The following is a 137,649-nucleotide window of genomic DNA, read 5'->3' as shown; positions in this document are numbered from 1 at the left end:
AGACCCGAACCTGTTGCAGGTGACATCAGACCAACACCATGGTGAGTTGAGCACCCATTTCTGTCAAACCCGGTAGCTCAAAGCAGAGTAGTTTGAACGTCCTCACCGCTCAGGATTTAGTGACTTTATTCTCTGTGAGGAATGACTGTCACTCAGTGACTCCCCGTGTGTTCATTAAGAATTTTTCTGGAATTTATTACATATACTTGAGATCCGATTCTGCCATCTAGACCAACAAAGGCTATTTGATTCCAACAAAATTTTCTTTTTTTTTTTTTGCCTTTTAGGGCCGCACCTGCGGTATATGGAAGTTCCCAGGCTAGGGGTGTAGTCGGAGGTGCAGCTGCCAGCCTATGCCACAGCTCATGGCAACACAACATGCTTAACCTACTGAATGAGGCCAGGGATCCTGCATCCTCATGGATACTAGTCAGATTCTTGACCCGCTGAGCCACAATGGGAACTCCCAACTAAACTTTTTCTTTTTTTTTTTTTAAGTGACTTTTATTTTTTTCCATCATAGCTGGCTTTTTCTTGATTGAGAATTTATTCTAAGGGGAAGCCTCCCAAACCAGCCAAGCCCGAGATCTGTCTCCCTGCCACGCCTTGCCCAAACACGAGTACAATTCCGGGCTCGTGGGAAGGTGGCTGGAGCCGAGGAATGATCAGCATCTCCCCTGGGTTGGGAGGACCTTCACATGTGGTTTCAGGGCACCTCGCAGCTCTTGTAAAAGCAAGAAACAGGTTAAGTGACTTGCGCATGATCACAAAGCTAGTAAGGGTCCGTCAGCCCTGAACCCATTCTCACCGAGCCTAGCACTTCCAGCCCCAGGGGGCTGTGCCGGGTCAGGGGCAGGTGCCAGCAACCAGACTTCGTTTGCTGTCTGCACTCTCCCGGAAGCTGCAGCCCCTGCTCACAGCAGCCGCCATGAATTATTTAGCATCAGCACCAGCCCGGTAATGCTCTGACCTCATCCCTCTTGGGCTCAGGGTGTGGCTCTGACCTCAGTCTCCTTGAGGAAAGGCTGCTGGTGGGTGGAGGCTGGGCCAGTGGGTCCCTCTGAGATGTGGGTGACAGAGAGGGACACCAGTACCCTCTGAGAAGGAGGTGGGGGCCAGAGGCCAGCTACCCTAGTGGCAGGAGGCAGCCCTGCAAGAAGAAAACATGCCCCAGAAATTGGACAGCCACCAGTTCAGATCCTGGCTCTTGCTTACTAAGTCTGACTCTAGGCAGCTCTCAACCCTCCCTCAGTTTCCTCATCTGTGAAATGGAAGTGTAACTCACACTCTCAGTTTATATTTAGTGTGGAGCCCTCAAGGTTACTCCATGAAAGTGACGGCCAAGGATGAGCATCCAGGAACCAGCTGCCCAGAGTTTCCTGCCCAGACATGCTGGTCTCCAGGCCAGATTGCACAGTTTCCTGCCACATTTTCCTGTCCTTTGCTGTCCCTCACAGATGCCCAGTGGGTGGGACGGCACTTTGCTGGGACTGGAGGGGGAACCTAAGGAGAGGGACAGATCCTTGGCAGGGCCCTGATTGGCAGGGGGTTGCAATCAAGGTGTTGACAGGATCACCTGGGAAGTTTCCTTGTGGCACAGAGGGCTAAGGATCCTGCATTGCCACAGCCATGATCCCCGGCCTGGGAACCTGCATGTGTCACAGATGAGGCCAAAGGGAAAAAAGGAAGTCGGGAAGCCAAGCCGAAGAGCTAGGATTGAACTGCTTTGAGTTCCTAAGCAAATGTTTAATAAGCGGCTACTCTGGGGACTCAGCGACATCTGGTTTCTGCCTGCTGGGAGCTCACAATCCAACTCCTCTTTGGCCAGGTCAGACCCAAGGGCTGAAACAGAAGTGGAGAGAGTGGGTTCCATCCCAGACCCATGTTGGCATCAGGCGGGTGCTGGCCTACACCACAGCCACAGCAACTCCAGATCCTTAACCCGCTGAGCAAGGCCAGGGATCGAAACCGCAACCTCATGGATACTAGTCGGTCCGTTAACCACTGAGCCACGACGGGATCTCCCAGTTTACTCATTTGTAAAACGGACCTGAGCCTCCAGCTCTGCCCAAGCCCTGGGTTTGGGGTCTCCGAAACCACCAGCCTGAGCTAAGGGTGAGCCCAAGGGACCTCCACTCAAGGCCTGGAGCAGAACTGGGCGGAGGCAGGGCCACTGCATGGCTGTGCCTGGAGCAGAGGCGCGGGGTGCCTGGGTGCGGGTGGGTGAGGGCGCCCACTCCCAGACGGCTCTCTGCTCACTTCCTGCCTCTCCCGCCCTGCCCCGAGGCGGGCTGGCGGGGAAAAGCGGGTCCGGAATCCCTTTAGCTGAGTCCACAGACAACCCACTGCCTCCTGCGCACCTGGTGTGGCGGAAGCTGGGGGTGGGGACGGGGCCTCGGGCGCTCCGACGTCACTCTCAGCGAGGACCCGCCCCCCAGCCTCCAGCCAACCCCCGGCCGCCTCCTGCGCCCCGCCCCCAACCCCGCCCCGCCACCCCTGTAACCTGATCCCCGCCGCGGGGGCAGGGGGCTTGGACCGCCTGTCTCCAGTGGGTAGTCGGCTGGCGAGACCCGGCCCGCCAGCCTGGGGCCCGCGGGTCCTTCCCCCTCTTCACCTCCAGGGCTCGGCCCGACGGAGACCCGGTCCTTCCGTTCAGCCTCCCCTCTCGGGGCCTTTTCCCTGTCCCCTCCTAGGCTGCGAGCCCCGGACTTGGGCCGATACCTACAGCCTTCGTCCCTGTATCTGTAGGCCCAGCACAAAGCCAGGGGCCAGGGTAGCGGGTCCCAGTTCCCATTAAATTCCCGCCCAGGATGTCCCCGGGCTCAGAAAATGTGGATGGGTGAGAGACAGAGACAGAGAGAGAGGAAGAGGGAGAGGGAGTGTGTGTGTGTGATGGGGCCCAGGGAGCCCCGCTTTTGCCTGCCTCTAGGGTCTGCCTCTAGGGCGTGGTTTCTCAGACTGCTGTTTGGGCCTGGATCTTTCTGCCTAGGGTGGTCTGCCCTATCCAGATGCCAGTAACACCACCGCCCTGCTCTGGGATAGTGTCGGCTGTGGCCCGGGTTCGATCCCTGCCCCCCGGAACTTCCACGTACTACAGGCACGGCAGAAAAAAACCCTAAAAACCAAAAACCAAACAAGCAAAAACCTGCTCTGGGGTATTGTAGTGGTGTCCAGCCAGCATACACAGGGCACTAGGTCTGGAGCTGGAGGGTCCCCTTCCCAAGTCCAAGATTCTGTGACTTTGCTGGGCTTCCCCTTTCTGAGCTGGTTTACAGGTGCCTCAGGCCAGCCTGGGACTATGACCCTTAGTCTGACAACACTTAGGTAGCACCTGACTCCCCTGCTCCGCTACTGAGCAAACCTGGCCTCAGCTCCTTCCCTCAGGTGGGTGCTGAATTTCCACATGCTGTGAAGATGGCAAAAAAAAAAAAAAAAAAAGGGTATCATAGAAAAGGAGCCCTAGTGAGTTCCTGTTATGGCTCAGCAGAAATGAATCCCACTAGTATCCATGACGATACTGGTTTGATACCTGGCCTCGCTCAGTGGGTTAAGGATCCCACATTGCTGTGAGCTGTGGTGTAGGTCACAGACACAGCTTGGATCTGGGCGTTGCTTTGGCTCTGGCTTTGGCTGATGGCTACAGCTCTGATTCGACCCCCAGCCTGGGAACTTCCATATGCTGTTGATGCAGCCCTAAAATGCAAAAGAAAAGAAAAAAGAAAAGGAAAGGGGCCCCCAAGTGAGCCTGTGTGTCACTGCCCAGGGCTTCGTCTCCACATCCTCCAAGAAGATAAGCAGCCTTGCCCTGTCTAGTTTTTCTGGTGCGTTTTCCCCTGGGGAGGTTTTTGAGGAGACTAAGGGTGGGGCCTGGGGAAGGCAGGGGACCTCCACAGCCCCCCCACACTCACTAAATAATTGGAGTTCTGAGAACTCTGAATGAGATAGCCATGGGGCCTATCCGTGGGCTCCTGCCCTTTGCAGGTTTTCTGTGTGTTATATATAGTCTGTATATAGTCCTTATAAAACACACCAGTCGTTATAAAACACACCGGTCCCACAGGGCAGGCAGTTCAGATCTGGGAATAGCATTTGGCTCATTTGTTCATTCATTCGTTCATCAAGTTCTTCATCAATATTTATAAAAGTCTAACCCTGCTGTCATTTTCATCGACATCACACTCTACTCTGTCAGGCACCTAATTCTCCTGCCTCCTTGAATCTGTGACCTCTGCTCCGCATGTCACTTTGGCCACATGTCAGATGTCTCTAGGGGTTACCACCCACCGTCTGAGTGGTGTTCTACAGCTACCTTAGCATATCGAATAATGTCCTGCCGTATCCATGGGCTGCAAAGGAAGAGTCACCCGTTTAAGTGTGCGGAGGTCCGTGTACCTGCGTTGGGGGTGAGGGCTTACCTGGGAGGGGCTGTCAGATTGGCCTGTGGAGCCCACCACAAAGCCCAACAGGGGAGTTTCTGAGTCATCAGAAGTTCCATTCTCTGTGAGGACTTGTGAGGAGGGAATCTGGCAATGAGTTAGCTGCTTCGCCGTTTGCCAAGGAACCATAGACCTGAAGACGTATCAAAAATGTATCATCTCATGGTGCTGGAGGCCAGAAATCTGAAATCGAGGTGTTGGAGTTCCTGCTGTGGCTCAGCAGGGTAAGAAAGAACCTGACTAGTCTCCAAGAGAATGTAGGTTTGATCCCTGGCTTTGCTTAGAGGATTAGGGATCTGGTGTTGCTGTGGCTGTGGTGTAGGCTGGCAGCTGCAGCTCTGATTCAACCCCTAGCCTGGGAATTTCCATATGCTGCAGGCTTGGCCCTAAAAAGACAAAAAAAAAAATTTTAAAAAAGACCCTCTCTCCAGATTACTTCGCATTCAGAGCTACTAGGACTTCACCATATGAACTTAAGGGGGGTGCAATTTTTTGGGGGCGGTGGGGGCTAAGCCTGAAATATGTAAAAGTTCCCAGGCCAGGGATTGAAGCTGCGCCACAGCTGTGATCCAAGCCACTTCAGTGACAACACTGGATCCTTAACCCACTTTACCACAAGGGAACTTCTTGGGGGACACGTTTCTATCATAATGAGGAAAGGGGCCCCGGAAGGAGACTGCATGCATAGGGCAGCCTTCGGAAGTGCAGATTTGCACACGTGGTTGTTCTTATATCACAAGCACCACCCCAGCCATTGCCTTGCAGAATTCCTTTGACTTTTTTCTGGAGACCCTTGCACGGGAGCTGAGACTCTATGGCACCACCACGTTGAGACTGTTTTTCCTCCTCCAGGAAAGCAGATGGCATTAATAAATAAACAGACAATTATCTCTCTTGTCCATAAGCCAAGAATATTAAGATCCATGTGCCCCTTCCCAGATCAGGGCTGCAGATCTGGGTCAAGGGAAGGCGGGCACTGAGCAAGGGCCCAACGTGCAGTTCCTCTGTTTAGAAAGCGTGCTTCCTTGTCCTTCAGGTGTCAGTAAAAGAACAGGGAACGGGCTGCCCCTCAGCATCCCAAGTGAGTTAAGAGAGCTGTGATTGGATTTTCCAATGAGCCCACAGTCATCTGCTGGGAACACCATAAAAGCTGTGGGCATCTCCCCATCTTGGGTCCAGAGCGGTAAGTGTCGGCCTCCCCATGAGGGAGCAGCACCCACTAGCTCTGAGCCCAGGACCGCCTGGGTGGGCGGAGAAAGAACCCATCCTCCAAGGAGCAGAGCCTGCAGCTAATAGCTGAACAGAGTGTCATATTCCAGCTGGAGGGTGCAAGGGACATCGTCTTCTCAACCAGGTTTGGGCTCACTGCAATTCTAAAGGAAGTTCACGGGAGGGAGAGCTCTGACGCTGGCATTTCCCGGGTACCAAACGCCGGGGACATGTCTTTTCAGATGACCAGCCTGCCTCTGCTGTCCTGGTGGGGACCAGGGGAAGGTTTTCTGGCCACCCTTGGACTGGGTGTCAAAGTACAAACTGGGCTCTGCTGAGCCACAGGGAAGGGGGACTCCGGGGACAGAGTTAGGGTCCCCTGGAGGAATCTTGTTTGGGTGACGCCAATCTTGGTAGTTCCAGGTTTTATCTTTCTAAGGATCATGAGTTTCTTTCTTTCTCTCTTTTTTTCTCTTCTTTTCTTTTCCTTCCTTCTTTCCTTTATTTTTCTTTCTGCTTTTTAGGGCCACACCCACAGCACGTGGAAGTTCCTAGACTAAGGGTCAAATCAGAGCTGCAGCTGCCAGCCTGCACCACAGCCACAGCAATGCCGGCTTCTTAACCCAATGAGAGAGGCCGGGGAATGAGCCCGCAACCTCATGGATACTAGTCAGATTCATTTCTGACTAGCCATGACGGGAACTCTTTCCTTCCTCCCTCTCTCCCTTCTTCCTTCCTTCCTCCCTTCCTCCTTCCTCTCTCTCTTTCTTTCCTTATTGCATCTGTGACGCGTGGAAGTTCCCAGGCCAGGGACTGAAACCACGCTAGGATTGAAACCACACTGCAGCAACAACCCAAGGCATTGCAGCAACAATGGTGGATCCTTAACACACTGCGCCTTTGCAAGGGGGACTCTTTCAGTCACTTCCTCACCTCATTGGAGACTGCAGTGGAAGCAGGACGGATGGAATAGAAGAGGAAAGAGTCAAACACTCTCGGACTGGTCCTCCAACACCTCCCATGACTCAGTTAGGAACAGGACAAACATCCTTCTGGAATGTTCAAGAAGGATGTTCCTGTCCATCCATCTCCTGGAATTTCTCAAGAGAGATCAAGTGCAGGCCTGGGAACCAGGACCCAGGGCCACCTGTCTGTGCCGTTCCCTGTGTCTGATAGAAGGAAGGGGCCTGGCCCCTCCTCACCCACAACACTCAGATTTTTCCCTTGATCTGAGAACCACTGCTACTTTTTAAGTGTGATCCTTTTTTTTTTTTTTTTCTTGTCTTTTTCCCCATGTTTACCACGAAACCACAAACTTCTGGAAAGGAGAATTGTATGTTTATCTTTATGTTCCAATCTTTGGGCCCAGTGCTTGGCACAATGTAGACAGCCATTAAATAATTGTCAAATAAACCCAGAAATGGTTCCTGGGCATAGAGTGTCCCCTTGTGGTTGCTGCAAGTATGACAGGATCATGGCTCTTGGCTGGAAAAGTCAGTGCACCTGGTCTGGCCCTCTGGTTCAGGGCAGTATGTCTGGATAAAAGGTGATGAGAGGCTAGGGTAGGGGGTCCCTGGACAATGTCTGTGGGGGAAGAGTGGGCTGGGCCAGGCCTTTGAAAGATCCTAGGATGATGAGGGGCATGTTGGGAAGAGATTTCCAAAGCGTGTGAGAAAGAACAGGGGAGAATTGAAAGAAGCATGAATTGACAGGGGGCAGAGGGAGGATAAGGAGGCCTGTTGGCCTTGGGTATTTAGGAAGAGGCACAGCTGGCCCACTATACTTTTCCAGGGGTTAGAGCATGCCTGAGTGCCAGCCTCTGCCATCTCTCCCGGTCTGAGGGCCAGGCATTATTCTGTTTCTTCCTTTTTTTCCTTTCTTTTTTTTTTTTTCAATCTTTTTAGGGCTGCACCCATGTCATATGGAGGTTCCCAGGTTAGGGGTCGAATCGGAGCAGTAGCCACTGGCCTGTGCCACAGCCACAGCAATGCCAGATCCAAGCCACGTCTGTGACCTACACCACAGCTCACGGCAACACTGGATCCTTAACCCACTGAGAGAGGCCAGAGATGGAACCTGTGTCCTCATAGATTCTAGTCGGATTTGTTTCTACTGCGCCATAACGGGAACTCCTATTCTGTTTCTTTCTCCACTCCTTCCACTTTCATCCTCTCCTCCTCCACCACAGAAGGGCAGCCTGCCTCTCTGAAGCCTCCACTTCCTCTTTCCAAGGGGCCCCACTTCCCCTTGCTCCCGGTCTACTGGCTGGGGGATCTGTTCCACAGCCATACAGAAGGCTGTCCAGGTCCTAATATGCAGAGATGGAAACAAAGTTACCTGCCCCAGAAAGCCAGCAGTTCTGGCACCACCAACAGAGGGCGATAGGGGCTGCTGGTGACTGGCCAGTTGCGACTTTGCCTGGGTTCTAAGAGCATCTTTAATCCCTGCAGACTGTGCTGCTTCTTGGCTGCCTGACTCATGTTCCCTGGTTCCGGCCACTTTGGGAATTAGCACCAGGACTGTTGGACCTCCTGGCACTGCCCACAACCTGTCTCCTTCAAAGCTAAGTTTGACCATCTGGTCCGCCCAGCTCCACTATCCAGCCCCTGATCACTCCCCTTCTCACCATCCTGAGTCCCTGGGGCCCTCATGTGTCCCCTTGGGGCCAAGAAGAGATGAGACAGACAAGCGGGGATGGCCTGGGGTGGAGCCAGAGTGGAAGGTGCCCGAACTGCTGTAGCACTCTGCAGCCAGGTGGGCAGTCAGGAGGTCAAGCGTGGAAGGTGCTGGAATTCAGAGTGTGATGGAGTAGATGGGCATGAGCTGGGCATGGGAGCATCAAGGCCAGGCCAGGGAAGTAAGTGGATCTTGTCTTCAGCTCTACCGACAAGCAGCACCCACGCCACTGCCCTTAGCTCCTCACTCCCAGGGTAGAGGCGTGTGTTGATGACTTTGTCACTGGCCTGTTGATAATCTCCCCTACTTCCTCTCACTTTGCGGGAAGGAGGCGATCAGCTCTTTGATATAGTGACATTTGATCAGGAAGGGTCTGAAGGGAGGAGGGGCAGATGTGGGAACAAATCACAAAGAGAAAGACGTGCAGGGCTCGAGACTCAGGATGGGCTGCGGGTGGGGTGGAGCCGAGGGTCTCAGTTCATATTCACAACCAGCTTCAACTTTGATTTTTTGTTTGTTTATTTGTTTGTCTTTTTGCCTTTTCTTGAGCCGCTCCCAGGGCATATGGAGGTTCTCAGGCTAGGGGTCGAATCAGAGCTGTAGCCGCCGACCAATACCACAGTTCACGGCAACGCCAGATCCTTAACCCACTGAGCGAGGCCAGGGATCGCACCTGCAACCTCATGGTTCCTAGTCGGATTCGTTTCCACTACACCACGACGGGAACTCCCTTCAACTTTGCTTTTTAAAAATTTAGGTATACTGTCTACAAAACAGAAAGAGACTCAGACATAGAGAACAGACTTGTGATTGCCAAGGGGGAGGGAGGGGGGGGATGGACAGGTCGTTTGAGGTTAGTGGATGCAAACTATTACGCTTAGAATGGATAAGCAGGGAGTTCCTGTCATGGCTCAGTGGTTTACAAACCCACTAGTATCTATGAGGATGTGGGTTTGATCCCTGGCCTCCCTCAGTGGGTCAGGGATCCGGCATTGCACTGAGCTTCGGTGTAGGTCGAAGATGCGTGTCGGATCCTGCATTGCCGTGGCTGTGGTGTAGGCCACCAGCTACACTCTGATTTGACCCCTACCCCGGGAACTTCCATGTGCCGCAGGTGTGCCCCTAAAAAGACAAAAAAAGAAAAACGAAAAAATGAATTTACAAAATTTAGGTATAACTTACTTTCCATAAAATTCACTCATTTTAAATGTATAATTCAATAATTTTTGGTCACTTTACAGAGTTGTACAACCGTTAGCAAATCCCAATTTTGAGAGCATTTCCTCAACTTAGTATTGACGTGATTTTAAGTGAATTCCTTTTTCTCCTAACACCCCAGAGTTTATAGGACTTTCCCTTCTGGGAAGGAGAGAAGGAGGTACCTTCCCCATTATGCTACACCTGGGTCCCGTTACCAACCCACATCATGAAAGAATATTTTAATAAATCTCGCACTTGTCTAAAGAATAGTCTGATTTTCTTGTCACTTGTGTGTGTCGCATGTCATAAGGCTCAATTTGTTCAAGGGTCTAATTTTATTTATTTTATTTTTTTGCTTTTAGGATGGAACCTGCCTCATGTGGAGGTTCTCAGCCTAGGGGTCGAATCAGCCTCAGCAACTCGGGATCCGAGCTGTGTTTGCAGTCTACACCATATCTCATGGCATGGCCGGATCCTTAACTCACTGGGAAAGGCCAGGGATCGAACCTGCATTCTCATGGATACTTGTCCTGTTCATTTCTGTTGCGCCATAATGGGAACTCCTCAAAGCTGTAATTTTTATCAGCCTTTTTCTGGAATCCCTTCGTTGGTAATGTACTAAGAGACTCAGAAAAAGGAAGTGGGTCAGACCTCTCTGGGTTTCAGGGTGGTGCAGGAAACCAGAGAGAATTGAAGGGAACCCAGGCGGCTCCAACTTTCCTAACAGGTAGCACGTGTAACACTCAGCCTGCTGCCCCCCGTTAGAGGTGCCTTTAACGTTGATGCTTGCCTGGCCTGGTCTGCAGCAGCCTTTTTTTTTTGGTCTTTTCTAGGGCTGCACCTGCGGCATATGGAGGTTCCCAGGCTAGGGATCTAATCGGAGCTACAGCTGCCAGCCTACACCACAGCCCCAGCAATGCCAGATCCTTAACCCACTGAGCGAGGCCAGGAATCAAACCCGCAACCTCATGGTTCCTAGTCAGATTTGTTAACCACTGAGCCACAATGGGAACTCCCGGCAGCAGCCTTTTGCAACAGACATGTTCCACCAGCTTCAGGAAGCCGCTATGGTGTGAGAAAGATGAGCAGTGGGGCCACACTAGGGATGGGGGTGTTGGTGGGGGGAGGAGCCGAAGCTTCTGACCACCTTGAGGCCTGGGGAGCTGAGGTCATCCTCAGAATGAAACTCACACCTCCAAGCTCAAGGCCAAATATGCTCCTCAAAGCTGATTACCAGAGGTCTTTGAAGGAATCACTTGCTGGTTCAACCCCACCCCCACCCCCGTGTCAGCATAGGGGCAGGAGAAGCATGGACTGTGTCGGCCTTTGCCTGGGGCTGCCCTTGGGAGGGAGGAGGGAGCAGAAGTGGGGGCCCTGATGGGGAGGGAGAACCGGGGACTCCCTAACAAGTTTATCAGTTTGGGTTCCCGTGGCCTCAGTTGCTCAACCCCCTCTTCCCCATCATGCTCCTGGGTCAAGGAGTTTGGGCGCCTTCTGCCACCTTCTCGAAGCCACTCTCTCCCTCCCCTTTGTGGTCACTGCTCTTTGAGTCATGGTCAGCTGAGCAGAAGTTAGGCCTTTACTAGGGACAGATGCAGGTTCTTGCAAGTAAGTTACCTCATCTTCCTGAGATGCGAGGCGTAGAAATGAGCCTTGTACAGGGTGGGTGTTGCAGAAAGAGGGACTTAAAGCATATACCAGCTTATTCACATGGCCGGTCTTGTTTTAAGCCTCCCAGGAAGGGGGCACGGTGAGTAGTAATATTCCCATTTCACAGATGGAGCGACCGACGGCACAAGGGCACCCAAGCAGCAGGAATGCAGCTCGGGGCCTCCCTGCTCTCCTGACCCCATTGTCACAGTCAGGGGTCCTCTGAGGCTGGCTCCCCTCCCCCACCCTGCACCCTCAGCCCCGCTCCCTGGAGGGATTTCAGCAGAGACCCTGGAGTCCAGTGCTGGGACAAGACTGCCCCCGTGGGCACCTGCCCTGTTTGTGGTCCCTGGGGAGTGGGGAGGGGGCTGTTGAGGACGTTGCTCCTTCCCCATCCTGGCGTGCAGACCCCTGGCCTCCGCTTGAACCTAGTTTTGGTTGAGAGGTAACTTAGGGACACACACTCTGTCTTCGGGCTCAGTGGGCTGGATTTAATGGGCTCGCATCCTTTTACGTTCTGGTCCTTTCTGCTCCCTGGGAGTGGAGTTGGGCAAAGAGAATGAGAGAGGCCCGGGTGGCCTGGTCTTCTCTGGATCCATCTCCAATCAGTCTCCCTCCCGCTGGAAGTGCAGTGGGCACGTGAGCCTGGGGCAAGGGGGGCCCGGTGTGATCCCTGCTTTCATCTTCCTGTGACCAGGTGACACGTGGGTGGCTTAGGAGATAAGATGCAGTAATAGGCACTGCGGGGGACAGAGGCGCAAGAGGGGCTTGGAGAAGGTGGGGCAGGGGTCTTCTGAGAAGATGGCTTGAGCTGGTCTTGAATGAGGGAGTGGGGGGGGCATGGAGAAAGCTGGGGATGAAAGAATGACTTTGAAGAGCCCCCCTCCTACTCCAGGGCCCCAGTCACTGTGAGTGACACCGAGAGCCAGGAGCAGCCCCGGGAGGGGGGACCGCCCCTGCTGAGCCCCCCACCCCCACCCCTATCGCTGCCCAGTGGGCTCTGCAGGTCTCAATTCCTGTCCAGGCACCTGGGAGGAGGGGACAGGAAGCTTCCAGGAGGCCTCTGGCTGGGACACGGAGGGCTCTCAGGCCTCTGGCTGGGACGGCCACCAGCCTGCTCTCCCCCAGCTTCTCCTTCTTCTCTGTCTCGACCACAGCACGTCCCGGCCTAAGCAGAAGAGCTTGTTTGGCCATCACCTTGTCTGGGGACAGTGGTCCTGGGGTGGTGGGATGCCCTGGGACATGCCGGTCCAGCTCCCTTGGCCCCTGGAAGGTCAGGCCACCCTGGGGCAGCTTCCCTAGAGACGGGCGGGAGGGCGCCATGTGGGGAGTCCGGTGTAGGGGAAGGCGGGGCCAGACACTGCGGGGTCCCACCTCGGATGCTGGCCTCACCCATGCTTCTGCGAAAGGGAAACCAGAGGCTCCCAGCCCTCCGTGTGCCCTCGCCCTCCCCCCACTGCTTCTCATGTGCAGTCCGTCCCTTTGCTGGGTGGATCATGCAGTGATTTTTTTTCATTTTAGGGCCCCACCTACGGCCTATGGAAGGTGCCAGCTAGGGGTCGAATCAGAGTTGCAGCTGCCAGCCTATGCCCCAGCACGATCCAAGTGGTGTCTGTGGCCTATGCTGCAGCTCAAGGCAACGCCGGATCCTTAACCCTCTGAGCAAGGTCAGGGATCGAGCCTGAATCCTTGTGGATACTGGTCAAGTCCTTAACCCACTGAGCCACAACAGGAACTCCTCATGTAGTGATGAAACCCCTAGCAGGTGCAGTCCACCTCTGCCAGGCCCCTGAAGCGTAGTAGGTGCCCCATGGTTGGGGAAGGCCCTCCTCCATCGCCAGCTGTCAAGCTCCTCTTCTCCCCGCCAGCCACAGGCACCAGCTGCTTCCTGCTTCTGGGCCCAGCCTCTTGGCCTTTGTGGCTGCACTTAAGGACACTCCCTCCCTGGGGCCCCCTTGGCTTTCCTGAGAGCTCAGGCGGAGGAAGAGACAGAGCTGAAGGGGAGCCACCAGCCTCTAAGTCTGTGCTGCCTTGGAGAGGGAGGTGCTGCTGAGCTCAGCACCCCCAAATCTCTTCTGGGGCCCTGCGGTTCTCAGGACCCAATGCTGCTGCTGTCGCTCTGCCCAGGAAGCCTCCACTATCACCATCGGTCCCCCAGCCCATGCGTCCACCCTGGGGAGAGGCCCCCCGACCTGGCGAGAGGCTTTATGGCCAAGGACCTGCCCTGAGAAATGTGGGCAGTGGGGGAAGCACCACTTCCTTAATTTTCTGACATCGTGGGGTAACTTTGCGTCATTCCGTTTCTCCATTAGGGTTTGTGGACACGTTAGCGTGAGCAGGATGGTTGTGGCAGGGATCAATTCCCCTGGCCGTAATTCAAGTGTTTCTCTACCTCCCTAAAGACAAGTGCATCCCATAGACTATTTATAAAGCCTATGTCTCCCTGCGAAATCCTATTTTCCTATCATTTTTCCTTAAAGTAAAGACTTGTTCCTTAGGGAACAAAACTGGCTTGAGTATACTATTTCCTCACATTTGAGTATTTTTATTTTATTTTAATTTTTATTTCTTTTGTCTTTTCTAGGGCTACGCCCGCTGCATATGGAGGTTCCCAGGCTAGGGGTCTAATCAGAGCTGTAGCCTCCAGTCTAAGCCACAGCCACAGTGACATGGGATGCAGGCCACGTCTGCAACGTACACCACAGCTCACGGCAACACCGGATACTTAACCCACTGAGCAAGGCCAGGGGTCGAACCCGGAACCTTATGGTTCCTAGTCGGATTCGTTAACCACTGAGCCACGATGGGAACTCCTGAGTATTTTTATAGTTATGGCCCTTATTGATCCCTCAGATTATCTATTACTACTGACCTTTTATAGGAGCTGTAGGTTTGGGTCAAGGTCACAGCAGTGGTAGTGGACAAATTCTGGGGGCTCCCCACTCTTAACTGTGACAATTCAAGACTGTAGCAATAGCTTTTCGTGGTTGTACTGAAAAATATACATTTCTGGAAATTTTACAGCCAGAGCAGGAAGAGCAGGGCGATCTGGGGACTTGGAGCTAATGTCGGGAAGCTCTCAGGTGACACGTCCCACGTTAAGATTAATTTCCTACCCTCACGCGGCCCTTCTGTGCAAGCTGGGGGCCCTTGTCACGAGGAATATGTGTGTGGGTGTATGTGTTGGTACGTGTGTGTGTGTCTGTGGGTATGTGTTTGCATGTTTGTGTGGGTGCATGTGTATTTGTATGTTTGTGTGTGCACACAGTGTGTGTGTATGTGTGTGTGTGTGTGTGTGTGTGTGTGTGAGCTGTATGTGGAGCGGGGAAGTGGGGGGGGGGGGGGTCCCTGGAAGCCTACTGAGTCCCACTCTGTGCCCAGCCCTGCTGGGTCCAGTGGGGGCTTCACAGGAAGGAAGGTCACAGACCTGAGAATGTTTTCCAAGATGAAAAGTCATTCAGGGGGAGTTCCCTTCGTGGCGCAGCGGAAACGAACCCGACTAGGAACCATGAGGTTGTGGGTTCTATCCCTGGCCTCGCTCAGTGGGTTAAGGACCCGGCGTTGCTGTGAGCTGTGGTGTAGGCTGGTGGTTACGGCTCTGATTAAACCCCTAGCCTGGGAACCTCCATATGCTGTGGGTGCGGTCCTAAAAAGACCCCCCCCACACACACAAAAAAAAGCAGTAGCAGAAGAAAACCACTCAGGGGTCCTTGTGCCAACTTGAGGGGCGGGGCCTTGAGCCCGGGGTCTCAGGAAAAGGCTCCTCCCCAGGGCGGTCGCACTGCGGGCCCCGCCCAGGGCCCTGGCTCCTCCCCCAGGGCGCTCACCCTGACCATCCGGACCACAAGGAAACCAAGGGAGTTACTGGCCTGATCAGAAGGGAACTTCACCTGTGGCTTTGGGGGATGGGAGGGAAGGGCAAGTGAGCTGTGGGGGTTGGGAAGGGTCTCCTCACTGAAGTACCTACAGACCCTGCCACTCGGGCTGCGTGTGTGTCAGGCGCCCCAGGTGGCTTCTCCCCCTCAGCGACTTCCATCTTCCCACCAGCTCCAGGAACAGAAATGAAAAGATGCTGAGCAAAGAAGCTGAGAAGAAAAGCAGAAGTGGGAGCCTGGAGGCCTGATGCTCCTCCGTTTCCGGGTGGGGCGCTACTGAATCCTCCTGCCCAGCTGGTGCCTTGCTGCTGCTGCAGGTGACATCTGTGCAGGAGAGATGGCTCCGTGGCACTGGGTCGCCTGGCTGACCCCGGCTCTGCTGCTTCTCTGGCTCCCAGGTGAGGGTGGGCTGCCCAGGAAGGGTTGGAGAGGGAGGGAGGGAGTGCGAGGGGGAGGGCTGATGCTCTGACTCAGCACAGGACCCCGAATGGGACTCTCTCTGTCCACCGGGTAAGACGGACAGACCTCAGAGGGGGAGGGGCAGGGGCGAGGCTCTATCTCTCCTCTGCACCCACCTGGCCTTAAATGAGCTGCCATGGGGCACAGAGGTGGGAGGTCTGCAGGTTGGGACATGAATTGTTACAGGAAGAAGGAGGCAAGAGGCAGGGCGGACGCGAATGGGTGGCAGGGTGACCTTGAGTGCATCTCTGGTTCTTGGGTTCCAGGGGATGGAGGAGGCCTGGGGACCAGTGGGGGCAGGTCTCAGGGATATGGAGGTGAATGAAGAGCCAGGGTCGCTTGAGGGGCTGGGGCCGGAGAACCAGTGGGCCAGTGATCTCCAAAGAAGGGAGTGGGGGGGGGCGGGGGAGCATGGGGAGGGGTGGACGGCTGTGGGACAGGAAGGAGGGGGCTGCTTCGGAAGAAGAGAGCCTCCGTGCACAGATTTCCGTCCTGTGCCTCCTGGAGCATCCACGGCTCTCCTCAGACAGCTTCTGTGGTTGCTAGAATATTCCTAGAATATTTAATTGGGGGGGGTCGCTTTGCTTACTAACTGAATGTTTTCATCAATTCTATCTGGCAACTAGTCATCTCTAGGAATGCTGTGAATTTTTGTGTATAAATCTCGAAACTGGCCTTCCTCTCACTACTCATTTTTCTACTGACCTTCTCATGTGTTCTCGTGTGTTCACGGGATCTGCCTGCATGGAGGGTCCCCTGTCCCTTTGGTTTCCTCTCTCATTCATTGATCGTGGGCTGGTTTGGCCAGAACGATGCCCAGGACCAAGGTGGCAGGCGTCATGCCTGCCTTGTCCTGGATTGGGCACGTGTTTCTGTGAAGGGTCCTCTTCAGAGGGCAGCCACTTGGTTTTTGGTTTTGGTTTTTTTTCCCCACATTTGTGATATACGGAAGTTCCTGGACTAGGGATTGAAATGAACCTGCACCACAGCAGCGACCCAAGCCTCTGCAGTGACAATACCGGATCCTTAACCCACTGCGCCCCAAGGGCACTTCCACAAAAGACCATCTTTGATTCTTTTAATTTTCTCTGTCTTTGTGATTATTTTACTCTTTTCATGTCTTAATTCAGCTCGGCAGAAGGTTATCTATTTTTATGAGATTGAATTTTCTGAAATTTCTGTTTTCTTGGTTGGCAATTTCATATTTGACCTAATATTATTTGCCAGGCATTTTACACTCATTATCCCATTTGAATGCCATGTGAGGCTCACCGATCATCACCACTTTACAAATGAAGCATCTGAAGCTCAGAGAGGTTAAGTAACTTGCCCCAGAACACACAGCTGAGATGACATAGAACCAAGACAAAGACCCAGATTCTTCTTTTTCTTCTTCTTCTTCTTTTTTTTTTTTTTTTGCTTTTTAGGGCCACACCCATGGCACATGGAGGGTCCCAGGCTAGGGGTCTAATTGGAGCTACCGCTGCCCACCTACACCACAGCCACAACAACGCAGAATCCAAACTGTGTCTGCGACCCATACCACAGCTCACGGCAGTGCCAGATCCTTAACCCACCAGTCGAGGCCAGGGGTTGAACCCGAAACCTCATAGTTACTAGTTGGATTCGCTTCCACTGCACCACATCGGGAACTCCATAAATTTCTTTTTTTTTCTTTTTTTTTTTGCTATAAGACCCAGATTCTTCTGATGCCCTTTTGACTTCCCCATGCATCTGAGTAAATGCCAGCCCTGTGAGGGCACTGACAAAGGCTTCTCTGCAGGATGTCTGCATACCCAGGCCAGGGGAGGACATCCTCGTGGCCCCTGGGAGAGGCAGCATGCGAGCTCGTGGTCAGCTTTAGGCAGCTGTGGACTGAGAGCTGCATGGGGTGGGGGAGGTGTTCACACCCAAGTGTTGGCTGAGGGCCTACTATGTGCCAGGCACTTCCAGACATTGAAGACCTAAGCCCAAGGTGCCTGCCTTCCTGGAGCTTACAGCTGCCGGCCTACACCACAGCCACAGCCATGTGGGATCCAAGCCAAGTGGGATTCGAGTGTCTTCAAAGGAGTTAAGAACCTGAAAAAGCAATAAAATTAACGAGTTCTAACACTAGGAAAAGAGAGCAAGCCACACACACACACACACACACACACACACACACACACACCATCACCAACCTGGGGGCCCCATCACAGATTCTGGGGGTGGTGAGGAGCTGTTCACATATGCGCCAGGGCAGGGGCTGTGTCCTCTACTGGGTGGCCGGCATCAATGTCACAAGCACCGCCTGAGTCTCCCAGCTCCACAGCTGAGAATTGCCTGGGAAAATGGCAGGCATACCTCTTAGAACTAAAACACAAGCTTCCTGGAGTTTCCGTCGTGGCTCAGTGGGTTAAGAACCAGACTAGGATCCATGAGGATGCGGGTTTGGTCCCTGGCCTCGCTCTGTGGGTTAAGGATCTGGCGTTGCCGTGAGCTGTGGTGTAGGTCGCAGACTCGGCTTGGATCCCGTGTTGCTGTGGCTCTGATGTAGGCCGGATTAGACAGCTCCGATTAGACCCCTAGCCTGGGAACCTCCATAAGCTGCAGGTGTCGCCCTAAAACAAACAAGTGAAACAGAAGAAGCTGCAGTAAAAGGCCCAGGAGGAAATGAAGGTGAATCATTCCTTTTAATCCACAAATGCGCCAAGTGTGTCCACTGTTTTTTGTTTGTTTGTTTGCCTTTTTCTAGGGCTGCTCCTGCGGCTTATGGAGGTTCCCAGGCTAGGGGTCTAATTGGAACTGTAGCCACCGGCCTACACCACAGCCACAGCAACACCGGATCCTTAACCGACAGAGCGAGGCCAGGGATCAAACCTGTGTCCTCATGGATGCTAGTCAGATTCGTTAACCGCTGAGCCATGACGGGAACTCTGTGTCCACTGTTTTTGTGAGCCATTTGGCAGCTCTCTCTCTGCCTTGGTGCATTTTTCTGGGGGGAACAGCCCGGTGTGTGAATGGGTCTTCAGGTCGCTGAGAGGCTCAGGGCTGGCGTGGCCCTGGAGGTGAGCCGGGTTTTGGAGACTCCTACTGTCCTGACACGTCCAAAAGGGGAGGTCCCTGGTGGGTGAGGGGTGGGGAGGGTGGAGGAAGGGAGGTTGGGGGCTGCTGGGATCAAAATTATGGGGTGACAGAGTGAAAGGGGAGGACACTCAAGGTGTGATCTCATTGATGTGAGATGGGGGAAACTTGGGGGTGACCCCCAGGTGCCCCAACCCAGGCACCCCCGGTGAGGAGCTGGACTCGCTGTGTCTTCCAGGCTATTTGTCCCTGAGTGGCCCCCCGACCGTGACGGGCATCGAGGGGGGATCCCTGAGCGTGCGGTGTCGGTACAAGGAGGAATACATCGACAATAAGAAATACTGGGAAAAACTGTCATTCTTACCTTTGTGGAAGAAAATTGTGGAGACCAGAGAGTCAGCGAGAGAAGTGAGGACAGACGGCGTGTCCATCAGGGACGATCCTGCCAACCTCACCTTCACAGTGACCTTGGAGAGGCTCACAGAGGAGGATGCAGGGACGTACCGCTGTGGGATCAATAGACAATTTTCAGTTGACTCCACCTTCCCAGTGGAGGTGGTTGTGTTCCCAGGTGAGCCCCGCACCCCTCCTCTCACACCCAGCACAGGGTCCCCCAAAGATTCTCAGATCAGAAGAGCCAAGGCAGAAATCAGATCAGAGGCTTGGCGCAAACTCTGTGTGTGTGTGTGTGACAGAGAGAGTGTGTGTGTGACAGAGAGCGAGAGCGAGAGAGAGAGAGAGAGAGAGAGAGAGTGTGTGTGTGTGTGTGTCTGTCAGGGAGCTGGCAGCTCTCCTCAGTCCTGAGCGATGAGAAGGTGCTGGTCAGGGGAAGTGGAGGCTGCGAAACTGAGACTGGGGCTTCGAAGGAGAGCGGAGGGCGTGCTGTGGGCCGCCCTGCAGAAGGGGGGCTGGGGGTGAAGATGCTGAGTGCAGGGGGAGCGTCGCTGAGACCCGTGGTGCTGACAGCAGGTTCACTGGCAGGCAGTGAGTGGCTGTGGCTGCAGAGGGTGGGGTGGGGGTGGGGAGGACACTGGGGGTGGGGGTGACTTTGGGGCTCTCAGGAGGACCGCGAGGGGGTCCCTGTGTCCTGTTTGGCCCCAGGAGGCCCCCGGTAGACCTCCACCCTGGCCGCAGAGCCCCCCACCCTGCCCGCTTCCTGCGAGAGCCTTTGCAGAACATCAGCCTGGGAGGGCACTAGTGAGTGATGGGAGCGTCAGAGGTCCCTGATGTGTGTTTCAGCACCAGAACCACAGTCAACCCTTCCTACTACAGTCGAGATCTCGACAGTCATACCCGAAACGTCAACGCTATGGCTCACTACCCTGGCCACAGAGAGTACCACCTACAGCGCCAGCAGCCTGGAGGAGGAAGTCCAGCCCGAGCAGAGCCAGGGGTAAGGCGCCCTCATCCCTGGGTCTTGGAGGTGGGCCTCCTCCTCTGGCCATGTGGTCCTTTTGGGGTCAGGAGTCCTGTCCCCATGGGCTCCCTTTTGCACCTAGGCTGAGCGCTGGTCGCCAGGTCCTAACCTGGGTTGTTGGGGCCACACTGGACCGGCCCTGGGCTCGGAGAGACGGCTCAGAGGGAGAAGCTGGGGGTGCATGGGGTGGAAGGGAAGTAATATTTAACAGAGATGATACCCTCCTACCAAACACGTGCTAAAACCTCACAGGAATAGCCTCGTCTGTTCCACTATTACCCTCATTTTGCAGGTAAGTAAACCCAGGCTCAAAGAGGTTAAGTGATTGGATCGTGTAACTACAAATCCCTCCCAAGTTTGTGGGATTCTGAAATCTTGGGTTATTCCCTCTGAATTCGTGATTCTTGACTTTTTTCCAGCAAGGGGGGTGGTCCACAAAACCCCAAGAGAATCTGACAACATTTCTAGATTCTCTCCCCAGGAAAAACACAGACGGTCATAAACCCTTTCTGGGGTCCACGGAGTCCCCCTTCTGATGCCCTCTGGTGTCCTGAAGGTCTGTTCTGCCACTGGCCTCCCAGTGGCAGAGATAGCGCAGACCCCATGCGGTCCCATCAAATTTATAAGGCCCAGTCCCATAAGACGGTCTGACTTCAGATGCCAGAGAACTTTGGGGATCCCAGGCCATCACATTGCTGACCAATTGGAAACAAATTTGGGGGTTCCCATGACCCCCTTGGGTTTGATGATTGTCTAGATAAGTCTCAGAATGCAGGTAAGTCCTGTACTCACCGTTTTAAAGGATAAAGACCAGGACCAGCCAGTGAAGAGCCTTGGAGGGCACTGAATGGATCTTTCCCTGTGGAGTCGGGCACATCACGGGCCCGGAACACTGAGTGTTCACCAACCAGGAAGGTCCTCTAAGCCTCGGTGTCCACAGTTTTTATTTGGGTTTCATGACACAGGTGTGACTGATTAAATCACTGCCCATATGCTGGAACTCCACATCCCCAGCTCCCTTCGCTTCCTGGAACGTCAGGCTGGCTCAGAGCCCATAAAACTCTGATCAAGTGGTTGGTCCTTCTGACAACCAGCTCCCATCCGGAGTCATGTCATCTCTTAGCAAAATCTCAGGATCTGGCATTGCTGCAGCTGTGGCTCGGATTCAATCCCTGGCCTGGGAACTTCCCTGCCATGGGTGTGGCCATTGAAGAAGAAGGAGAAGGAGAAGGAGAAGGAGAAGGAGAAGGAGAAGGAGGAGAAGGAGAAGGAGAAGGAGGAGAAGGAGAAGGAGGAGGAAGGAGAAGGAGAAGGAGGAGAAGGAGGAGAAGGAGAAGGAGGAGAAGGAGAAGGAGGAGAAGGAGAAGAAGAAGGAGGAGAAGGAGAAGGAGAAGAAGAAGGAGAAGGAGGAGGAGAAGGAGGAGAAGGAGGAGGAGAAGGAGAAGGAGGAGAAGGAGAAGAAGAAGGAGAAGGAGGAGGAGAAGGAGAAGGAGGAGAAGGAGAAGGAGGAGAGGAGGAGGAGAAGGAGAAGGAGAAGGAGGAGAAGGAGAAGGAGAAGGAGGAGAAGGAGAAGGAGAAGGAGAAGAAGAGAAGAGTTCCCATTGTGGCGCAGCCAAAACGAATCCGACTAGGGACCATGAGGTGGCAGGTTCAATCCCTGGCCTTGCTCAATGGGTTAAGGATCCAGCATTGCCATGAGCTGTGGTGTAGGTCGCAGACACAGCTTGGATCCAGCGTTGCTGTGGCTGTGGTGTAGGCTGACAACTACGGCTCCGATTCAATCCCTAGTCTGGGAACCTCCATATGCTGCGAGTGCGGCCCTAAAAAGACAAAAGACCAGGAAAAAAAAAAGAAGAATCCGACTGGCCTTTGCCCTTGGCTCCTGGAAGGGAATCCCTACATCCTTGGGATTTTCCTATTTTCCTAGTAATGGGAGCCCTTCTGTTATTATTCATGAGTCTCTTGGCACCTGAGTTTTTGCTAAGAGATGATGTGGCCAAAGGACATATACAAAAATAACGTACGTTGGTATATTCTTGTATCTGATTAAAGAGCCTCTGGAAGGTGCTTAGGTATTCTGTGAGTGCACGTGGGGGATGGGGGATGTGTAGAAAGGAGATGTGATGCCATCTACATTTTTTATTTATTTATTTATTTATTTTTGGTCTTTTTGCTATTTCTTGGGCCGCTCCCGCGGCATGTGGAGGTTCCCAGGCCAGGGGTCGAATCGGAGCTGTAGCCACCGGCCTACGCCAGAGCCACAGCAACGCGGAATCCGAGCCGCGTCTGCGACCTACACCACAGCTCACGGCAACGCCGGATCGTTAACCCACTGAGCCAGGGCAGGGACCGAACCCGCAACCTCATGGTTCCTAGTCGGATTCGTTAACCACTGCGCCACGACGGGAACTCCTGCCATCTACATTTTTAAGTGTCACCTTATCTATTGAAGCAACAGAGGGAAGGCACAACCCGCACCCCACCCACTCAGCCTGTCCCCTTCCAGGCTCCAAGTGCTCCTGTCCTTGTCTGTACTCCTGCTGCTTCTGCTGGTGGCCGTTTCCCTGCTGGCCTGGAGAATGGTTCGGAGACGGATCAAAGGTGGGTGAGCCCCCTACACCTACCCCGCAGGGTGCACAGGCCCTGTCTGCACCCTCTCCTCCTCGAGGCTCTGTGTCCTGCTCTCATCAGAGGCATCTCCTGAGACCATCAATCCTGGGTGACCCTAGAGGGCAGACTCCAGAGGAGGTGGCCTTGCTGTGGCTGCAGATCCAGGCTGTGGCTCCTCAAAAAGAGGCCTTTCCCATGGTGGGGCCTGGGGTGGATGCTCATGAAGCAATGTCCCTCTTCCGCCTTAACCTTTCCGTGACCTCCCACACTTGCTAAAGCTCAGGTGCCTGCAGGAAGGTCAAGGTCCTCCACAATTGGGCCCCGCCCACCCTTTCCAGGCAAACTGGCTCCGCCCACCCCTTCTGTGCACTCTGGCTGCGCCCATCTCTTCTGCGCCTCCTTACACTTCCGCAGCAGCCAGTTCCCGAACTTCTTGTCACTTGGCAAGAGCCACAACTTGTGTCCCCTTCCTGGTTTGCTCCAGACATCTAGGGTGCTTCCTCTGCCCTCTCCCCGGCTCCCTCCTGCTGGCTCAAAGCGCTCCTCTCTGACTTCCGTTCCTCTGGGTCCAAAGAGCAGCCTGGGGGCCCTTCTGAGTGGACCACTGTCCTTCCGCCACTGCAGCCCTTTCCACACCAGATTGTCACACCTGCTTCCTTGCCTGCCTGCCCACCGGCCCCGTGCACCTCCTTAAGATCGGGAACCCTGACTCGAGAAGGCACGTAACCAGTATTTGTTGAATGAATGTATTATTTAATGTCTCCACGCGGGGCAGCCCAGGAAGCAGTCCAGCCACTCTCCTCTGAGCTCAGAGGCAAAGAGAGACACATGTGGTGCACCCAGCACGCTGGAGGGCGCCCAGGAAGTAGGTGCTCAACAAACACTTGAGCAAATTAAGTAAACAGAAGAACAGAGGAACCAGTGAGGTTGTGGCCTTACTGTGGGCTGGAGCCTCAACGGTCCCATGTAGGAGAGCAGGTTTCTGCTGGACGCGGCGTGTGAGCCTTCAGTGGCTTATGGAAGTTCCCAGGCTAGGAATCTAATCAGCGTTGTAGCTGCTGGCCTAGACCATAGCAACATGGGATCCGACCCACATCTGCAACCTACATGACAGCTCACGGCAACGCCACATCCTTAACCCGCTGAAGAAAGCCAGGGATGGAACCCACATCCTCATGGATTCCAGTCAGATTCATTTCCACTGCGCCAAAACTGGAACTCTGGAGATTCTATTTTGTAATTTCTTTCTTTCTTTCTTTTATTTTTTTTTTTGTTGTTGTTGCCCCCCGCAGCATATAGAAATTCCCGGGCCAGGAATTGAATCCGAGATACAGCTGCAACCTATGCCACAGCTGCAGCAATGCCAGATCCTTAACCATCTGCACTGAGCCACGGATCAAACCCGAGTCTCAGCAGCAACGTGAGCTGCTACAGAGACAACACTGGATCCTTAACGGCACCACAATGGGAACTTCCGTTTTCATTTTATTTTGTTTTTTGGCAGTGCCCGCAGTATGCAGAAATTCCTGGGCCACGAGTCAAACCTGAGTCACAGCAGTGACAATGCAGGATCCTTTAACTGCTGGGCTACCAGGGAACTCCCAGCGTCCATCTCTTGATTCCCTGCGGCAGGGTTCTGGGGGATGCTAAAGCTTTCAAGGCTGCAGTGAGCCTGGGGCTGCTCTGCCCCACAGCTCTGGCGCTGACTGGGAGTTGATACTCACTGGGGGCCGGGCAGGGGAGACCCTGCCTTGTGCTTTCACCTCCAGCACCCCCACGGGGTTCAGCCTCTCCGCCCCAGTTCATCCCAGGCCCTTAGGACAGAAACCAGCCGTAGCATATCTGTGCTCAACAGATGGAAAGGAAACCACTTCCTCTTCCCCAACTGCTGCTCCCATGTCATTTCTGGAAACCCTCCCCCTAAATGTCAGCCCACACTACCTACCACATGGGGTTTTTCCCCAGCCTGGATGGCCTCGGGCCCCTGGGGCTCACTCTTCCCATGGTGCCCTTTCACCTAAAAAGCCCTCCCCGCCTCTTAAAAATGGGATGTGTGATCGCTGTAGAAAACTGATAAAATAAGGAAGGCACACACACAAAATCATCATAACGAGTAAAAGCAAAAACTCAGAGTTCCCATTGTGGCTCAGCAAAAGCGAACCCGACTAGGAACCATGAGGGCACAGGTTCGATCCCCGGCCTCGCTCAGTGGGTTAAGGATCCAGCATTGCCGTGAGCTGTGGTGTAGGTCACAGATGCAGCTCTGGCTGCATTGCTGTGGCTGTGGTGTAGGTTGGTAGCTGTAGCTCCAGTTAGATCCCTAGCCTGGGAACCTCCATATGCCGCGGGTGGGGTCCTAAAAAGACAAAAACCAAAAAAATGAAAAAAACAAGAACTCCCATCACCCAGAGAAAACTAACCTCAGACATTTGAGGTATGTCCTTCCACTCTCTTATATATCTGATTTTTTAAACTATTTACTTCTTAGCATTATTTATTTATTTATTTATTTATTTTTTGCTTTTAGAGCCACACTTGTGGCATATGACATATGGAGTTTCCCAGGCTAGCCGTCAAATTAGAGCTGCAGCTGGCAGCCTACGGCACAGCCATGGCATCTGAGCTGCATCTGCCACCCACACTGCAGCTCGTGGCAACACCAGATCCTAACCTACTGAGCGACACCAGGGATCAAACCCGCATCCTCATGGATACTAGTTGGGTTCATTACCATTGATCCACAATGGGAACTCCCTCATTGCACTTTTAAATCTCTCTCTGCCCCCCGCCCCCCCCACACTTAATGTAGTGTATAATTTTCTCTGCTTTTTTTTTTTTTTTTGGCCGAGTCCACGGCATATGCAGAAGGCCAGGGATTGAACCTGCACCACAGCCGTGATCCGAGCACAGCAGTGACAGCACTGGATCCTTAACCCGCTGAGCCACTAGGGAATTCCCGATTTTCCCTGCTACCAAGTGTTTTTCTGAAGGTCCCTGACTGTAGAATTTACTGCTATGGGTAGACTGCATCTGGTTAAGTGATCCTTGTCAACAGGAGAAAGGCTTTCTGTTCAAGTGGCCTGACTATCCCTCCCAAGCTTGGCAAGTCTCAGCTCCTGTCTTCTGACCGGGTCTGGGGCTGTCTTCCCAGGGCCCCACTCGACAAAGCCTTGAGTTCCTACCACGCTGCCGGCCTGAAGCGATAGGTCCCTAGGGCTGAGTCTCCAGGGAAGGGCCTTCCTCCGGTCGGATGATGGGATCCCCATCCCTGCCTTGTTCTGGGATCTGGCCTCCTTCCTTTTCTTCCCCCAGGGTCACACCCATGGCATATAGAGGTTCCCAGGCTAAGGGTGGAATCAGAGCTGCAGCGGCTGGCCTACGCCACAGCCTCAGCAATGCCAGATCCGAGCTGCATCTGTGGCCTACACTGCAACTCATGACAACACCAGATCCTTAACCCACTGAGTGAGAACAGGGATTGAACCCACCCCCTCATGGATACCGGTTGGGTTCTTAACCTGCTGAGCCACAACGGGAACTCTGACCTCCTAACTCTTCTCTTGTCTCTTTAGCCAATGAGAATCCAGAGCTGCCTCAGAACCCCAATCAGGTGAGAAAGGCCACCACGGGAGGTGTGTCAGGGTGGCTGGGGGACCCCAGAAGATGCTGGGAGGCTGAACTGTCCCATCGGCCAGTGGAGGTCTGCGTGGGTCAGACGTGGGGCAGCAAGTTGTCCACCCAGAACAGGAAGAACCGTGCCCGGGAGATCTGGCTCCTGGGTCATCACGAGCCCTGGCCAGTCTGTTCCCTCCCCAAGTGGAAGTGGCATGAGGGAGGGTCCTCCCGGTCCAGCTGCTGACCTGACCGCTCGAATGGTCCCCAAAGAGGACCTGAATGGGGGAGGGGGAGGATGGAGCACCCAGAACAGAGGGACAGGGGAGATGTTTGCAGAGAAGCGGGGACAGACAGCCCCCTAGGCTGGACCACAGAGGGGCTCTGTGGACACCCCCCAAGCCCCCGAACGTCCCGCCCACCCCAGGCTGCTGCGCAGGGCGAGAACTGCTATGAAAATCTGGAGCTGTCAAGGTGGCCCCCTTCGGGAGAACCTGCGCCTGTTCAACCCACACAGGGGGAGGTGGAATACAGCGTGGTGGTGAGTGCGAGGGCCCAGCTCCCATGATGGGGACCCCGGGCTGGGCCAGAAGCATCAGCTTGTGATCACCCAAGATCAGCGGTCTTTTGCCTTGCTAGGACAAGGACACACAGAAAATGAGACAAGTGTAGGTTGTGCCAGAAGAATGGTGTCCTTATAGCTGGGGGGTCGGGTGCGGAGGGAGATGAAGGTGCTTGGAATGGCCAGTGACAATCATTAGAGTACAGCGTTTATTAGGCACCTACTGTGTACCACACACCCCACCCTTAAAGCCTGTGATTTCTCGCTCTTCTGGCCCCATCATCTTTCTCTCTCTCTCTTTTTTTTAGGGCTGCACCCGCAGGATATGGAAATTCCGAGGCTAGAGGTCAAATCGGAGCTGTAGCCGCTGGCCTACACCACAGCCACAGCAACGCTGGATCCTTAGCCCACTGAGCAAGGCCAGGGATCGAACCCACATCCTCGTGGATCTTAGTTGAGTTTGTTAACCGCTGAGCCACAAAGGGAACTCCCTGGTCCCATCGTCTCTTTGGTATGACATCTGCTTTTCAGGTTTCTATCAGTAACCCCCTGGAGGTCAGCCTTGAGGCACAGCCCCTGTAAAGCAGGATTTTTTTTTTTTTTTTTTTTTTAGCTTTTTTAGGCTGCACTTGCGGCATATGGAGGTTCCAGGCTAGGGGTCCAATCAGAGCTACAGCTGCCAGCCTAGGCCACAGCCACAGCCACAGCAATGCAGGCTCTGAGCCACATCTGCGACCTACACCACAGCTCAGGGCAATGCCAGCTCCTTAACTCGCTAATCAAGGCCAGGGATCCCACCTGCAACCTCATGGTTTCTAGTCGGATTCGTTTCTGCTGCACCAGGATGGGAACTCCTAACGTGGGATGTTGGAAGGGCCGCCCCACCCGCATCCACCCGGCCCAGGGTCATATCTCACCCTTGAGTGGAGAGTTTAGGCGGAGGCTGAGAGATCCGTTGTTCGAGAGGATGAGGGGGAGACTCAAGCATCAGACGCATGACCCTGGGGTGAACCCTTGCTTTGCTGACTTGGGGGCTGACGATCTCAAAGTGGATCCCAGGGACACCCCCCCTCCCCCCGCCTCCTCCCCCCCCTCCCCCATTCCCCGCTCTGAGGTCTGAGACTCTGCTTCATGTCTTGACCGCATGGGGCGGAACACGTGGCTGGGCAGGATCCTGGAGCCCAGCCCTTGGGAGAGAAAGAGGCCAGGACAGAGAGAAAGGGTGAAGCCTCGCCCCCCCCCCTCCCCAGTGGAGCCTCCTCAAGCCCCTCCCCTCCCTAAGCTGGGGGTTCCTGCTTCCTGCCGCCTCTCCCTCAGCCTCCCGCCTCTGTCTCTGCAGGGGTGGCCCGGTGAAAATCTTCACTACAGCTCGGTGGTTTTTGACTCTCAGAATCAGGATTCTAAGGCCAATGGAGTCCCCGCCCAGACGTCCTGGGAGAAGCAGCCCCTGTACAGCGTGATTAAAAAGACATGAGCTGGTGTCTCCAGCCTTGCTGACTGGAGGTCTCCGGGAGAACCAGGATGCCCAGGGCTGGCTCCTCAACCCTCAGCCCTCACCCACGTCCCCCTTCACCTGCTCCCCTCAATGGTGATGGACAAGGCAGCTGGGGTGCCGATGGCTGTCCCTCTTGTGCCATCAGCCAGGCTGGCTTCATTGAGGACCAGTGGGAACGGGGTTCTGGAGGGACCTGGGGGAAACTTGCATCCTACTGGCTCGCAATGCTTCTTCCCTCTCCTCTCTGCTTCGTTCCAGCTCTTGTGTGTGGCGGGCAGGAACTCAGTTCTGTGCAGGTCCAGGAAAAGAAGTGATTCATGTAGAATGTTGCCTGGGAACAGCTTTTAAATCGCAGCCCAGTGGGAATGTCTGGGGTCGCTGGAGAGTGGGGAGAACCGGCAGAGAGCCAGGAGGATGCAAAAGCAAGAAGACTGGGTGCCCTTCATCTTACAGACAAGGAGACTAAGACCCAGAGTGATGAGAGGCTTGCCCATGCCTCCAGAACCAGCGGCAGCTTTCTCTGGACTCTTAGATAGGCTGGGTTTTTTTGGGGGGGGGTTGTCTTTTTTTTGCCATTTCTTGGGCCACTCCCACTGCATATGGAGGGTCCCAGGCTAGGGATCCAATCGGAGCTGTAGCTGCCAGCCTGCACCAGAGCCACAGCAACACCAGCTCCAAGCCGAGTCTGCAACCTACGCCACAGCTCACGGCAACACCAGATCCCTAACCCACTGAGCAAGGCCAGGGATCGAACCCGCAACCTCATGGTTCCTAGTCGGATTCGTTAACCACTGAGTCATGACGGGAACTCCGGCTTGTTGTTAACATAAGAGATATTAGCGAAGTTTAAAGTTATCTTACAAGAGAAGAAAAAATATTTAAACATTGCCTGCTATGTGTCTGCAATCTTGTATTAAAAGAAAAATCTTTTTTGAGGGCTGAATACTATTCCCATTTTTGTATATATCACATTCTGCTTATCCATTCATCTGCCAGTGGACCCTTGAGTCTCACCTATATTTTAGCTCTGGTGAAAAAGACTGTTATGAAGATGGTGTACAAATATCTCTTTGACACCCTACTTTCAATTTTACTAAGTATCTAGCTAGAAGTGAATTTCCTGAATCATATGATGATCTATTTTTAATTTTTGAGGAACTGCTCTACTATCATCCACAGAAGCTGTACCATTTTTATGACAGTGCCCAAGAGATTACAATTTCTCCACATCCTTTCAACACTTTTTAAAAAAAATTAATGTATTTTTTGGCCTCATCCGTGGCACGTGAAAGTTCCCAGGCCAGAGATCTAACCCTCGCCACAGCAGCCAGTGACTGGGGCCACTGCAATGACAACGCTGGATCCTTCACATGCTGTACCACCAGGGAACCCCTGGTTTCATATATATATATAGTAGCCATTCTAATGGGTGTGAGGTGGTATCTCTGCAATTTTGTTTTCCATTTCCCCAGTGATTAGTGATCTGAGCGCCTTCTCATGTGTTTATTGGTCATTTGTATATCTTTTTTTTTTTTTTTGTCTTTTTGAGGGCCACACCAGTGGCATATGAAGATTCCCAGGCTAGAGGTCTAATCAGAGTTGTAGCCACCGGCCTATGCCAGAGCCACAGCAATGCCAGATCCGAGCCTCGTTTGCAACCTGCAACACAGCTCACAGCAACGCCAGATCCTTAACCCACTGAGCAAGGCCAAGGATCGAACCTGAAAACTCATGGTTCCTAATTGGATTCATTTCTGCTGTGCCATGATGGGAACTCCTGAAACTTCTTCTTTTTTTTTTTTTTTTTTGTCCTTTTAGGGCCACATTGGTGGCATATGTAAGTTCTCAGGCTACTGAAACTTTTTTTTAATAACTTTTTTTTTTAGCTGCACCTGCAGCATTTGAAAACTCCTGAGCCAAAAATTGAACCCAAGCCACAGCAGGGACAATGCTATGTCCTTACCTGCTAGGCCATCAGGGAACACCTAAACTTTTTTTATGACAGCCATTATGTTCATTTTTTCCATTTGTTTCCTGTGCCTTTTGGCAAATCATTGCCAAATCCAAGGTTGAGAAGATGCTGTCCCATATTTTCTTTTAAGAGTTTTATAGTTTCAAGCCTTACATTGAGGTCTTTGATCCGTTTTGACTTAATTTTGTATATGCCGCTAGGTAAGGGGCCAGCTTAATTCTTTTTCATGTGAATATCCAGTTTTTCCAATACCATTTGTTAAAAAGAATGCCCTTTTTCCATTGAATGGTCTTGACCTCCTGGCAGGAAATCATTTGACTGTACATGCGCAATTTATTTCTCTATTTTATTTCATTGGTCTATATGTTTGATTTTATGCCAGGATCACTCTCTCTTAAATACTGTGGCAATGTAGTAAGTTTTGAAATCAGGAAGTCTGAATCTTCCAGGTTTATTCTTCCTTTTCAAGACTCTGTTGGCTATTAGGGGGGTTTGCAAAATTTCACATAAATTTTAAGATGGTTTTTTTTTCTGTTTCTGCCAAAATGTCATTGGGATTTTTATAGGGATTGCATTGAATCTGTATATAGCTTTGGATAGTACTGACATCTTAACATTAACTCTTCCCATCCATGAACATGGGCTATCTTTTCATTTATTGATGTGTCTTTATTCTTTCAGGGATATTTTATCATTTTCGATGTGCAAGTCTTTCACCTCCTTGCTTAAGTTAATTCCTAAATATGTTATTGTTTTTATGCTGTTATCAGCAGAATTGTTTTAATAATTTCCTTTTCAGATTGTTACTTGTTAATGTACAGAAATGCAACTGAATTTTGTAGATTGATTTTGTATCTTGCTACTTGGTCCAATTCATTGATTAGTTCTAACATAGTCTTTTTGGGGGTGGGATCTTGAGAGTTCTCTTCATATAACATCATATCATCTGCAAACAGAGGTAATTTTGCTTCTTCCTTCCCAATTTAGATGCCTTCTATTTCTTTTTCTTGCCTAATTACTCTGGCTAGAGCTCCTAGTACTATGTTGAATAGAAGGATATTGGGTGTACTTACCTTCTTCCTAATCTTAGAGGAAAATCTTTCACAATTTTTGTGTAGTTTCCAGCTGCCCTGCAGCATATGGAGTTCCAGGGCCAGGGATCAGATCCAAGCCACAGTTGCAGCTGTAGCAACACTGGGTCCTTTAACCCACTGTACCAGACTTGGGATGTAACCTGCATCCTGGCACTGAAGAGATGCCACCAAACCCATTGTGCCACAGTGGGAGGTCTTTTCAGTCTTTCACAGTTGAGTATGATGTTCATTCTGGGTTTATATATATGGATTTTATTACATTGAGGTAGTTTCTATCTAAGCCTAGTTTGTTGAGTGTTTTTTTCTTTTCCTCCCTTTTTGGCCACACCCATAGCATGTGGAAGTTCCTCCACCAGGATGGGACCTGCACCATAGCAGTGACAACACCAGATCCTTAACCCACTGAGCCACGAGGGAACTCCTGTTGAGGGTTTTTATTATGAAAGGGTGCTGAATTTTGCTAAATGCCTTTTCTACATCAATTGATATAATCAATATAATCATGTGGGTTTATTCCTTCATTTTTAGCACTGTGTTTGTTGTGTCCCATATGTTGTTTTGGTGTGTTTATGTTTTCTCTTTAAGCTTTGTTTGTTTGTTTTTGCTTTTTAGGGCTGCACCTGTGGCATATGGAAGTTCCCCAGCTGGAGGTTGAATTGGAGCTTCAGCTGCCGGCCTACACCACAGCCACAGCAATGTGGGATCCTTAAGCCACTGAGCAAGACCAGTGATTAAACCCAAATCCTCATGGATACTAGTCAGGCTTATTACCGCTGAGCTACAAGAGGAATGTCCTATTTTTTTTTTTTTTTTATTTTTTAGGGCTGCGCTGAGGTATATGCAAGGTCCCAGGCTAGAGGTCCAATCAGAGCTGCAGCTGCAGGTCTATGACACAGGCACACAGGATCTGAGCCGTGTCTGCGACCACAGCTCACAGCAATGCTGGATCCTTATCCCACTGCATGAGGCCAGGAATGAACCTGAATCCTCATGGATCCTAGTCAGGTTCCTTACCACTGAGCCACCATGGGGAACTCCTGGTATTAGTTCTTGAAATGTGCTGGTTTCAGTCAAGGTGTGGTGTGAGCCTAAGAAGACTTGCTACAAACAAGAGGACATAGAGAGGCGCATTAATACTATAACACAACCATTGCATATTGAAATAATCCTATTTTGGACATATTGTAAATGAAATATATTATTTTTTCTGTCCCTCTCTCTTTTTCTCTCTCTCTTTCTTCCTTTCTCCCTCCCTCTCTTTCTCCCTCCCTCCTTTTTTCTTTCATTTTTCCTTCCTTTCTTTCTACGGGAATGAGTGAGCTGAGGTTTAGTCATACAATGGAATACTTTACAGCGGTGAGAGCAAATTGCCTTCTTCGTTTTCCAGATGAGCCAGAGGCCAGAGAGGTTATCTGAAACAACAAATGCCACTCAGATGGGTGATGGAAAATCCGAGTCTTGTGTCTACGACTCCTGGACCTTATTGCTTAAACAAAACAAAACAAAACAACCCCTCAAGCCCCAAAACCTTTATTTTGGTACTATTTCAAATTTAGGGAAAAATTATCAAAAAGTACAAAGCACTCCCATTTATCTTTTATCCAAATTCACCTTTTTTTTTTGTTTCTTTCTTTGTTTAGTTATTTTTTTAGGGCCACACCCGCAGCAGGTTCCCAGGCTGGGGGTCTAATCGGAGCTGCAGCTGCCAGCTTATGCCACAGTCACAGCAACACCAGATCTTAACCCACTGAGGGAGGCCAGGGATCGAACCCGAAACCTCACGGATATTAGTCAGTCTTGTTACCACTGTGCCAGAATGGGGCTTCCGAGATTTACCTTTAAAAACAACACTTTTCAGGAGTTTCCACAGCTGTGCAGCAGGTTAAGGATCCAGCGTTGCTGCCGCTGTGGCACAGGTAGCTTCTATGGAGCGTGTGATCCCAGACTGGGGGCAATTTCACATGTCTCAGGTCAAGGCTGAAAAAATAAAACAACAAAAAAGCAACAACAAAAACCCTACACCAGCTATTAAAAAAGCTTTGCCACGTTTGTTTTGCTATTCTATCTATGCGTAATTTTTTTCTAAACCATCTGCGAGTAGATTTCATATATGACCTCTGTTAGAATAAGCCAACTACACAGATTGCTAGGGCTCAGCCTTGGAGCAAGACATAGGGATTGGACGATCGTGTGTCTCTACCTCGTGGCCATGTCTGGAATCACACACTCTGGATCCCAAGCCCCTCTTAGTTGCTACACCTGGTCAGTCACTGCAAAAGGAACTCTGTATCTTGGACGATCGTGTGTCTCCACCTCGTGGCCATGTCTGGAATCACACACTCTGGATCCCAAACCCCTCTTAGTTGCTGCAGCTGGTCAGTCACTGCAAAAGGAATTCTGTATTTTGAGTGATAGTGTGTCTCCACCTTGTGGCCATGTCTGGAATCACACACTCTGGATCCCAAACCCCTCTTAGTTGCTGCAGCTGGTCAGCCACTGCAAAAGGAACTCTGTATTTTGGACGATCGTGTTTCTCCACCTCGTGGCCATGTCTGGAATCACACACTCTGGATCCCAAGCCCCTCTTAGTTGCTGCAGCTGGTCAGTCACTGCAAAAGGAATTCTGTATTTTGGACGATCGTGTGTCTCCACCTCGTGGCCATGTCTGGAATCACACACCCTGGGATCTCAAGCCCCTCTTAGTTGCTACACCTGGTCAGTCACTGCAAAAGCAATTCTGTATTTTGGATGATTGTGTGTCTCCACCTCGTGGCCATGTCTGGAATCACACATCCTGGATCCCAAGCCTATCTTAGTTGTTCCAACTGGTCAGTCACTGCAAAAGGAATTCCGCATTTTCCAGGTCAGTGCAGCTGAGAAGGGGAAGGTCCTGAAATAGAAGAAAGAATAGGAAAACTCTTGCTCAGCTTTGCAATCCCCCTGCCCCCATCCACCCACCCTGTCATTAGGCTGAAAGAAAACTCAATTCCTCCTCTACCTTGACTTCGCTTATTTGGTGTCCAATTGCCTTTTCCCAATTCCTGGGTTTTCCCAGCCTGACTTCTGCGGGGCAAAGGGAAGGGTAGTCAGACCCCCTGTGGCTTATGTAATGCATTTGGGGTTGGAAGGAGCAGGTCTTAAATCTCACCTCTGCCTCACCCAGCTCCGGGGTCCAGGGTTGTCATCCGAGGCCACTGAGTCTCTGTTTTCTCATCACTAACCAATCACTGCCCAGTGGCCCTTCTGTGCAGGCTCAGAAGCAAGCTCTTCTTCTTTTTAAATTTATTTTTATTTTTTGCTTTTTAGGGCCACACCCACGGCATATGGAGATTCCCAGGCTAGGGGTCAAATTGGAGCTACAGCGGCCAGCCTATGCCACAGCCACAGCAACACGAGATCCTTAACCCACTGAGCGAGGCAAGGGATCGAACCCACAACCTCATGGTTCCCAGTCAGATTCGTTTCCACTGTGCCACGACAGGAACTCCAAGAAGCAAGCTCTTCTTCAAGGCTCTCCCGGCTCTGCGTCCCACTGGCCACACTGTTTTATTGCCTCAGAGACTCTTGCCAGGTGCCCTTGACCTGGACTCGTACTGTTTGCGAGTTCTTCACGGCCAGGTCTTGGATTTAATGCTCTTCCCAGATGCTTTGAATCTGACCCTGCAGACTGTCCTCTTGCCCTGTGTGCTGCCGATCCAGGCCACCCCTCAGGGCAAACAGAGAACCCACAGCTCAATCCCCAAGCTCAGGCCAAAGGAAAAGCCTGGGTGCTCAGGTGTCTGGGGAACAGTATAGGAGGGGATGGCACCCGGGATTGCTGAGATGGTGTGGGTGCACCTAGGAGAGGCCTTAGACCGGCAATCTTCTCCATAAATGTGAAGTCTCTCCCTCCTCTCCCCCTCCCTCTCCTCCCTTCCTTCTCTTGGTTCCCTCCCTCTCTCTCCCTTCTTTCCTCCCTCCCTCCTCCCCTATCCGGGACCGTGAACTTTATTCTAACAGTTGTAGAGGGAGCATAACTAGTCGCCCTTTGTAATCAAAACCCAACGGCCCATGTCGGTTGTTGGCAGTGATGAAATGACCAGGAGGACCTCAGCTGCCTAATGCAAGCTGCGACAAGTACTCTTGCCTTATTCAAGCTGTAACGGTTTGGGCTTGTTTTTGTTTTTGTTTTTTTAGGGCCGCATCCACAGCATATGGAGGTTCCCACGCTAGGGGTCTAATCAGAGCTGCAGCTGCTGGCCTACACCACAGCCACAGCAAGGCAGGATCTGAGCTGTGTCTGCAACCTACACCACAGTCACGGCAACACCAGATCTTTAATCAACTGAACGAGGCTAGGGATTGAACCTGCATCCTCATGGATCCTCATGGGTACTAGCCGCCTTCTTAACCTACTGAGCCACAACAGGAACTCCATCTTGTCCTTGATTTTTTTTTTTTTTTTTTAGGTCTGCACCCACAGCCTATGGAGGTTCCCAGGCTGAGGGTTGAATCAGTGCTGCTGCTGCTGCTGGCCTACACCACAGCCGCAGCAATGCCAGATCTGAACTGCATCTGTGACCTACACCACAGCTCCTGGCAACCCTAGACCCTTAACCCATTGAGCAAGGCCAGGGATTGAACCTGTGTCCTCATGGATATCAGTCAAGTTTGTTACTGCTGAGCCATGGCGGGAGCTCCTGCCCTTGATTTTTGATCACCGCTCTTTGCTTAACCAAGTGGTAGCCAGTCGTGAAGGGTCATCCTGGCTGGGATGTGTCCCAGGTCTGGACTATTGGTCTTCCTGCTGCTCTAGGGGGGACGTCACACACAGGGGAGGGGTCTGGAGGGGACCTTACTGGGAGGCAGCTGCTTCTGCCTTGGGCTCTCTGGGGCTCCTGAGAAATCCGAGACCCCACCATCCCTCCGGTCCATCTGTCAAAACACCTGCCTTCCGCCTGTGGGGGTGGGGCTCTTGTTTGGATCTGCAGCCTCAGAGACTCTGCTCCCCTGGGCAGAGCTGGGAGCTCCTGGGGTTGGTGGGGGGTTGGACACAAAGCTCTAGAAGAGGCAAGGGATCCGCTGTGCTGGGAGGGGACCCCTCTGGATCTGAGTGGGACTTTGTGACATTGTGACATTCCTCTTGAAAAGGTGTAGCCTTTCTACTAGGACACAGCCAGCGGTGGGAGTGGAGGGACAAGCTCTGGAGGGGAGGACAGGGCTCCAGGCCGCCTTCTAGAACTCTCCCAAAAACCCAGAGAAGGAGGGAGCGAGGGGCTTCTAACCCCAGAACCCGGGAAACTCCCCCTTTTGCCTGAACCCCAGGTCAGGTGCCACCAGCGCTAAGCCACGTTGCTAAGAGTGGGTAACCGGCACAGTCACTGTGGATGTGCCTCCCAGCGAAGTCCCTGCGGGATGCGTGTTCTCTCGTCACTTCCAGCCTGGGCTACAATTCAGCTGGGGTCCCAGGCTGCGCCAGACGCGGCTGCTGTCCTGCAGCCTCCCCGGCGGGTCGATTAACACTGCTCAGCCCACGGAATCCCACGCAGAGATGCCAGGTGCTCTGGAACAGCCTGGAGGATGCAAGCCCCAGACACAGCCTCCTCCCACTCTGTGCCTCCCACAGACACCCTCACCGGGAGCTCAGGCCACGTGCCCCGGGGAACAGTCCAAAGTCCACCTCCGGCTCCCAGGGCAACCGGGCCAGGAAGGTGTGCAAATGGCAGGACTGCCTGCCTTCCTGGGGCTCTGGCTTAGGGACCAACACCTGCGCCCCGCCCCCCACTTCCCTGAAGCATCTTTCTTCCTGGGGACGGAGCTTCAGGGGGTTGATGTCCGAAGGAGCCCCTCTCTACCTACAGATGTTTCAGGCAGCAAGTCCTCCTATTTCTTTTTTTTTAATTAAAAAAAATTTTTTTTGAGTTCCTGTCATGGCGCAGTGGTTAACAAATCCGACTAGGAACCATGAGGTTGCAGGTTCAATCCCTGGCCTCGCTCAGTGGGTTAAGGATCCGGCATTGCCGTGAGCTGTGGCGTAGGTTGCAGACTCAGCTCGTATCCCTTGTTGCTGTGGCTGTGGTGTAGGCCGGTGGCTACAGCTCCGATTAGACCCCTACCCTGGGAACCTCCATATGCCGTGGGAGCGGCCCTGGAAAAGGCAAAAAGGCCAAAAAAAATTTTTTTTTAAGTGTCATTTTTAAAAAATTACTCAATGAATTTTATGACGTTTATAGTTGTGCAATGATCATCACAACCCAATTTTATAGCATTTCCATCCCAAAACCCCAGCACATTCCCCCCCCCAACCTGTCTCCTTTGGAAATCCTAAGTTGTTCAAGTCCTCCAATTTCAGATGCTTCCCTGGTGGAGGCAGCACAGCCTGGCCAGTGATTAGAGAGGCCTGGAGCAGGTGCCAGGAAATAGGTCTCCCATCCTGACTCAGTCAGGGTTGGCAGGGAGGGGACAGGGTGTGCAGCATCCATCCAACAGATGTGGAAACTGAGGCCCGGGGATGCACCTGCTGACGAGTCTGTTTCTGGGCCAGGCTCTAAAGAGACCTGATTTTTTTTTTTTTTTAACGGCTGCACCTGCAGCATATGGAAGTTCCCAGACTAGGGGTCAAATCAGAGCTGCAGCTGCCGGCCTACCCCACAGCCACAGCAACACCAGATCCTTCACCCACAGAGCAAGGCCAGGGATCAAACAGCATCCTCACGGAGACAAAGCTGGGTCTTTAACCCGCTGAGTCACAGCTGGATCCTATATTCTTTTTTTCAGATTCTTTTCCACTGTAGAGTAATACAAGATACTGAATTATTATATACACTGTTGTTCCCTGTGCTACAGAGTAGGTAGGTCCCTGTCTGTTACCTGTCTCATATACAGCAGTGTGTATCTGTGAATCCCAACTCCTCATTTATCCTTCCTCCCACCAGTTTGTTTTCCATGTCTGTGAGTTGTCTGCTTCTGTTTTGGAAATATGTTCATTTGTATCATTTTTAAAGATTCCACATGCATGTGATATCCTATGATATTGCCTGGCTTACTTCACTTAGTATGATAATCTCCCTGTTGCTGCAAATGGCATTATTTCACTCTTTTTTATAGGCAGAGTAATATTCCCTATTCTCTCTCTCTCTCTCTCTCTCTCTCTCTTTTTTTTCAGGGCCACACCTGAGGCATATGAAAGTTCCCAGGCTAGGGATAAAATCGGAGCTGTAGCTGCTGGCCTTCACCACAGCCACAGCAACTTGGGATCTAAGCCATGTCTGCAATCTACACCACAGCTCACAGCAATGCCGGATCCTCAACCCACTGAACGAGGCCAGGGATCGAACCTGCATCCTCATGGATGCTTGTCAGATTTGAGCCACGAGGGGAACTGCCTATTCCCCAGGCTTTGTGCTGCATTCCTGCACCTGTGAAGTGAGCTGGAGACTAGCCTTGCCCACCAGCCAGAGCGGTTGGGACGGGGCGGGGGGATGGATGTAGTAACAGTGGGGTGTGAGCTGTTCGAACGAGATGTGTGCATGTGTAACAAAGCATTGCCATTGACCTGTGATGTAAGCTCCCTTCCCTCCTCTGACCGGCTGCCCATAGTGGGGTTAATTCTTTCTGACCTCCCTTTCCTCCTGGCTGGTGAGTTTTAGACTCAGCACAGTGATTTAAGGTGGACACGTGGGGGTGATGCTGAGATACGAAAAAGGAGAAGTTTTGAGGATTTGGAGCCCAGTAGATGGATGGACATTCTGGTCCCCTGGGGGACCCTTCTGCTCATAAAGTGGGTGCTCAGGCACCCGGGTTTTGTCTGGTTGAACCAATCCCCTCAAGTGCATTTGAGGTTGATGGACTTAGGAGAGGCTGCAGAGGCACTATGAAGAGACCTCCTCATGTTATATCACTTTGGTGAATTTACCCAGGTCTGGTCCTCATGCTTGCCAGTCTAGAACCCAGACTCCAGCCAGATGAAAAGAGATGCTCAGACTCCACGATGACTCAGCTCAAGGGGTTTATTTCAGGATATTCCCTTCCAGGCGCCTGAAAGTCTGGATCCATGTCCAGGCATCAGTGCTCCTCTCTGGCTTTCTGATCTCAGCTACCCGGGAGGCTGCCTGAATCACGAAACAGGCAGAAAGCAGCTCATCAGCGTGGGCAAGAGTGCTGGTGTCTCCTCCTGCAGCCAGGTTGGCCTCAGATGGCCCACTTTGCCTCTGTCTTTCTTGGCGTTTCATCCCTCACCCAATGTCCTGCTGTCAGCATCAATTGCTGGACATTTGGGTCAATTTCCCCCTTTGGGTTACTGTGAAGAGTGCTGCTGGGAAGATTCATGTACGAATTTTCCTGTGTCACGTACCTTCGATTCTCTCGGGTATACACCTGGGAGTCGGATTGCTTGCTCCTGTGGTCACTCGGTGTCTGACGTTGGTGAACAGTTGACATTTTGGATGAGATGACCCTTTGTTGTGAAGAACTGTCCCAGCCATTGTAGAATGTTTAGCAGAATACCTAGCCACTACCTGCTAGATGCCAGTACCACCCCCGGCCCCAAACGCACACCTGTTGTGACAACCAAAGCTGTCTCAGACATGGCCAACATCCCCTGGTCTTGTCCCTGATTGAGAACCTCTGGTTCAGAGGGTTCGTCTGGCTTATGAAAGTGAAGTCAAGGGAGTTCCCGTTGTGGCGCAGTGGTTAACAAATCCGACCAGGAACCACGAGGTTGCGGGTTCGATCCCTGGCCTCACTCAGTGGGTTAAGGATCCAGCGTTGCTGTGAGCTGTGGTGTAGGTCGCAGACACGGCTTGGATCCCTCATTGATCCGATTGGACCCCTAGCCTGGGAACCTCCGTATGCCGCGGGTGTGGCCCTAAAAAGACAAAAGACAAAAAAAAAAAAAAAGAAAGTGAAGTCAAGTCATGACATGGGTCCCAGGAGTCTGGAAAACCTTCCTTGTGTCTGTCTAAACTCCCTCTCTCCCGTCCCGCAGCCCTGGACGTGCATTGACATTAACCTGTCCGCACAGGGTCAGGCCCCCACTCCCAAACTCACAGCTCCCCCCATTTTCCATCATTTCCTCATTCCTCTTTTTAGCATCTATTTATGAACTGTACCCCCATTTCCCATCATTTCCTCATTCCTCTTTTTAGCATCTATTTATGAACTGTACCCCCATTTTCCATCATTTCCTCATTCCTCTTTTTAGCATCTATTTATGAACAGGTGCTGTCCACACCCGGGGGATGGGGAAGGAAGATAACGGAGGTTCCTGCTTCACAGCTTTCCTCTTCCTCATTCTTCGCATCCCCACCAGTAACAGACATTTGTGGGTGCCCGCTGAGCAGAGAGCGGGCTCAAGCTGCTCTCAAAACTCAGCGTGAAAACTCTGCTAAGGGCCGTGGTGGCTGTGCCCTCACTGTACCCAGGGCAGTAGGAGGGGAGCAGGGAATCAGAGACGGGGGTCACAGTAGCGCGGGGACCACAGTCCACACATCCTGCTTGCGCTCCGGTGTGCCCCTGCTTCCGTGCCTCAGGACTGGGGTGACTGTCCTCATAGGGTCAACCCCAAGGCTTTCTCTGGGTGCCTTATGAGCCCCGTCTCATCAAACAATGTGATGTGCAAATCCCAGGAGTTGTTTTTTTTTTTCTTTTCCTTTTTAGGGCTGCACCCAGGGCAAATGGAAGTTCCCAGGCTAGGGGTTGAATCAGAGCTGCAGCTGCCAGCCTACGCCACAGCCACAGCAACGCGGCATCCGACAACACCCGATCCTTCACCCACTGAGTGAGGCCGGGGATCGAACCCACATCCTCATGGATACTAGTCGGGTCCTTAACCTGCTGAGCCACAACGGGGCCTCCTCCCTGGTGGTTTCTCTTTCATCCACTTTCTTCTCCCTCACCCCCCAGCTGTGTCTTACTATCAAGGAGGAAAAGAGGTAGCCGTCACAGAAAACTTCCAGCGTGACATTGAGAGCACAACGCAAACTTGACTGTGAGGGAGTTCCCATCATGGCACAGTGGTTAACGCATCCGACTAGGAACCACAAGGTTGCGGGTTCGATCCCTGACCTTGCTCAGTGGGTTAAGGATCCGGCTTTGCTGTGAGCTGTGGTGTAGGTCGCAGACGTGGCTCGGATCCCGAGTTGCTGTGGCTCTGGCGTAGGCTGGTGGCTACAGCTCCAATTCGACCCCTAGCCTGGGACCCTCCATATGCCGCGGGAAGCGGCCCAAGAAATGGCAAAAAGACAAAAAAAAAAAAAAAAAGCTTGACTGTGAGCTTTGTGTTGGTAACAGAATAAGCAGACCGTGTGCCTGAACAGAAATCTTGGAGGGAAAGAGTCTGCCCATCTTTCTGGTTTGATGATCAGGCTGTGATTCGTATCGGATTTCCTCCCTTCCCATATTTGCTCCGTCAAGACTGGTTTAATTGGTGGGTCATCCCATCTTTGGGACAGTGATGTCACATGATGAGTGCTGGGGACACTTATGGTTCCTACAGGAGGGTCTGTGGCACCGAGGTGGGGAGAGGCTGTCCGTTTTCCACTAATCCTGGAATGCAGTCTGTGTTTCGTTTCGCTTTGTTGCTTCCCCAGTGCTGGCTTGTGCGGGTGGCCCACGGCAGACCCTCCCCACCAAAGGAAGACACATCCAGAAGTCCCCCGGTCCCCGCGTGAACCTGAGAGTCAGATGGCCCTCTTTCTACAAAGATGATCAGTGAGGGACAGGCAGTGAGGTCTCTGTCAGAGGCAAACAAGATTCTCCCACCATGCACAGGGACCCTCCAGGTGGGACTCTGGGCCGTGCCTTATAGAATGTCTGCGTCCTGCTCCCAGGCTGATGCCAGCAATGCCCTTTCTTATTTTAGCCGATGCCACTTTTAAAACTGTGTATAAGCCCCCGAGTCCTTGTTTTTTGTTTGTTTGGTTTTTGGTTTTGGTTTTTCCTTTTTAGGACTGAACCCACAGCATATGGAAGTTCCCAGGCTAGGGGTCAAATCAGAGTTGTTACTGCTGGCCACAGCCACAGCCACACAGGATCCAAGCCTTGTCTGTGACCTATACCACAGCTCTCAGCAACACCAGATCTTTAACCTACCGGGTGAGGCCAGGGATCGAACCCGCAACCTCATGGATACCAGTCAGCTTCATTTCCACTGTGCCACAATGAGAATCCCTGAATCCCTGTATTATTTTGAAGTAAGAGGCTTTTCCTTTAGCCTCCCAGGCCTCCCCTCAATATCCAAAGGCGGACTCAAAAGTTAATGATGAAGAAATATTTTACAGCTAAAAACCAGTTAAAAATCTCCACGATGTTAGGTCCTGCCTTGGCCGCTGCCTTATTGCTGATGGTTACTTTCTGGTTAGAGTCCTATCGCACCTGCTATTTTCTTTTCCTTTGAAACCCTCCCAACACCTGCTTCCTTTTGTGAGAAATATTCACTGCCGTGAAAAGGTCAAGGTGCAATAACCCCAAAGGCCACTGGAAGCTGTCCCCGGACCACCTGACTCTGGCCTCAATGACTTTGAAATGATCTGTGGGGGAGAAGAACACAGGCCCCTTAATTCTTACCAACAGCCCTTTTTTTTTTCAAGCTAACCCAATAAACCCCCCTTGCTGTCCCCTTTCAAGAGAGGACACGCTTTTGAGGCATTAGCCTTGAAAGTAATAAAGCTGTTCTTTCTGCCTCACCCAAACCTCTTTCTCAGAGACGTAATTGGCGCCCATGTCCAGAGGCCACAACTTGAAGTTTGGAGGGAATGGGGAGCGCTGAGCTAAAAGGCCACTAGCACTTCAGGGCCAGCGTTCCCGTGGTGGCTCAGTGGTTAAGGAACCCAACGAGCTTCCCCGAGGATGGAGGTTCACTCCCTGGCCTCGCTCAGTGGGTTAAGGATCCGGTGTTGCCGTGAGCTGGGGTGTAGATCGCAGACACGGCTCAGATCCTGTGTTGCTGTGGCTGTGGTGTAGGCTGGCAGCTGCAGCTCTGATGCAGCCCCTAGCCTGGGAACTTCCATGTGCCATGGGTGTGGCCCTAAAAAGAAAAAAAAAAAAATAGGGCCAGGATCACCTGGGTTTTTCCCTGGAGCCTGGAGAGGTAGGATGCTTATGCAAGACTTGAGCTGTGAGAGTCTGGCACCCTCAAGGAGCCTTCGGTTTGGAAAAGGAAGCTGCTCTCACCCTGGAGACAAAGAGAAACGGAGGAGGGAGGGAGGGCTGCGGTTCCCGAGCAGAGACGGGGTGACAGAGCAGGGGGTGTGTCATGTTCACAGAAGCCGAGGCACAGGGGTTCAGGATGACACGAGAAGGGCAGGGAACAGAGGGGCCATCTAGGAAGGCTTCTGAAGCACGCGTCTCGGTTGCCAACTTCCACTCCTCCCAGATGAAGCCCCCGTCTGGCCTGGGTGTCCTCTTCCTCACGTGAATGGTCTGCAAGGGGGTCCCAGTGCCCCCACTATTGGTGTAAGGTGGTGGCCGGGCTGAAGCAGCCCATGAGATGCTGGGGGGGTCTGGTGCTCAGGGTTCCAGGGACGTTTCTCGGGGAGGGGGCCCATCATCTCAGAAGTCCTGAGCGCTGGGTGTGACCACTGTTTGCACGCACACGTCAGGGGAGGCTCGGCCACAGGAGGAGGCAATGCTGAGACCATGATGCAAAGAAGAGGAAGGAACTTGCATCATCCAGCCCCTGAGCCGTGTGCCAGGCCCTACATCTTTGTGTTTTGAAGTAAAAGGCCTTTCCTTCCGCCTCCCCTCAGCCGCAAAAGGCAGACTCCTTAATTGCTTTCTCTTACGAATGCTTCCTTTCTAGTTAGAGTTATACACGGGACTTCAAGGCTTCTCCAAGGAAATAAACCTTGAAAAGCCTCCGGCTGAAATAAGAATGGCCAGACCCTTGGAGTTCCCGTTGTGGCTCAGTGGTTAAGGAATCTGACTAGGAACCACAAGGTTGCGGGTTTGATCCCTGCCCTTGCTCAGTGGGTTAAGGAGCTGGCGTTACCGTGAGCTGTGGTGTAGGTTGCAGACACAGCTCGGATCCCACGTTGCTGTGGCTCTGGCATAGGCCGGCGGCTACAGCTCCAATTAGACCCCTAGGCTGGGAACCTCCATATGCCGTGGGAGCGGCCCAAAGAAATAGCAAAAAAAAAAAGAATGACCAGACCCTACAATTGTCTCACTACAATTGTGACGCTGCTCTGAAGGACCTCCCCACCCCAGCAACCTGGCCTACTCCTTCCTGCCCACTCCTTACCCCGCCCCCATTGGGGCAACACATATGCCCCCAACCAACCAGCAAGTGTATCCAAAGACCCCATCCTTCCCCAGCCAATCAGCAGGTCAGCAGGTGTATGGCAAGGCCATTCCTCATGCTCCTTTGTCTTTGGGCTATAAAAACAGACACGACTCTGTGCCCAGAGTAGACTCTCCCTAATTATCAGGGTGTCAGCCCCCTGTGTTAACAGTGCTGCTTGCCTCCATAAACTTGTCTTTTCTACACCTTGGTTTAAATCCGGAAAATTCTTTTTCCACCCACGTGCAGAGAACGCAGCATTCTATTGCACCTAGAGTTTTCTTTTGAAATGGAAACACTTCCTAACACCCCTTCCCTGTAAGCCACCTTCATTCCAGAGAGAAGATCAAGGGACGGTCACTCCGAAGACGACCAAAGCCCAGCACCGGACTCGCTTATGCCAGATTTGATGACTCTGAAGTGATCTCAGGACGAAGGATGCTGTAGACAGCTTACTCAACAACCCTGTCTTCTGAGCTCAACCCACAAAACCCCTTGCTCTCCTCTCTCAGGACCAGGACATAGGTTTGAGGAACTAGCCTGCTGTGTCCTCCTTTGCCTGGCAAAGCAATAAAGCTGTTCTTTCTCTGCCTCAAAACTCTGTCTCAGAGCCTTAGCGGTGTCCAGAGGCTGCATTTTCAGCTACACCTGAAGGGTATCCCCAAAGGCCAAACCAACGAACCCTAAACCCAAAACGAATAGCCAATGGTTTGGGTGAAGTTCACAGACCATCAAAGAAACCATTATATATATACATATATATTTTGTGTGTGTGTGTGTGTGTGTGTGTGTGTGTTTGCCATTTCTTGGGCCGCTCTCGCAGCATATGGAGGTTCCCAGGCTAGGGGTCTAATCGGAGCTGTAGCTGCCAGCCTACACCAGAGCCACAGCAACGCGGGATCCGAGCCCTGTCTTTGACCTACACCACAGCTCGTGGCAACGCCGGATCCTTAACCCACTGAGCAAGGTCAGGGATCGGACCCGCAACCTCATGGTTCCTAGTCAGATTCGTTAACCACTGCGCCACGACGGGAACTCCCAAAGAAACCATTTTACAGTGGCGTTCAGTGCATTCAAGATGTTGGACACCCATCACCTCTCTTTTGTTCCGGAGCATCTTCATCATCCCCAAAGAATCCCACCAGGTCCATTAAGGGGGCCTCCCCAGCGCCCCTCCCCCAGCCCCCGGGCAACCGCCAATCTTCTTTCCGTCTCTGTCGTGGCTATATTGTTGCCTCTTCCAGAGATTCATCTGAGCAGAATCACGCAGTCTTCATCTTCTGGGTCTGGCTTCTCTTGCTTAGCACAAAGCTTTTCCTACCCAGGCATGCCTTCAAGCAGACCAGCAGACCAGCAGGGTGTTTCCAGGGTACATTTTTAACCCCCACCCCACCCCCTCATGTCCCCTAGGGCGCTCAATACCAGTTTGCAGAACAAAGGAATGAGATAATGAATGGAGAGTCCCAATGAGCCAGAAGGGAGATGGGGGTGCCGCCTGAGGGAGAAAAGAGATCCAGGAGGATTTTGATGACCCCATGTGGCTCCTGAGCCATCCCTCCACCGGCTCTGGTGGGATCAGGATGGCACCAGGGCTGTGTGAGGGTCCCAGGCTCAGCTTCCCAGGAGGAAGGCAGCCAATCAGGGCTGATGATGGCGAGGTCTGAACCTGCGCAGACGCTGCACCCACAGCATATGGAGGTGGTCCTCAGGCCACATCTGCAACCTACCCCACAGCCACAGCAGCGTCGGATCCGAGCCACATCTGTGAACTTCGCCATAGCTTGCGGCAACATCAGAGCCTTAACGGTATTTATCCAAATGAATTGAAAATGTATGTCCATGCAAAAACCGGCACACAAATGTTTACGGCAGTTTATTCCTAATTTCCAAACTCAGAAGCAACCAAGATGGCTTTTAAGGGAGTTCCCATTGTGGCTCAGAGGGTTAAGAACCCAACTAGTATCCATGAGAATGCAGGTTTGATCCCTGGCTTCACTCAGAACCTTCTTCCCTGCTGGAGTCCGTTTTTCCTGTTTGTTTGCTCTCTGGAGCCCGGGTGGGATCTGGATGGTAGGTTGTTGGGGACTAAGTCTGACGACCAAACTCAGGACACCTGTCCTGGCCATGCTGAGCTGTCCCCAGCCAGGGGGTACAGAGACACAAGGGGGCCAGCAGGAGGCTGGGGGTGGGGTGGGAGCTGCTTTTAGGTCTGAGTTTCCTAAGATCAGGAAAGGTTTGATGAAATGTGGCCAGCAGATGAGGAGCTGGCTGGGGACGGTGCTCGGCAGCAGCTGGTACCTTTCCAGGGGCGACCAGAGAGTGGTCCTCAGAGGGGGCCCACATCTAAGGCCCCCTCCTCACTAACACTCACAGCACGAGTTTCAGGGTGCCCAGGAGAGCCACCAGGGCTGCATCTAGACCCCCATTCTGGGAGGGGACTTGACTCCCGGCCTCTCGGGGGCAGGGGTCCGCAGGTAAGGATGTAACCACAACCAGCCATGAGGCTCTGGAAAGCCCGAGGCAGGTGAAACAAAACCAGGTGGACCAGCATGCCATGGAGAGTGAAGCTTTGGAGGATGGGTGGGGAAAGTGCTGGAAGCCTATGCCTCTAGGCTCCTTTATTAAGAAAACACCCCTCAGGACACATCCTGCATCAGGAAGAAAGGACCCCACATCCTGGTTTGAACTGCTGCTTCTCCCGCCCTGAACCTGCTTCTCCCTGCTCTGGGTGAACTTCCTCTGCGGGTTATGCAGTGGCTCAGAAAGAAAGGTCCAGGCATAGGAACTCCAGGAGAAGGAGCTCTGCACCCTGCGCCCACCCTCTCCTCCTCTACCTCTGCAGGGCTTGGTTACAGATGTTGCACGTGAGGAGCCGTCCGAGTCTCCAGCTGTTTAAAGGCATGAGAGCTTCTGCATCAGGCTCCTGATGGAAACACATGGGCTGGGAAAATGCTATCCGGGCTCCAGCGCTGGTGTATTTCATGTCTGTCTTTCTCCCAGCCCCATAGAGTGGGCGCATTAGGCATGTTTTGCTTGAGAGCTTTCATTGGAACCCAAGGGGGGCAACTCCCAGAAGAGTGTGTGTGTGTGTGTGTGTGTGTGTGTGTGTGTGTGTGTGTGTGTGTGTGTGGTGGGGGTGGTGTTCGGGACAGACAGGGGATGCCCACTCCAGTGGATTTTCTTTGATGACCTTATAAAAGGAACAACTCAACCACAGTATCTCCAAAGACACTGGGGACTTAGACAAAATCAATGGTAGGAACTGTGGGAAAACACTGGCACCACGTGGGCAATCGCCAAGGGCCCCTTCCCCATCTGAGCTGGTGGAGCCACCGGGCTCTGGCTTTGCCTCCTACAGATCCCCTGGATCACCAGAATCTGGCTGATCTCTGGGGAAGAATTCCCAAAGCAGGGCTCTGGAGCCTTGGTCCCTAAGGGGGTGGCTCCAAATCTGTCCTTTCTGGGCGCTGCGGCATTTTCCAGCCAGTCGCTAACCAGAGCCCTAAGCCACGTATCTGGTGGGAGAGAGTTTCTCATTGGCTGAAGGGCAGAGAGGGGATTATAGCCTCCTAGGCAGGGAAGGGACCCAGCTATCTGGCTAGGAACCAGAAGCTTCCCTTCTGTATCTGCTGATGACGCATCTTCCAGTGGCCTCTTGAGGCTGAGAACCAGGGCCCGCCTGTTAGGACAAAGGGCGGGGTAGACATGTCCTCCCAGGTGTTCAAAAGGAAACACTCGCCATAGAACCAGGGAGCAGAAAGGTGGTTACCAGGGGCTGGGGAGGGCTGAGAGGGGATCGGAGAGGTTGGCCAAAGGGCACAAACTTCCAGTTATAATATGAATCCTTCTGGGGATCGAATAGCATGGGGACATTAGTTAATCATACTGTGCTGTATACTGGAAACCCGCCGAGAGGGCGGATCTTAAGTGTTCTCAGCACACCAAAAAAATGTGAAATAAATGAAGAAGAAACTGTGTAGAGTGAGGAATGTGTTAACTTGACTAGGGGACTCATTCACAATCACATAGATTAAATCATTTCATGGCACAGCTTTTAAAAAATCACTTTGACACCCTAAATCAGTCTATTTTTTACTGCTTTTTAAAAAAATTTTGTTGGTTTACCGCATTGCGCCCATTTCTGCTGTTCAGCAAAGCAATCCAGTCATACATATATATAGATATACACACTTCATTGTCTTATATTATCGTCCATCCTCGTAAGACATTGTTTTCTATCACAAGACATTGGAGAGAGTTCCCTGTGCTGCACAGCAGGACCACATTGCTTATCCATTCTAAATGTCATCGTTTGCATCCACGACCCCCAAGCTCACGGTTCATCCAACTCCCTCCCCCCTCCTCTTTGGCCGCCACAGGTCTGCTCTCCATGTCCGTGAGTCTGTTTCTGCTCTGCAGACTGGTTCATCTGTGCCATATTTTAGATTCAACATGTAAGCGATATCATATGGTATTTGTCTTTCTCTTTCTGACTTACTTCACCTTGTATGAGAATCTCTAGTTGCATCCATGTTGCTGCAAATGGCATTATGCCATTCTTTTTTATGGCTGAGTAGTATTCCTTTGTACTTAGGCACCCCATCTTCTTTATCTGTTCATCTGTCAACGGACATTTAGGCTGTTTCCAGATCTTGGCTGTTGTGAATGGCGCTGCTATGAACACAGGGGTGCAGGTACATACACAAATTTCAGTTTGTCAACTGTACCTCAATACAGCTGGAGGAAAAAACAAGAAGTGCTTCTGTGTGTGTTTGCGTGTGTGCGCGTGCGGAGGGGGGCATGTCTCAAATCGAATTGTCCCTCCTCCTGGGCAGCGAAGCTCCCTTTGGTATGAAGACCGTGACCCACGTGACACTAAGTGACTGAACCCCAGGGCGTCGTCGCTGTGAATGAGGCCCTTCAAAGAGGCAACGTTCCCTCAGACATTTTTAATTATTAAGGTAATTTAAACAATATCATTTAAGAGAGGCAACATGATTTCCCTTAGACTCTTTTATCGTTGTCTTTTTAGGGCCACAGCGTGGCATATGGAGGTTCCCAGGCTAGGAGTCCTTGGTTTGGAGCTACAGCCGCCAGCCTACGCCAGAGCCACAGCAATGCCAGATCCAAGCCTCATCTGCAAACTACACCACAGCTCACGGCAATGCCGGATCCTTAACCCATTGAGCGAGGCCAGGGATTGAACCCGCAACCTCATGGGGGTCAGATTTGTTTCCACTGTGCCACGACGGGAACTCCTCCCCAGATATTTTTAACTAAATGTAAACAACATTATTTAAAAGAGGCTATATCATTTTCCTCAGACAGTTTTTATAACCGTCCTCCCTGACTTGGGGTAGTTTCTGAGGCCCAGCAGCCCCACGGAAGACCCCCGCAGCCACGCTGAGGGGAGAGGGAAAGGCCGGACTCCCAGGTCACAGCCTCTGGGAACCTCCAGCCTTTGAGAGGTGGCGGGGGCCGGGAGCTTGGGGACTCAGGATGGAGGAGGGGAAGGGGAGAAGGGGAAAAAAAGATGGGGGGGGAGGAAGGAGAAGGAGGGGAGAAGAGATAGAGAAGGGGGGGCGGGAGGATGAAGAATGAGGGGGGGAGGGGGGGGAGGAGGAGGAGGGGGGAGCAGGAGGGGGACGGGGGGAGGAAGACCAGCACTGGGCCCCCTCTTCAGCCCTGTGTAGGCAGGACAGTGTCCTCTCTGGGAAAAGGGTGAGTCCAAACTTTCATGCCCAGAACCAGGACATGCCACAGAATCACCCTCTTCAGGGTTTGCGTCTGTGTGTGTGTGTGTGTGTGTGTGTGTGTGTGTATGTGCACACGAGCATGTGTGTGCACATGTGTGCGTGTATGGGTCAGAATTCTCACGGGCTCAAGCCATCAAACCCCAACTTGATTAGCTTCAGGAAAAAAGATTGAAAAGCCCATGTATCAGGCGCTCGGACAGAGAGCGTGCAGAGCTGGACGCAGGGATGCAGGGAGCCGGGGACCCGGCAGGCCCCGCCCCTCTCCTTCTCCCATGTCCCTGTGGCTTCTCTCTGTGCCGTGGCCCCCGGCGCTGCACCTGAATTCTTCCGGCGGTGGGGACAGGACCGTCTGAACTTGGGCTCCGTCCCAGCAGCTCCCAACATGAGCCCTGACCCCGTGGGGTGGAAGGCGGGGCACTTGCTCCCCGGGAAGCGGGAACAAGGGACGACACAGCAGGAGGGGCCAGAGCAATGTCCCTGAGAGGTGTGCAGGGCAGGGCGGGCAGCCCCCAGGGTCCCCAGCCTCAGTCACTGCATCCTGACCCCTCAGAGGTGTTTCTTCCATGGCCGTGCCTCTTCTGGAGGTGGCGTCCAGGGTTGGAAGGCTCTGCTCACCTGCCAGTCTAAAGGGCTGTGACTTTGGTCAGAGGGTCAGAGGATAAGTTTGCAGAGATGGGCTGTCCCCTTGGCTCCTCGGGGTCCCTCTGAGGGTCCTTCAACCAGAGCACGATGCCAACCAAGACCAGCAAGATGGGCACCTTCACAAACACCAGGAGCACGTAGTGGGTCCTGGGGGAGAGGGTAGAGTGGTCAGAGCCCTGAGCCCCTCCAGCCCCGTCACCCCCAGAGCCCTGACATCGTGGCCAGCTCAGCAAAGCCTGTGACCCTGGGCCCAGGAGCCCCACTCTGAAAACTCTCTTGAATGTCCTCCACTCAGTTTTTGTTTTATGGCCAAGCCCGAGGCATGCAGAAGTTCCCAGGCCAGGGATGGAACCCGAACCATAGCAGTGACAATGCTGGGTCCTTAACCCACTGAGCCGCCAGAGAACTCTGTTAGCTTTTTGGTTTTGCTCTGTACTGGGCCAACCTTCTTTTCTTTTCATTTTCTTTTTGTTTTTTAAGGCCACATCTGTGGCATATGGAGGTTCCCTGTTTTGGGGTCCAATCAGAGCTGCAACTGCAGGCCTATACCACAGCCACAGCCACAGCAACTCGGGATCTGAGCTGCTTCTGTAAACACTACAGCTCACAGCAACGCTGGATCCTTAACCCACTGAGCAAGGCCAGGGATCGAATCTGCGTCTTCATGGATGCTAGTCGGGTTCATTACTGCTGAGCCGTGACAGGAACTCCCTGCCTTCTTTTCTTTCTTTCCTTTTTTTTTTGTTTTTTTGTTTTGTTTGTTTGTTTTTTTGTTTTAGGGCCACACCCATGGCATATGGAGGAGGCTGGGGTCGATTTGCAGCTACAGCTGCTGCCTACCCTACAGCCACAGCAAAGCGGGATGCAAGCCCCATCTGCGACCTACACCAAAGGTCACGGCAATGCCGGATCCTTAATCCACTGATCGAGGCCAGGGATCAAACCTGCAACCTCATGGTTCCTAGTTGGATTCGTTTCCACTGCGCCACAATGGGAACTCCTCACCTTCTTTTCTAATTGCGCCTTTGTCCAAGTGCCTGCCTCTGTCATCTCACTGCTCCTGCTAACACCAGCTCCCGGCTGCTAAATCACCCTTCCTGAAGCCTTGCATCCTGGAGACTGGGTCTCGTCTCCCTTGGCACCCACGCGGTCATCAGTGCTTTTGACGTTGACAGTCAAATGGGCAGACGGTCTGCCGATGTCTCCTCCGTAAGGGATGCTTACAGAGCGGAGGTCTGCAGAGAGGTTTTCAGGCTGGGGCCAGGCCAGTGGGAGTGGAATGCTGGGTGGGCTCTGAGTGTCGACTCTGACTGATGGGCCCCGGCATCACGTGACTGCATGCAGTTCCCAAGCTTGGCTGCCCCATAGGAGAGGCCCCAGGTAGGGGCTGGAGGAAGGACCAGAGCTACTCACCTGATGTGGGGTTTGGAGGACTGGTTTGTACGGCTGTTATCCATATTCCTGGAGAACCAGCTTCCTGACTCGGTCTGAATCGTCCCCTCTGAACACAGGCAAAGCCGGCCCCAGGTTATCTTCACAGACCGGGGGTTCGTGCTCCCCTCACAGTGTCACCCCTGCCCACCAGCCCATGTAGGAGACCCCCTCCCCGCCGCATCCGGAGGCTTTGTCTTTTTGGATTCAGTTCCTCGGGCTTTTCCACCTTTCTGCTGTCATCTGTTTCACCACACACATCTTCCAGGTGTGACGAGAAATAAAAATTAACTCAGAGGAAGCACTGCCGGGCTCAGGAACAGCTAGTTCCAGGAGTTCCCGTTGTGGCTCAGCGGTAATGAACCCGACTAGTATCCACGAGGAGGCAAGTTCCATCCCTGGCTCTGCTCAGTGGGTTAAGGATCCTGTGCTGCCATGAGCTGCGGTGTAGGTCGCAGACGGGGCTTAGATCTGGCATGGCTGTGGCTGTGGTGTAGGCTGGCAGCTGTAGCTTCCATTCGACCTCTAGCCTGGGAACCTCCATGTGCCCCGGGCATGGACCTAAACAGCAACAACAAAAACCCAATGACAACAACGAAACAGAGAATTCTGGAAATGGGGCATCTGGTTACTGGAGTGGTAAAGGGAGAGGGTTGCTGGAGGGCTGGTGAGTAAGAGGACCCCTCCCAGTGAACGAGTGAACAGGGCCAGTGATGAAGAAAATACGTTTAGGAGACATTGTGAAGGCAGTTTATGGGAGCAGCCTGGTTTCCAGCAAGGGGAGGCCAGAACCACTCAGGGTGGGCCAGGTTCCTGAGGTTCAGTGCTGGGACCCCTCGGGTGACCCCGGATGTCCCCCAGCCCGCGCCCCATCATGAACTGACAGCTTCTGGGCATGACCATCCAAGGCTGACCACTTCCTAGAGCCATGCCCGTCCCATTCCTAGGGACGTGCCCGCAGGTGCCCCAGAGAGACCTCAGGGATGTGCCAGGCAGCCGGGCTGGGCTGCTGCCGCACTTCGGTTTCTCTCACGCCCTCCTGTCCATCTGTCTGTCCCCTCTGCCCATGGGGAGGAGGGAACAGGCCCCCTCGCTCCTCCAGTCCTGAGCACCAGGGCCTCGCAGTGCAGACGAGACTGCTCTTACCTGGGTCAATGACCACTTGAACTCGGAAGCCCAGGTCCACCCCGGTCTTCTGTATCCCGCACCAGTAACTGTCCATGTCGTTTCGATGGAGCTGCCACATGGTCACTGAGAGCAAGCGGTGTCGCTGGTCGTCCCTGATGGACACACGGTCCCCCAGCACCTCTTCTTCTGTTCCTTGGGTCTGAATGAGGATCCTGCAGGTGTTCCACCTGGTCCCGCGGCACCACCACTTCCTGTAGGTCTCCCAGCCCCGGTCGTACTGACACTGCACGGTCACCGACCCCCGCTCGGGGCCTTTCACGGTCTCTGGGCCTTGGATGGAGAAAGAGCCTGGAAAACAGAATCCCGCAGTATAGCTCCTGCTGTCCTGAGCCAGGCCAGATGGATGTCTTTCCTGGCCAACCCCCAGCCCCCAGTGACAACTTCTCTGTCCCGCATCTCCTCCAGCTCCCTCGGTGACAGGACTCTGGCCTCTCTGGTCCCCATCTCCCTGCATCGAGCCGGGCATCTGATTTTTTGACACTCCTGAACCGCCCTTGTGGGGGGGGGATTCCCCAGTTTGGAGCATTTTCTGATTTCTAGAAATCATGGCTGACTTCGGGCCCAAGGTGACATCACTACACAGAGAGGTGGGAAGAGCTGTCCCCCATCTGAGCCAGTGCGAGGCACCTCCCGAACACCCAGGCTTCTCCCTCCAGCCTTCATCTTACCCCCCGTCTTTTCTTCTTTTTGGCTGCGCCTGTGGCATGTGGAAGTTCCTCAACCAGGAATCGCTGGATCCTTAACCGCTAGGCCACCAGGGAACTCCATGGCATTTAAGTCTTTCACAACCAAGATCCCAGTTCTCTGTCCAGTGCCACTTCCTGCCACTCCACCCCGTGAACATCCTTCCCCCACCCCCACGCGCCCTCCCAGGCAGCTGTGTCACCAGCCATGTCCTTCCTGCCGCCTCCTCCAACACCCCCCACGCTCTCAATATCTGCTCCTCTCAAGGTTCAGTCTTTGCAGCCTTATTCCCCTCCCCATCCCAAACGGCTCCCTCCCTTTGCTCCACAGCCCTCTACAGAAACCCGAATGCTGCACTGGTATTATTTTATCATCCTTAACCATCTCTGTCTCCCTGGCTAGCATCCTCTGTTCCAAAGACCAACGATCTTGTGTTCGTTTTTTCTATCTCTTCCCAGCCCCCAGGTCTTACACAGTGTCCCATTAGGTGCCACTAATGCTTACGATTGTTTTGAAAAGAAGCTGGTTTTTAGGATCTTGGACATAACAGCTTCAAGTCTAGTGTCAACTAGAATTTCCATGCCAATGGGAGACGAATAAGGGGGCTAATTGCAGAGCTAAGGCAATAGTAAGTACAGGAAACAAATTCAAATTTGTCTCCCCATGGGAGACCGGGCTAATAAATTGTAGTCCATCCACAACATGGTTAAAAGAAAAAAGCAAAGGGAGTTCCCCTCATGGCTCAGTGGTCAACGAACATGACTAGGATCCATGAGGTTGCAGGTTCAATCCCCGGCCTCGCTCAGGGAGTTAAGGATCTGGTGTTGAGCTGTGGTGTCGGCTGGCGGTTCTAGCTCTGATTTGACACCTGGCCTGGGAACCTCCATATGCCTCAGGTGCAGCCCTAAAAAGCCAAAAAAAAAAAAAAAAGAAGGAAGAAAAAGAAAGCAGAGTTTCAATATAGATTATATTGCCAGCAATTATAAACAGCAGTATACGGACACTGGTGCTTTGAAATAGACGTTTCCTCAATCCTAGCTTTGGTGATTTAAACTGATGAGCGCTCATAATGTGACTGAGCTTGTTTTTAAAAATATGTGGCTCTGTGGCAGGCTTTGGCCAGTGAACAGAAACCTACTCTGAAACCAGACCCAAGTGCTTTGAAATGGTATTCATCCCACTATCATGGAAAATAATTCAATTTTAACTTATTTCTGTTGCCTCATATTTGCCATTCATCTAGTCTCTACAAACCTATTCTTTCTAGAGTTTTGTATAACATGATGATGGACAATAAAATCTCCAAGATGGAAAAAAAAATATATGGGAGGTTTTTCTTTTCTTCTTCTTCTTCTTCTTTTTTTCTTTGCCATTTCTTGGGCCCCTCCCGAGGCATATGGAGGTTCCCAGTCTAGGGGTCCCATCAGAGCTGCAGCTGCCAGCCTACGCCAGAGCCACAGCAACACGGGATCCAAGCCCTGTCTTCGACCTACACCACAGCGCACAGCAATGCCGGATCCCTAACCCACTGAGCGAGGCCAGGGATCGAACCTGCAACCTCATGGTTCCTAGTTGGATTCTTTAACCACTGCGCCACGATGGGAACTCCGTGGGAGGTTTTTCTAAACAGAGATGATGATGGATGGGACCGCATGCCTACGTGTATGTTCAGGAGTTGGTCTGAAGGAAGAGAGAGGTAGAAATGATTGGACAGCAGGGAGCCGGGAGCAGACCTTGGGGGACGGGGCTCATGGGGTCTAAAAGCTGTTTGCATTTCAATTTTTTTGTGTTCCTGCTTCTGAGATAGACTTCCTCCTTCAGGCCCATCCTTCAGGAAATGTATGCAAAATCCTTGGGTGAATAGTCTTCTCTCCAAATCGAGATAAGGGTTGATCTCCAGGTCTGGGCTGATAGAAAGTGACCAATGACACTCCAAAGGAGCCAAAGGCAGCCAAGGGGGAGCTGCGAGCAGAGGTGCCCATGGGGGGCTTGGGAGGTGTCCTCATGAGGCTGGGGGTCTCTGCTGGGGTCCCTGCCAGCCCAAGCTGGGAAGAGTAATTTCTGAGCTATAGGTATGGGCTGGTCATTCTTTTTTTTTTTTTTTGGCCATGTCCATGGCTTGCAGAAGCTCCCTGCTTCGGGAACAGGACCTGCGCCCCAGTAGTGACAACGCCAGATCCTTAACTCACTAAGCCACCAGGGAACTCCACCCTGGCCATTCTTGCAACACTTTCCAGGTTGGCAAAAGGGGATGAAGGTCTCCTCTTTCACTCTCGGCGTGGTTGGGGGTCAGGTAACCAAGCAGACGGACGAGAGAATGTTCCAGAAGCGGGGTCATTCTGCCTTCACCCCATCCACCTTCTCTCCCGCCTTTCACAGAAGTCACCCCAGAGTGCCTGATGGTGTCTAGAGGTGAAAACTTGCTAGGGTGGCTTTTTTCCCCTCCTGGACTGACGTTACCCCCCTCCCGCCAGAGCCAGAGGAGCAGGGTTCTCCGTCCCTTCTCGTCCCACCCTCCCCCAGGTGCAGATCAGCCGCAGGGGGGCTCAGCCTTCAAATGGGGGAGAAGTGTGTTTGTGTGGGTGTGCGTGGGAGGGAGACTCTGTGTGTGTGTATGGGTGTTTACCTCGGCGTGTGTGTGAGTGTGCGTGTCGCTGTGCAAGTGTGTGTACCATTTTGTGTCACCCTGAGTGAATATACCCACGTGTGTCTGCGTGTATATATGAATGTGTATGTACAAGGGGTGAGCCTGTAGATGGGGAGGGGGTGTGACTGCATGGGGGGGTGCGGTCCACCCCACGGTGCCAGCGTGCTGTGTGCCTGTGCATAAGAGTGTGTGAGCCCAGCACAGTCCACCCAGGCAAGCTGGACGGTGAGACTAAGCAGGTGGCTCGGGGTGGGTGGGGGGTGTGTCTGAACTCAGATGCAAAGCTGCAGCCCGGGGGGAGCTACAGACCTTCTGAATTACTGTCCTTGGGAATCTGGGCCCCTTGGAGTCCCGCCTCAGGAATGGGGCTGTCACAGAAAAGCCACCGCCCTTGCAGCTGGTCCACAACTGTCATCACAAGGCTTCTTCAGGCATCAGTACAACCAAGCATGGTGGCGACACCTCGGGGGTGGCCCACAGCCCTCATCTACCTGCATCACCTGTAGAGAGTTCTATTCTGCCTTAGGGCTGGGAGGGGCTCTGCGAAATCCACTCACTCCCGAAACCCGGGTCCTAGAACATGGAGGGACAGGGCTCGGCTCTCCTAACTCCTTGGCCCCACGCTCTTTCCTGCAGCCCCTCTGATACCTAGTCTGCTTGTGTCAGATGGTCAGTCTGCAGGCCTGGCAAGAGGACTCTGTGACCCACACACACCGCATGCCCTGTGCAAGCTTCCACGCCCTCATCTAATGTCCTCTAACTGTGGGCAGTTGATTTCCACAGAAAAGAAGCCGTCACCCATCTGGGTTCCTGAGCAATTTCCTCTGCAAAGTTTCAGCCCCCAGGCACAGGGTCCCGGGCCCTTCATAATCCCCTCCCACTGCCCACCAATCATCCCAAGGCTTTTGCAAACTGGGAGCTCCCTCTGATGAGTCTACCATCCTTTCTCGAGCTTCCCACCCGGGGCCAGTTCCCTCTCCTGCAACTGCTTTTCCCTCTTCTCTGCTGGAAGGGCTGATCCCTTTCTCCCAGGCTCATCTGAGGAACGGCCTCCTTGAGTCTTTCTGTAGCTCTGGAGCCAGACCTGCTTGGAACACCAAGCGTACCTCCATCCAGGCCTTAGGGAGTCCTGCCTGTGTCCATGTCTCACCCACCAAGGCCACTGGGCTCCTTTTGGGGTTTTGTTTGGCCATGGCATGCGGAATTTCCAGGGCCAGGGATCAAACCTCTGCTATCTCCTTAACCACTAGGCCACCAGGGAACTCCTCCGCTCCCCCCTTTTTTTTTTTGCTTTTTAGGGCCACCCTTGTGGCAAATGGAAATTCCCAGGCTAGGGCTTGAATCTGAGCTGCAGCTGCCAGCCTACACCTCTGCCACTGCAACGCCAGATCTGAGCTGCATCTTTGAACTACACTGCAGCTTGTGGCAAAACCAGATCCTTGACCCACTGAACGAGGCCAGGAGTCAAACCCGCATCCTTAAGGAAACTCGTCTGGTTCTTAACCTGCTGGTCCACAAGGAGAACTCCCTCGGCTCCTCTTTTTAATGGTCAATCCTATTGCAGGCACCTGGTGGGCCTCTGCTGAATGAATTAACAAAATCACTTCACGTTTCCTTGGGCATGAGACCTCTCCTGGGCCCTGGAGAGACCCTCTCTACGGCCACCCCGCCCCTAAAGCACCAGGTCCCCGAGGCCCCAGCACACTCACCTGGGAGGCTGAGAAGGAGCAGAGCCGGGGGCAGCCACATAGTCCCTCCAACCTACGCCTGCAAAGCACGCTCGGCTCCCAGTGGACTCTGGAAGTTCTGCCTGGGCACAGGCTTGCACCCTCTGCTTGTCCAGACTACCTTTGAATTTCTTAAACATTCGCTTCCTTTTATGGAGTGAGTATTTCCTGCTTTTAATTATTCAGCAAAAGCAGAGTCCTTTCATGGCAGGGCTGGTCACAGGGCATGAAAGCCCTCACAACATAGCAAAGAGGAAGCGAGAGGGCTTTGCCGGGTGAGCGGGGGTGGGAGATATATCTGCAGAAGGGTCAGAGGCATCTGGTCTATGAGGCCTTGGAGTTTAGGAGTTCCCACTGTGGCTCAGAGGGTTAAGGACCAGACGTTGTCTCTGAGGATGCAGGTTCAATCCCTGGCTCCCCCTCCCACCCCCTGGTAGGTGAAGGCTCCGGCGTGGCCACAAGCTGCCATGTAGGTCGCAGATGGGTCTCAGATCTGGTGTTGCTGTGACTGTGGCTTAGACCACCAGCTCAGCTCTGATTTGACCCCCAGCTGGGGGGTCTCCATGGGCCACAGGTGTGGCTGTAAAAAGAAAAAAAAAGCCAAGGGTACAAAGGTCCTGTCCGAGTGTCAACTCCAGAGGTGGTTCTCCAGGACAACAAAGGGTCTCAGCAGCAGGGACCGCCCCCCTTCAGGCGTCAAGTGAATGCATTTGGTGCACCTGGAGATGCATCTGTTCAGAGGTTTATAGCCAAGTGCATAAAAGTACAGACTGTGAGTATTATATCTTGCAACAGCTTACACTGGAAAAAAAATCTGAAAAAGAATATATAAGTAAATCGCTTTGCTGTACATTTGAAACTAACACAACATTGTAAGTTAAATAATATATATATATTTTTTTGTCTTTTAAGGCCCACACATGAGGCATATGGAGGTTCCCAGGCTAGGGGTCCAATAGGAGCTGAAGCCGCTGGCCTTCGCCACAGCCACAGCAACGCCAGGTCCAAGCTGCATCTGCAACTTACACCACAGCTCAGGGCAACCCTGGATCCTTCTTAACCCACTGAGCGAGGCCAGGGACCGAACCCGCAAACTCATGGTTCCTAGTCGGATTCGTTAACCACTGCGCCACAACGGGAACTCCCTTTCTCTTATTCTTTAGAGGACAAATCATGCGGTGCGAAGGGCGTGCCTATCTGCACAGGTCCGGCGTGCCTAGACCAAACGCATTATGTCCTCATTCAGCCAACCACATGAATGACTTATGCCTTTAGGTCTTTGTTCTGAAGCTTAAGTCATTTGCCAGCACTGCGACTGTTTTTCAAGCAGGAAGATGGGGTAAAGAAAAACAGGACAAGACGGAGTTTTCAGCATAGAAGCAAAGAGGCAAGGAAAATATTGTAGAAACATGTCTCCCGACAGGTTTAGGATCTGGCGTGGCTGTGAGCTGTGGTGTAGGTCATAGAGGCGGCTCGGATCCCACGTTGCTGTGGCTGTGGTGTAGGCCAGCAGCTGTAGCTCCAATTGGACCCCTAGCCTGGGAACCTCCACATGCCGCAGGTGTGGTCCTAAAAAGGAATATATATATATATATACACATCTCCTGAAAATACCTATGAGCACATATGGCAAAACCATGAAGAAGAAAAGACGATGATAAATGCAAAATTGAGAGTTAGAGAAGGAGCTTAGGACTTCAAGCATTTGAATGATGTTTACTCCTTAAGGCGCAAGGTACATACTCAACTGTTGAAGGGTATTCCTGGTTTAAAGAGTAGGCATGTATTAGGCATATTCTTTTCTTTTTGTGATACTGTGCAAGAAAAAATTTCCAAAACCTTTTCAGAGTGTTCTGAGGGAATCACAGACAGCCACCCTGAATTTTTTGGTCCGTGTTCACTTCCATCCAGCAGAGGGCGCTGTGTTCCCGGGCATGGGATCCATGGCCGTGGACCTGCTCTCAGAGCTCCTCAGAGGCCTGTGGACCCAGAGGACTGCCCCGAGCATGCCCAGGAACAAGGGCACCTCCAGGAAGACCAGGAGCAGCAGGCGGACGCTGGGATGCTTGGATCTGTGGGGGACAAGATGACAGTGAGCGGCGACCTCAGGAGGAGCTTGGTACCCTCCACCTTGCCCCCAACCCCTGTGCCCAGGTCCCAAGGCCAGGCCAGTCCACAGCAAGATCAACTCTGGTCAGGGCAGCCACACCCTCAGGACCTCTGCCCTCCTCTCCCTGCTTCATCGCCCTGGAGGATGAGGACTCTGGACGCAAGGAAGGTCATGGCCAGTGGACTGATGCGAGGCAGACCCAGGGATCCAGGCCCTGGGCCCGGAGGAGGATTTCTTCGTGAGCCTCCACGTTTGGGGGTTACCCTTTGTGGGGTACAGTCATCGATAATGGGGTCATTTGTTTTACATTTGCTCTCCTGGAGACAGCATTTCCCACGGGGAAAGAGACTCTTTGCTCTACTCATGGGGACAAACTGGTCTCCGCCTGGTGCCTCCAAAAGTCAAGGCAGCCCTTCAAAGTCCACCCGAATTGATGGAATAAGTGAATGACACACACACACACCCCCGCAGAGTTCTCTCCCTCCTCAGAGGCCTGGGTTCTTTAAGAAGATGACACTTCTGACCAGGGCCTGGGGGAGACAGGGGACGGGGTGCAGGGGCCCGCACAGCCCAGAGCGCTGCCTCCTGCCCTGCCAAGCTGGGATCCTGGAGGCTCCTTGGGTGGGGTGTTTGCAGTCACTCTTCCCTCCGCCTGGACCCCAGTTTCTGTAGGTGCCTGAATGGCTGGCTCCCCAAATGCCACAGCCAGCCCTCCCTGATTATCGGGTATTAAAGAGCAGCTCCAATCGCAATATTTCTCCATAGTGTTTATCACAGAATGCCAGATTTATACCCTGACTGTGTGTTCATTTGTTCATGGTGTGAATTTTCCCTTAGATCACATCTTTTTTTTTTTTTTTTGTCTTTTTAGGCTCGCACCTGGGGCATATGGAGGTTCCCAGGCTACGGGTTGAAATGGAGCTCTAACAACTTTTGTCAGAGCGAGAACCTGTCCAGCGGCTATATCAGCTGTAGAAGGATCTTCAGAGTTAGGTGCGGAATTGAGTGAGGGACTTGGAGGTGGGAGACACGAAGCCCTCTACCCTGACCCCTCACCCGGAAGACAAATCCCCCAGGTGCCAAGTCCTGGGATGCGGGCCCTTACCGAGGGTGTTGGCCGGGGTCCTGGGATGCAGGGCCCTTTCCAAGGGTGTTGGCCATGGTCTCCCGCCCAGACACGACGCTCCAGGTGGTCGCTGGCAGGGTCGTGGGAGGCCCTGGCGTGCTTGGGGGCCTGCTGGTGCCGGGGGCTGAGGGAGGAGCATATGTCAGGCCCTGGGCCTTTCCCTGGGGTCCCCACGCTCCATCACTGGTGTGGCTCTGACTCACGCGGTCAAGGTCACTCAGGTCATCTGGACAGATGTGCTCTGTCCAGCAGCCACACTCAGGCCTGACCGCACCCTGGACCCCCCCCTCCGGCCCCTCTCCAAGGGCACCTGGCCAGGTGGGCGTTTCAGGTGCAGAGTCAAGAGAAAGAGGAAAAGGCAGGGCCCCCCTTGGGGGTGGGGGGCGGGGCGATGTCCCCCAGAGGGACATGGGAAGCCCCACTCTGGGGTGGGGGGCTCTTTCTGTGCTTTCCTTGAGGTTACGTGAAGCCTCCAGAAACACAAGAGGTCCCTTCAGAGAAGTCTGGGGTCATTGGTGCCCTGAGGGCCAGCACAGAGCAGGGCGTCTCCTGGGAGCTGGCAGCTGGGGCTGCGGTGCAGAGGCCCAGTGCAGGGCTGGGCTCTGGAGGAGGCCCCGCCAGGCTGCAGGGTGAGGCCCATCTCCTGTCCCCAGGGCCCCAGGCTCATGTCAGCCTGAGTGTCATGGGGCCTTGGGAGGAGGAGCCCAGCAAACCCTGTGGTAGACACCTGCTGGGTAGGTCAGACCTGGCCCAGGTCCAGAAAGAGACACCAGGTCCCCTTCAGAGTGGAGGTCCCCTCGTGAGGACAGCAAGAGACATAGATCCCAGAGGCAGGACGCTGCAGCCTGCACAGTGCCAGGGTGCCGGTGCAGGACAGGCCCCACTGGGAGAAGGAGATGTGTGTGCAGACGCGCCCTCAGACACGCCCCATGGCCCCGGCCACTGGCCACCCCTCCCCACCAGCTCGGCCCAGTCTTTCTGTGCCACTTCTTTCCTGAGGGTCGGGGGGACCTGGTGCTGGTGCGAGGGGAGGGGTGCGGGGCTCACCTGGAAACACAACCACCTCCACCGGGAAGGTGGAGTCAACTGAAAATTGTGTAGAGATCCCACAGCGGTACGTCCCTGCATCCTCCTCTGTGAGCCTCTCCAAGGTCACTGTGAAGGTGAGGTTGGCAGGATCGTCCTTGATGGACACGCGGCCTCTCCTCACTTCTCTCGCTGACTCTCTGGTCTCCACAATTTTATTCCACAAAAGTAAGAATGACAGTTTTTCCCAGTATTTCTTATCGTCGATGTATTCCTCCTCGTACCGACACTGCACGCTCAGGGATTCCCCCCTCGATGCCCGTCACAGTCGGGGGGTCACTCAGGGACAAATAGCCTGGAAGACACAGCGAGTCCAGCTCCTCACCAGGGGTGCCTGGGTCGGGGGAGCCCCGGGGCTGAGGGTCCCCCAAGGGTCCTTGGGGTCTGGAGGAGGCTGAGGCTATAGACAGGCCTTTCCTCAGCTCCAGGGGAGGATGGGGGGTGGTGGTGAATAGCTCCCCCTCACAGAGGAGGGGGTGTCCGTGGAGTCAGGAAGGGCCCAGGATGGGGACACTCTGTGTGTGTGTGTGTGTGTGTGGTGCCCCAAGATAGCATCTCTGACTGTGACAATTGGGGTGGGACCATCATAGGTGCCCCCCGCAGCTGCTCTGTCCAGCACAGTGAACAAGACTCACCTGCTTTGTGCCCTGAATCCTCGTGGGCCCTGCTGAGGCAGGTGCTGGCTCCTTCTGGGAGCTTCTCAGCCCCCCCTCCCTGCCCCCACCACTGTCCCCTCTCCCTCTTCCACCTCCCCCTTCCTCCCTCCCTCCCTCCCTCTCTCCCTCCCTCCCTCCCTCCTCCCACTGCCACCCCCTGCCCCATCCTCTCTCTCAGGAAGGGCCGAGCCCCTCACCTGGGACCTGGAGAAGCAGCAGAGCAGAAGGCAGCCACACGGCCCCCGCCCTCGGGGTCATCTCTCCAGCACGGATGTCCCCTGCAAGCAGTGCCAGACCCTGGAAGGGGACAAGGTCGAGCCTCCTCAGAGGATTCACCCCAAGCCCTCACTTCTGCTTTTCTGGGGCTCTGTACGTCCTTGTCCAGCCCGAGTCAGGCCGGATGAGCAGGCAGGAAGGTGGCCAGGGCCCGGGAAGCTTCAGGAGAGAAGCAGCTTGGTGGGGCCAGGTCCTGGGACCTGGAGCCCTGGGCTTCTCTCAATCCAGTGAATGGACACGACCAAGGTCACCCTGTTGGGGAGGAGCCGTCCCCTCCCCAGAGCCCATGGCAGCTGCTCTCTTTCTCACAGGAGCCCCCGCACAGCGGGGCCAAGCTGGGTTCCTTTCCCTGGCCCCACCCTCTGTGATACGTCACTTCCTTAGGGTCAGGATGCACAATCCCCAGAGTAGGTGCCACCCTCATCCTTCCTCTCTGGCCTTGGTGGTGACCCCAGAGGGTCTGTGTCCCCTCAGACTGCAGCTCCAGGCACCCACGAGAGCTCTGCCCCTGTGGGACCCCCAGCTCTTCTTCTGGTCACACAAGTTGGCACCATGACCTCAGATGCCTCCACAAGTCCCATCTGGGTTCTGGGTACGCATCCCGTAGGCTTTGATTTCCCGGATCCCCAGACTAGAAGCGTAGCAGCTCCAACCGCCCTCTGCTTATGTCACTTTTGACTCTTCCTTCTTCTTCTTCTTCTTTTATTTTTTATTTTTGGCTTTCTAGGGCCACACCGGAGGCACATGGAAATTCCCAGGCAAGGGGTCAAATCGGAGCTGTAGCCAACGGCCTACACCACAGCCATAGCAACGCCGGATCTGAGACAAACTGGCGACCTACACCACAGCTCACGGCAATGCCAGATCCTTAACCCACTGAGCAAGGCCAGGGATCAAACCTGCAACCTCATGGTTCCTAGTTGGATTCATTTCTACTGCACCACGACGGGAACTCCCCAAAACATGCAATTATTCTTCTGAAAGTTTGCTTGATTTTTTGGGTGGGAGGGATTTTTCATTTATAAATCAAAGAGTACATCAGAGTTCCCTGTGGCTTAGGGGGGGTTAAGGAGCCGACTTGTCACTGCTGTGGCTCAGGTTCGATCCCTGGCCCGGGAACTTCCACATGGAGAAGACACCCCCCCCCAAAAAATAAGAGTACATATATTCCTCTCTCCTCCTCCCAGCTACCCTTCTCACAGAGCAGAGAATAAACACACTGACAGAAGCATCTTATAAGTGATGGTTATCAGGATTTGAGCCCAGATTTCTCTGGCACAACTGTCCACATGTCTTTCCACAAGACAGTGATTTGAAGGGCAGAGAGGGGCCCACAGCCAGCCAAAGGGAGAAGCACAATCTTCGGAGTGGAAATAGAATTAGGGGTTTGTCGGGCAGCTGGTGCCCATGGTGACCTAGCCTGAGAAACTTGATGGGAACCGCAGTTTCCCACGTCAGCTCCACCCACTGTGACCTGAACCTTCTCTCTCACTTCCCCAGAGCATCTTCCTTTCCAGAACACACTTCTTGCGGGAGTTCCCTGGTGACCTAGCGGGTTAAGGACCCAGTGTCATCACTGCTGTGGCTCAGGGTACTGCTGTGGCGAGGGTTCGATCCCTGGCCTGGGAATTTCCACATGCCGGAGGATGTGACCCCCCCCCAAAAAAATTTTTTTTTGGTCTTTTTAGGGCTGCACCTGCAGCATATGGAGCTTCCCAGACTAGAGGTTGAATTGGAGCTGTAGCGAGGCCGGGAATCAAACCTGCATCCTCATGGATACTAGTCAGCCTCATTAACCCATGAGCCACTAAAATTATTGACCTAAAAACAGTTTCTGCCAGGTCCTGGCTGTGCTGAGAGGTTGGAAGATTCAAAAGACAGACAGTGCGATGACAGCAATAATTTAGGAAATGTACTCGGCTTTAGGTGTGAGTTCCTGCTGTAATCGTTACTTGATGTGTTAACCTGCCTGGTCATGGGACACCCAGAGTAAACATTATTTCTGGGAATTCCTGTCATGGCTCAGTGGTTAACAAATCCGACTAGGAACCATGAGGTTGCGGGTTCAATCCCTGGCCTTGCTCAGTGGGTTAAGTATCTGGCGTTGTGGTGAGCTGTGGTGTAGGCCGCAGACGTGACTCGGATTCTGCATTGCCTCGGGTGTGGCCCTAAAAAGACAATAAATAAATAAATAAATGGAGAGCTGTCAAAAGAGGTTATAAAAAATTGTGATATATTTTATCATTATTTTAAAAATTAACGCGGTATACTTTAAGTGCAAAAAGTTCACAAATCGATTTTTCGTTACACAAATGGCTGTAAAGTATAATTAATTGGGCTATCTAATGATCATTGGATTACAACTTAATTTACTGGGTTTGCTAGGAATGTCCTTCCAACAGCTGCTTCCGGTGTTCCTGGGCCGTAGGAGGGAGCATTGACAGTTCCAGGCTCTCGGAATGTGCCCAGCACGGGGCGCTGAGTCTCTCCAGTCCTGCCCCAGATTCAGCGAATCCAGAAGAGCAGTTTGGGTGTTGCTTCTCAGTCAAGCTGAAGCCTGGGGCTAGAAGTGGTACTTTTCCTGCCTGGTTCTATCCCCTCCCCAGGGAATGGGTCCTCAGGGCCTTGATCTCCTCCAGTCTCAACTGCCCACTGGGCTCCAGACCCCGCCTGCACCTTGGTCCCTGGCCCCTGACCCTGGCATGTCTGAGTCCATGTCTGGTTTGCCCCAAGGAGACAAGGTGACCCCTTCTCAGACAGTGCAGACCGGCGAGTGGGATGGGGCTGTCAGACTCGGCTTGGAGAGGAAAGGCTGTCACGAGGCAATGGGTGTGACGTGAATACCTATGGAGGCCGGGATCGGGATATTCAAATCAGCCAGAAAGGACCAGCAGCTGAGAAGTAAACCATCCTGTTAAAAGTAGAATTACTTGAATGTCCTTGAAGCAGTGAAGTAGTGAAGTTCGGCAAGTGGCCACTAGCGCCTCCTGCTGGTGCTATGAAGAATTGCCACAGATATGCTCCGGTCGTTAGCTTCTGCTCTTACCTATGAGATCAGGAAAGAGAAATTCTTCTGTGCTTGAGTATCAGGTTGTGTCATCCATCCCCCCAAATGCCTCCAGACAGAGGGCTAGACCTCAAGGAAAGGCTCCAGCCCCTTGGAAAAAGGATATTTGGTCTTGGGTGAGATAGATTTGAGCTCAGGTTTGGACTCCTATTTTGGGTAGCAGTAGGGTGCGTGGCAAGAACAGACACCACAAAAAGAAAAATAAGGGGAATCCTCTAAGACTATGTCACCCATGATGGGGACCTAAGAGTGCCAGGTGCAGAGACTCAAGGGCATTGGGGCGCCCAAGTGGTGAGACTCTGGGGAATGCACGGATGCCCATCCAGCTCGACCAAGTGAAGGGCTTTGCGTGCTCCCAGGCTGGGGCTTTGCTTCCCATCCATGGTGGAATTGGTTCTGGAGCTGGGGCGATGCTGAGCCTGCAGGTAATTTTAGGGGACCCAGGTGTGGAATTGAGAGGGCACAGACAGGACGGGGCTCCTCCTCCCCGGTGGGGTGCTCCATGGTCCAGATACAGCCAGACACCCCCTCCTGGAAAGGCTTCCCGTTGACGTGTGGCTTGGAAACAGGAGGAGGGTCGTAATGAAGAAACCTGCTTCTGTACCAGACTCGCACCTCTCAGAGAGCAAGACGCTCTATTTCACCCGTGGGCTTTTTTGTTGGTTTGTTTTGGATTTGGCTGTTTGTTTGCTTTTGGGGCTGCACTCATGGCATATGGAGGTTTGTAGGCAAGGGGGTGGAATTGGAGCTACAGCTGCTGGTCTACACCACAGCCACAGCAATGTGTGATCCGAGCCATGTCTGTGACCTACATCACAGCTCACAGCAACGCCAGATCCTTAACCCACTGAGCGAGGCCAGGTATGAAACCTGCATCCTCATGGTTACTGGTCGGATTCATTTCCACCACAGCAAAACAGGTGACATTTTTTTAAGTTGTTTTTTTTTCCCCCCGCAAGTCTCTGGTATTAAGGTGAAAAGAGACATGAGGTTCAGGATCAGGTGTTCCTTCTTCTCTAGTCCGAGTGGCTGGTTCTCTGAGCAGGACGGTGCCGGGCAAGGGAGGAGCTGAAGGTCGTCTTGGTCAGGCTGGCTGTGTCTCCCCACAAATTGCTCCGTGAGGCCTGTGGACCCAGAGGACAGCACTGAGCATGCCCAGGAGCAGGGGCACCTTCAGGAAGACCAGGAGCAGGAAGTGGATGCTGCTGAGCTGGGACCTGGGGGGACAAGGTGACTGGCGGTGAGTTTCCATTTCCTCTGGAAGCCCAGGCCCCTCCCCCACCTTCCTTTGTGCTCAGGTCCTGGGGCCTCAAAACTCAACATCAGGGTCAAATGTGGTTGGTACCAAGGCCAGACTGCCCCAGGCTGAGGGCCACAGACATCTCTCCTTCAGCTCAAGAATCAGCATCGAGGGTCAGGAGCCCGCAGAGCCGGGAGGAATGGAGAACAAGAGAGACGTGAACCGGAAGCTGTGTGTTGATCCCTCAGCCATCAACCCTCCCCTGAACTTGGTGGGACCAACTTCGAGGATGAAAGGTCCCCTTGGAACCACTCCTCCCTCAAAAATTTTTTTTTTTTTTTGTCTTTTTAGGGCTGCACCCAGGGCATATGGAAGTTCCCAGGCTAGGGATTGAATCGGAGATGTAGCTGCTGGCCTATGTCCCAGCCACATCAACACCAGATCCAAGCTGTGTCTGCGACCTACACCACAGCTCATGGCACGGCTGGATCCTTAACCCACTGAGGGAAGCCAGGGATCGAACCTGAATCCTCATGGATACTAGCCAGGCTCATTATCACTGAGTCACAACAGGAACTCCATTAAATCTTCCCTCATCCTCAAATATCATCATAGGAGCAGGTCTTCTGCTCAATAGGTTCAACCATCTCAGCCCAGGGAGTGACCTCTCCAAGCTCCCCTCACCCCCTAGGTCCCAGGACCTACCTTCACTCGCCTGCCTCACAAGTGCTGCGTCTCTTTCCATACTGAGACTTAGTTTACTCTCGCTGCCTCCCCAGCCTCTGCCTGACTCTCAGCCTAAGTGTTGGGCTGATCCCTTCCCGGGTCCTCCTGAAGATTACGTCAGGCCCCTGGGCCAAACCCTGCATCCACTTTGCCCATTTGATCTCCTGGGAGCTGTGGACCGTCTTGAACCCACCAATGGTTCCCACTGCAGCTCCCACACCCCTGGCCTCAGGGCTGTCTCGGGCTCTTGGGATGGGCATGGCTTGATGAGCAGAGCAGGCCAGACCTGCCACAGAGTTCGTACCCCCACGAGTGACCCTCAGCCTGGACACTCTTCCTCCAGATTCTTGCTTGGTGAACTCACTCAATTCTTTCAGCTCAAGCGTCACTTTGTTTGAGAGACCTTCCCTCTATGAAAATAGCAAACCCTGCCATCTTCTCCCACCGTCTTCTCCACGGACATGTGTGGACCACGACCCCGCATCCTCATCACGCAGTGGGACAGTTTCTATACAGGGATGCCCTGTGCAGTCTCTCTGGGGGCGTCCCGTGGGACTGAGCTCAGTTGCTATGGTGACACCTTTTTTTTTTTTTTTTGGACACTCCCTTGGCATGTGGCACTTCCTGGACCAGAGATCGAACCTGCACCTCAGCCGTGACAACACCGGATCCTTAACCCATTGTACCACGGAGGGAACTCCTGGTGATAACGCGTTCACTCATGTCCACTATGCCGGCTTTTCTTGCTTCCCCGCTCCCTCACCACACTTCCTGGGCTCACCTCTTGGTAACTAACTGTGCCTGAGCCCTTAGGGTCTGATTCCGAGGAAGCTCAAACTAAGACGGTCACTTTGTTATTTGCTTCCACTGAGCACCTGGATAGGCTTCATGATGCCCCACCAGCTTCCCACACACCCTCTCACCTGGTCCTTACACACCTGCTTGGTTTTCCTCCATAGTAGTTCTTATTAATGGACATTTCCTCTATCATTATCTAGCTATTCATCTAGCTATCCAACTATCGATCTATCAACTATCTATCCATCTGCCTCTATTATCTATCTATCCATCTTATCACATTCTAATCAACTAGTGTCTATTCCTATGTATGTCTGTATGTATATAATATATACCAGCCATCCATATCTATCTATTCATCCTATCACAGACCGCTGTCAAGTATCATCTATTCTTATATATGTATGTATCAATCAATCACCCATATCTAGCCAGCCAGCTTCTTATCCATTTTGCCATTGTCCAAATGTACCCATTTGAAAGAAATTCCCTTGAGAGCAAAGCTTGCCTGCTTCTTCATGGTCACATCGCCAGTCTTTGGATCCGTTCCTGGCACACAGCAAGTCAATTCGGTATTTGTGGAGTGGTGACTAATTAGGGAAGCCTGTGTGGGGGAAGCCTTCCCCTTGGGAAGAAGCTGTGAAGATGGGAGGAGACACCTTACCCTCGCTGTCGGCTGAGTGGCTCAGGCATCCCCGTAGAGCTATTGCTGCTGGAGGCTGTGGTGGAGGGTGGAGGGGAAGGATGGTGAAGGGTGAAGAATGGAGGTGGATGGTCCGAGACGCTCCCCAGCCAGCCACCTGTCACCTGCGGGGCTCTGACTTCACGAAACAGAGGGATCTGGGGGAAGGGGCTCGACAGATGCTCTGGGACCATCATCTCCCCATAGTCAGACCCAGCATGACCAGCGCAAAGGTCTGTCTCCATCCAACCCCATCCCCATCTGCTCTGCAGCCGGGTGGACACTTTACAAACCAGGACTAGAGAACCATCGCCTCCTGCCACTCAGCATTTCGGTGTTCCTTGCCTCGCTGAAAATGGCACCAGAGTCAGATCTCAGGTCCCAGTCAGGGCATCCACGCCTCCGCCTGGCCACCCTGGCAGAAGACTGCACAGGTTGAGTCAGAGAGGTCTGGAAGCAAGGGTGCCTGACACCGCTGACGACTGGAGAGTGCCACCTGCCCCAGCCAGGGAAGATGGGTGGAAGCTGCCCTCTGGAAAGTGGGGCCCCCCATCTCCTTAGCCTACCCAGCTCCTCAGACATTGGCAACTTCACCCACATTCCCCCAGGAAGGAAACTGGAGAATCCTCACCAGCTCAGTGGCCAATCAGGAGAAAGGATGTACAGATACAGATACTTAGGGATCCAGAGAAAAATGGCTGAGTTTCTGGGCAGCCGCAGGAAGGCAAGTCTTCTCCCCCAGCGCCCCCCTCCCCCAGAAGCCTATTCCTCAGCTTGAGGCTCAGAGCCAGTCTCTTGAGGCCATGTTCTTTTTTTTTTGGCTTTTTTTAGGGATGCACCTGCAGCATACGGAGTTTCCCAGGCTAGGTGTCGAATTGGACCTGTAGCCACTGGCCTATGCCACAGCCACAGCAATGCCAGATCTGAGCTGCGTCTGTGACCTACACCACAGCTCACAGCAACACCAAATCCTTAACCCACTGATCAAGGCCAGGGATTGAACCTGCATCCTCAGGGATGCTAGTCAGATTCATTTCTGCTGAACCACGACAGGAACTCCCTTAGGGACACATTCTTAAATACACAGAGACAAGACCTTTGAAGAAAACCTCCAGCGAGAAAAATCAACTCAAAGGGAAAAAAGAAACTCAGAGGAAGCTGAGACAAAGCAGAAGGAAAAAAAAAAGAGCATCCTTAGATTGAAAAGGAGAAATGCAGCCCTCATGAAATAAGAACAAGCTTATTTTAAGAAAGAAAAAAGAAAAGAAAAAAGGAAAGAAAGAAAGAAAAAGAAAAGAAAGAAAGAAAGAAAGAGAAAGAAAGAAAGAAAGAAAGAAAGAAAGAAAGAAAGAAAGAAAGAAAGAAAGAAAGAAAGAAAGAAAGAAAGAAAGAAAGAAAGAAAGAAAGAAAGGGAAAGACTTACAAAAGATGAAGAAAGAGAATTTGAAAAGAAAAATATCATGTTAGAAGCACCCCAGCCCGCTTCTGCCTTGTCGGGTCCAGGGGTCTATGGGCTCCCTCCTGCCTGGTCAGGAGTCCAGAGGGAGAAGGAGCAGAAGCAGAGGGAGGCTGGGGGGCCAGAGAGGATGCCAGACAGAGATATACACAGAGACACAGACAGAGGGTTGAGGACTCCCTCTCGGGCTTTCTCGCAAGGCCCCTTGGCCCACAGCCCAGTGGTCAGGGCCTCCAGAAAAGGCAGGAAATGGGTTTTTCCCAGGTCCGGCACAGCTGTCTGAGGCTGAGCAAAACCCCAGGGCGAGGGGAGGAGTTGAGACTGGGGCCCAGGGTTTCCGGAGCAGGGATCACCCAGGCAGAGGGGTGAGGCTGGCCACCCGGGCCATCTCTGAGCCTGGACCATCTCAGGGCTCCTGGGGGAGGAGCCTCGATCCCGAGAGCTCAAAGCCAAGGGCGAGTGAGAAGGGATCCCCTTAAAGTGGACCCCCAGCCCTGTAAGGGGAGGAAGGTGACAAGCCTGCCTCCATCCTGATGGGTCCCATGGCACAGGGCCCTCACCTCCCCCACAGACATGGTCAGCCCCCGAGGAGGTGGCGGGAACCTGGGAGTCACACACCCTCTCAGTCACTAACACCCCCACACCTTGCTCTGCCACACTCACACACCTGACACACACGCACTCCCACATTTTCAGCCACCCCTTCCTCACACGCTCACACTCTGACACCCTCACACACACACACCCTCACACACTCACATCACACACTTGATCCTGAATCTCTGACACACAAATGCCAGGCCCCGGCCTCCTCTCCTGGGTCCAGATCTCCTTGGGTGCTGGAGGAGATGAGCTCAGAGTCCTCCACCGTTGGTACCGGAGGAGGGGAGGGCCTTACCTGGGGGAACAATCACCTGAACCTGGAAAAAGGGATCAGGCAGGAAGCCAAGGAGTCCTTCTTCCTGCAGGATCGTGGCAACCCCACACCTGTATTTTCCTGCATCCTGTGCAGTGAGGTTCTCCAAGGTCACGGTGAAGGTGAGGTCCTCGGGACGGTCCACGATGGACACTCGGCCGCTCCTCACCTCCACATTGGCTCCTCTGGTCTCCACAGCCTGGTGCCAAATTAGCGAGCAGGGTTGTCTGCACCAGTATTTGTCAAACTCCTTGTATTCCTCCTGGTACCGACACTGCACACTCAGGGCTCCCCCCACGGCGCCCGTCACAGTGCTGGGGCCGCTCAGACACAAAGAGCCTAGAAGACACAAGCAGTCTTGTTTTCACCCTCAAGATCCTGGGCCAGCTGGGCCCCAGGGGTCAGGCCCTCTGGAAGCTCGGACGTCACCCTGAGGCTGGAGGCAGGAAGGTTCAGGAGCCAGGGAGGTAGGGGCTCTTTGCAGACACAAGGGGGGATCAAGGGAGACACCTGGTGTGGGATCCTGGGACTCCAGGGGTCACGCCCAGCTAGGCTGTGCTCAGGAAACCTGTCGTGTTGGAGAGAAAGACTTTGGGGGCTCCAGGCAGGTTCCGGGTCCCTAGAAGTGTCAGTTCTGAGGAGAGACACCTGTTCCCAAGAACTGAATGAAGCCACTGAGTACACTCTGAATAAGTGGATGGATGTACGTATGAATGGATGGGTGGTTGGATCGATGGATGGATGGAAGGATAAACGCGTGAGTGGATGGATGGTCGGATGAACTAGGAAACAGAAAATAAGAACAGAAACCAGGACTTCCCGCCATGGCGCCGCGGAAACAAATCTGCCTAGGAACCTTGAGGTTTCGGATTCAATCCCTTGCCTGGCTCAGTGGGTTAAGGATCCTACCTACCTATCATCTATATGTCTGTCCATTTGTCCACTCATCCATCCATCCTGCCCTCCCTCCAGCCATTCAGCCAAAACGTTGTCATCCACAGATTGTGAGGCCTTTGCTATTTAATTCTAAAGCTAAAATTAAAAAACCATATCTTTTTGCTTCTTCATTTGCATACTTGCATTTCTTTCACTTTATTGTCCAGCAAGTTCAAGTGGCCTGCTGACCTATATTCTATTTCAGGATGCTGTCTGCCTCTCCTACCACTATTCCCCAAAGCAGTGGTTCCCAACCAGCAGTGATATTCCTCTCTGTCCGGCCATCCGAGGCGGGTTGGGGTGGGGAGGCATCTGGCAATATTTGAAGACATTTTGGATGGTCACAATTGCAGGGGGGAGGGGGATGCGACCGGCCTCCAGTGGGTAGAGGCCGGGGATGCTGCTACACTTCCGACATTGCACAGGTCAGCCCCCACCCCAACATGCACAGCGCCATCCAGCGGCAAAGTCAACAGGGCTGAGGTTCAGGAAAACCTCCAGACTCTGGCTTGGGGCTCCGCGGGCGTGGGCGCAGCAGCGCAGAGCCCTCTCTGTGCGGTTGCTGCTGTTCTGGGCACGCGCTCTTCATCCCGATTTTGAGGGCGGGGCGGGGCGATCGCTGACTCAGCCTCCACTTTTGGTTGGCAGGGACCTACGACGGTCCTAGACCCGGGAGTTGCTTCCTCAGGTCTGGATCAAAAACCTTGCGAGGGACCCTCAGAGTTACCCCCGCAGCCTTCTTCTCCTCTGACACCTGGCCAGACCCTGACCCTGAACCAGCATGGGCATCCCTGTCCCCGACCCCAACGCTAGAGCTAGTTCCCTAACGCCGGCCCCCTCAAAAAACAAATAAACCAACCAAACCCAAACCAAAAGACCCCAAACAAAAAAACGTTGACTTTCTCTTTCCACCATCATTTACAAAAACTCTCAGATCAGGACCGACCTCAGTGCCTCCCAATCTCACTTTCCAGGGGCCCATGCAGAACCCCCAGGGCCAGCCCCGGGCCCCTACAATGGTCCTGCATCAGGGCCTCCAGATACATGAGCGGATATTCACAAGCGGGCTTAGTAGTGGTTGAGGTGGTATTTTATAAATAGAGCCTTGGAAATAAAATTTTTTGTGGGAGGGCTGGGGGGGGGGTGAATCTTGGCTGTGTCTTTTGAGCTGATCTAGACTTAAATTATTTGCAGCTCTCTGAGTCTCAGTCTCTTGTTTGAATAAGGACTGAGATAAAGATTGGATTCGATAGCAGGGGAAAACCGTGTAATCCAGTGATAGTGCTTCATAATTACCGGATCCAGTCATCCAGTGATCTCCGATCAGGATTAGCTCACTGCTCCCCTGCCCCTCCTCTCTGGTGTATCCAGACGATATTCCTGGTTTTGATAACAATGGGACTAATTTGACTCAAGTGGCCAGATTTATTTGGGGCACTGTATGTGCCCACTATGTGGGAAGCATTTTATATTTCTTTTCTTTTCTTTTTTTTTTTTGGTCTTTTTGCCTTTTCTAGAGCCGCACCCGCGGCATATGGAGTTTCCTAGGCTAGGGGTCTAATGGGAGCTGTAGCCGCCGGCCTACGCCACAGCCACAGCAACGCTGGATCCTTAACCCACTGAGCAAGGCCAGGGATTGAACCTGCAACCTCATGGTTCCTAGTCAGATTCGTTAACCACTGAGCCATGATAGGAACTCCTTTTTTTTTTGGTTATATTTCATCCCTACACCTTCTCATAAAGAAATGTGATGAGCTGGGCTTTTTATATGCACACCTCATGCACTTTTTCCTTTCGCCTTTAGTTCTTCCCAATCACCGCCCTTGCCTCACACCTGACCAGCCAGCGTGTACCTCCCCGCATCCAGGCCCAGCCCTGCTCACCTGGGACCCAGAGAAGCAGCAGAGCCGCCAGCAGCCGCATGGCCAGACCCCGGGGGGAGCTCTCCAGCTGCGGTGCGTCCAGAGGCTGGAGCCTCCTCATGCAGGATCCACGCACCCTCTCTCTCTCTCTCTTCTGCTTTTCTTGGCACTTTTCTGCTTCCTGCATCAGCCTCTTGGTGCTGTTTTCATGGTTGGTCAGAAAATGGGGGAAGCTGGGGCCTTGGGACATTATGTGGTCAGGTGATACCGATGCTGAAAACTTGCTGAAGTTTTTACCCTCACGCAGCGCATTTGAATGTGCAGTTCCCGTTTCCCTTCCCTGTGAAGATCATGCCAGCTACTGGCCTTCACATGCGTCACCCACAGTGCGTGGCCTACCCGCCCTTCTCTAAATCACCCCAGAGACCAGACAGCCATGCCAGTCTGGGTTAATGTCCTTCCAGATTTTTCTGAGCAAGTTCTCGCCTTGGTAAAGAGCCTGTTTCCTGTGGCTGGTGCGAGCCCTCGGTGCGGTCAGGCATGACTTGGCCTTTCCTTCCCGGCTGTTTGCAGGGCCCAGTGCAAGATGAAAATGCCCTTACTCTGGAATTATTAAGAATTTCAGGGAGTTCCCATCGTGGCTCAGTGGTTAACAAACCCGACTAGCATCCATGAGGTTGCAGTTGGATCCCTGGCCTTGCTCAGTGGGTTAAGGACTCTGCATTGCCATGAGCTGTGGTGTAGGTAGAAGCTGTGGCTAGGACCCCGCATTGCTGTGGCTGTGGTGTAGGCCAGCAGCTACATCTCTGATTCGACCCCTAGCCGGGGAACCTCCATATGCCTCAGGTGTGACCTTAAGAAGACAAAAAAAAAAAAAAAAGAATTTCAAGGAGTTCCCTGGTGGCTCAGTGGGTTAAGGATCCAACATTGTCACTGCTGTGGTACCGTTTTGATCCCTGGCCTTCGAACTTCTATATGTGACAAGTGTGGCCAAAAAAGAGAGAGAGAATTTCAGGATGGCAGCAAGGGAGCATTAAACCAAGCATGGAGCCCTTCTAAGTGTGGCTGGTGAGACCACACAGAGTGCAATCCACCCCGTGAAGCCGATTCTGTCTTGGCCTTTGATGGTGCAGATCAAGGGCAGCATAGAGGTCAGTGAGGCTGCCAAAGACCCAATGGAGAGAAATTAGTCGGACCTGAGGTCAGAGAGAAACTCAGAGTGAAATGGGACCACAGAGGGTTTTGACCATAGGAGTGGCCTCTTTCCGAGTTTGTTTTCTTTTTTTTATCCCGGGCTGCATCCACGGCATATGAAGGTTCCCAGGCTAGGGGTTCAATCAGAGCTGCAGCTGCCATCTACGCCACAGCCACAGCAACGGGGGATCCGAGCTCACGGCAACGCCGGATCCTTAACCCACTGAGCGAGGCCAGGGATTGAACCCACAACCTCATGGTTCCTAGTTGGATTCGTTAACCACTGCCCCACAATGGGAACTCCTTTTTTTTTTTTTTTTTTCTGACTGTAATATGCCATTGTGTGAATAAACCAAATCCCTCCATTCTATTGATGATGGGTGCTGGACTAGTGTCAAATTTTGGCCACTATGACTAGTGTTGCTCCGCCGCTCTGGTCCATGCCTTTGGTCAACACCTAAAGAATTTAAAGGGACCCTCATTTCCTTTTTCGGGAGGAAGCATTGTGCTGTAAAGCAGGCCAGGACAGGATTTGAAGAGAAGTAAAACCTCATCCAGGGTTAAATTCTCAGCCACAAGTGTTTCAGGACCCGTGCTTCCTGAGAGGGAAGAGTGAGGCCCTGAGACTTGGGCTGGGACCTCTGCCAACGCCCTGGACCACTCGATCCCCTCTCCCAGCACCCCCCCATCTCCCTGAACCCTCAGGATTGGCAGAAGGAGTCCAGCCCCTTCTTAGAAGATGGTGGCTCCCCACTCTGAGGGCTGTGAACATCTGGGAGGAAGCCAACCTCCAGGACACAATCACCCCCTAAGAATCTGCCCTCATTTCCTGTCCAGACCACCAGACCTATGCGGAGGTCAAGGGTTGGCACGGCCCCCTAGGGATATGCTGGGCTAATGAGGGAAGAAACTAACTCCTGTGGCCAGGACCCAGAAGAGTCCCTGGGGGTGGCTCTCCAGGAACTAAGTGGGGATGGGGGTGGGGGGATGCAACACTGACCTAGGAAGAGCCTGTCCACACAGACGGGTCACTCGCACACAAGACACAGGGACATCATGCCCTTGCCAAGCCCGGGAGACTGGCACGCATGCACTGCTGGGGTGGCTCCTAGAAGCTTGGGAGCAATGAAGCCTCACACTACATTAAATAAACAGAACTGGCCATGGCAGAGGGTGAAAGAAGGGGTCAGAGGCTCAAAGTATCCAGCGTGCTAAAATGGATATTATCTGACCCGAAAACGCACCAGATGCGTAGTATCCTTGGCAGCTCCTGGAGGGCACTCCTTTTACAAGGAAAGGAAGAAATAGGCTGGTGAGGAGACACGGGGAGTAGCCGTCCTTCCTGCGCTGGGTCTGTTAGGTTTGTCCCAGAAAAACAAGACTTAGCTCTAAGCTCTCTCCCGGCTCCTGGAGAGACATGACTAAGTCTTCCACGAAATCATGTGACCCAACCTTAACGACTGCCCACTACCCAAAAGAATGTCTAAACCTCTGTTCATATGCTATTAACAATTCCCCCAAACTGACTGCTCTGTTCCTTTTCACCCTATTTACACAAGAAATGGACAATCAGCTTCTGCACAGAAACCCCCTTTCTCGGCACCCACATATAACCTCCCTCCTCGAATGGCTGACTGCTGACCTCCCTTGTGTCATCCCGGCCGTACACCCTGCTAATAATGTCTTTTATGCATGAACTCCGGGCTCATGCTTTCAGCCGACCATACAGGGTCCACTGTAGGCGATGCTGTTACCGGAAAGATGCTACCAGCATCCAGGTCCTTGTTCACGGAGCCGAAGAATGAACTTCTTGACTACACAGGCAGCAAGCAAGCCAAGGTCTTTATTACCGGAAGGCAGATAGCTCCCAGCACAGACACTGGGAGGGGGAGGAAGAGTCCCCCTCTCTCTTGTGCTATGGAGGCTTCTATTTTTTCAGGACGGGGGTACCATCATGGGCTCCTGCTCTCAGTTCTTCTCCCTACTGGCCTTGCCCAGTTTACCCGGATCAGGCCTCGTCCAACAGGGACTTCGGCCTTAGGGGATGCTCCTTAAGTGTTATGGTCCTTTTGCTCTTCTTTCCCCTAGACTTAGAGTCGCCACGCTTTGCCTTCCTTTGGTGGCAGTCAAATGCATGGGTCAGGGGTTCATGTCCACCTTGATATAAAACAAATGTACTTTCAAGAGTTAATCTTCGCATGCGCCAGGCCTGTTGGTCTTGATTCGTTTTTACAAACCTGCAACCATGGACGTTAATCAGGGACCATCTCGAAGCCCGTGTTCCTACACTAAGTACCTGAATTATGACTCTGCCTCAATGCTGTTTCATAACTGAGCTCCCCAGGGTCAGTGGACTGATAGGATCCGGGACAGGAGCGGGCAGGGAAGCACCTGCTTGTCTGGGGCCAGGGGAGCTGAAGTAGGGGGTCACGTAGCAGGTTCTGAATGGCGCCCAGCTGCAGGGGTCCTCTACAGGATGACCAGAACAAGAGGTGAGGTCAAGACCCTGGAGGCACGCGAGGTCGCTCAGAGGTCATTTGCTTGTTTCTGGAAGCACCCTCCAAGGGGATCCCCCCGGCAATGGGCACAATTCTCAAATCGATTTCTTGGTCTGTGGGGTAAAAGAGATCACCCCGGGGGGAAGGGCCAGGGCGAGACCTCAACCACTTCCTCCACTGTGACCAAGAGAGGACCTGCCAAACATCACGCCGCTGAGAAACAGCAGAGGGTAGAGCCATCCTCCAAGGCTTTAAGGACACAGGGCGGGGCCCCATCCTATTTGCCTTTAGTTCATCCTATTGCCAGGGGGCTGGTGGAAACCCCGCCAAGGAGGAGCCAAGATTCAGCTCTGTGTCCATGTGGATGTGGCTTGAAGGGATTCAGCTCAGAAGAGAGATGAAAGGGAGAGCAGGGGACAGAGGAGGGCGGGGAGCATCGGAGGGAAGAGAGGACAAGTCACGTAGGAGGACCTTAGAATAAGCAGTGTTGGTGCAGGGAGGTGGCCAGTACCCCACAGCCGGGGACTTATGCAAAGCAGCGGGAGAGGAAGCATCTGGGACAAAATGGGCTGAACGGAAACTCGGTTCTCCTCCTACAATTTCCCCATTGCCAGCCTCTGCTTCCCCGAGACTCAAGACCCGAGAGGCAGCCGTCGCTTCCTCGAGGGAAGGGCGGCAGGTCAGGCTCAGGGGGTCCAAGGCCCAGGCAGGAAGGGGGTCCGAGGTGCATGGTGGGCACGGTGGACGGGCTGCCTGCAGGGAGGGTGGGAGGGGCTGTGTGTCCAGCCAGGCTGGGCGTGAGCCCTGAGCACTTCCTTCTTCCCACAGGCAGACCCAGCTTGTGTCCATCACTACCTTTGACCGCTGCTCCGGACCTGATCTCTTCTCACACCCAGCGCCACCTCTGCCCTGTCCTGTCCTGGCAGAGACCCCTCAGCTCCTCGGGGGCAAACCCGACCTGGCCCAGGTCGCGTGGCTTTCCCAGATGCACAAAGGCCTTGACACAGCTCCCGGCACCTGCTGCATCTCGGCCCCCCTTTTCTCACCCCCTTTGCACCTTATCTGCAACACGCAGAAGTGGGGCCACCAAAGGAAGTGAATCAGAGACAAGGGCAAGGAGATAAACACAAGCAGCTTCACTTGAACCTTGAAGGAGAGCCAAGGGGTTGGCGGCAAGTCCTTGGGAGATTGAGCGCTGGTTATCACCGAGGATGAGAGGCAGGGCCGAGTGGCTGCTCTGGGCTCTGCTCCTTCCCTTCCTGGCAGGTGAGTGGGGCAGGACTCCGGGACCTGGAGGGACGGAGGCTGGGCAGGGGACATGGAGGGTCTGTCCCGGGAGAGGGGACAGGGTGGGGCCAACTCATTCATCCGGACACTTACTCGTTAGACAAAAATCAAGTTTTTGCTACCTCACAGGTTGGGAAACGAACAAGAAACAAACCCAATCCCGAAGGCTCCTCCCCTTTAGGACAGTGCTCTGTGCAAAAGGATGAAAAAATGCAAGAAACAGCTCGTGAAGGAAGCCCTTCCTGATGACCTGACTGTTCAGGGGCTCAGGTGCTCAGGCTCCAGCTCAGATCCCCCGATCAAGCTGGCCTGGCGCATCTGGCTGGTTTCAAAGCCTCCCCAGCTGGTCTTGACTTGTAGTTTGAGCCGAGACCTCTTCCCCTAAAGAGGGAGGAAGACAGGCAGCAAAGCCAGGGTGGGACAGGCTCTCTGAGTCGTGCTCATCCCCACCCATGAGCACCTGAGCTTCTGTTCTGGACAAAGGCCGGCCGTGGTGCAGGGTAGTGAGTGCTGAGATGGGGCTGCAGTGAGCCGTGTCCCAGGGGCGGGAGGACCAGAGATGAGGAAGTGTCTGGTTCTGGGCTGGATGTCAAGTCCCCGAGGGGCAGCTGGTCCATAATGCTCAGCGAAGACAGGACCTAGGGAGGGAAGACCAAAGGGCTCTGCTCCTTCTCGTTCTCCCAGGGGGGCCCCTGGGCACGGGGAGCCCAGGGTGTGGGGCAGGATGCAGGGAGAGTATCTTCAGGGAAGGAGGTTATCAGGGGAAAGAAAATGACCCCACTTATTCATTCAATGATTTACTCATCGTCTATGTAGGAGACAAAACGCTGATGGGGATTTGCATGTAGGAAATTCACAGGGGAAACTTGCATGTTATCATTGGCTTAATTTGGAAATTAATTGGGTAAAGGAATACATATGTGTATAAGTCAACTTGAACTCCACAGCAAAATATCCTAGACTGGGGTGGCTTTTACGATAGAAAATGACTACCTCAAGGCTCTGAAGTTCAAGATCACGTTGCTGGCTGATTTGGTTCCTGATGACGTCTCTCTTCTCTGCTTATTTCTAAGTGTAATTATCAGTGTCTTCATTATATTTCATTATATACTCAAAAATTCACTAACTGATGGAAGTTTACCTTGCTTCCGTTATTTTTGCTAAATATGTAATGAATCTTGGTGTGTACTTTCTGTGAGCTTCTCTAATTTTTTTCCTGGAGACCAAATCCTAGAAGTATCACCACTGGAGAAAGGGCGTAGTGTGTTTGATACACACAACTGCCTAATTGCTTTCTGTGTGGTTGAACTGTTACATTCCTTCCAGAACCTTCTCATGGTCCACCTCGATCCCATCAGGACAATGTGAGTCATCAAAGTTTGTTTGGTTTGAAACGTAAAAAAATGGCAATTTCTTCTGCATTTCTTTCTTCTTTTTTTTTTCTTCTTTTTTAGGGACCTACCCAAGGCATATGGAGGGTCCCAGGCTAGGGGTTGAGTTGGAGCTGTAGCCGATGGCCTACGCCACCACCACAGCAACACCAGATCGGAGCTGGGTCTGAGACCTACACCAGAGCTCAGGGCAATGCTGGATCCTTAACCCACTGAGCGAGGCCAGGGATCAAACCTGCATCCTCATGGATACTAGTCAGGTTCGGTACCCCTGAGCCACGACAGGAACTCCTCTTCTGCATTTCCTATTGGCTAGATTATTTAAACATTTGAATTTTATGGTCCATTGAATTTCCTCCTTGTGACTTGCCTCTTATCTCCCATCAATTTTCCAAAGGGAGTCTTAAGGTTTTTCTTCTATCCGGTCTTAATCAAGAGAAATGCTATTTATCCTTTTCTATATTATTTGTCCTAAATATTTCTCTCGGTCTGTTTTTGGCCTTTGCAGTCTTTTTTATTGGTACGTCCAAGTGCTATGTTTGCATACAAGTGACTGTCTCTTGGGTCATGTCCACTAATTTCAAATTTTGAAAGTTCTCTGTCATTCAGAAATTTGATAAAGAATCACTTCTGTTTTCTTCCAGTTTAAAAAATTGCAGTTTTATGGTGCTATCCTTAATCTCCCCGAATTTACCTGAAAGGAGAACCAGCCTAGGGTTGTGCTCTAACCCCTTCCTTCCCCTCCTTCTCTCTCTCTCTCTCTTTTTTTTTTTTGGCTGTGTCCACAGCGTATGGGAGTTTCTGGGCCTCGGCTCTTGCAGTGACAGTATCAGTTCCTTATCTCATTGCACCACAAAAAACTACCTTGCTTCCCCGTTTAAAAAAATTTTTTTTGTTATAGTAGATTTACAATGTTCTGCCAATTTCTGCTGTACAACAAAGTACCCCAGCCTTGCTTCTCTTTTTAGTCTTCTATGGAATATGTGAAATTCTTTTTATTATTTTATTTTATTTTATTTTATTTTATTTTTGTCTTTTTGTCTCTTCTAGGGCCCCATCTGCAGCATATGGAGGTTCCCAGGCTAGGAGTCTAATTGGCCTACACCATAGCCACAGCAGCTTGAGATCCGAGCGGCGTCTGCGACCCACACTACAGCTCTCGGCAACGCCAGATCCTTAACCCACTGAGCAAGGCTATGGATTGAACCTGCAACCTCATGGTTTCTAGTAGGATTCGTTAACTACTGTGCCATCACGGGAACTCCTGAAATTCTTTTTAATTAAAAAAAAATTATTGGGGGAGTTCCCGAAATGAATCTGTCTAGGAACCATATATATATGTATATGTGTGTGTGTGTGTGTGTGTGTCACTTATGTGTCACATATATATATATATGTGACAGAGTGACCTTGCTTTTACAGCAGAAATTGGCACATTATAATAAGTCAACTATAATTCAATCAAATTTTTTTTTTTTTTTTTTTGCTTTTTAGGGCCACACCCGCTGCATATGGAGGATTCCAAGGCTAGAGGTTGAATCAGAGCTACAGCTTCAGGCCTATACCACAGCCAGAATATGTATAAATTCAATCTTTTTAAAAAAATATCCTTTTCCATCATAGTCTATCCCAGGAGCCTAGATAGAGTTCCCTGTGCTTTACAGTAGGACCTCATTGCTTATCGATTCTTTTTTTTTTTTTTGGTCTTTTTGCCTTTTTCTAGGGCTGCTCCCGCGGCATATGGAGGTTCCCAGGCTAGGGGTTGAATCGGAGCTGTAGTTGCCGGTCTACGCCAGAGCCACAGCAACGCTGGGATCCAAGCCGCATCTGCAACTTACACCACACCTCATGGCAACACCAGGTCCTTAACCCACTGAGCAAGACCAGGGACCAAACCCGTAACCTCATGGTTCCCAGTCAGATTCGCTAACCACTGCGCCACGAATGGAACTCCATTACTCGTTTTTAAGATGTTAAAAAACCTGCTGTAGAACATAGAGACCTCTCCCTGATATTCTGTGATAATCTGTGTGGGAAAAGACTCTGAAAGCGGACTTCCCATCGTGCTGCAGCGGAAACGAACCCAACTAGGAACCATGAGGTTGCAGATTCGATCCCTGGCCTTGCTCAGTGGGCTAAGGATCCAGCGTTGCCGTGAGCTGTGGTGTAGGTCGCAGATACGGCTCGGATCCCGTGTTGCTGTATCTGTGGCTTAGGCCATTGGCGACAGCTCCAATTAGACCTCTAGCCTGGGAACCTCCATATACAACGGGGCCGGCACTAGAAAACACACAAAGAAAAGAAGAATTCTTGTCTGTTCATTCATTCAAATAATCTCTTGATTATATGTATATGTATACCTTTTCTTTCCTGCCAGATGAAATTACATATTTAACTCCGTCAAAATCAAAATGAGCAGAATATTTTAGAATATATAAATAATTCATGTATATAAATTGTATATCCCTATGTGTAATATATAAAATGCTATCAAACAGCACTGCATGCTAGAGAGAAAGTGTCCATGAAGAGTTAATCAATATAGCAACCTTCATTGTTGTCTTGCTTTATTTTTATTCATTTATTTATTGTCTTTTTAGGGCGGCACCCTTGGCATATAGACATTCCCAGGCTAGGGCTCGAATGGGAGCGACAGCCACCAGCCTAGGCCACAGCCACAGCAACACAGGATCTGTGTCACGTCTGCGACCTACACCACAGCTCACGGCAACGCCAGATCCTTAATCCACTGAGCGAGGCCAAGGATCAAACCTGCGTCCTCATGGATGCCAGTCAGATTCATTTCCGCTGAGCCAGCATGGGGACTCCATGTTGTCTTATTCTAAAGTACTGCTGTAGACACCCAGCTTCAGCAACCACCAACATAATGAGTCAGCAGCCATCAGCAGCAAGGCAAGACCCCCACCCACAAAAATATGAAAATTTGCAGAAGGCTCAGAGGATGGTTAGCATTTTTCTTTAAGAAATAAAGGATTTTATAATTAACATATGTACATTTTTTAGACAGATGGCTGTTGCACACTTAATAGACTATGGTAGCGTGTGATGTCACCTCTACAGGCATTAGGAAATAACCCAAGTTGTGTGACTTGCTTTATTGTGATATTCTCTTGTAAGGTGTATTTGTACCTTGGCTGTTACTCACCTCGGGAGCCCCTTGGGCAGGAGCTCTCTGCTCTGCAGGGGGCTGTGGGCCCGCCCTCACGGTGGGAGGTGACAGGCACGTGGGTGTGTGTTTTCCAGGCTCCTCTCCTGTCACAGGTCCGAAAGCAGTGAGGGGCCAGGAGCGGGGCTCCCTGGCTGTGCAGTGTCGATACACTCCTGGGTGGGAGTCCCACGGGAAGTGGTGGTGCCGAGGAGCCGACTGGGACAGCTGCAAGATCCTTGTTCAAACCACTGCATCAGAGCCGGAGGTGAAGAGGGACCGTGTGTCCATCAGGGACAATCGGGAAAAGCGCACATTCACCGTGACCACAGAGCAGCTCAGGCTGGACGATGCAGGCGTTTACTGGTGTGGGATTGCGAGAGTCGGATATGACCACGGGGCCCAAGTTAGGGTGACTGTTGACCCAGGTAAGAGCATGTGTGTGTGTGGATGTGTCTCTCAGGGCCTGCTCTGTCCTGGTCCCCGAGGTCCCTCTCCAGGGACCTCGCTGTCCCTCAGAGGGAACTGTCCCAGAGGGTGTATGAGTCCTGAGGTCCCCTAGACGCCCCGCTGACCCCTGGGATTGGGAGGGACAGGCTTCCCTAGATGCTCTCGCGGCTCCCGGGGCCTCCCCAGGGCGGGATGGAGCCTTTCCCGGCGCGTGAGCTTCCCCTCTGCACAGTCAGTGCCTGAGTCTCTGGTTCAAAGAGATGAAGGAAGGGGACGGTCCCAGGCTCAGGCCAAAGGGAGCCTCTTCCTTGGGACCCGGAGACCCCACTTCCCGGGAATGACCCCCCGGCACCCCTGGTGCCCGGTGTCCCAGCTCTTTCTGTGGTTCGGGGCGGGGACCTCACGGCTCCTGTTCCAGAGCCCATCTCAGGGGAGAGACCCGGCCGGCAGAGTCGCGGTGCCATGGCTAATTCCTGGGGTCTGGAAAGGCCTCTGCTCCCTGAAATCCCATCACGAGCCTTTGACGCATCTGGGATTAATGAGTTTTTCCTTCCTAAGGAGACATTCCTAATGCTTCCTTCTAGAAGGCAAACACTCCTGGGCGTGTCAGCTCCGAGGTCTCAGTGCCTTGGTTTGAACGAGTTTATCTGTTGGGCTCTGCCCCCGCTGATCCTCGGACAGGGGGCAGCAGCTCACAGGGCACCTGTGGCAAGGGGGGCGGGCACCCAGTCAAGGGAGCGCCCACCACGCCTGGAGCCTGGGAGGCAGGTTAGACTGCAAAGCGCAGGATCGTCTCCTCCATCCTGACACGGCTCCTGAGACGTGACCTTCCCGACTGTAGAGGCTTAATAACTTGCCCCAAGCAAAGGCTCTTCCTGAAGCTTATGATTTTGTCCAGGGCTGGTCCTGACCTTTGAAGGGACAGATCCTGGGGTGTGTCTGCCACCTGGACGCCCCCATTCTGCTCCTGTCCCTGTGGATAAATAAGATGGGGGAGGCACTGGCGGAGGTCCCCTCATGAGCAGCTGGAATGTTCGAAGTTCAACTGAGCACCAGCTGCCCTCGTCCTGAGGCGACCTTGGGCCCCTCTGACATCCTCCCTGGCCCTGTGCCAGCCCCCACCCCACCCCCGAGGCTCTGAGTGTCCTGGCGGCCAGGGAGATATGAGCCGTCCAGGCTGTAGGCCCCTTTCCATGCCCTGCTCTAGACGCCTCAGGGGACCGTGGTCCCCGCCCTTCACCCCAGGTTCAGAGCCACGTGCAGGGCTGGGGGCAGGTGAGCAGGCAGAGTCGTGTGTAATCTGTCTGTTATGCTAAGCACCCGCGACAGTGCCGACCACCACTTCCGCTATTAACACGTTCACAGCACCTGTCACCTCAGGAGTTGACTCCCTGAATATGACCAGCCCCGGTCCCAACAGCAGGTAAGCCAGCTCGAGGCTGCTGCTCCCCGTGGCCCACTCCTCCAACAGGGGGACCCTTTGTAGTCCCAGGTCCCGGCCAGAGCTTGTCTCCCGCCCCTCAGGCTCCACGGAGTGGGTTCCGACTCTGGGGACTCCGCCCACAGTATCCTCGCCGGCGCCCTGAGCCCCTCGTCCTGGGGCTGAGCGCACTTCGTAGGTGTGCTGATCCATACCTGCCTCCTTCCCATGGTCGCTGTGTTAATGTCTCGGGGACACAGACATGGAGCCTCCCCCGTGGAGCTCAGACAGGGAGACTCCGAGTGTGGGGGATGGACGGCCAGGCAGCCGGAACTGACGACATGGCCAGCACGTGAGGTCACCCATGTGGAGGCGGGGGTGGCGTGAGCTACAGCGAGGGAACACGGCTCGGATTCTGTTACGGCGAGAGCAATGGTTCTCGCATTTCCCCTCAACAGCCCCTGGTGGCTCACAAAGGGCTTTCCTGTCCTGTTAAGTCTCTTTACTTCTTTGGCCTCACGTAGGGCATGTGGAAGTTCCCAGGCCAGGGATCGAACCCACGCCGCTGCAGGGACCATGCCAGGTCCTTAACCCACTGGGCCACAAGGCAACTCCTGTTAATTTTTGACCCCTGCCCAGGAGTGGGCAGGTTTGCATGCCCCCATTTTACAGAGGAGAAACAGAGCCTTGGCCAGGCTGGGTAGAGCTCTGTCCAGCCATTGCTGGGGCTCTTTAGAAGCTTCCAGGCCTCTTTCACTTCCTCCCTTCTTGCCCCTTGGCCCTCTCACTTTGCTTCTAGATCTGCCCCATCTCTGATCCCTGGGTCTTCCCACAGAACCCCTTGGGAGATCCCCAATCTTCCTGCCCTCAGGAACCCCTTTCCTTCCCCCACCCCAATTTGCTCTCTGCTTTGAAAGTTTCTATGAAACTGCTTTTCACAAGTGATAACCGGGGACGTCCTGCTTGTGTATCAAAGGCGTGCATAAGTACCAGTTCGGGCCTTTGACCCACGGGAGAAGGATCGTTCATTCATTTACCCAGCACATAACCACTCAGCGCCACACCTGCCCATCCCTATCTTAGGGACTATGAGAGGATATGAGAATGAACAAAATAGCCAGCTGTCTGCTCTCCAAGGACTTTCAGTTGAGACACAGTTAGTGTACCAAGTAGACTTAATTAAGAAACTGATTGGAGTTCCCACTGTGGCTCCAATCAGTGGAAATAATCTGACTAGTATCCATGAAGACGCAGGTTCGATCCCTGGCCTTGTTCGGCGGGTTAAGGATCCTGCGTTGTCGTGAGCTGTGGTGTAGGCTGGCAGCTGTGGCTCCGATTTGATCCCTAGCCCGGGAACTTCCAAATGCTGCAGATGCGGCCCTGAAAAGACAAACGAACAAACCAAAAGAAATGAGGAAGGAGAGCGTGGGGGGTGCAGGCATTGTCAGCCTGGGGTCCGTAGGTTATTGGAACCCAAGACCTGGGAAGAGCCGGGCAGAGGGGGCCTGGGAGGCAGCTCATTTCCTGTCACCATGTTCCCCACAGGTCCCTACTCTGCAGCATCCACTTCTTGCTCCTGGTTTTTCTGAAGATGCCTCTGTTCCTGGGCATGCTCAGCGCCGTCCTCTGGGTCCACAGGCCTCAGGGGAGTTCTGGGCGGGAGACAAAGTCAGCCCCGTGAGAACCAGTAGCCCCCTGCTCTTCGATGTCTCATCCAGAGAGAAAGACCCTCAAACAGACGAAAAAGAAATGTTTATCAGGCAACAACTGAGGTCAGCAGCGACCGTGGTTCAAGAGGCAACGTGGCCCCTGTTTCAGGAAACAGCCCTCTAGGCCCTGGGAGCCTATAGCTGTGGTGCTTGGGTCTCTGGGCCTCACTCAAGGTTCCCCTTTCTCTGCACAGTCTCTGCCCTGCTTTCTTCCTGGGGCCTCCAACACAGCAGAACATGCAAGAAGAAATGCAAGGGAAAATGCCTTTCCCCAGGGCCCAGTTCCCGGAGGACAAATATCATCTCAAGTCGGCGAGCCGCCTGCGGTGTGATGGATTCTTTTTGTATTCCATGGGGTCCAGGGCTTCAGCCAGGAGAGGGTTCCAGAATTCTAGCCCCTGTGAAAATAGAAAAATTGTACTAAATGCTGGTGATGTGCCAACCCCAAGTGCGAACCTAAGGAAGTTCCCATTGTGGCTCAGAGGTTTATGAACCTGACAGGTACCCATGAAGTTGTGGGTTCCATCCCTGGCTTCGCTCAGTGGTTTAAGGATCTGGTGATGCGGTGAGATGCCGTGTAGATCCCAGACACAGCTTGGATTCTGCATTGCTATGGCTGTGGTGTAGGCCGGCAGCTGTAGATCCGATTTGACCCTTAGCCCGGACACTTTGATATGCCTTAAGTGTGGCCCTAAAAAGACCCCCCCCCCAAAAAAAAAGCCCCAAAAAGCAAAGCAAACAAGCAAAAACAAAATAACAACAACAAAAACAAGTGAGGACCTGAATCCACAAGTGACAGAAGACTCTGGCATGCCTGTCCTGATGCATCTTTGCCACTCGTGGGGAGGCGTTACCAGAAAGATGCTACCAGCATCCAGGTCCTTGTTCACAGAGCCGAAGAATGAACTTCTTGACCACACAGGCAGCAAGCAAGCCAAGGTCTTTATTACCGGAAGGCAGATAGCTCCCAGCACAGACACTGGGAGGGGGAGGAAGAGTCCCCCTCTCTCTTGTGCTATGGAGGCTTCTATTTTTTCAGGACGGGGGTACCATCGTGGGCTCCTGCTCTCAGTTCTTCTCCCTACTGGCCTTGCCCAGTTTACCCGGATCAGGCCTCGTCCAACAGGGACTTCGGCCTTAGGGGATGCTCCTTAAGTGTTATGGTCCTTTTGCTCTTCTTTCCCCTAGACTTAGAGTCGCCACGCTGTGCCTTCCTTTGGTGGCAGTCAAATGCATGGGTCAGGGGTTGATGTCCACCTTGATATAAAACAAATGTACTTTCAAGAGTTAATCTTCGCACGTGCCAGGCTTGTTTGTCTTGATTCATTTTTACAAACCTGCAACCATGGACGTTAATCAGGGACCATCTCGAAGCCCGTGTTCCTACACTAAGTACCTGAATTATTCGGCTTCAGAAGGGGACTCTGGCCCCAGTTCCATCCCTCACCTGGACGTGCACACCTGAGGATGACAAGCACCCCCCCCCCCGCGCGCCCCTATGACCACAGCCCTACCATCGCCACATTTTCTTATCTCCTTTGGATGTGTGCAGTGTGGCTGCGACGCACTTGGGGCACACAGGGTGGCACCCCCATGCACATGGGTGGCTGTGGAGGGGTCTGACAGTCAGACACTGGAGCCAGAAGAGGCCAGCAGCTGTGAGCCGGGGCTGGCTACGGAGGAATGGGCCGGGGGCTGTCACCTTATGCTTTTTGAGAGCCTGGGACTAAGGCGCCTCAGGCATGAATGAAGCTCTTCCAGATGGTTCATTGAAGAGGAAGCGAGCAGGACAGAGGGCAGCTGCTTGAGAACAAGAAAAGGACAACTGTTTTCTTCTTCTCTAGTTCCTCCCCTGGACTTTGACTTCCGGGCAGTTTGCAGATCCAGAGGGAGGCCATTCATCTCTGCGCTCTGTACTTGAGAGAAGGCGGGCTGCACCAGGAGCAGATGGGAAAGAAGCTGCTCTTTCTAACCCCCTAGAGGTCCAACCCTGGTGCTCTCTCTTGCCCCCGGGAGGTGTGGGAGCGCACAGGAGAGGGACCAAGGGCCCACAGTCAGGCTCTGTCCTGCCACCCAGCTGAAGAATTTGCCTTCATGGAGCCAAAGCTTAGGTGGGAAATGCACTACTTCCAAAAGTAAAAAGAGGTTGGGGAGACCACCTCCGGCTTCCCAGGGACTCTACTGAGACAGGAACGCATCTGAGCAGCCACGTGGGGGGTCCCAGCTTAAGGATCTCCAAAAGTTGGGGTTACCAGATCTGGCAAATAAAAACACAGGACACTCAGTTAAAATGGAAGTTTGAGGAGTTCCCTGGTGGCTTAATGGGTTAAGGATCCCATGTTGCCACTGCTGTGGAGCAGGTTTGCTCTCTGGCCCAAAAACTTCCACATGCTGCGGGGGCAGCCAAAAAAAAAGATTAAAATGGAACTTTGGATAAACAACAAATTTTTTTTAATTTTTATGTTTTTGTTAAGGTATAGTTGATTTACAATGTTGTGCTAATTTCTGCTGTATAGCCAAGTGACTCAGTTATACACATATCTGTTTAATATTCTCTTCCATTATGGCTCATCCTGGTGGCCTAGTAGTTAAAGGACTTGGCATGGTCACTGCTGTGGCTTGAGTTCGATCCCTGATCCAGGAACTTTCACACACACACACACTATATATGTATAATATAATTTAATTTATATAATATAAATGTATAATATATATAACACAAAATATATATAATATATTTTATATATTTTATTATATTATATACATAAAATACATAATATATATAATAAAATACAGGATACCCAGTTAAACTGGAATTTCAGGAAAAAATAAGCAATTTCTAGTGTAAGCATATATTTCACGGGACTTATCCATATTACATGTGAACTGGGCATCCTGTGTCTTCTGGCACCTCTCCCAGAGGAGTCACGGGCCAGCAGGAAGGTCTGGGGGACCCAGCTATAATTATCCCCACTTCCGAGGAAAGATATTTGTGAACACTTTGCCCAGTGCCCCATGAATTACTAGGTGGGCCAGTCCAGCTGGCGGGAACGGACACTGTCCCCAGCCCTGTGTGAGTGCTGAGGACTTGCTGCTCATCTTCCTGGGTCATCCCTCCCCACAGCCAGAGAGGAGGGTAGAGTCAGAAATCTCAGGGGAGAAAGAGCTCCTGGAATTTCTTGGCCACTGTCACATTAGGCCAAAATCTGGGGGCATCTGGGCTTTTGGTCCCGGGATTCTGTGCCCCCTCCATCCTGGATGACTTAGGAGCGAATTAATTTCTCTCTGAGAGTGCCAAAGCATCTCAGACGGGTCCCGACACACAACTGGAGGTTCCACTGCAGTGAAACCATCAGGCTCCAGTTCCAATGAGGGCTGAGCTGGTGCCGTCAACGATCACAGTGCGGAAGTTGCGGAGGTCTCGTTGTGGCTCTGTGACTAGTATCCATGAGGATGCAGGTTTGATTCCTGGCCTCACACAGTGGGTGAAGGATCCAGTGTTGCCACAAGCTGTGGTGTAGGTCCCAGATGCAGCTCGGATCTGGTGTGACCATGGCTGTGACATAGGCTGCCAGCTGCAGCTCCCATTCGACCCCTAGCCCGGGAACTTCCATATGCCACAGGTGCTCTAAAAAGGAAAAGAGTAAAAACTGGAGAAGTTCCCTGAGGCTCAGATGGACCTAAGTATGGTAATCTCTAATTAGTAATCGCTCATAATTACTGTGATAATAAGTAAGCCAGACAGAGAAAGATATTGCTTACACGTGGAATCTGAAAAAAAAAAAAAGATGCAAACAAACTTATGTACAAAACGAAACTTGACCCACAGACATAGAAAACAAACTTATGATTACCAAAAGGGAAGGGGGGGGAGGAATAAATTAGGAGCTTGGGATTAACATATATTCACTGCTATATATAAAATAAATAACCAAGGAGCCCTCTAGTCGCCTAGTGGGTTAAGAATCTGGCACTGTCTCTGCAGTGGCTAGAGTCACTGCTGTGGCATGGGTTTCATCCCTGGCCCAGAAACTTCTGCATGCCATGGTCATGGTCAAAAGTAAAATAAAATAAAATAAAACAAAACAAAACAAAACAAAAAACCAACAGGGAGCTACTGTATAGCACAGGGAACTATACTCAATTTTTTCTAATAACCTAGATGGGAAAAGATTCTGAGAAAAACAGATATATATATAATGCATGCATAACAATCGCTTTGCTGGACACCTGAAACTAACACAACATTGTAAATCACCTATTAATTAAAATATAATTAACTTTGGAGTTTCTGCTGTGGTGCAGTGGATGAAGAATCCAACTGCAGTGGCTAAGGTCACTGAGAAGGTGAGGGGTCGATCTTGGCCCAGGAAGTTCCATATGCCACAGGTGCAGCGGTAAAATGTTTTAAAATTAATTTTAAAAAAGAGTTTGAGGAGTTCCCGTCATGGCTCAGCAGTAATGACACTGATTAGCATCCATGAGGATGTGGGATGGATCCCTGGCCTCGTTCAGTGGGTTAAGGATCCGGCGTTGCCACGAATGGCAGTGTTTGTCGCAGACGCTGCTCAGAACCCGTGCTGCTGTGGGATCAATGCTGCAGCTCCAATTCAACCCCTTGTCTGAGAACGTCCATATGCCATGGGTATGGCCCTAAAAAGGCAAAAACAAAAGTTTGAAGACCAAAAACAATAAAAACAAAAAAAGAATACGCAGATTATGACCTGCTGAATTTGGAGGCGCAAGCTACTCCCACAGGGTAAACAAGGTAGCTGAGCCTCAGCATCCAGAGTCCCACTTGACTGTGAAACCCATGAGGTCCTTTTGGTTGAAGGCACAGCTTGAATACACCCCCACAAAGGAAGTAGCGTCAAATGACTTATTACCCATCTCAGAAGCAGGGTTGGGAAGGCGGGAGGGGCATGGTGGCAACGAGGCAGGGGAAGGGCCGTCTTCCTCCGTTGCAGGTCGTGAGTCGGCAGGAAACAGAGAGCCGGGTAGCAAGCACCTGTTCCTCAGAAGGTGGTTAGGGCACGGGTCACTAATTTTTTGCAGCCTTAACTCTAAGTGTTTATTTTACAAGGTACCCTGGGAAAAGCAAAGCAGGAACTTAAGGCGGGAATCTTAAATTCAAGTTTTTATCGAAATGTCCAGGCTCTGGCTGTGAGTAGGGTTATCTTACTGTAAAATGCCCAGGAAGCAAGTCAGAAGGACGAAACTGAGTTTCTCAAAAGTTGTCTCTTGGGTCAAGACACGTGTTTGTTCCGGTTGATGTATGCGCGGGGCTTCGTCTCCTCCGGCTTTGATCCAGTGGTTTGAACGAGGACGATGCAGCTATTCCAGGCAGCATCTCGACACGACCCCTTCACGTAGTTCTCCCACTCTGGACCATCGTGGCAGTGAGCGGTCCCTTGCTCAGGGAACAGGAACTGGGACAGTTCCCTCTGAGGGACAGCGAGGTCCCTGGAGAGGGACCTCGGGGACCAGGACAGAGCAGGCCCTGAGAGACACATCCACACACACACATGCTCTTACCTGGGTCAACAGTCACCCTAACTTGGGCCCCGTGGTCAGTCCCGACTCTCGCAATCCCACACCAGTAAACGTCTGCATCGTCCAGCCTGAGCTGCTCTGTGGTCACGGTGAATGTGCGGTTTTCCCGATTGTCCCTGATGGACACACGGTCCCTCTTCACCTCCGGCTCTGATGCAGTGGTTTGAACAAGGATCTTGCAGCTGCCCCAGTCGGCTCCTCGGCACCACCACTTCCCGTGGGACTCCCACCCAGGAGTGTATCGACACTGCACAGCCAGGGAGCCCCGCTCCTGGCCCCTCACTGCTTTCGGACCTGTGACAGGAGAGGAGCCTGGAAAACACACACCCACGTGCCTGTCACCTCCCACCCTGAAGGCAGGCCCACAGCCCCCTGCAGGGCAGAGAGCTCCTGCCCAAGGGGCTCCCGAGGTGAGTAACAGCCAAGGAAGGAAAAGTCTTCCACTAGAGAGACCTTTTATCCTTCAAAATCTATTGGGTCAAAGCCACCAGGAAAATTCCATAAAGGCACGGCTGCAGATCTCAAAAATAATAATAATAATAAAATTGTTGACAGAGCAATAGTAGCTTGAGCAGTAGCAGAGGGGAGCCAGGGCTGGAGGATACCTTTTTACCCCCTCAGAGAGGTAGAGACGAGGCCTCCCTGTTTGCAAGGGCAAACTTTAACTGATGGTTAAAAGCAGATAAAGAAAAGCAACGGGGTGGGGTGGGGGGAGTTCCTGTCGTGGCTCAGCAGAAACGAATCTGACTAGTATCCATGAGGATGCACGTTCGATCCCTGGCCTCGCTCAGTGGGGCACTGCTATGGTGTAGGTCACAGACGGGGCTCGGAGCTGGCATTGCTGTGGCTGTGGTGTAGGCCGGTGGCTACAGCTCCAATTGGATCCCTAGCCTAAGAACTTCCATATGCTGCAGGGGTGGCCCTAAAAAGCAAAAATAATAGTAACAATAATACAAAATTTATAAAAATAGTAGTTGTGTTGGTGCATGTGTGAACACCCCCAAAATTACAGTTGTCATAAAGATCTTAATAGGGGGGCACATCTCCAACTACAGATCTGTCAAAATGCATTGAAGTCACTCTTTGTCCCTTTGTTTGAACACACATTTTGTGGCGAGGCATTTGGAAATGATGTGATTATCTACAAATCCCTCCATCTACACGGATGACCCCCCAGGACAGGGCACTCACTGAGGGATCAAGAGACCACGGAAGGAGCTTCAGGGGTCCTCCCAGCCAGGCCTGGGAAGTCACACTGGGTCCTATCTGCCATTCTCCATCTGTGCATGGCCACAGGGGCAAATGGTTCTCGGAGGGTGAAATAATTTTATCCTTTTTATATACGAAACACAGAGAAGTAAATATGTACAGGCACACACACAGACATATATATAATATAAACATATGTGCCATGTATCTTTGTTATTAAAATTTCCTGGGATGGGCGAGATTTTTAGGAAGTGTCTAAACAGATTCTTCAGGAGGATGATCATAGGAAAAAAACATTGAGAAACATTGCCCTAGTCCACTGGTCGAGGCAGTCACACCACACCGAGACACAAGGGGACCCAGCCCCGACCCTTAATAGGAGGCGGGCCAAGGAACTGGCGGCCGTGTTTCACAGCTGCCACAGGCACGTCTTAATCCAGCACCTTCGTAGCATGTATAAGGAGACCTGAAGGGGTGAGCCCCTGGTCCCCAGTCACAGAGCCAGGTAGCAGAGTGGAAGCTGCCCCTGAGCCAGCCCGGGCACAAATCCAGCTATGCGATTGGGAAGGTCAGTTCCCAAGCCTGCTGGGGGCACCATATGGCTCAGGCATAAACACCAGGCAGACATGCGGTGTTTGGCAATGTCCCTGCTTTACTCACAGGTCACAGACTGCATCTTCAACTTGTGTGGATTTAAGGGCATGTTTTGGTTTGTTTTGTCTTTTTGCCTTTTCTAGGGCTGCTCCTGCAGCATATGGAGGTTCCCAGGCTAAGGGTCAAATTGGAGCTGTAGCCGCCAGCCTACGCCAGAGCCACAGCAACGCAGGATCCGAGCTGCATCTGCAACCTACACCACAGCTCACGGCAACGCCGGATCCTCAACCCACTGAGCAAGGCCGGGGACCAAACCTGCATCCTCATGGTTACTAGTCAGGTTCTTAACCCGCTGAGCCACAATTGGGAGCTCCCTCACGCCTCTTTTTTTCCCTCCTCCACCCTCACACAGGGAAGAGTCTGTAAGTGACAAGTCCCAGCCCCACTCACCTGGAGGTAGAGAAGGGGCAGAGCTGCTCTCGGACCCGGGTCCTGTCTCCCTGGCTCCAGATTCCAGTAAAATGCAGAACATCAGATCCTTGTCTTCTGACCTCTCACCGAGGCATTCCGGGCCCCATACTCTCACTTCCTGCCCATGTTTTCTGTTATCTGCTTCCTTCCTTGGCTGTTTCTTCATTTTAAGCTTCCAAGTCGTCAGGAAAGGGGAAGATCCTGCTAAAAAGGAAAATGACCCCAAACCGCAGCCACAAGGGGGAATTTGATGACACCTTGTCCCCTACCCACTCCACCTTCGAGGGGGCCCACCAACTACCAGACCCAACCTCAGCCCCAGGAGGCCCTTTCCCGCTGGATCCCCCACTGTCCTTGGTTCTCGGCCGTGTGACTTTCCCCAGCTCTGTCCCTGCCCACTGTCACCACTGCAGGTCCCTGGGGGGTGGTTTCTCGTCTCGCTATGACCAAGGATTACACCCCACAGCTCAAAGCGTCTTAGACCAGGATGGTCTCTTTAGCGTCACACAGAGAGGAGCAGGGCCCTACACCCCTCTTATGGTTCTGGATGTCGGAAGTACCAAATCAGCATCCTTGCCTTTTTCCTCCCTAGAGGCGTCCAGCGTTTGCTGAGGCCCCTCATCACCCGCACCTCTGCTTCCACCATCACCTCCCCTTCTCTGACCCTAAGCCTCCTGCCTCTGTGTTAGAAGCACCTTGATGACATCAGGCCCACCAGCTAATCCAGAATAATCTCCCCACCACAAATCAATCACATCAGCCAAGTCCTTTTTGCTACAGAAGGTTAAATATTCAAAGGTTCTGGGATTACGATGCCCCTTTAAGGGGGGATTAGTCTGCCAAACAGTGGATCCAGGGTGGGGAACGGAGCCTACTGCCTTTTCCTTACAGCAACGAGCACCCCTTTTACATTCTAAACACTACTTCGCTCTGTTCCAAGGGTCCCATGACCCCCCACTAGTTTGGTGATTCACTGGAAGGATTCACACAACTTAATCATCCTGGGTTATCATCCTGGCGAAGGTTTATTTCAGCAAAGGACACAGTGCAGGGAGGGCGGGAGGGGTACCTGTGAGCAAGGGCGAGACAGGTGGGGGGCTTCCCATCACCCTCCCTCTCCTGCAGGAGTTTCACAAACCTGCCTTTCTCTGCAAGCCACAGAGACACGGCGGGGTCGGGGGAGGGTGGGTGGGGTGGGTGGGCTGTCTCCGCCCCAGCGAAGCTCGCTGGAGTTTGGAGTCAGAAGTTCTTTTTTTATTTTTTTGGCTGCCCCGAGGCATATGGAGTTCCCAGGCCAGGGATCAGATCCAAGCCGCAGTTTCGACCTATGCTACAGATGCGGCAACGCAGATCCTTTAACCCACTGTGTCGGGCCGGGGATCAAACCTGCATCCTGGCGCTGCAGAGACACTGCTGACCCCATCGCGCCACAGCGGGAACTCCTAGAGTCAGGAGTTCTAAAGGGGACTGATCAAATAGCTACAAACCAGGCGCCAAGTGCCTGGTGCATGAACCTTCCTGCTGGCATGAAAGGATACTGACAACCTGCTCTGTCCTGACCCACTGCCTCAGATGCACACAACAGCATCACAGATCAGTGCCTACGGGGACATTCCCGGAGTCCAGGCCTCAGACTCTGGCTAAGAGTCATTGCCATGGCTCCAGGCACTCCTAGAGCCAAGCAAGAACTCAATGAGAGAGACCTACTATGTCAAACAGGGGCACGTGATCACCCCCTCCCCACCGCCACCTCACGCCCAGGCGGCGTTATCCCAGATTCACCAGTGACTTCAACCTGCTTCACTTTGACCAACACCTGTGCTCCTTGTGTGTCATCGCTGTGACAGACCCTGAGGAGGCGGAGGGTAAAATGAGGTTAGAAACCCCATTCCTGCTCTGGAGCAGAATAAAACTACCTGTTGCTATATAACAATTCCCCCCAAAGCCTAGCGTGAAACAATGAATATTTATTATCGCCCAGGAATCTCAAGGCAGTTGAGTGCACGCCTCTGCCTACTGGTTAATCCCAAGGCTGCAGTCAGCGTCCGTAGGGGCTGAGGTCTCAGTTCAAGGCTCCACCGAGGGTGCGTCCGTTTCTCAGCTTCTTCTTGTGGTTGTTGGCAGGATTCAGTTGTTCACAGACCCATGGAACTCAGGGCTGTTCGGGCTCTTAGGCAGAAGCCTCTCTCAGTTCCTTGCCATGCGGGCACCTGCACAGGGCAGCTCAGAGCATGGCATCTGTCTTCCATCACAGCAAAGAAGTGAAAGCCAGCGAGACCGAAGCCAGAATCTTTCTGCACCCTAACGGCAGACGCAGCCGCCTATTCCTTAGAAGCAAATCACTAGACTGAGCCTAGCGCTTCACGCTCACTCACTTCATCTTAAGTCCGATGGGGGTCCCTTTCTGAATGTTTACCAGCAGCCTGGATGAAGATACAGAAGGCGTGTGTGATTCTTCCAGAGACCACACAAATCCAGGGGATGCGGTGGGGCCAAGAAGAGGAACAGAGGAGATGTCACTTCTGTACCCAAGGCACAAAGGCGGAAGCTTAAGAGGGAGAAAGGAACTCCCCACCAGGGCGGAGGTCGCTGAGCGTGGAGGATAGAGGGACAAGGGCGGGGAGGAGGGTTGGGTCTGGATCTGGCTTCCTCCATGCCTGGCCACTGCCCCTCAAAGAGCTGAGCCCATCTCTTTGTAACTTGTCACAAAGAAACCTTCCTCCCAGCATGTACTGCGTATGGGAGTGGAGCCCCCAGCTGCCCTCTGAGGCTCAGCCTCCATTCTTCATCCCCTTCACCCATTACCAAGTGTGCGTTGGGCATTGTGTGTTCAGATAGACATGGGCTTGGCCCTCAGGAGCTAAGCCCACCGCCCCGCACTGTGCCCGGAGACGAGCAGGAGTCCCAGGAGGCTTGGATCATGCCACCCTGGCCCCTCACCTGCCCACCCCATCTCTGCTGCCCTGGGCGCACACCAGCAACTGTCCTGGAAGCTCCAGGTGGGAGCTCCTCCTGTGTGGCCAGTGCTCTCTGTGTCTTAGCTCAATTATACACCAATCTGAGAAGCAGACGATGAGCCATCAAAATAAACTCTCCTGCATCACAGGGTAAGAAAGTGGCACCACTGGTTTGAATGCACTTCCGTCCAAGTCCAGAGCTTGGAGCACCAGGTCCACCGCGCCAGGATCTGGGGATGGCGACTCAGCTCCCGGGCACAGAAGTCTCCAGGGGGACCAGCTTATTTCCAGTTTCACATCCCAGGGATGGGTCCAGGTTGAGCTGGGAGCAGACAGTCCAGGAGCAGTGTCACCAGACAGGGAGCCTCTGGGATGGTAGCCGCGGGTTCTCTGGCCTGGGCTGACCACCACCCTCAGAGGTGATGCTGAATCCAGGCCAGCCAAATGGCAGCATAGCTGAAGCTCAGGAAGAGAACCGTCTTCAGCAAAGCCACGAACAGGAAGGAGGCAGAGAGCAGGAAGGGCCTGATGGAGGAAAGGGGTCGGGGAGAAGGGGCTGTGGCATGGTCACCCAGGGGGCCCCTCCATAACCCACTTTTGGGTCCCCAACTCAGCCCCCCAGGCTGGTTCTGATAACTTGATCCCCAGAAGCAGGACAGAGACACAGAAGGGACAGCCGGAGAGGGAACGGCCAGAGGCTGACGTGGCTGGGTGCTTCCCGTGGGGACACTGGCTTTATCCTTTCCCCAGTTGCTCTCAGGTATGCCTCACGGTGGATCCGGGAGGCAGTGCAGTTGTTTGGCTTGTGGAAGGTCGTGAGGACACAGCGTCCACCTGGCTCTCTCTGCGACACTTGCACATGAACCCAGCTGCCACATTGGGAGGAAGCCCAGACCGCGTGCAGAGCCTGCCTATGGAGTTCCAGCCAACAGCCCCGGCTACCTCCAGGCGGGGGAACAGAGCACGTCAGGGAGAGAGAATTCCAGTGATTCCAGCCTCTGGCAGGCTCTGGACATCCTGAAGCTGAGGCAAATTTCCCTACGGGACCCTGGGCCAAATTCTGGACCCCAAATCCATGCACCTCCAAAGTGATGACATCAGGCCAGTGAATTTTATCAGTAAACAGTCACAAGAACTAAAATCATCCTCATTTTCTTTTTCAGCTGGACCCATGGCCAATGGAAGTTCCCAGGCCAGGGATCACATCTGAGCCAAGGCGGTGGTGACACCAGACCCTTAACCCACTGTGCCCCAGCGGGAACTCCCATCCTCGTTTTGTAGATGAGGAAACTGAGGCACAGAGAAGTTAAGTAACTTAGCCAGTGTCATCATCCTGCTAGCAGAAAGGGGAGCTGCGATGGGACCCCAAACCCTGGACTTAATTAGAGATGGGGGAGGAGACGGAGTAGAAAACTGAGACAGGGCTCTAGCAGGGACCTGTGGCATATGCTCAGGTGTCACACCAGAGCTGGGAGGGGCAGGGGGGGCAGCCTCGGCATCCCCTTCAGGGGACTGCCAAAGCCAGGACAGGACGCTCAAAGCTGGGGACCCTCTGTGAGGGCTCAGCTTTTCTTACCAAGCAGGAAGGCCAGGGCTGGACACATGGCCAGTCAGAGGCTGGCTTCCCATGCTGGCCGACAGCTCAGTGGTCCTCACGGCTGCTGTCCCTGAGCCTGCAGACCAGGTCACAAGTCACTCTCTGCCCCAACCTCCCAAAGGCTGAGCCTGCTGTTATTGTGAATCTGTACGTGTTGCCTTCCTCAAGGGACCCTGGGAAGGGAGGGCAGCACAAAGGAAAGGGTCCTTGGGGGCCAGGGTGGGGCTGAGGCCCAGAAAGACCCCGTGCTGCCCCCTCTGGAGGCCCTCAGCCCCGTCCCACCCCAGGACACACCAGGCACGGAGAGATGTCTCCTGCAGGGGCTGTGGGAACCAAGCATCTCTCGGGGGCCTCGGCCGACCCTCCAGGAGGCTCCCCCAAGAGATCTTCAGGTGAGGCTCTGGCCCGTTCCTGCCACCATGGGGACTCCAGAGGCCCAATAAGGACCCAGAGGGCAGGAGGCAAACCCTCCCTACCGGCCTCCCCCACCTCACTGAGCCCACATGTGGCACAAAGTGAAACCAGAGAAAGCGCCAGCGGATTGGCACATGCGCCCTGCTGAGGGGGGCCCCCAGTGTGGTAGCTGCAATTACATACACACGTGTTCAGGTTGGGCTAAGACAGAGCAGAGGACAGGGTTGGGGAACCCAAGGGAAGCCATGGCTCAGGAGGGAGGGGATGCAGCTTAAAGGCCGCCACCTCCAAGGAGCCCTCCTGTGTGCCCTGTACCTGGAGAAGCCTCCTCTCCCGTCAAACCCCATTTACTCCCTGCCTCGCCCCTTCCATTGCTCTTGCACCGGACCCGTCATCCCCCTGGGGTAGACTGAGCGGCCTCGGGTCTCTAATGGGCTCTCCCTTCCCGGCCAGTGTCCCAAGCTCTGCTGTTCTCTGTCCCTTTCTCTCCTCATGCTGCTCCCCTCTCCCAGAGTCCACATCTGCCACCCCCCGCCTCGAAGCCCGCTGGGCTGAGAGCCCCATGAGGGCAGAAACTGAGTCTAAGTCCCCCTCGGTCCCCGGCATCAGCACACCTGGCCCAGAACAGACAGGCAATGCCCGTTTTCAACAACTGCGGAAAAAAACCCAAAGGTCGACCCGGGGCCCACCTGCAAAGCAGGTGTCCCCCCCCGCCCCGCGCCCCAACCCCGGGACCTGCAGCTTTGATGTGGCCTGGGTGACGGCTCCAATGGCTGCCATCTAGTAAGTCCTCGTGAACTACCAGCCGCCACGATCAATGGTTGCCACCTGTCAATGTGTTTATTGCCACAAACCCTCTCGAGGCGATACTATTGTCAAGGCCACTTCACAAATGGGGCAACAGAGGCACCAGCCCGTTGGGTCGCCTGCCCAACGCACACTGCCGGAAGTGGCAGAGCTGAGGCCCGAACCCAGCCTTCCGACTCCGGGGCCCATGCTTTCACCAACACGTCTCATCTGTCAGGTTTACACGCAGGCTCGGAGGCCTGCTCTTACACACGCGTGTGCATGCACACAGGGGCCCTCCTTGCCCCCCTCCCCGCCCAGGAAGGCAGTCCTGAGGCCAGGGCTGGACCCCACTCCACCCCTCAGCCAGAGAGACCCGGACCCTGACTTCACCCACTGCCAGGCAAAGGGGGAGGGGAGGCATTCATTACCTGGAAAAACAGTCACTGCCACTGGGACCTGGGGGACATTTTTGTCCACCGCACACCAGTAAGTGTCGGCATCTCCCACCTCCAGATCCTTCATGACCACGAGGAACATGTGCTCCGAGGGGCTGTCTTTCAGGGTCACTCGGCCTCGCCTCACCTCCTGCCCTGCCCCAGGCGCCGTTTCAATGACCCGGACGCAGTGTCTCCGGTCAGGCCCCCGGCACAAGAATTTCCTGTACCCTCCTCTCCTTCTCTGTACATGCACTTCACCCCCAGCGTCCCCTCCACGGTGCCATTTAAGATCCCGGGGATGCTCATAGCGAAACAGCCTGAAACACACAAACCCACACACCCTCAGCCCCCGCTTCCCCGGGATCCAGCCCCCATCACTGACCTTCGCCATGACCGTGACTGAGCAGATACACCGCATCCCATCCCTAGGTGTCCCCTGCCCCTGCGTCCTCCCATCATTACAGGGAAGACGCCTGGTCTTGCAAGCACACGGGCAGCTGTGCACCCTTCAGAGCTGTGAGCAAGATGATTTTTCGGCTGCTTCTCTAGGAAACCAGAAAAACCCTCCTTCCATGGCTAATTAACCACACACGCACACGCACATGCACACGCTCACTCATCCTCCTTTCAAACCTTTTCTCCACACTCGCCTTTCTTTCCAAATCTTCTAACCACCCTGGATCTCTGGAGGTAACAGCCCTGTGAGTCACCTCCTCTGGGTGATTTTTCCCTCCTTTATGAGCCCAACGTGACGCCCCTGCATGGAGGGGACAGTGAGAGGAAATTGAGCGAGGGTCCAGCACCATCCCCATCATAACAGCTGACACTGATTCGGGGCTCAGGAAGCACTGGGCACCGTTCTACGCTCTCTGCGTGCGGTAAGGGGTTTAAGCCTAGACGCAGCCCTCTGAAGGATTCATCTACGACTCTGTCCCCATCACGACTGGGCTTCATCAATCCCTGAGTTAACACGGCGTTAGGATGGGTGGGGTTTGGAATCTGAATGTAGGAGGAGGAAGGCAGAGAGAGGGTTCCTCTCAAGCCACAGGGCTGAAGCCAGAATACCTTGCTTCTGAGAGAGGACCCAGCCATGGGTGATACAGCCTTCGCCAGGTTGGGGGAAGGATGAAGGGAGGGAGGGAGTCAGGAGGGAGCAGAGACATGACGGAAAGGGAATAAGGGGGACCTGAGCGAAGGTCGAAGCACCTGCACTAATCAGCCTTAGATCTGCCCCTTCCTCATCCGGCCAAGGACAACACGCAGCGGCATACACAGAACCCTTCTTGCCATAGCAGTTTATGCCTCGAGTCAGGAAAAGGAAGATTTTCCCCTTCTCCCTTCAGAAGGGATGATATGGGGGAAATAAGGTCAATAGATCAACACCTAGAATCTTCCAGGAAGCGCGCCCCAGCCTTCTGAACCTCCTACCCACGTCTTGCCACAGCATCTCCTTCTGCCATGCTGGGCAGAGAAGACCCGCCCAAGGCCAGGGTCCCACTCACCTGGAAGGCAGAGAAGCAGGAAGGCCCTGGTCTTGAGGGAACATTCCTGGACCATGTCTGCAGGAGGAATAACACCCGAGGCCCTCGGTTGTTGAGCGATCCAGAGCCAAGTACTTGCTTCTCTTTTTTTGTTCCTCCTCCCATCCCCGTTCTTGCTACCATATCACTTCTCGATTTGTCCAAAAGTAGTTCTCAGAATGAATGAATAGGAAGATTACTGGAATTTTTTTTGAAGTGTGTGTTTGTCTGCAAGTGAGGAGAGAAAAGTGGTAAAAAAAAAAATTAAGGACTTGAAGTATTTGTTAAGTGACTTAGAAATACTACACATGGTGGCTGGAAAGGAACTTCAGCTACACCAGTGGGGGGGGGGGTTAAAGTTTAATTCAATTCTATTCTATTCTATTCTGCACCCATGTCACATCGACGTTCCCGGGCCAGGTATCAAACCCATGCCACAGCAGCGACCTAGCGCTGGATCCTTAACCCCCCTGAGCCACCTACTCCAGTGTTTTTTAAGTTCTTTGACTTAAAAATCAGTAAGAAATACAATTTATATGTCAGTCCAGAATTACCATGCATCTTTATTTCTGAAACATTTTCTATTTTCTTCCTTCCTTCTTTTTTTTTTTTTTTTTTTTTGGTCTTTTTGCCTTTTCTAGGGCCGCTTCCTGCGGCATATGAAGGTTCCCAGGCTAGGGGTTGAATCGGAGCTGTAGCCGCCAGCCTACGCCAGAGCCACAGCAATGCAGGATCCGAGCTGCATCTGCAACCTACACCACAGCTCACAGCAATGCCGGATCGTTAACCCACTGAGCAAGGGCAGGGACCGAAACTGAAACCTCATGGTTCCCAGTCAGACTCGTTAACCGCTGCACCACGAAGGAAACTCCCCTTCCTTTCTTTTTAAATGTTGGTTTCCACCCTCCAAATTGGTCTTATAACCTAGTCATAGCAAACCACCATAGCCTACTGACCTAGTGCAGTCCTCTCAAGTTAGTTGAAGAAACCAAAGCCTGAAAGTGAAGTGATTCCAACGAAGCCAGGCTGGAACCTCACGGCTCTGGTCCAACGCACTTCCTCTCCCCATAATTTACATCAATGAGGCCAAACACTTAGTCTGTTGAAGGAATGACCTGTGCCCCCAGCCCGCCTCTCTCTTCTCTCCAAAGTCACCCCACCCTTTCGGCTCCATCAAATCTCTCCTTCCTGTGAGACCCCTAGCTTGTGGACCTCAAGTAGAAATTAGAGCTGCAGGTGGTGAAAGTCCAAAGCGAGGATTTTACCCACTAAGGTAGACTCCGCAGCAACAGGAGGGACCAAACTGGACACTTGACAGTTCCGTAAAAGGCGTTACCAGGCCTTCTCAGGAAAATGGACATTTGCTGGATTCCTTTACACTTAATTTATAGTTTGGTGTTTAAAAAACATTTTTTTTAGGATTTATTTTATGTTTTTAGTGTTTTTCATTTAAGTCACATTGGGAGAAGGGAGGGGCTCTAAAGCTGTCTGTCCTGCCACATACCCAGGAACTGTGCAGGTCCAGCTGGCAAGCAAAAAATGGTGGGAATCACTAGGCACAGAAACTTGGCCTATTTGTTCGCAAACCCTTTGCTATCCCTCACCTGCTCTGCTTGTTTCAGGGGCCCTAGCCTTGGAGGTTGTGTTCTCCGAGCTCGGAAGTCAATCTGCTCTGATTGCATTCAGCCAACAGGACGTCCTGGCAGGAGGATGGGGGTGGGGAGGAGGTGTTTTCTCACTGCTTTCTCAGTGCACCTCTGCCATAGCCCCATCACCTCCAGGGCACCAGCCCCTCAGGAGAAGCTGGCTGTGGTCCTAGGGACGGCAGAGGGACCTGCACCAGGGTTTCTGCCTCCTACCTCCGTGTCTTCAGCCTAAGGGTGGCAGGACCCTCTGCTGTTGCTAATCTCTGTGCCGCACAGGTCTCTGGCTTTCCGGCCTTTCCATCACTCCCATTTTAAAGGCTTATAATGGTTTCTGTTGTCTTGGCTGGGCCCTGACTGATACAACCTGTCAGATCCTAATCTTCACGCTTTGTATGTGTTTACTCCGCAAAGAAAGGGGCTTTTTAAAAATAACAAAAGCTGCTCCTAATACCCTTATCACTCAGGAAATTGCAAGCGTGTTTTCGGAGCTCTGAGTCAGAAACTGGGGGCAAAAACGAAATAGATATTTAGCACAGCTCTTAAGTCCTTAGGCCTTCCGATCACTCGGGCATTTGGTAAAGCCAATGGACTTCCTCACAGAATAATCCTTTTAAATGCATGTAACAAAATGCACAGGGTTGCAAAGGAAATCAATTACACGGAAATACTGTTCTCAAGATACTTTCGAAATCAGATTTGTGAGATTCCTATTTCTGCCCACCATGTTGTTTATTCTACAACTAAAAACAACAGCAATTAAAAAAAATAACCACAGATGGGCTATATGAAGCAACCGTTTCCAGACACTGGACATCAGACAAAGAAGGACAGTGATCCCTGAGGATGGAAAATAAACAGGCGAGCCCTGCGATGTCCGCCTGTGATCTTGTCACCTTTAGTTTCTAGGCTCAGGAAGAGGGACCCCCGCCCCCCGCAGCGAAGCCTGGTAGGCTTCCTGAGTTGGAAGGACAGAGCCTGGATTCCAGGGAGACCAACGCTGATAAAGTGTGCAGAACGGAGTCCCAGAGAGGAGAGCGTTACCCAGAAAGAGGACACCAGGGTTAGGCAGAGCATCCCCTCGGCAGGGAAGGTCAAAGTCAAAGTCACCTCACATTTCCTATTAAGAGTCTTCATGAGGGAGGAGGGAAAGCCTGCAGAAGCCCTGACTTAAAGCTCTTCTGGGGAGGAAGTCCTTGGGCCATCTCTTTACAGACAGGCTTGTCTGCATAATTAACTAAGGGAGAAACCTGCCTCGTGCCAAATAGTCCCAAGTTATAACTGGACTTCAGCATGAATGGAAGTTGCATTGAAGTTTCCTGTGAATCTCTGCACCAGAGAGAAATGATTCATTTATTTCTAATGAAGGAAAGTCAACGCATTCTTTCCCCGGCCGGCAACTGCGTGCAGTATTTCCCCACAACGCCACGGCAGGATGAAGCCAAAAGCCCCCTGCAATTCCCGCTCTTCCTCTCAATCCCCCAAGGAGGAAGATCAGCTCCGGGGCCCTAGACACTTCGTATCTTTGCAATTCACACCTTCCACACAGAGTGAAAACCCGAGGCTAGTGTTGTCCAAAATGAGGGTAAGACTTGTCAGTGTAGAGTACAGGGAACCAGGTCCGATCTCTTGGGATAGAACGTGATGGGGGATGATATGAGCAAAAGAACATATAAATGTGAAAGCCTGGGTCACTTTGTGCTGTACAGCAGACATCAGCGCAACATTGTAAACCAGCTATACTTTAATTACAAAACAAAAGACCTGGAAGTACATCTTGAAATGCATGCAGTGGGTCTTGAGCAGATTCTTTTTTTTTTTTTTTTTTTTTTTTTTTTAGGGCTGCACCCATGGCATATGGAGGTTCCCAGGCTAGGGGTCGAATGGGAGCTACAGCTGCCAGCCTACACCAGAGCTGCAGCAATGCCAGATCCGAGCCACGTCTGTGACCTACAGCACAGCTTGTGGCAACGCTGGATGCTCAACTCACTGAGCGAGGCCAGGGATCAAACCCGCAACCTTATGGTTCCTAGTTGGATTTGTTTCCGCTGCGCCATGACAGGAACCCCGAGCAGATTCCTTCTTATACACAGGATGTGTTCAGACAGATTCAAGTGCATCTCAGGTAGTAAGAAGCTTTTCTGTGTCCTCTGTGTGTGGGCAGAGTTGCAATGTAAACTGAATTCCTCACTGTGAGTCATGGTTAAAAAAAGGTTGGAAGTTATGACCCAGATGGCATCTGAGTGTTTTATATTTCAGAAGGGACCCTCTCACGGCTTGTGATCTCTTGGGAGCCCCATCAAGCATGTTCTGGTCCAGAAAGGAGATGCAGCCCTGAGTCTGGCAACCCCAAAAGGGGCAGGGAACACCTACGTTTTCTTCATGTGGGTGCTGGACCTCGCATTTTGACAGCAAAGTATCTGCCAGGGATGTGAAACCAGAAGATTCTTGTGGTTATAGCTGAAATCATCTGCTCACATCATTCCATTTATGGTATTTTTTGTTGTTGTTGTTATTGTTGTTGTTGTTGTTGTTGTTGCTATTTCTTGGGCCGCTCCCGCGGCATATGGAGGTTCCCAGGCTAGGGGTCCAATGGGAGCTGTAGCCACCGGCCTACGCCAGAGCCACAGCAACGCGGGATCCGAGCCGCGTCTGCAACCTACACCACAGCTCACGGCAACGCCGGATCGTTAACCCACTGAGCGGGGCCAGGGATCAAACCCGCAACCTCATGGTTCCTAGTCGGATTCGTTTCCGCTGCACCACGACAGGAACTCCCTTCAGGTATTTTTCTAAGGCACACCAGTAAGTGTTGGGGTCATCTTCCCATGCAGTCTCCCTGGCGACGGTGAAGGTGCCATGTCCGGGATCATTTTTAATGCAGACCTGGCCTCTCCTCTGCTTCAGCTCCTTTGGTCTTAGTGACGTGGGACCAGGAGTCCCAGGTGGCTCCCCGAACCCTCATCTCACTTACTGCTCCCGGCCTGGCCCACGGGGGCATCACATTGCCAGCCTCCCTCTCTTTGGGCTACTCTCCCAGCTGGGCCTCTGCCTGATGATTCATCTGAGACACAAATGCCCATGTATCTTCTCGGCTGTCAAGGTGACCCAGAAATGCCACATTGTGGCACCAGCACACACAGCAACAACAACGACAAACTAAAACTGGAGGGGGAGTTCCCACCATGGCTCAGTGGTAACGAACCCGACTAGTATCTATGAGGATATGGGTTAGATCCCTGGCCTCACTCAGCATTTTAAGGATCCGGTGTTGGCATGAGCTGTGGCATAGGCTTGAACAGAAGGGGGACCCCCATTTGTTGAAAACCTGCTGTATTAGACCTCGCAGCAGCTCTCCATGGGGAATGCCACATCCCCATCACATGGATGGAAAGACTGAGGCTCAGGATGTTGTGTGCCATGGCCAAGTTCATAATATCCTGGATAAGTTGTAAGTGAAAGAGGAGGCATTGGAGCCAACGTCTGCTTGACTTTGTGCTCTCATCACCAAAGTAGATGGTGGTGCAAAGGGATGAGAAGCCTCTAGATGCTGAATGCTTTAGATAAATGGACTTAGAATGTTTATTAATAATTCTAATAGGAAGCTCCCATCTTGGCACAGCAGAAACGAATCCGACTAGGAACTATGAGGTTGCGGGTTTGATCCCTGGCCTCGTTCAGTGGGTTGAGGATCTGGTGCTGCCTTGAGCTGTGGTGTAGGTCGCAGACACAGCTCGGATCTGGCATTGCTGTGGCTCTGGCGTAGGCTGGCAGCTGTAGCTCCAATTAGACCCCTAGCCTGGGAACCTCCGTGTGCCACAGGTGCGGCCCTGAAAAGACAAAAAGACAAATAATAATAATAGTAATTATTATTATTATTATTATAATCCATCTTTATTGAAAAAATTCCACTATCTCTGCTATCTCATTTCGTTCTGACAATCACTCTGGGAAGAAGGACGAATCATTAACCCCTGTTTTGCAGATGAGAAAACCAAGGTTGTGATTTACCTAAGGTCAAAAAGCCAGGGAGTAGCCAAGTCAGAGTTCAAAGTCACATGCCTCTGTTCCCCAGCCCCATGCTTCCAACCAGTTTATATTCAACTTCTCGTGGTTGATAAGGTCCATGAAGATAAAAGAACAAATATTCCCATCCCCACCTTTTCTGAGTAACTACGCTGAATTCAGGGTGCTGTCAGCCAGGCCCCGAGGCACTGGCCGCCTTCTGGGAGCTCCCAGAAGAGGTGAGAGATGGGCCTGGAGGATAACTGTGGCTCTGGATCTCTCCAGTCTCAGGCACAAGCTCTGCCTGCATAGCCCAGTTTCCTAGCTGGCAGGCCCCACAGAAGAACACATGCAAATGCTCAGAGTCGAATACAAGGAACTTCCACCCCATCCCACCCATGCTTGTGTGTGGCGTGCATGGTCCTGTGCTTAGCAGGAGAATGACAAAACCCAGCTTCTAATTTAGGAATCACAAAGATCCATGTAAGCAGCAATGCCTAGGAACCACCCAGCCTTGCACAATTCCCTCTGAATCTGGCCTAGAGTTTCAGTTCCCAGATTTGACAGGTTTCAGTGAGAGCTCAGGCATGTGTGGCGAGAAGGGTTGAGTGTCCCAGGAAATTGAGGCAAGTAAGTCAATGGTGAAAGGCAGCCACAAAAGTGGCACAGGGTTCTCTGTGGTCAGCGGTTAGGGCGTTGCAAATTAAAAGAGTCCGAGTCCCCCTAAATCTAGGGGGCAATTTTAGGCTCATAGATTCATGGAATTGTACAGCGTCCAGAAATAAACTCACATCTACGTGGTCAACTGAGGCTCGACCAAGACACGAAGACAATTTGATGGAAAAGGGAAAACAGTGCTGGAGCTACTGAATACCCACGTGGGGAAAAAATGAACCCTGGCCTCTACTCGCTCCATACACACAAATTGATTATAATTGTTTTAATTGTTTAAAAGGACTTCAACACAAAGGCAGACCTCTATGGCTTTTTAGATGCAAGAGAATATTTTTGCAACCTTGAAACAGACGACTGCTTTCTTAGGACAGAAAGCGCACCACCATAGGTGTTCCCTTGTGGTGCAGTGGGTTAAGGATCTGGTGTTGTCCCCACAGTGGCTCGGGTCCGCTGCTGTGGGCACGGGTTTGATCCCTGACCTAGGAACTTCCGCATGCCACAGGTGCAGCCCAAAACAAAAAGCACCTTCATATATTACAGTTTGGATTTCATCAAAATTAAGATTTTCTGTTCATCAAGAGACAGCCTTTACAAAATGAAGAGGCAGTCGAGAGACTGTAGAGCATAGAAATCTAAAATGTATAAAGAACTCTCATAAATCATCAGTAAAAAAGGGAAGAAACTCAGCTTTTTAAATTGGCCAAAGATTTGAACGGACACTGTACTGAGGGAGATACATGAATAACGAACGCGCATATGAAAGGACATTGGGGAGTTCCCGTTGTGGCTCAGTGGTTAAAGAATCAGACTAGGAACCATAAGGATGCGAGTTCGATCCCTGGCCTTGCTCAGTGGGTTGAGGATCTGGCGTTGCAGTGAGCTGTGGTGGAGGTTGCAGACGCGGCTCAGGTCCCGCCTTGCTGTGGCTGTAGGGTAGGCTGGCAGCTGTAGCTCTGATCCACCCCCTAGCCTGGGCCCCTCCATATGCCCTACCTGGGTGTGGCCCTGAAAAAAGACAAAAGACAAAAAAAAAAAAAGGACAGAAAGGGCATTTGGCAGCCTTGGTTTTCAGAGAAATGCAATTTAAAACCACAATGAGAACAGCGTTGATGGTTGCACACAAAAAAGTGAATATACTTAATGCCACTGAACTGTTTGGGGGATGGTTTAAATGGTCAATTTTATGTTATGTTTATCTTACCACAATTTTTTAAAAGCAAAGGAAATGGACACATAGGTACTTAAGAGACTCCCTCTGTTCAAAAGATCATACTTTTCAGGAAAAGATTTATTCATAAACATATACAGACCCAACTTCTTCCTTCTTATCTTCCTTCCTGGCTAGTAGGTCCTGTCATCACTAACTTTAATGATTTTATACATTATTTCACGGGCAAGGAAGTAACATCAATAAGACGAGGTATTAATAGATGTTAACACGAATTTAAATACGATTTTTAAATGTACCGCCCCTCAAAAAAGGAACCCACTTACACTGTTGCTGGGAATGGCAAACGGTGCAGCCACTGTGGAAAACAGTATAGAGGTTCCTCAAAAAACTAAAAGTAGAGTTACCATATGGTCCAGCAATCTCACTCCTGGGCATACATCTGGAGAAAAGTTTAATTTGAAAAAGATACATGCACCCCTATGTTCACTGAAGCCCTATTCACAATAGTTAAGTCACGGAAGAAACTTAAACGTCCATCAACAGATGAGTGGATAAAGAAGAGTGGTATATATATACAACGGAATACTACTCAGCCATAAAAAAAGAATGAAATAATGCCATTTACAGCAACATGGATAGAACCAGAGATGGATCATACTAGGTGAGGTAAGCCAAACAGAGAAAGATAAATATCATATGATATCACTTACATTTGGAAATAAACTTATCCATGAAACGGAAGCAGACGCATAGACATAGAGAAAAGACTTGTGGTTGCCAAGGGGAAGGGAGGAGGGACGGGGATGGAGTTTGGGGTTGGTAGATGCAAACTCTTCCATTTAGAATGGATAAGCAATGAGGTTCTCCTGTACAGCACAGGGAACTCTATCCAGTCTCCTGGGATAGACCGCGATGGAAGATGATATAAGAAAGGGAAGGGATATATACTTATGACTGGGTCACTGGGCTGTACAGCAGAAATCGAGACGACATTATAAATCAATTATACTTTAATTAAAGACAAAAACAAGGAACAAACAAACAAGCAAAAGACCCCCCCACCCATCTGGATCAGTCCAACAAAGGCCTGTGAAGAGCACCCATTCCTGGTGACTAACTCTGTTTTCATTGGAGGATGTTCGGCCTGATCATTGAGTCTCCGGAACAGACCTGGCCGCCTGGTAAGTGAAAATAACCTAAGACCATGCCAGGAATATTTCCCAGGGCAAACCAATAAATCAGAAACTTGGCTTATAAATCAGCCTGTCTTCCTGGTAAGATGCTCTTTCAAGAATAAACGCCTCTGGAGTTCCTGTCATGGTGCAGCGGAAACGAATCCGACTAGGAACCATGAGGTTGCAGGTTCGATCCCTGGCCTTGCTCAGTGGGTTGAGGATCCGGCATTGCCATGAGCTGTGGTGTAGATCACAGACACAGCTCAGATCTGGCATTGCACACACGGCTTCCTAGGCTCACGCCTCCCCTCTGCACAGCCCAGCCGTCCCGGCCTCTACCTGGGCCTGCTCCGCGGAGCCAGAGCTTCGTTCTCCGACTTCAGCGTTCATGTCCATCTCATCATTACGGCTTCCATTCACAACCCAATCTTTGTTCATTCTGCCGTCTTCTTCTTCTTTTATTATTATTGCTTTTTAGGGCCGCACTCACGGCACATGGAGGTTCCCAGTCTAGGGGTCCAATCGGAGCTACAGCTGCCGGCCTACACCGCAACCACAGCCACACAGGATCTGAGCCACATCTGCGACCTACACCACAGCTCACGGCAACACCTGATCCTTAATCCACTGAGCGAGGCCAGGGATCGAACCCGCAACCTCATGGTTCCTACGCAGATTCATTTCCACTGCGCCACGACAGGAACTCTTTTTTTTTTTTTTTTTTTTAAGGAAGCAACTGAAAAGAGAAGCAGTGAGTGTTTGGCAAACAAGTACTAGAAAACAGGACTGTGGCAATCTCCTTCTGTTCTCAGAGCCTGGAAACCTCGACAGCACTGTGGCTAAGGAGAGAAGATCGGCATGCCTCTGGTGCTGGCGGGAGAGTCTCCTTGGCATGTTGAAAGAGCGCCTTGGGCACGCATGTTCATAACGGCTTTATTCCTTATCGCCTAAACTCGGAGGCAGCCAAGATGCCCTTCAGTGATAAGTGGCTCAGTGGGTTAAGGACCCGACTAATATCCATGAGGATGTCAGTTCCACCCTGGCCTCGCTCAGTGGGTTAAGGATCTGGCGTTGCCATGAGCTGTGGTGTATGCTGCAGACATGGCTTGGATCCCATGTTGCTGTGGCTGTAGTGTAGGCTGGCAGCGGCAGCTCCCATTCGACCTCTAGCTGGGGAACTTTCCATGTGCCGCAGGAGTGGCCATAAAAAGAAAAAAAAAAAGACTGGATAAACAAAACATGCTGCATCCTACCTAGGAATATTATTCAGTGCTAATAAGAAATGAGCTAGAGCATCATGGGGGCAGAAGACATCCCTTTTTATCTCCCTCTTTTAAGAACTAAAAATCAGCATCCATCCATGAACCAAAGTGCCTCCGTGGGAGTTAAGGATCCAGGACCATACCTGTATAGGGAAGTTTGGATGCACTGGAACAGGTAAGAGGGACGCCTCTGGCACGGCCCCTCCCCCAAGGCGGCAGAGTATGGGTCTGAACCAGCCTTTAGGGACCTCTCTCAGGGGAAAAGGAAAGTCAGTGAGTGATGGTTGTCCTGGATTCTGCCAGAGAAGAATCTCTCCCACAGAATCCAAAGTGTTGAGAGGAGCTCTCTAGGACTCCGGGGAAGGAGAAGTTCGGGAGCGAGGCGGATGAGAACATCAGAAGGTATCAAAGCGGTGTGGTTCCTACTGATTGCTCTCAGGACTCCTGCAGGAAGCCTGCCCAACGGTCATTGGGAAAATCTCACCCCAAGATCCCCCTACCTGGTCCACAGGTTCATCCAGCTCACTGGCGGCAGCCCTGGAAAACAGCCCACAGCCTTGAGTTGTAGCGCCACCTGCTGGAAAACAAAGGAGTTTTCTAAGGTCTAGACAAGACAACCAGCTTAAAAACTCTGCCACAAGAGGGAGGAAGAGGATGCTGAGTAGGTTCCAGGCAAGGGTGGAGAAGGTCCCAGAGAGGAGCAGAACCCACAAAAATACCTCCCACCCAAAAGCACCTCGTAAAGTCCGGAGGAGATGACACCACTTCGAATGCAAAAACAACAATGCAAAACTCCAAGGAACATGAAGAAGACACCTGCCATCACCGAAAAATAAGAATCCTCCAAAAATTGACCATCAAGACACAGAATTCTGTAACCTATCCGATAAAGAACTCAAAATAACTATTTTGAGGACTCAAACAAAGCACACACAAACAACTGACTGAAATCAGGAAAACAATACGTGAACATAATTAGAAACTTAATAGGGACATAGAAATTTTCTTTTTCCTTCTTTCTTTATTATTATCACTATTATTATTTGTCTTTTTATGGCTGCGCCCTCGGCATATGGAGGTTCCCAGGTTAGGTGTCAAATTGGAGCTATAGCCGCCAGCCTACACCACAGCCACAGCAACTCGGGATCCAAGCTGCATCTGCGACCTACACCACAGCTCACAGCAGCACCAGATCCTTAACCCACTGAGTGAGGCCAGGGATTGAACCTGTGTCCTCATGGATGCTAGTCAGATTTGTTTCTGCTGAGCCACGACGGGAACCCTTAGACATTTTTCTTAAAGACCCAAACAGAAATTCTGGAGCTAAAGAATTCAATGAATGAATCGAAAAAAGCAATAGATAATATCAACATCAGAACAGACCAAAAACAGAATCAGGGAACTGAAGGATGGGAATTCTGAAATAACTCAGTCAGAGGAGAGAAAAGAAAAAAAAATGAAAAAGAGTAAAGACAATTTATGTGATCTCTGGACACCAATATACGTGCAAAGATCAGAATAACTGGAACTGCAAAAGGCTGAGAGAGGAACGGGGGTAGAAAGTTTATTTAAAGAAATAATAGCTGAGAACTTCCCAAACCTGGGGAGCAACTTGGACACCCAACTTCATGAAGCCAAGAGAGCCCCTCATTATATTACTACAAAACAACCAGCTCCAAGGGAGCTCCCGTCGGGGCTCAGTGGTTAATGAATCTGAATAGGAACCATGAGGTTGTGGGTTCGATCCCTGGCCTCACTCAGTGGGTTAAGGATCCGGCGTTGCTGTGAGCTGTGGTGTAGGTCACAGATGCGGCTCGGATCCCGCATTGCTATGGCTGTGGTGTAGGCCGGGTGGCCACAGCTCCAATTGGACCCCTAGCCTAGGAACCTCCACATGCCACAGGAGCAGCCCAAGAAATGGCAAAAAAGACAAAAAAAAAAAAAAAAACCAGCTCCAAGACACATTATAGTGAAAGTTAAGATCAAGGACAAAGAGCGAATCCTAAAATCAGCAAGAGTAAAAAATGACAACCTACCAAGGAACCTCCGTTAGCCTATATGCAGATTTCTCAGCAGCAACTCCACAGCCCAGGAGAAAGTGGAATGACATATTCCAAGTGGAAAGGAAAATACCGCCAGCCAAGACTATTCTGTCTTGCAAGGATCTTTAAAAAATAAAAGAGAAATAAAATTCCCAGCAAAGAAATGCTGAGGCCATCTATCACCACAAGATCTGCCTTACAAGGAAGGCGGAGAGGAACTCTTTAAGCTGAAGAGAAAATACTCTAATTACAACACGAAAATATACAACATACTAGTAAAGGGAAATACACAATCAGGTTTGGAAGACTCTAAATCTGTACTATGATGGTGAGCTAGCCACTGAACTATAATATCAATAGTAAAGAAAAGGAGATTAAAAATAAGTACAGCGGGAGTTCCCGTCGTGGCTCAGTGGTTAACGAATCCGACTAGGAACCATGAGGTTGTGGGTTCGATCCCTGGCCTTGCTCAGTGGCTTAAGGATCCAGCATTGCCATGAGCTGTGGTGTAGGTCATAGACAAGACTCAGATCTGGCATTGCTGTGGCTCTGTTGTAGGCCGGCAGCTGTTTTTCCAATTGGACCCCTAGCCTGGGAACCTCCATATGCCATGAGTGCGGCCCTAAAAAGACAAAAAAATAAGAAATAAAAAAACAAGCCCCAACTTATACGCTGCCTATAAGACACTCACTTCAGCTATAAGGATGCACAGATTCTCAATAAAATATTAGCAAACCAAAGTCAGCAGCACATTAAAAGGATCATATACCATGATCAAGTGAGGTTTATCTCTGGGAAGCAAGGATAGTTCAACACACACAAATCAATAAATGTGATACACCACATTAATAGAATGAAAAGATCAAAATCATATGATTATCTCATTAGATGCAGAAAAAGCACGCGACAAAATGCAACATCCTTTCCTATTAAAACAAACCTCAACAAATTTGGTATAGAAGAAACATACCTCAACTTAAAAATATATATATATATATATACACAAAAGCCCCACAGCTAACATTATACTCAATGATGAAATTCTGAAAGCTTTCCCTTTATGATCAGAAACAAGAATGCTCTCACCATTCTTTTTTTAATACAATTCAATGAATTTTATTATATTTATAGCTGTAAAATGCTCTCACCATTCTTATTCAACACAGAACTAGAAAGCCTAGCTACAGCAGTCAGGCAAGATAAATATATAAAAGTGAGAAGCTCCCATTGTGGCTCAGCTGTTAATGAACCCGACTAGAATCCATGAGGACACGGGTTTGATCCCTGGCCTCGCTTAGTGGGTTAAGGATCCAGCGTTGCCATGAGCTGTAGTGTAGGTCAGCACTGTAGCTCTGATTGGACCCCTAGCCTGGGAACCTTCATATGCTGTGAGTACAGCCCTAAAAAGACAAAAAGCTAAAAATAATAATAATAATAATAAAATAAAATTTAAAACTATGGTTCAAATAGAAAAGGAAGAAGTAAAACTGTCATTACTTGCAGAAGATATGATCTTACACACAGAAAATCCTAAAGACTGAACCAAAAAACTGTTGGAACTAATCAACGAATTCAGTACAGTTGCAAGATATAAAATTAACATATGGAAAACAGTTTGTTTTCTATATGCTAATAACTATCTGAAAAAAGAAATAAAACAGTCTCAATCAAAACAGCACCAAAAAATAAAATGTTGGAGTTCCCGTCGTGGTGCAGTGGTTAACGAATCCGACTAGGAACCATGAGGTTGCGGGTTCGATCCCTGGCCTTGCTCAGTGGGTTAACGATCCAGTGTTGCCATGAGCTGTGGTGTAGGTCGCAGACGCGGCTCAGATCCCGCGTTGCTGTGGCTGTAGTGTAGGCCGGGTGGCCACAGCTCCAATTGGACCCCTAGCCTGGGAACCTCCATATGCCGTGGGAGCGGCCCAAAGAAATAGCAAAAAGACCAAAAAAAAAAAAAAAGAATGCTAAAAAAAATAAAAAGAAAACATTCAGGAATAAATTTTACCAAAGAAGTGAAAAATCTGTAATTGAAACTTACAACACCTTGATGAAAGAAATTGAAGATACCAAAAAAAATGGAATGTTTATGGATCAGAAAAATTAATATTGTTAAAGTGTCCACAAATCAACCACACTTCAATAAAACTTTAAAAAAGAATGCGGGGGGAAAAATCCCATATTACCCAAAGCCATGGACAGATTCACCATAATCACTATGAAAATTTCAGAGCATTTTTTGCAGAAATCAAAAAAAAATCATAAAATTTGTACAAAAGACCTTGAATAGACAAAGTAATCATGAAGAGAATAGAGCCAGAGGCTTCACACTTTCTGATTTCAATGCTGTTATATACAAAGGTTTAGTCATTCAAACAGTACGGTACTGGCATTAAAAATAGACACAAAGACACATGGGAAAACATAGCCCCCAAATAAATCCCCACATGTACAGGCAACTAACATTTGAGAAGGGGACCAAAAAGAGCTCCCCATAAGGAAAAGACAGTCTCTTCAACAGGTGATGCTGGGAAAACTGGAAAACCACATGCAGATAAATGAAATCAGACCTCTATCCTACATGACTCACAAAAAGTCATTCAAAATGGATTACAGACTTCAACCTAAGACCCTCCCAGGGACTCCCAGAGCCTCAATTATGAGCAGATTCCAGGATACCTCACAACCTGTAGTCCAGACTTCCTTCCACCCTGCGACCTCTATACCCGTCATGTCCTTGACTGACCCCCTTGGACTGTCTCAAAGATGCACCCAACTTAGCAAGTCCAAAGCTGAACTCATGCTTCCGGCTCTCGGAAAAGGAGCATCACCCTCTGCCGCTCCTTCCTAGTTCTTGTCCCTGATCCGTCTGTGTCGTCAGCCCCCCACATCCCGTCCTGCCTGGAGTCATTCCTGCTGCCTCCTAAAGGCTCTCCATCTCCACCAACTTCACCCAAGCTACCATCACAGCATCACTTAATAGCCTTCTAGCTGGTGGTCTGCCCACCTCCACTCTTTCATTAGATCCTTAGCCCACTGAGGGAGGCCAGGGATCAAACCCACATCCTCACAGATACTCGCCAGGTTCCTTACCGCTGAGCCACAACGGGAACTTCCTGCCCACGTCCACTCTGGGTTATTCGCCACCCCGCAGCTAGAATACTCTGCTTGAAAAACAAATCGGATCTTATCACTGCTCTATAGAAAACATTCAAACGCCCCCCAAGGCCTTACGGATAAAGGCTGAACTCCACCAGACCTCAGTTTGACCCCCGTTGACTTCCCAGGCCTCCTCCCACACCAACCTCTCCTCCTCTTTGCCCGAGTGACAACCACAGAGTTTCAGTTCCTCACAGGGGACACATCCCTTGGCTCCTGGAACATTTCACATGCTGTTTCCTGGACCTAGAAGGCCCCTCTCCTCCCTTGGCCTGGTTAATTCATACTCTTCCTTCGGATCTCAAATATATGGTCATTCATTCATTCAACAAATATCATTGAACCCCTACAACCTGGCAGATGCGGTGCTAGGGACCGATGTAAGCAAAACAAATTAAGCTCCCATCCTCAAGAAGCTCACATTCACCTGGAGGGCAGGGGAGGTAGACAATAAATAAGCATCAAATATGCAAGGAGGTCCTAAGTGCCCTGGAGAAAGAGAGAGCAGAGCACGTCAAGGGGACACAGCAAACATTATTATATATCAACGAAGTTCTCTATGATAAGGTGACATTTTAGCAGGGACCTGAAAGAAGCCAAGGAGTCATGCTACCAGCTGGGGATAAAGGATCCAAGGCAGAGGGCACAGCAAGTGCAAAGGTCCTGAGGTAGGAGCCAAGGGGCTGGAAGAGTGGGAGTGAGGGCAGGAATGGAAGGAGATGAGGACAGAGAGGAAATGGAGAGACATCATTTAAAGACGTGGAGAGAGGCTTTTGTGGGGAGTTCGGAATTTACTCTGAATGACGTAAGGAGCCACTGGAGAACCACGTCAGGTGACCTGATAAGGACCCCACTGGCTGCTGTGAGGACAGACGCCTGGTCGAGGCAAGGATAGAAGAGGGGAGACCATGCAGAGGGGATTATCGTGTTTCAGGTGTGAGGTGATGGTGGCCTGAACCAGGTCAGGGCAATGGAGGGGGTGAGAAGTGGCTGGACCCCAGATACCCCAGTGTCTCTGTCGTAAGTTCCCAGAGCACCCCCTTTATCCATCGCACCCATAACAGGCATTTATCTGTGCCCATTTGATTAATCCCCCTTAGGAGGTAGAGACGGGGTTTCTTCGCTCACACTACATATTCCACACCCAGGGCCCATAATAGATGCTCTATTCTGTGGAATGAATGACTGAACAAATACCACAACAAAGCAAAAAGCACGGACGCACACAAACATACAGGCAATTTTGCAATGTGCTAAACCCAGCCCTTTGTTCTCTGCAGGTTCTGCAAGAAGCTGTCACCCTGTGTCCGCGCTGTGCCCAGCACCACTCAGGCACGAGAGCAAAGAACAGCAGAACAGGGAGTGACATTGGCCACCTGGGCTTGGGTCCAGGGTCCACCAGCCATGGCCAGAGACATAAAATTGCTAATAATTGCTGTGTTTACTTTGTGCCAGAGACTACTTTAAATACTTCCCAATGCAGGCATTCCTGTGTGGCTCAGCGGGTTAAGAACCCAAGATAGTAGCCGTGAGGATGCGGGTTCGATCCTGGCCTTGCTCAGTGGGTGAAGGATCCAGCATTGCCACAAGGTTCGGGTAGGTCACAGATGCCGCTGTGGCTGTGGTATAGGCTGGAAGCTGCAGCTCAAATGGACCCGTAGCTTGGAACGTCCATATGCTGCAGGTGCCGCAGTAGAAAGAAAAAAAAAAATTATTTCCAATGTATTACTTCATTGAATCCTCCATGCCAGTCAAATAAAGTGGGTACTATTCCCATTTTTCAGATGTGTAAACTGAGGCAAAAAGTGCTTTAGGACCTGCCCAGGAACTCCCAGCTGGCTAGAACAGATGCAGTGGTCCAGCCCCTTGAGGGAGGGCTGGGGCTGTCTCCTGGGGTCTCTCCCAGTCTCCCAACCACTGACCTCTCTCTCTTCCCGCCCAAGCCCATATGAATGCGTCCTGGAAAATCCACTTCCTACCGTAGCTCTGTCACCAGCCCACCTTCCTGGGTCTTCCTGGGAAGTCCACCACCTCGTGAAACGCCTTTCTAAACCTCTCCAAGTAGAGATCTCCAATCTCGCTGCAAACTCATTCCAGGGCAGGACAGTTCCACCCCCTGCCCCCCACTCGCCATTCTCTGAGTGTCTCTCAATCACCTCCTTCCACTGGCCAAGGGTCAGCCTCCAGAGGACACCGCATCCAGACGCAAACCCCACAAGTCACCATCATCCCCTCGCGGAGGCCCTAGACCACAGAGGGACCCAGAAAGCCTGGCCCACCAGCTGCAAACTGCCCTCTGTTGGCGACACTGGCTAAAGAGAGCCCTGGGACAGACTCCTTACTCTCTTGCAAATCCAGGGCTGTGGACGCCAGGGAGGCGCGGCCGCATTTCCCAGCCTGGTTTGGGTCCCAGGGGAGACCAGAGTCCTGGAAGTCAGGAGACCAAGTAATGGCAGTCATTCTTCTCGATTAAGTCGCATTTTTGAGAACCGAAACGCCAGGATTACTGACGGTAGGGGAAGCAATACTCAGTGTCCCAGCCCACAGAAGCTGCGGCCCGTGGACGGTGCATCCGAGTTCCGAGTCACCCCCCTGTCCAAGTCGCCCCGGGTGCCGGGGAGCGGGAGCGCGCGCCCCCTAGCGGACCGTAGAGGGGACGCCGGGGAGGGAGGCGGAGCAAGGGGAGGACGGCGAGCGGCTCCCAGAGCCGGAAGTGGAGGATGGTGAGAGGCTGAAACCTAACATCTGGTGGAGGATTGCCTTCTCCACGACAGGACCTCACTTAACGTCCCCTCCAAGCCACTGGGAGTGTGCCTGAAACAGTGAGTTGACTAGGGTTGAAGGTTAAGTCCGGACTTACTAGGCTAGTGGGCTGTCACTGGTTAGTGATGAGCAAAGGGAAGGCAGAGGGCCGGCACGTGTGCCAGGTCTTCACCTTTCTGGTCTGAGCTGCTCCAGAGCCAGATCCCAGAATAACTCTGTCTCCGTGAGCCTCTGGCCCCTGGGAGTCAGAAACAATTTCCCTCTTACTGTTCAACCAGGCGGAGAAGAGTCCTCAGCTGAACCTGCCAGCTAAGGCCCCTTCCTGGAGCCTCATGGAAATCTCTCATTTTGAGTTTTAACACCCCCTGGACTGTCCGCTCCCATCTGACCCAGCAATGACCAGGACACCTCTCTTAACCACACTTGACCCAAGAACGACCTACATGGCTGCCAGGCAACCAGGCAAGCCAGCTGAGCCAGGAAGACAGCCCCCAACCCTGTCCCCACAGCCCTTCCATCTCCTTCTTCTCACCTCCTTTCCTGCCATCTGCCAAAAAAAAAAAAAAAAAGTCAGTCTTCAAAAACAAATCCTGAAAAACGAGTGACTGAAAAATCAAGAGGAAAGTACCACTGATTTTACCCCTTAGGCTTAGAACACTGACGGGTTGGGGGGAGTAGAAACGGGGTGGAGGGTCATGAGCAAGATGTTTGAAGGGCAGAGTCCAGTCCCAGTTCTGCCAACCCCCCTGGACCTGAGTGTCCCCACCTGCAGGAAGAGGAAACTGGCCTCCAGAGGGCGCCAGACCTCACCTGCTCCCACCTGAGGTCTTGACCCCCAACCCCAGGGGCTGTCTCTAGGTGTTGGAGGGAAGGGCTGAGAGATCTCAGAACTCCCGGCTTCGATTCAGGCAGCTTCCAGATGAAATTTTATTTAAACAAGAGGTTCTATAAGGGGAAAAAATAGTATTAAATATTTCATACAAAGAGTATACATAACCAGGAATTCCATGCTCTGGTTTCTCTTCATATCGTATAAATCTTTCGCCTTTTACATAACCAGGAATTCCCATCATGGCACAGAGGAAACGAATCTGACTAGGAATCATGAGGTTGCAGGTTTGATCCCTGGCCTCACTCAGTGGGTTAAGGATCCGGCGTTGCCATGAGCTGTGGTGTAGGTGGAAGATTTGGCTCAGATCTGGCATTGCTACGGCTGTGGCATAGGCCAGCAGCTGTAGCTCCGATTAGACCCCTAGCCTAATTAGACCTCTCCAATTAGAACCTCCATATGCCTCGGTTGTGGCCCTAAAAAGTGAAAAAGAAAAGGAAAAAAAAAGAGTTTATACAACCTATAAATAAGTAAACGATAAAGAAAAATGATAAAATGCACACCTGTATGCCCCCCACACAGCTTAAGAAACTTTCTTTAGTTTTCTAAAGCTTTTAAAATTTTTAATTTTTAATTTTTAATTTTTGTTTCTGATTTAAATGTAGTATTTGTCCACTGTAGAAATCTCACAAGATCCAGAATACTGAGGAAATTAAAATTCCCACGATCCCGTTACCTTACCGCTAATGTTCTCCTAATAATACTTTCCTGTTTGTTCTGGATGTATTGTTTTTCTGAAATTGAAGTCCTATTATACAGATTGTTCCCTTTTTTCATCATGAACACTTTCCTTGAACCAGTTAATTTCTTTTTTCTTTTTTTGGCCACCCCCACAGCATTTGGAAGTTCCCAGGCCAGGGATCAAACCTGGGACAACACCAGATGCTTAACCTGCTGTGCCACAAGGGAACTCCTGGACCAGCTAATTCCTTAGTATCCTTCTACTTCCAAGAAAATGACCCCCAAATAACCTAACTTTTGAACAGAGAGTTGTTTTTCCAAAAAGAAGCAGAAGTGGGAATTGACAGATGGGGGAACTCTCTCTTGTCTGGCTTCCACCTGAAACATAAACTCAATTAAGAGTCTGATGAAGCACATCCTGTTGTGCTTCTGGCACAGGGAAGTATCTGATGCATAAATGTTGATTGATGATCGCTTCTCCCGAGGCCAAAAGCATCTCTGGAGTTAAGAGGGAAAACAGAAGCCAGACCTTTCGTGATAAACAAAGATGCCTGAGAAGCCTCCTCTGCAGCCCAAGCCAAGTTCTGGGTACAGGGTGGGTTTTCAACACGTACCAAGAATGCTTATTGCCTGTGCCTTTTCACTGCAGGTTTATTTAACCATTATTTGTGCACAGGCTAAGGTACAGTGTTGGATGCTTGTGGGGGGGGGGGAATGAGGAAGTTGGCAGGGGCGTCACTTAGGAGTTAATGATGTAGCGCAGAAGGGCGGACAGGCAGAGAAATGACTCTATCATGTAGGAGCCACTTTGTAGCTCAGCTCCCTGTGCACAGGAGGTGTTCAAGAACATTCTACTACACAGCCATGCAAGAGTCACAGATCTAAGATCCTACCGCTGGAAGGATCTTAGAATGGCGCTTGGCCTCAGTCCTCTGCTCTTACTTTTACCAGCATCTATACAATGGGATCGATAATATGCGTCTCCTTGGATGCTATGAGAAGAGAAAGAGAAAATAAGTGTCAACTATCAGGGTGTCACGAAGTTAAGGTTTGGTTGTGAATACACCTCTCACCCTACCCCATTTCCAATCTGAGATTCAGAAGAGAAACCACATACGATGTCCAGTAAGTCAGAGGCAAAGTAAAGGCTAGAATTCTGATCTCGACTTCCGATCCGGAGTGAAACATTTGGATGCACTTGCTCAGGGCAGGAAATGATCCCTGCTCCTTCCTAGCCCATCCCAGACTCAAGTGTTCCTTCTCGCCATCACTTCCCACAGAGCTTGATTATGTCTCCTTCCTGGAGACCCAGATACAATTTCAAAGCAGGGCCAAGAAGTGCCTCCCAAAATGAGCACTGCGATTCTGGCCTCCCACCACCTCCCTGGCTTCTGAACCTTCCCTGAAGTGTCTGCTGTACTTGACCCCGTGGGCTGTGAGAACTCTACCTGGGGGGCGCTGCTGTCAGCATGCACGTTCCTGCCCTGGGTCCACAGCCAGCTGCAGACTGTGCTGCTGGGAAGCTGGTTCCCTCCAATGAAGATTTGTGTTAAAACTGTGAAAGGCTTCTAAAGGATTTCAAACAAGTCAGGCACCTTTTTTTTTTTTTTTAGGGCCATACCTGTGGCAAATGGAAGTTCCCAGGCTAGGGGTCTGCAGCTGCCAGCCTACACCACAGCCACAGCAACACCAGAACCGAGCCGTGTCTGCAAACTACACCACAGCTCACGGCAACACGGGATCTTTAACCCAGTAAGTGAGGCCAGGAATTGAATCCGTGTCCTCATGGATACTAGGTGGGTTCTTTACCCCTGCAACACAAAGGGAATTGTGCACTTTTGGGGGGAGTTCCCATCGTGGCTCAGCGGAAATAAATCTGACTAGTATCCATGAGGACACAGGTTCGATCCCTGGCTTCACTCGGTGGGTTAAGGATCTGGCATTGCCGTGACCTGTGGTGTAGGTTGCAGATGTGGCTCGGATCCCACATTGCTATGGCTGTGGCAGAGACCAGTGGCAACAGCTCCAATTCAACCCCTAGCCTGGGAACCTCCATATGCCACAGATGCGGCCCTAAAAATACAAAAAAAAAAAAAAAAATCCCAAGTCTTGCACTTTTCAAACTTTATGTTTCTAATGTGATTTATGGCATGAATGGTACTTGAACCTCTGATTGATTGACCCCCTTAAGACCACTTGTGCCAGGCAAGTAGATTCATTACCACCATTGCGTAGATGAGGAACGTGAGGCTTAGGGACTGGGGCTTATTCAAGGTCTCACAGCCAGGGAGTGTCAGTGTCAGACAAATTCCAAGCCTCCTAACCCCTAGCTGGGGCCTCTGTTGCCTCCGCCAGGGTCTCTGTCAGTTGCAGATCTCAGAAACCTACTTAAAATATGCCCAGGCAAAAGGGAGCCTCTGGGGAAGAACACTGGGGTCTTACAAATAATTCAAGATGGCCATCTGGAGTTCCCGCTGTGGCACAGTGGGTTAAAGGACCTGGTGTTGCTGAAGTTGCAGTGTAGGATTTGATCCTTGGAATTTCCATACACCAAAGGTGGAGCCATTAAAAAAGTCAGAAAGAAAGATGATTCATGCGAAAGGCAAGGATGATGCTTGATGCTGGGAAAACTGGAACCGGACAACCGAAGATCTCCTGGGCCCCTCTTCCTTCTCCTCCATGGGCTGTCTCTCCCGAGAGAAACTTCCTCCAGGAGGAGGGAAATATAACCTCTGGCCTCTCCCAAGTTGACCATCATATGGGCTTTACTCCCAGAGAAAGCCTTACTCCCCTCCTGCCCCAGTTAAAGAAAAAAAGAAATCCTGAGAAGACCTGAGACTGGCCTGGCCTTCGTCAGGTGCCCATCCTGGACCATGCCACTGTGGCCAGGTGGGCAGGGTCATTTAAATGTGGTGCCAAGCCTCCTCCATCAGAGCCATGCGGCTGTGGGATGTCTGGAGTCAAACGTAGGAGCTGATCCTTAGAGCAGTGGGAGTGGAATCGGTGACAGTGACAGTGGTTGAGATCACCCCGGGAGTGAACAGAAAGAAAAGAAGACATGGAGGACAGAGCCCTGGGTGGGGGGGGTGAAATTTAAAGAGTGGAAAGAAAGAAAGACAAGAGGAAGGAAAGGAAGAAGAAAAGAATGAGTGACAAAAGGAAGGAAAGGAAGGGAGTGACAAAGCCGATCGGTGGAGAAACAGGAGAGCCCATGGTTACAGAAGCCACACAGGCTAGCGTTTGAAGGAGGAAGGAAGCCCGATGAACTATGCATAGAATGGCCTTGGGATCTTGCAGCATAAGGGTCATGGTGACCTAGCCAATTGCCTTGAAGGGAGGTGTAGGAGTGGAAGTCAATTGAAGATGAGGAAATGCAGACCATGAGCGTAGTTCTTAAGGAATTTAAGAAGGGTGGAAAAGCAGTGGGAGGTGAAGAGAGGCAAGGGGACAGTCCCCTCCACCTTAACCACGTCGGCTGATGGAACTGATACCCTTTGACACTAAACCGTTTGCATGCAACTTCCCATTATGCAGTCATCCATCACCTTAAATGCTCGTGCTGTGAAGTGTAAGAAGCTATTTCTAATAATAATAGCTAACGCTTATTATCATAAATCACACAGATCTGAATCAAAGCTGACATTCTCACCCATTCTTTCTACTACTTCCCCACTGGTGGGTACAACATAAAGGTGTAAATTGTGCAGAAGGAGATGATGGAGTGGCAGAGGCCAGCCCCTCTCAGCCAGCCCTTTCTTAGAGCCTTCCTCCAAAAGGAAAAGTGGTCTCTCCTTTTATGTCTACCACCATCTACTTCCATTCCCACAAGAGTCTCAGCTCTCTGAAGGAATCAAAGTTCCCCTTGATTACATTTTCAGGAACCATTGTTCATTTGGACCAGCAGCAATTTCAAACAACTGCAATATCCAGTTGGCTGCCCACTGTCCTGATGAGTCCTCTCTGAAGTCTGGATCTCTCCTCCTTGCCTCATGGAAAATTGCAGGGCTGGCAATGAGGTCATGTAATGACTTGATATGTAACAGACATAGACAGTGTCAGACTCTGGGAGATTATTCCCGGCTGACTTTATTTAATGTGTCTCACAGCCATTGATCACCTAGCCAACTACGGTGCCTTAGCTGATAGGACAAAACAAAATAGCTCTGACACCTGCCTTGGCCTCATGCCATGGAAGGAGCATGAGACCAAAGTCCCAACCTCAGAGCTTGTCTTGGAAATAGGTTCCCCCTCAAGTTCAGCCACAGCCATTGCCCAATGAGCTCACTTCAAATATGGCTGGGAGGTGTCAGGTTGCTGACACTCACCTGACTGTCACAGTCCCTGTCCTTTGTCACAAGCTCGCTGGTGAGTGCAGTATTTTTGCCCCTGTCTGTACCTGACTTTTTGAAAAGGTGGATGAAATAAGACCTCCCATCTGTTCCCACTTCTAAAATATCAGGTGTAAAGGAATAGTCTCTCTGAATTTAAAACATTCCACATTGAGCCATGAACTTGAAGGTTACCCTTCACTCTTGTTTTCTCTTTCCTCTCTTCCTTCCTTCTTTTATTCCTCCCCCTATCCAACCCCCACCCTTACCCACTCCTCTCTTTCTATGTTACCACCATCTGTCTTCTTCTTTAGTTCCTATCCCTCTTTTACACATCTCCTTTCCTGCCCATGGTCAAGACTGCAAAAGAGACACCTGGGGATCAAAATTTAAGGAGGCTTGAGTGACACTGAGAATGACTGTCCCTAAGCACCTCTCTTGCCTCTCCCTGGACCTAGCCCTGTTCCTTCCATCCCCATATCTCTGTCTTTACATCATTCAAGAATTTTTCTCCCATCCTCCCCTACTCCTTTGCTCTCTTGACCACGTGGCAGAATTCTTTCTGTGCATAGCAACTACATTATTTAGAATATCGATTCAGCTACTGTATAAAAAGCCAGTATAACCAAGGCACACAGCAGACGGAATTTATCTTTCTTCTAACATCCAAGGGTAAGCCTTCCAGGGCTGATATGGCAGCTCTACAGGACCTCAGGGTTCTCCTAGCCCCTCTGCTCTATGAATCTCAGCACCTGGCTTCCCTCTCAAAGTCTAAGACAGCTGCTGTCACTCCCACCACCACCTCCACATCCCAGTAAAAGGAAGAGAAAAAGAGACAGGGAGAGCTTGCTCCTTTCTTTGTAAGAAAATGACTCAGATGTTGTAAACATGACTTCAGCTCACACATCCTCCTGGTCATAACTTAGTTTAAGTCACCCCGTCTAGCTGCAAGGGAAATTGGGAAATGTGGTTTTTCGCTTCCTGGCCATGTGCCCAGCTAAGACTTCTGTTCCTGTGAAATAAGGAGAGAGCAGACATTGGGGTTTAACTAGCAATCTTTTCCATCTTTGTAGTCTACTGAGAAATACTACTTTTTCTTCCTCAAAGTAGAAGGGAAAGGGAAATAATAAGTACCTGTCTCCTATCCTTTTCTTAAGCAGGACTGGTTGCATTTTTAGATAATCATTCATGGAATCCTATGATAAGTGGAATTTATGGCAGAACAGTGGTGATGATTGTGATGGTGGTGAGGATGATGGTGATGATGGTGATAATGATGGTGGTAATGATGGTGATGATGGTGATGGTGATGATGGTGAAAGTGATGATGATGGTGATAGTGATGATGATTGTGATGATGGTGATGATGATGATGATGATGGTGAAAGTGTGAAAGTGATGATGATGGTGGTGATGATGGTGGTGATGATGGTGATAGTGATGATCATGATGGTGATGGTGATGATGGTGATGATGATGGTGGTGGTATGGTGATGATGGTGATGGTGATAATGATGATGGTGATGATGGTGATGGTGATGGTGATGATGGTGGTGATGATGGTGATAATGATGGTGGTAATGATGGTGATGATAGTGATAGTGATGATGATTGTGATGATGGTGATGATGATGGTGATGATGGTGATGATGATGGTGATAATGATGATGGTGAAAGTGATGATGATGGTGAAAGTGATGATGGTTGTGATGATGGTGATGGTGATGATGGTGATAATGATGATGGTGAAAGTGATGATGGTGATAGTGATGGTGATGATGGTGATAATGATGATGGTGAAAGTGATGATGATGGTGGTGATGATGGTGGTGATGATGGTGATAGATGATGATGTCATGAGGTTGTGATGGTGTGTGATGATGTAATGATGATGGTGGTGTATATGGTATGGTGATGATGGTGATGGTGATAATGATGATGGTGATGATGGTGATAGTGATGGTGATGATGGTGATAGTGATGAAGATGAAGTCTGTACTGAGAACTATTAGTGGACTCCCCACCTCCAAATCCAGGATCTGAATCTCCTCTGCAGAGTCCCTGCCTAGTGGACACTCAGTCTATGCAAGCAGCTCACACTGCAGCCCAGTTTAGTAGCAGCAGCTCCATTGCTGGAACCCCTCCTATGAGCCAGGCACCAGCACAAGGATTTGTGGATTATTTCATTTAATCACACAAAAGTCTCAGAGCTCAGTATAATTACTAACCCCATGGGGAAACAGAAACTCAATATATAATATACATAGATAACACAATCATTTTTCTGTACAGCTAAAACATTGTAAATCAACTATATTTCAATTTTTTAAATTATTTTAGGAGTTCTTCTTTTTGGCTCAGTGGTAATAAATCCAACTGGTATCCTTGAGGACACAGGTTCAATCCCTGGCCTCACTCAGTGGGTTAAGGATCTGGCATTGCTACGAGCTCTGGTGTAGGTCAAAGACACGGCTCCTGATCCCATGTGCTGCGGCTCTGGCATACGTAGGCCAGCAGCTATAGCTCTGATTTGACCCCTAGCCAGGGGGCTTTCCATACATTGCAAGTGAGGCCCTAAAAGGAAGGGGGGGTAGAAAGAAAGAAAGAGAGAGAGAGAGGGAGGGAGGGAGGGAGGGAGGAAGGAAGGAAGAAGAGGGAGGGAGGAAGAAAACCGTTTATGATGAATGTGCCAGAATTCAATTATTCAACTGATTATCTCAATTCTGTGTACCCTGAGGTCCAACTGAAAGAAAATTTAGATGAATAGATGAGTGAATGACTTGATATTCTTACATTATCAGCTCTTGGAAGGAGGGATTGGGTTTTTCTCTTCCCAGTTTTGATGTTCAGTGGTGTGCCTTAAGGAGACAATCACAATGGAGAGCACTTAGGAGCCCAGAGAACCTTCTGCCTCTTCTGGAAAATACCTGAAATTGAATCCCCAGATCCCTGCAGCAGGCTGCCTAAGAGGGCCTGCTGGCATAGGATCATGGCCAAGTGGCCTGTGATTTCAGCAAAGAAAGACCCTCAAAAAAAAAAAAAATGATGCACACGCTCACACCTGCTACTCACTAATGGATAAAAACCATCTGTCAATCCTCACAGCCAAGGATGAAGCCTAAAGAACAAATTCCTGGAGTTCCCGTCGTGGCACAGTGGTTAACGAATCCGACTAGGAACCATGAGGTTGCGGGTTCGGTCCCTGCCCTTGCTCAGTGGAATAAGGATCCGGCGTTGCCATGAGCTGTGGTGTAGGTTGCAGACGCGGCTCGGATCCCGTGTTGCTGTGGCTCTGGCGAAGGCTGGTGGCTACAGCTCCGATTGGACACCTAGCCTGGGAACCTCCATATGCCGAGTGAGCGGCCCAAGAAATGGCAAAAAGACAAAAAAAAAAAAAAAAGAACAAATTCCTTCCCAAAAGGCGACATGTGCACTAAAAATCACATTAAGGAGCAAAGGACAGTTACCTTCACCTCCTGAAATTGTATTTCTTATGTGGAAAGGGGGCTGAGCTACACAAGAAAAGGAGAGATGAAACCGAAAGTGTGGCTAATGGGAGTTCTCCAGTGCTCAGCCATTTAAAGAGCCTGTCACTGCTGTGGCACGAGTTGGATCCCTGGCCTGGGAACTTCCGCATGCCGTGAGTGTGGGCAAAAAAAAAAAAAAAAAGGAGGTTGCTTAAGAGAAGTGCAAGTAAATTTTGCTGACTTTTTCATCTTGTCTGGGCTTCCCTGAATATGGGACCACAGAAGCGTGTCTCCCTGAGGCTGATGAGCTTACAGTTCTCTGTCAGCACAACTGCCAGCTTCTGTGAGCACGCTGGGAACAAATGTCCACAAGGGAGAGATAGTGAGTTACAAAGGGCTTCAGGCTCAGTAGAGAGGTCTGCCTGGATGCTCAGTCTGTCTCTTGGTCTGTGCAGCTGGCTTGAGCCCCAGGACTGAGGACCAGCAGAAGGACCACCAGCCTGTGGGTCCCAGCCCATGAGGGCTGTCACACTTCCCCAGATTCCAGGTAAGAGAGGCACAGGAACACACTTTGCAGCAATCCCCTGAATGTGCCAGAAACGGGGATGTTGGAGCAGATGTGGCAAGGCCACCGGTACTCTGGAGACAAAGACCCCCTTAGATCCTCCTCCCCTTGTCCCTGACAGAGTGGCAGGAAAGGCTAGAACTTAGCAAAAGTCATATATGCCAGAGAGGTTTTCCAGCCAAAGAGCTAAAAGCCCTGAATGAATCTTCACAGTCCCTTCCTGAACCACAATTCTTGATGGATGACTCTATGCAAACGAGGCGGCTCAGGATGTGGAACACATACCAGCTTGTGGCCACACAGTGGGGACCGCAGCTCAGCTCTGTCTGCTATCTGCATCATCTCGCTGATTGATTTAATGCTCCTGAACCGAGCTCACTCCTACCATCTATAAAACGGGAAGAAGAGCAGCCTCCTCCAGAGGCTAGATTATTGGCTTAGATTAAGTTAGACAATACCTGCAAGAGAGTCTGGCAGATGGTGGACATAATACAGGCTAATTCATCATTTACCCTGTGTCTCCCCAAAAGCACCTAATAAAGAGCTAAGAGAAGCCAAGGCAGCAGAAATCTGGTACCCTCGTAAGTTACTCCAGTGGCTTGAGGGTGAATTTCCCTTATTGGAGGCTCTTGTCAGTTGTCAAAAATGTGACTCCTGGAGTTCCCACAATGGCACAGTGGGTTAGGAATCCCATTGCAATGGCTCAGGTCACTGCAGAGGATTGGGTTCTATTCCTGGTGCAGCTCAGTGGGTTCCAGGATCCAGCATTGCCGTGACCTGCGGATTTAATCTCCAGCCTGGGAACTTTCATATGCCGCAGGGGCGGCCATCAAAAAAGAAAAAAAAAAGTGACTCCTTGGTGTTCTGAGCCAGAGGGAGATACCATGGGGGGCCTTTGTAAAGAAGGAAGATTGGTGGAGATTCCCGTCGTGGCTCAATGGAAACGAATCCGATTAGGAACCATTAGGTTGCAGGTTCGATCCCTGGCCTCGCTCAGTGGGTTAAGGATCCGGCGTTGCTGTGAGCTGTGGTGTAGGTCGAAGACGCGGCTCGGAGCTGGCGCTACTGTGGCTGTGGCATAGACCAACCACTGTAGTTCTAATTAGACCCCTAGCCTGGGAACCTCTATATGCCATGGGCGTGGCCCTAAAAAGCAAGAAAAAAAAAAGAGAGAAGGAAGTGTGGTGCTTGGGGGTCCCTTCCTGGGTGAAATCCTCCCAGACGCCCACTCTCCTCCCCATCTCCAGGCAGAGACAGCTAATCACCATCTTTTCCAGACTTGCAGCCCGTGCTATTCTCAATATATTATTCTCAATATATACCAAGCCCTGGGACCAAGCATTTCCCATGCCTATCTCATTTAATCCTCACGACAGCCCCACAAAAGAGGAACGTGAGGATGAGCAGAGTGAAATAATAGAGGCGTTCAGAGAACAATGGCAGAGCTGGGATGCAGCTCTCTGCCTGTGGCTCGAGGGCTGTACAGTCTCCCTCATAGGCCGTCGTGGCCGGTCACCCAGTCTGCTATTTTTATCTCTGTTAGTCACGTCTAGTAGACTGTTGTCAGCTCTTCAGAGGCAGGAACTGGGAGGCTCTGTTATCTATTTATCCCAGGGCCTGGCTAAGAATGAGCGAATGAATGGACGCTCTTCTCCAAAGCCCCAAGGACAGAGACAGCACCATGGTTCCTCTTAGGTCAACATGGCTCATGACCTCCACCCCCATCCAAGCTGGTGGAGGCCGAGTCCGGGGCCAGGACAGGTGGCTGTGTGTACAGGCTGCTCTTGTTTATGCCAGGAGCCCAGAGCTTGAGCGCGGGAGCTGTGCCAAGCCCATCACTGCAGGACAGATGTGGACGGATCTTTGATGCTAGAAAGGCCATCCCATCTCCTCATTCACAACTTTTTGCAGCATTGGATCTTCATGGAGTTTATTCTGGATACGTCCTTCTAATCCTTCAAAATCCACTGGGCTCAGCAGTTCTCTTATTTCTTATTTGGGGTGTGGTTTTGCTTGTTTTTAATTGAAGTACAGTTGATTTACAATGTCAGGTTGGTTTCGAGTGTACATCAGAGTGACTCAGTTTTATATACCCATGTTCCTTGGAGTTCCCGCTGTGGCACACACATTGTGTGTGTGTATACACCACATCGTCTTCATCCATTCATCTGTCGATGGACATTTAGGTTCCTTCCCCGTCTTGGCGACTGCAAATAGTACTGCCATGAACATTGGGGTGCACGTATCTTTTCGAATTAGAATTTTCTCTGGATGTGTGCCCAGAAGGAGAATTGCAGGATGATATGGCAACTCTATGTTTAGTTTTTTAAGGAAGCTTCCTACTGTTCTCCATAGCCGCTGCACCAATTTACATTCCCACCAGCAATGTTGGAAGATTCCTTTTTCTCCACACCTTTTCCAGCACTTATTATTTGTAGACGTTTTGATGATGGCAGTTGTCTCCCGTGTGTTACTATGGTTTATAGATTATTTCCTTAATGACCCAAAATGGAACTGCCACTTTTTTTTTTTTTTGGCTTTTTGCTATTTCTTGGGCCGCTCCCACGGCATATGGAGGTTCCCAGGCTAGGGGTCTAATCGGAGCTGTAGCCACTGGCCTACGCCAGAGCCACAGCAACGCGGGATCCGAGCCGTGTCTGCGACCTACACCACAGCTCACGGCAACGCTGGATCGTTAACCCACTGAGCAAGGGCAGGGACCGAACCCGAAACCTCATGGTTCCTAATCGGATTCATTAACCACTGCACCACGACGGGAACTCTGGAACTGCCACTTAATCCCCAACATGAGGTTCAGTTCGAAATATCAGAATCAAAATAGTATATTGTTAGGAGTGTGAAATCAGAAGTCACATTCCTGGGTTCAAACGCCAACTGGCTGTGTAAGCTTTTTTACACTCTACAAGCCTCAGTTTCCACTTCTGTAAAATGGACACAGTAACAACTATCCCATAGAATTATTGTCAAGTTAATGAGATAATGTACAAAACATGTACCATAGGATCTGACATGTAGTAAATGCTTAATAAATGTTGATTACTGAAAGTTCGGTCTAGTTCATGGACCGCTAGGCAGTCAGACAAGTGTTGGTATTCCCAGAATAAAGTCCGGATAACTCTGGCTTTGGCTTTTCTCAGGTTACCAGCAAACACCCTGACCTCTCACCCAAAGTTTAACCTGCTACAAATTCTGCTCACATACAGAGATCTCAACCAGCCTTGCTAATGTCCCATTCTTATACATGAATAAGCAACCAAGACTCCCCAGGCATTCATTAAAAAAAAAAAAAAATCTGTAGTTCCAGTTGTGGTTCAGTGGGTTAAGAACCCAACATAGTGTCCATGAAGATGTGAGTTCAATCCCTGGCCTTGCCCAGTGGATTAAGGATCCAGTGTTGCTGCAAGCTGCAACACAGGTTGCAGACACAGCTCAGATCCCACATTGCTGTGGCTGTGGTGTAAGCCAGTTGCTGCAGCTCTGATTCAACCCCTAGCCTGAGAACTTCCATATGCTGCAAGTGCGGCTGTAAAAAAAAAAAAAAAAATCTGCAACTTGAAAAAGAAAACCGGCATAAATAGCAAATCTCCCTAAACAAAGCAGAGATAATTTGAGGAGCAGGAGAGAAATGTGCAAACACTCAGAGAGATTTGAGAAGATACTACATCCATAAAGCTGTAAAAGGAAAAGGAGGGCCACTCTCTCTATGGCTCAGCCGGTTAAAAATCTGACTGCAGTGGCTCAGGTCCCTGCTGCATAAGTCACAGCTGTGGCTCCGATTCAATCCCTGGCCTGGGAACTTCCACATGCCTTGGATGTAGCCATGAAAAAAAGAAAGAGAGAGAAAGGCAGAAAGACAGACAGAAGGACAGACAGACATGGAGTAAGGTGTCCTCAAAAAAATTAAAAATAGAATAACCATCCTGCTGTGTAGCACTGGGAACTATATCTAGCCACTGATGACGGAGCAGAATAATGTGAGAAAAAAAGAATATATATATGTACGTGTGACTGGATCACCTTGCTGTACAGTAGAAAATTGACAGAACACTGTAAACCAGCTATAATGGAAAAAATAAAAATCATTTTTAAAAGATTAAAAATAGAATAACCAGGAGTTCCCGTCGTGGCTCAGCGGTTAACGACTCTGACTAGGAATCATGAGGTTGTGGGTTCAATCCCTGGCCTTGCTCAGTGGGTTAAGGATCCCGCGTTGCAGTGAGCTGTGGTATAGGTTGCAGACATGGCTCAGATCTGGTGTGGCTGTGGCTGTGGTGTAGGCCAGCGGCTACAGCTCCAATTAGACCCCTAGCCTGGGAACCTCCATATGCCAGAGGGTGTGGCCTTAGAAAAGCCAAAAAAAAAAAAAATAGAATAACCATATGATTCATCAATTTCACTCCTGTGTAAATACCCAAAAATATTGAGAGCAGGGTCACAAAGAGGTGTTTGTCTATTTGTCCTGTCCATGGCAGTATTTTTCACAATAGCCAAACGGTGGAAGCAACACAAGTGCCCATCAACGGATAAACCAAATATGCTCTACATACAATGGAATATTAGTCACCATTTAAATGGACAGAAATTCTGACACAGGCTACAACATAGATGAATCCTGACGACATGCTAAGTGAAATAAGCCAGTCATAAAAGGACAAATACTGTATGAGTCCCTAAGGGGAAAAAAAAAAAAAAGAAGTTATTTGAGTGCATTCTCAAGTAACTTCCTCAAATATGTATTCATGAAGAGTCAATCACGAAAAGTAAACTAAGTTTACGAGGGAGTAAAGCAAGAAAGAGGAAGGTAGGAATCACGAGAAATAGCAAAGGAAAACACCAGAGCTATAGCTGTGCAGCAGGTACAGCAAGCAAGCAGCTCAGGTGGCAGCCGGAGAGTACAGTCCTCTAGCAGCGAGGTTATGAGACGGCACAGATGAGAGCCTGGAAGCACGGGATGAAGACCCAGGATTCAATTTTGTTTTCTTTTTAGGGCCGAACCCTCGACATATGAAAAGTTCCCAGGCTAGGAGTTGAATTGGAGCTGCAGCTGTTGGCCTACACCACAGCCACAGCCACGCTGGATCCAAGCTGCATCTGCAAGCTGCAACCCAAACCACAGCTCTCAGCAACCCCGGATCTTTAACCCCCTGAGCAAGGCCAGGGATTGAACCCAGATCCTCAGGGATACTAGCTGTGTTCTTAACCTGCTGAGCCACCATGGGAACTCCCAGAATTCAATTTTTAAAAGCAATTAGGCACTGAGGGAAAAGGAGATATAAATCATTATCTATGGAGATTCTGTTGTGGCTCAGAAGGTTAAGAACCTGACAGAGCCTCCACAAGGACGCAGGTTCGATCCCTGGCCTCGCTCAGTGGGTTAAGGATCCAACGTTGCTGGGAGCTGTGGTATAGGTTGCAGATGTGGGCTGGATCCAGTGTTGGATCCATTGTAAATCAACTATAATAAAAAGTTTAAAAATAAATAAGTAAAAGAGAATCACTAAAGATTATAGTATGGTTACATATTATATAACTGTGATTACATAAAAT

General features: G+C 51.5%; 6 protein-coding genes across 23 annotated transcripts; 2 read left to right on the top strand and 4 right to left on the bottom strand.

The window, feature by feature from the left end:
* Positions 1-14,865: 14,865 nt before the first annotated feature.
* On the top strand, positions 14,866-28,853 carry LOC125115011 (CMRF35-like molecule 8). Its single transcript, XM_047758717.1, has 7 exons — positions 14,866-15,444; positions 18,807-19,139; positions 19,808-19,961; positions 22,492-22,586; positions 26,168-26,205; positions 26,635-26,748; positions 28,109-28,853. The coding sequence occupies exons 1-7, from the start codon at positions 15,384-15,386 to the stop codon at positions 28,241-28,243; spliced, it is 930 nt and encodes a 309-aa protein (XP_047614673.1). The 5' UTR covers positions 14,866-15,383; the 3' UTR covers positions 28,244-28,853.
* A 20,953-nt stretch (positions 28,854-49,806) lies between these two features.
* CD300LB (CD300 molecule like family member b) lies at positions 49,807-59,471 on the bottom strand. Its single transcript, XM_047758780.1, has 4 exons — positions 58,646-59,471; positions 53,564-53,893; positions 52,400-52,487; positions 49,807-51,133 (listed from the first exon to the last, which is right to left on the bottom strand). Exons 1-4 carry the CDS (start codon positions 58,683-58,685, stop codon positions 50,968-50,970), a joined length of 624 nt encoding a protein of 207 aa, XP_047614736.1. The 5' UTR covers positions 58,686-59,471; the 3' UTR covers positions 49,807-50,967.
* An 888-nt stretch (positions 59,472-60,359) lies between these two features.
* LOC125114703 (CMRF35-like molecule 6) lies at positions 60,360-64,266 on the bottom strand. Its single transcript, XM_047758123.1, is given in 5 exon segments — positions 60,360-60,735; positions 61,879-62,023; positions 62,947-63,229; positions 63,231-63,280; positions 63,839-64,266. Coding segments are annotated over 5 exon segments (714 nt in total). The 5' UTR covers positions 63,900-64,266; the 3' UTR covers positions 60,360-60,560.
* A 3,600-nt stretch (positions 64,267-67,866) lies between these two features.
* LOC125114702 (protein CD300H-like) lies at positions 67,867-75,865 on the bottom strand. Of its 2 annotated transcripts, XM_047758121.1 has the most exons (4): positions 75,622-75,865; positions 72,785-73,141; positions 70,413-70,467; positions 67,867-68,201 (listed from the first exon to the last, which is right to left on the bottom strand). In XM_047758121.1, the coding sequence occupies exons 1-4, from the start codon at positions 75,848-75,850 to the stop codon at positions 68,069-68,071; spliced, it is 774 nt and encodes a 257-aa protein (XP_047614077.1). In that variant the 5' UTR covers positions 75,851-75,865; the 3' UTR covers positions 67,867-68,068. The 2 variants fall into 2 exon arrangements, with proteins under 2 accessions (XP_047614077.1, XP_047614078.1); XM_047758122.1 differs by lacking the exon at positions 70,413-70,467.
* A 3,970-nt stretch (positions 75,866-79,835) lies between these two features.
* LOC125114892 (CMRF35-like molecule 5) lies at positions 79,836-89,248 on the top strand. Of its 5 annotated transcripts, none has more exons than XM_047758516.1 (5): positions 79,836-80,016; positions 80,121-80,558; positions 85,235-85,564; positions 86,952-87,009; positions 88,552-89,248. In XM_047758516.1, exons 2-5 carry the CDS (start codon positions 80,504-80,506, stop codon positions 88,685-88,687), a joined length of 579 nt encoding a protein of 192 aa, XP_047614472.1. In that variant the 5' UTR covers positions 79,836-80,016; positions 80,121-80,503; the 3' UTR covers positions 88,688-89,248. The 5 variants fall into 5 exon arrangements, with proteins under 5 accessions (XP_047614472.1, XP_047614467.1, XP_047614470.1 ...); XM_047758511.1 differs by having other exon boundaries at positions 86,904-87,009; XM_047758514.1 differs by having other exon boundaries at positions 79,836-80,023; positions 86,904-87,009.
* A 3,064-nt stretch (positions 89,249-92,312) lies between these two features.
* Positions 92,313-121,980, bottom strand: LOC125114799 (CMRF35-like molecule 5). 13 transcript variants are annotated; one of them, XR_007131910.1, is made up of 8 exons: positions 121,731-121,968; positions 114,688-114,764; positions 104,239-104,484; positions 102,728-103,053; positions 101,076-101,172; positions 96,522-100,024; positions 93,602-94,580; positions 92,313-92,486 (listed from the first exon to the last, which is right to left on the bottom strand). XR_007131910.1 is itself a non-coding variant. In XM_047758307.1 (7 exons), the coding sequence occupies exons 6-7, from the start codon at positions 96,706-96,708 to the stop codon at positions 94,081-94,083; spliced, it is 687 nt and encodes a 228-aa protein (XP_047614263.1). In that variant the 5' UTR covers positions 96,709-100,024; positions 101,076-101,172; positions 102,728-103,053; positions 104,239-104,484; positions 114,688-114,764; positions 121,731-121,968; the 3' UTR covers positions 93,384-94,080. The 13 variants fall into 13 exon arrangements, 12 of the variants coding, with proteins under 12 accessions (XP_047614263.1, XP_047614268.1, XP_047614265.1 ...); XM_047758307.1 differs by lacking the exon at positions 92,313-92,486 and having other exon boundaries at positions 93,384-94,580; XM_047758312.1 differs by lacking the exon at positions 92,313-92,486 and having other exon boundaries at positions 93,384-94,580; positions 96,522-98,965.
* Between the last annotated feature and the right edge of the window lie 15,669 nt (positions 121,981-137,649).

Source organism: Phacochoerus africanus, chromosome 14 (genome assembly GCF_016906955.1).
Source record: "Phacochoerus africanus isolate WHEZ1 chromosome 14, ROS_Pafr_v1, whole genome shotgun sequence".
NCBI classification, from domain to species: domain Eukaryota; kingdom Metazoa; phylum Chordata; class Mammalia; order Artiodactyla; family Suidae; genus Phacochoerus; species Phacochoerus africanus.
Note: the sequence above shows the minus strand (reverse complement) of the source record. Positions and strands in the feature narration are given on the sequence as shown.

What these genes read in the sequence shown, in the direction of transcription:
- LOC125115011 (XM_047758717.1), top strand. Translation starts at nt 15,384, where the DNA reads ATGGCTCCGTGGCACTGGGTCGCCTGGCTGACCCCGGCTCTGCTGCTT. An exon ending in GCTGCTTCTCTGGCTCCCAG is followed by an intron (nt 15,445 to 18,806) that starts GTGAGGGTGGGC and finishes TGTGTCTTCCAG; the next exon opens with GCTATTTGTCCCTGAGTGGC. An exon ending in GGAGGTGGTTGTGTTCCCAG is followed by an intron (nt 19,140 to 19,807) that starts GTGAGCCCCGCA and finishes TGTGTGTTTCAG; the next exon opens with CACCAGAACCACAGTCAACC.
- CD300LB (XM_047758780.1), bottom strand. Translation starts at nt 58,685, where the DNA reads ATGTGGCTGCCCCCGGCTCTGCTCCTTCTCAGCCTCCCAG. An exon ending in GCTCCTTCTCAGCCTCCCAG is followed by an intron (nt 53,894 to 58,645) that starts GTGAGTGTGCTG and finishes TCTGTTTTCCAG; the next exon opens with GCTCTTTCTCCATCCAAGGC. An exon ending in TCAAGTGGTCATTGACCCAG is followed by an intron (nt 52,488 to 53,563) that starts GTAAGAGCAGTC and finishes GCCTGTGTTCAG; the next exon opens with AGGGGACGATTCAGACCGAG.
- LOC125114702 (XM_047758121.1), bottom strand. Translation starts at nt 75,850, where the DNA reads ATGTCCCAAGGCCCCAGCTTCCCCCATTTTCTGACCAACCATGAAAAC. An exon ending in GCTGCTTCTCTGGGTCCCAG is followed by an intron (nt 73,142 to 75,621) that starts GTGAGCAGGGCT and finishes TGTGTCTTCTAG; the next exon opens with GCTCTTTGTGTCTGAGCGGC. An exon ending in TCAGGTGATTGTTCCCCCAG is followed by an intron (nt 70,468 to 72,784) that starts GTAAGGCCCTCC and finishes CCTCCACCACAG; the next exon opens with CCTCCAGCAGCAATAGCTCT.
- LOC125114892 (XM_047758511.1), top strand. Translation starts at nt 80,504, where the DNA reads ATGAGAGGCAGGGCCGAGTGGCTGCTCTGGGCTCTGCTCCTTCCCTTC. An exon ending in GCTCCTTCCCTTCCTGGCAG is followed by an intron (nt 80,559 to 85,234) that starts GTGAGTGGGGCA and finishes TGTGTTTTCCAG; the next exon opens with GCTCCTCTCCTGTCACAGGT. An exon ending in TAGGGTGACTGTTGACCCAG is followed by an intron (nt 85,565 to 86,903) that starts GTAAGAGCATGT and finishes TGTTATGCTAAG; the next exon opens with CACCCGCGACAGTGCCGACC.
- LOC125114799 (XM_047758307.1), bottom strand. Translation starts at nt 96,708, where the DNA reads ATGAAGAAACAGCCAAGGAAGGAAGCAGATAACAGAAAACATGGGCAG. An exon ending in TGCCCCTTCTCTACCTCCAG is followed by an intron (nt 94,581 to 96,521) that starts GTGAGTGGGGCT and finishes TGTGTTTTCCAG; the next exon opens with GCTCCTCTCCTGTCACAGGT.